The sequence below is a fragment of the Nuphar pumila genome, chromosome 5, assembly GCF_984573655.1.
Source record: "Nuphar pumila chromosome 5, dmNupPumi1.hap1.1, whole genome shotgun sequence".
NCBI classification, from domain to species: Eukaryota; Viridiplantae; Streptophyta; class Magnoliopsida; order Nymphaeales; family Nymphaeaceae; genus Nuphar; species Nuphar pumila.
In genome coordinates this window covers 6,571,116-6,715,294 of record NC_143253.1, presented here as the reverse complement: position 1 = coordinate 6,715,294, position 144,179 = coordinate 6,571,116, and the positions used below count along the sequence as shown (strand labels likewise).

At 38.6% G+C, this 144,179-nt stretch overlaps 5 protein-coding genes and 1 long non-coding RNA gene across 13 annotated transcripts; all 6 read left to right on the top strand.

Moving 5' to 3' along the window:
- Nucleotides 1-3,627: 3,627 nt before the first annotated feature.
- Nucleotides 3,628-4,389, top strand: LOC149836613 (Late embryogenesis abundant (LEA) hydroxyproline-rich glycoprotein family). Its single transcript, XM_090006955.1, has one exon. It carries the CDS (start codon nucleotides 3,628-3,630, stop codon nucleotides 4,387-4,389), a length of 762 nt encoding a protein of 253 aa, XP_089863081.1.
- Nucleotides 4,390-18,998: 14,609 nt separating this feature from the next.
- Nucleotides 18,999-25,605, top strand: LOC149836612 (ubiquitin-conjugating enzyme E2-17 kDa-like). The gene is made up of 4 exons (XM_090005486.1): nucleotides 18,999-19,186; nucleotides 23,564-23,691; nucleotides 24,044-24,148; nucleotides 25,284-25,605. The coding sequence occupies exons 1-4, from the start codon at nucleotides 19,117-19,119 to the stop codon at nucleotides 25,425-25,427; spliced, it is 447 nt and encodes a 148-aa protein (XP_089861612.1). The 5' UTR covers nucleotides 18,999-19,116; the 3' UTR covers nucleotides 25,428-25,605.
- Nucleotides 25,606-32,915: 7,310 nt separating this feature from the next.
- On the top strand, nucleotides 32,916-35,184 carry LOC149836611 (ethylene-responsive transcription factor CRF4-like). 2 transcript variants are annotated; one of them, XM_090007051.1, is made up of 2 exons: nucleotides 32,916-33,121; nucleotides 33,862-35,184. In XM_090007051.1, the coding sequence occupies exon 2, from the start codon at nucleotides 33,943-33,945 to the stop codon at nucleotides 34,969-34,971; it is 1,029 nt and encodes a 342-aa protein (XP_089863177.1). In that variant the 5' UTR covers nucleotides 32,916-33,121; nucleotides 33,862-33,942; the 3' UTR covers nucleotides 34,972-35,184. The 2 variants fall into 2 exon arrangements, with proteins under 2 accessions (XP_089863177.1, XP_089863178.1); XM_090007052.1 differs by having other exon boundaries at nucleotides 32,916-33,217.
- Nucleotides 35,185-80,880: 45,696 nt separating this feature from the next.
- On the top strand, nucleotides 80,881-103,232 carry LOC149836610 (clathrin heavy chain 2-like). The gene is made up of 30 exons (XM_090005479.1): nucleotides 80,881-81,164; nucleotides 81,908-82,112; nucleotides 85,919-86,007; nucleotides 86,116-86,194; nucleotides 87,146-87,273; nucleotides 89,301-89,399; nucleotides 89,494-89,602; nucleotides 89,777-89,856; nucleotides 89,933-90,160; nucleotides 90,240-90,305; nucleotides 90,577-90,693; nucleotides 92,797-92,994; nucleotides 94,096-94,212; nucleotides 94,346-94,405; nucleotides 94,653-94,739; nucleotides 95,660-95,743; nucleotides 95,824-95,958; nucleotides 96,276-96,338; nucleotides 96,409-96,513; nucleotides 96,593-96,705; nucleotides 96,852-97,104; nucleotides 98,284-98,420; nucleotides 98,534-98,812; nucleotides 98,894-99,896; nucleotides 100,033-100,518; nucleotides 101,099-101,269; nucleotides 101,352-101,537; nucleotides 101,929-102,051; nucleotides 102,135-102,245; nucleotides 102,669-103,232. Exons 1-30 carry the CDS (start codon nucleotides 81,120-81,122, stop codon nucleotides 102,843-102,845), a joined length of 5,133 nt encoding a protein of 1,710 aa, XP_089861605.1. The 5' UTR covers nucleotides 80,881-81,119; the 3' UTR covers nucleotides 102,846-103,232.
- A 7,873-nt stretch (nucleotides 103,233-111,105) lies between these two features.
- Nucleotides 111,106-120,657, top strand: LOC149836609 (uncharacterized). 7 transcript variants are annotated; one of them, XM_090005482.1, is made up of 5 exons: nucleotides 111,106-111,293; nucleotides 111,594-111,807; nucleotides 112,906-112,988; nucleotides 118,634-118,718; nucleotides 119,737-120,657. In XM_090005482.1, the coding sequence occupies exons 2-5, from the start codon at nucleotides 111,621-111,623 to the stop codon at nucleotides 119,760-119,762; spliced, it is 381 nt and encodes a 126-aa protein (XP_089861608.1). In that variant the 5' UTR covers nucleotides 111,106-111,293; nucleotides 111,594-111,620; the 3' UTR covers nucleotides 119,763-120,657. The 7 variants fall into 7 exon arrangements, 1 of the variants encoding a protein (XP_089861608.1); XR_016431818.1 differs by lacking the exons at nucleotides 111,594-111,807; nucleotides 118,634-118,718; nucleotides 119,737-120,657 and adding exons at nucleotides 112,472-112,596; nucleotides 115,780-115,798; XR_016431817.1 differs by lacking the exons at nucleotides 111,594-111,807; nucleotides 119,737-120,657 and having other exon boundaries at nucleotides 118,634-118,664.
- Nucleotides 120,658-139,806: 19,149 nt separating this feature from the next.
- Nucleotides 139,807-141,556, top strand: LOC149836608 (uncharacterized). Its single transcript, XR_016431821.1, has 3 exons — nucleotides 139,807-139,955; nucleotides 140,625-140,804; nucleotides 141,197-141,556. It is a non-coding gene; the product is annotated as an uncharacterized LOC149836608 (long non-coding RNA).
- The last annotated feature ends 2,623 nt before the right edge of the window (nucleotides 141,557-144,179 follow it).

The window sequence follows — 144,179 nt, the reverse complement described above, 5'->3', positions numbered from 1 at the left end:
AAACCCGAACCTGCCTAAGAGGCGGGTTGGCGGGTAGTGTCAGGTTTTGCCGCCCCTATTCTCAATTAATGAAAAAATATGGGACTTTAAATGAAAATTTTCCTTTGTTTTTGTTTCCATGCTTTAGCAAAGTGACGCAAAATCCTAATTGTAAAACTGAGAAGGAAGGGAAACTAGCGTTGCAGATGGTTTTGTGGAGGGTAGCCTCTATTATTAGCCATCACAACCTGAGCCTCCTCCCACAAATGAGCTATCACCAAAGACTGGGTCGCCACCTCACAGACAGGATGAACGTCGTCCCCCTCTCCCCTCCTTTCTTCTCCCTCCATTCTTACCATTCTCATTCTTGCTAGCGTAAAGCTGCACCTCCCCCACCACCAAGCCTGTCGCGCTCAAAGGTAACTAATCATCTCTTTCTCTCTCTCTCTCTCTCATTGTTTCGTTTTGTTTCATTTCATAATTTCTCTCTTACCACCCTCTCTAATCAATCTTAATTCGGACAATGATGATATAGATGATACTAACTTTTGGCACAATACCATAACTGTTATGGCGGCGAACTGAAAAATATATCACATCTACCAACCGGGGCTCTGCTTGTCTGGTAGGTGCAGCTAGTTCACGTCACCTAGTGTTGGGACGTTGCAGATTCAAAACCCAATGGTATAGTTGTATAAGTGATAGGGGTCTGCCTGACCCCAGCCCGCCTTTCCAATATATATATATATATATATATATGCATGAAAATTCACATTTCATAATCTTTAATTTCTTTTTATCATGATAAAGACGATCAATTAATTGTGATTCTTTGTCCAAATTTAGTTCCATATCAACATGCCATGCCAAGATTCATGTTATTTTTCTCTTCAATTTTTTTTGTTAAGTTTCAATGGTTTATGGGGAACAGGGCACCGACGGTAAATGCATAGAACGCAGGAGAGGACATAAACAAACAAGTACAAGGAAAAACACAACAATTTTATAGTGGTTCGGTCCAACAATGACCTACGTTCACTGGGAAATCTGTCTTTGGCTTCCACGCCCCAGAGTGGAGGTCTCTTTCTTGTTTTATAGAATCCTATGAGGTACAAGTTGGGTTGGTTTCTACAAATACAAGAAGTTCCAACTACATTCAGATTCTTTTGGATTACATTCATGTTTAGAGACACATTCATTAGGAGTCTTCTTCGATAACAGTGTCTCGTTTATTCTCTTTCCTTCAATTTCCTTGTGAAAAAGGAGTCCTTGTTGTGGACAGTCACCAAGGTAAGAGTCTTGACTGGGACTCATCTTTTCAGCATTGGATCTTTCCTTCATAGCTCGTGGGTCCATCTCAATGTATGGACTTGATTGATGAGGATCCAATTCAACATGTTCTGGATCTAGATCTATCTTCACACGAGTTTTATCTCCTTGGTGTCTAAGATTTAGCAATTATGGCAAGAGATGTTCATTATTATAATATCTACTCATTTCGGTTGTTAGAATTATTGAGATATTCACTATTTATGTAATTGTTCCTAGCTTCTCGATTTTATCTTAGATGCATCAAGATATTGAGATAATTAAATTTGAAAAAGCGGCATCATTTTTTACGTGTTTTTGAGTTTTTTGTTTTCTTATTGGAATATCAACATCCTTATGCTTGGTTGACACTGACACTGAGAGACAAAAGCTAGGGGAACAAATGAGATTAATACCCCAACAGTCATATTCGTAAATGATAGATACTAGGCCGCTGCGCGTATCGACTCGTGCTGTAGCTAATTAACACATTAAATATCCCTCCTAGAAAGTAAGTTTGCAAAAATGAAACTCAAAGGAATTGACAAGGGGAGGTGTGTGTGTGTGTGAGGTGGGGTATTTTTTCCATTGGACTATCTTAGAATAAAAAAACGAATAACAATAAGGAGCCTCATCTTACTCTAACTATGTTCAAGAATTGATGCTTTATAGCCATAAAATAAATTCATAATGTGCATGAGGAGAAACATTTACAGATATATTTCTTTAGGTGTAACATGATAATTTTAAGTCCATAATCAGCGTTAATCCAAAGTTTAAAAAATGTGGTAGAGAAAGTGCGTATTTGGGGTTCATTTGAAAAAATGTGAAAAATATGGTAGGTATACCAATTAAGATAAAATGTTGGCTACAATTTGAAATTAACCTTGGTTATTAATCCTTGCTTGTCTGAGTTGGTCGGTCCTGGCCAATCTTACGTTCTAACTACCCAAAAAAAGCATGGCTGTTTAAATGTGTTTTTAGAAAAAAAAAAGTTCATGTTTAAATGTGTTTTTTATAAAAAGATAGAAAATCAATGTGAATGAACGGCTCATATCACACTAAAACTTTGGGATAAAAGTTCCAAATTTTCATTAAGTAAAGCTCATCTAAATCATGTCTTTTAGGAGTAGAGCGTAGTGCTTGATCAATAGGTGATTGAGCACCTACTTGAGCGCCCATACCGGGCTATCGCATGCGATGATGGGCGGTTGCTAAAAAAAAAAAACTCATCAAAATGAGTTTTTCTGCAAAAATACCTTTAGTGCATGCAAAAAGCGTCGCTAAAGGGTCTTTTCTGCTTGTTTTGCGCTAAAAGCATTGTTTTAGCATTTTTTTCTTAGCTGACTCAAGCACCTATTCATCAAGCAGCTACCGTCTACATCTGATGTTCAAATTAGGCAAAAAACACTTGCAGCTATGGTCTTTTGATCAAGCGGTCAGAAAGTATCTGTTTCTATTACGATTTACTTACCATATTAACTATCCCAATTTTCCTTTTTACGCCTTCCTGCTTAATTATCCAAATTTTGAGCCAGCCTCCACCCCATAGTTTTACAAATATCCCTGATACTTTCGAAATATTGTGATTTTAACTTAAGGCTGGGTGGTGGTGTCCTCAACCCGAAGTTTTTTGCCTGAGTGGCCAGCAGGGTGGCTGTGAGGGTACTAGGATGAAGGCACCCGATCAAACCCTACTTGTGCAAGTGGTTGTGGGCCCCACCCAGGGTTTTTCTCGCGAAGGTTTCTCATCATAAATATAAATATATACATATTGTGATTTTATTGCCATATTTTTTACAACAGGTTTCACATCCAAAAGAACAAAGACGTTTCTAGAACAATGCATATTTTCAAAATATTGTAAGTATATTATGTTATTAATTATAGTTTTATATATACATAAAATTACATATATGTTTTCATATTTTTATAAATACTTATATTTTCTCTATTTTTTTTAAAACACGAGTACTTTTATTCACCGAAGTTATCCCAAGAACAAGAGCTGTGACTAATTGATTATGCTCAGCCCTTCCTCTAACTGTAGTTACAAATACCAGCATTTTTTTGAAAATCTTGCGATTTTATGGTGATATTTTTATAAAACCGATATAATGCTAAAAATGCGATATTTTCAAATTTGAAAATATCGTGTTTTATTGCAGTATTATTATATTGATTGTCTTTTTCATATATGCTTTATATTTTTAAAATTTACATATATTGATTTTTTCCAGAGATTTTCTCAATAAAACAATTTTTAATTTTCCCGATGTTTTCGTTTGCCGAGAAAATCCGGTTAACGAGATTTGCGACCATGCCTTTCAACCAGACTCCATGGGGGACCGCACGTTCCCTAACCAGCCGCAGCAGCCACCGCTGCAAAAGCCGCCGGGATACAAGGACCCGAACGTTACTCCGGCCGGGGAGGCGCCGAGGCCGCCACCGAAGGCCCGGGATCCGTCTCCGTACCGAAAACCACCCCTGCCGCCGGCGCTCAGGAAGAAGCGCCGGAGGTGCGGGTGTTGCTGCTGCTGCTGCTGCTGCCTCATCTTCATCCTCTGCCTCGGCATCGCGGTCGTGGTCCTCTCCGGCATCGTCTTCTTCTTGTACCGGCCAGCGCTTCCGGACTTCCACCTGCAGTCGATCAAGGTCCGGAAGCTCGAAGTCGCCATCGGACCGGACGGGGCGACGATGAGCTCGGACGTGACGGCGAAGGTTCAGGCAACCAACCACAACGAGAAGGTGGAGCTGCACTATGGGCCGACCCGGTGCAGGGTGACCGCACTGGACGGGATGGGGCTGGGCGAAGCAAGGCTTCCCGGGTTCGTGCAGGAGAGCGGGAATGTCACCGTGCTGGCATTCGTGGCGTCGCTGAAGGGCAAGGCCGTGGACGACGAGGACGGACAGCAGCTGAAGAAGGGGCTGAAATCCGGGGCGGTGGCCCTCGGGGTGGAGGTCTCGACCACCGTGGGGATACGGATGGGGAAGATGAGTTCCTGGAGGGTGCACGTCGTCGTCTCCTGCGGCCCCGTCCGGCTGAAGCTGCTGGAGTCCGGCGACACGCCCAAGTGCAAGATCAGGGTCTTCAATTGGTGAGTTCGAACTGGGAACAACATCAGGTGCAATGGCATTGCACACTTGATGTGCCGCTGCACCTGATGTGCCCTCCATTTTCTCTTGAGCCTCACAGCTGATATAGGCTGTGTCCCAGAAATGGAGGGCACTCGAGTCCAGCGGACGCTTAAAGTGTCCCAATGTGATTGCACCTGATCCGCCCTCTTTTGTGTACACGCGCACCGAGGGAGGATCAACTGCAATGTAGTTGTACACTTTTAGGGTACATTTCAAAAGTGCTGCTTCACTTAAGCACCCACCATCCCTTGTTGGGTCTCACGGCTGATAGGGTGTATGATTGCAGCAGCACATAAAAATTGTGCAATGAAATTGCACTTGATAACTTCAAAAAGCTGAGGCCTATTTGTTAAGGTCAGATCAGATGATTTGTTAAACCACCACCCTCACCATCCATTATGGTGATCAATAGTCACTATTATATAAATTGCCAATGATCACATCATCAAACACTTTTTTGGTAAGCCCTACAACTTGCAAAGGAAACCGTGAGATTTGAACAGTGAACAGTGAGGATGTCAAATCACTTTTCAAAGTGATTTGACAAATCACCTGATGTGATCTTTTATTTGCGCTGGCATGACACCCGAAACTCATGAGATTGAGTACTGTTGCAACGCATATTGAAAGTTGGATTTTCACAAGATGCAGTGATTGCAAATCACAATAGCAACACTTTCTCAAGTTTAATAAAGCACAAGAAAGTGCAAGTTGTGATTGTGATTCTCAATTGAGAATGCTCCTCTCTTGAAACTTAATTAGGAAAACAATCACCCAGAGAACTTTCTCAGGTGTGATGACTCATGTGGCCAAAGCAAACATGCTCCTCATCATGTGATTCCAAATCATGGAGTGGATCATGTGATTAATTTGGAATCGCATGAGAAGTGATCAAAACGACCTCAAATGTTTTTTCAAATGGCATAGCCTCATTTTCTCACATTTGTTTGCACATGAGAAATAGGATAAATGAAAATCATCATCTCACAACACTGTGAGAGAAAGATTTTCATTTGGGCCCAAGCAAACGTGCTCTAAATTTTTGGCTTATAAGCAATTGGCTTAGAGTTCAAATCCTATTACTTTCAGCTTTGATGCAATGCATTTCTTTTGTAAATGACTCAGCTTGAGCTTCACTCAATAGTTCATTTTTTTTGTAGGTGGGCAGTCGATAATTCAAACCTATTAATTCTAGCATTGAAAACAATGTCATTTCTTTTTTTTCTTTTTATTTCTGTAGACGAGCCAACTCAAACTTGGCTTGATTAGCTTGAGCTCATCATGAGCTCGACTCACCAAAATGGAGTCAAGCTTGAACACCTAATAAATGTTCAGTTTGTTCTTTTACCAACCCTGTACACACACAGCTGCCTAAAATTCATTTTTCTTTATATGGTTAGCGTGTCTATGTCACAGGGACACGCTATTTTGGTAGTGTGTCCTGGGTGACACAAGCAGACATGTCTGCTAGGGCACGTGGACACGGACGCTGACACTGACATGCACTGATAATAGTTTATTAATATTTTAATACTTTTAATGCTATATAGGGATGGCAGTGGACCAGGGCGAGAGACAAGGTCTGCACCCCGCCCCGTCTCAAAATCCTACCCTCCATCCCTGCTAAGGTTTTGATTTTAACCTCCATCCCCATTTCATATCCTCCATCCGCGGTCCAAACGGGGCGGCCCCGTTTCCCCTCAATCCACTGCCATCTTTAAAGAAGGATGGGAGGCGGAGCGGCGCAAGGCGGGGATCAAGGACGGGGACGGGGCTGGCCAGGAGAAAGCATAAGTTCATCCCTGCCTCCACCCCCCATACGGGTTTTAATTTTAACCTCCATCCCCGTTTCATGTTCTCCATACCCCGTCCAAACCGGGCGAGGCGAGGCGGGGCAGGGCCCCGTTTGCCCCCAGTCCACTGCCATCCCTATTTAATGCTTTTAAAGTGTTATTTTGATAAAAAAAAACTTTTTAGCATTCAAATATTATAAAATAGTTTTTTATTGATTAAGAAAATACAAAATTTCATGTACTCGTGTCTTATTTTTCAAAAACAAAAACCGAATTTAAGAGTCCAACACACTGTCACATGCCCTCGTGTCCACGTATCTTTGTGACATAGGCCTAAAGCTACGTTAATTAATCTTACTGACGTGTGCCTCTTGCTTAAATATTTGTGCAGGTTTACGTTACCTTAACTGGGCGTGCGCATCATATACGTGAAAAATTGGGTTATTTATGTGTTCGTGTGTTTGGTTTGTGGAGGAATAATCTGTGGTTAGGGAACAGAAGAGAAATTAGCAAACACAGTAGAGGGCTTTGGGATGCCGTTCTCGTCTGTGGACCTTGTAAGCTAACTGGATTTTATATGATGACATACTTCTGCTAACTATATTGATGGAGTGCTCCTAGTTGCCTTGCTGTTGTTTGACTCAAAACTTGTTTGGAAATTGAAATAGAGATCAGAAACTCGGCTTAATCACTGTGACCACCTTCCATTAACACGACATGCATGATCCAGCTTCTCACTTTAAGGGGCGTAATTCGCGAACAGGGGAAGACAAGGACACCATGTCCTGTCCTGTCCTATTTTGCAAGCGGACCAATGTTGTCATTATCGGTGTGCCTAGGCCTATATTCGGCAGATACGTATGTCTGCAGAAGAACGATACAATACTAACCTGAATCGGCTATTTTTTCGTAAATATAAAAATGCTTGAAATTATTTTAATAGTTTTAACATGTGTCACGTTCTGTTCTGATTGACATGAAATATTTTTTAATTGTTTTTTAGCCAATTCAGAATGATTCACTTGAGAATCGGTATCGGCTCGAATTCACCTGAATCGTATTCAGAGCCAAGACCGACACTGACAACATTGATGCGGACAGTGTTGGACAAGGACAGAGGGAACACCTTTTTTTTCCTACAAAGTTGTCCTGTCCTCGTTCCACACACACAGAGAGAGAGAGACACTTTGGGACAGCAAAACACGTGGGCGGCATCGACCCCACGCATTTTCAATTCAAACACCCCTTTAGAGAGCAGACCGAGTACTCAGCATGAGTACTTAAGAAAACATTCGGCCCAATGAGGTGGTGCCACTTGTCTTGTGGATCGGATGGTTAAGAATGTAAGATGTTCGAATTTGGGTAGGATGTGGCCAATACTAGATCCGACTAATCAAATGTTGCCTACGCGTACAAACTCAGCAACTTGTGGCTCGGCTCGTACCAAACTCGTTCATGTTTGGTTTGTTTAAATGGCAAGCCGAACATGAGCTCTACATAGCCGAGTCGATCACGAACAAGGGGTGTTGGTCTCGGCTTGGCTCATATAGGCTTATTTAGATAGCTTATGTAAAATTTATTACACTATAAATTTTAAAACAAGCATGTTAGCTCAACTGGTTGGGGGCATACTGGTATACGACAGACCATGCATTTCATTCTCACTGTTTGCCCTTTCAAAAAAATTAATTTTTTTATTTAAGAGAGCCAACTCGGGCTTGGCTCGGCCCTATACAAGCTGAACTCAGCTCGCAAACACTAAATCACTGTAAATGAGCCGAGCCTGAACAGCCCATGTTTACCAGCCCTACCTACACGGATTCAGATTCGAATCAGACTCAGATGGTAAAAAGCTAATACAAAATCTGATTTTCTACATGTAATCTGATTCAGATATGCATCAAAATTTGAATATCTGTCGGATTCGGTAGCAAAAAAACAAAACAATATATGCATTGATTATAATAGAATATGGTGTTAGTTTAGCAAATCTGACTAAACGAAAGTCGGTTTTTTCCCAACTTTTAATTTGGGAATCATGTTTCCCATTTAAGAGAAATGTGCTTCTCCCTAAAATGAAAATATTTTTTCCCAAAATGGGAAGCACAATTCTCTCTAGTTGAGAAACAGGCTTCCCCAAAAAGGAAAGTATGTTTTTTTCTATTCTTGGGAAATGATGATTTTTTACAAAAAAAAAAGAACTGAAATTGCAAACATTTATTTATTAAATGTTTGCAATACAATGCATTTATACATAGGTATTTGCTAAAAATGGTTGCACTTTGCATATATAATTCAGCTTTTAGATATTTGTGCTTTATTTTTTTTCAATGATCATATAAATCTTATATTTTAGTCAATTAAAAAATATATAATTATATTTTATTTTCCTTTTCTATTCATATTCGCATCCCATTCGAATGCTAGGCCACTTTCCTTTTTGTTTCTCTTTTGAATCTTGGTTAGCTTTAGTTTTGATTCTTTAAGTTGCTAGCTTTTGGTTTGCTTTTAAGTCATCCCTACTTTCCCCTTTTATAAAAATTTGAAAGTGCTCCAGCTTCATGGCAAATCTGGATTGCACACTCTAGGTGTGGTTCTGCTTGGACCTTACAGCTAACAGGTTGCACCCAAAATATGATAGGTGATTTTGTTGAAAATATGACGAGATATGAAAAGTAAAATTTGAAAAGTGTTTACATTTGGTGATAAATCAAGATATGTTAGGGCGCGTTTGCTGGGCTAGTGAGAATTTTTCTCCTACACATGCGCAAGAATGTTTTTGACAAGCCCATTTTCACATCATCTAGCAAACAAGCAAAAATGTTTGTGTAAATGAATCAAATTATCCATTCGCTCATATCCAGTGAGATTTCATTTTACACGGGTGACTGCCCGTAAATATGATTCACATTCACATTTTTGCATTTGATTTATTTGAAAAATGCAATCAAACACACCCTGAAATATAGGCAATATCACGTTTTTTTAAGTTTGATGAGAACAAGAAATTTCATGATAAAATCATTTTTTTTTTAAAGTCCTAGAGGACTTTGCGACTAGTCATGCCCATGCATGCCATATTTAAATCGGTTCCACACATCCTCTATGTCATCGCTTATCTTCGTACCCTTTCTTGGGATTTCATCTCTTAGAGTTGTTTTGACCAATTCGTAGACATGATCTTAAATCACCAAATTTGACTTGTGTACAAGATTTTTTAGAAAAATCAATAGTTGACAAAACAAAAAAGATTGAAGAGCAGATTCTTATTAAATTGATGATGCTGAATTCATCTATAAGGGCATGTTGTTGGATTAACCACCACGATTGGCGTGGTGGTTATCCACGATGTGGATACATCCCCACATCAGGGATGATCCATCCGATAAATGTGCATGCGATTAGGGGGAACGGTTACGCAAACCGTTCCCACCGTATGTTTTATAAAGACTGGGTATCATGAGCGACCCAAGTCAAGAATATACAGAAGGGAAATACAGGTCTACTCACCGACTGCATACGGAAGCCTGGGCTCGTGGAGGGCAGCAGTCCGGCTGAGCAGAAATTCCGGCGACTAACTCCGGCGACCTCCGACCTCCGTAAATGGCAGCATCATGTACGCTGTCTACTGTTTTTCTTCTGTTTTGTTTTTGCAGGGTCACTGCCATACAGTGACGCCGTCTGGTATGCCGCCTCGCCGGAAAACCCCCGCCGGTCCCGACATTGGGTTATGGGCCCACACCCCGTTTCCGCCGCGGGGTGTGCTCCGGTTTTGACCAGAAACGCAGGTCACCGTGGGGTGACCATGCTGCTGGTCGCCGGCACCGGCGACTGTCGCCGTTGGGCGACAGTATAATAATAATAAAAAAAGACTTACCTCTGGTTTTTTGAGGGGGTTTTCCTGTCGGCGAGGTTCCCGCCAGCGTCTTCTTCATCATCCGCCATTAGGAGGCTGCAGGAGCTGTCACCGGCGATTTTTTGAGTCACCGGATTTCAGCAATCTTCTGCGGCATCGGGTTTTGGCCAGCGGATGGAAGCTTTCGCCGGAGAAGGGCGCCATCTGATGGCGGCGTTGGTCGCCGGCAGACGGCGGCAATGATCGCCGGCAGGCGCCGACGTTGTTTGCCGGCAGGCGGCGGCAACACCCTGCATTTGGTTTTTGAAAAAAGGGCGAAATGGATTTCTGTAAACCCTTATTCGACCCTTATTTTTGTTTTTTCGGGTCGGGTTCATTTTCTGAACCGGACCTGACCACCCGAAACCGATCCATAAAGTGATTCGGATCGGATCGGATCGGATCAAGGTTTCGGGTGGGGACCCGCTCAGGTCCGACCCGGATAAGGTAAACCCCGGGTCAGACCCGGATCCAACGGTTACCGGGTCCGACCCGGATCCGGTCCTTACCAGGTCCGACCCGGATCCGGTCCTTACCGGGTCCGACCTGGATCCAGTAATACCGGGTCCGACCCAGACCCGATCCTTACCGAGTCTGACCCAGATCCAGTAAGTATCGGGTCCGACCCGAATCCGGATAACCCCGGGTCTGACCCGGATCCAGTTAGCAATCGGGTCTGGCCCGGATCCAGAAGGGTCCAAGCACTATTTGGCCTGAACAGGATCAAAGACTGACTCAGTCCCCTTCCGGGACCGGTTCGGAGCCATTTTTGGTCGGTTCCTTCCAGTTTCTCACCAGTTCCGAGATGCTAAGACCTTGTTTTCTTAAATATAAGAAAATATAAGGGTTTTGGCATACGGTTATAGGGTTTTATGAACTTTTTGTTCATACTTGACCCGGTTCATAAGGCTCAAAACCGGTTCGAACCCTTGGATGACCGGTTCGGGGCTGTTTCAGACCGGTTCAGAGTGCTTTAAGACCGGTTCGTGATACATATGATTAGTTCATTCAGTTTAAGAACCATTTCGAGGGTCATATGTCTAGTCCATTCGGCTATTTTAAGATATTATTTTATATTGGCATTAAGGATAGTCAGATAAATTGGTGTATTCATGTCACCAAAGTGACTGAATACACGTATGTTGTCAAAATGTTATACTATCATATGGTTTTAGTCAATATTAATGTTGTACTTATATTCATTAAACGATAGACGACCCAAAGGTAGTTTTATCGTGTTTGAAATTTAAGTAGGGTAGAATAAGGTAAATGTGTCGAGATACATCACACATGAGTATCCAAAGGTACCTTGTGTTGATGGTCTATCTTCACAAGAACCTTAGTTTTACCGAATATGGTCGGTAGGTGAAGTGGTTTCGCGTGTCGGAGCTCTTACCAAAGTAGGACTCTGATGACCCCTTTCACTCGCCTGGAAAGAAGCATATCAAGTGCCTTTATTATTTTGCTTTTTCCACTAAAGTTTTTTGTCTCGAATGAATGTTTCCTGATACGTGTCTTTTGTCATGCAGTTTCTAGTTCTGTGATTTTAGATGGCTCTAGCTCTATACATTTTCTAGATGGATCCAATTTTAGTAATTGGAAAGAAACTGTTTTATTTGCATTAGGGTATATGGATCTAAATCTGGCCCTAAGGATAGATGAACCCGCTGCCCTAACTGATCAGAGTACTGCTGATCAAAAGATTGTTTTTGAGAAGTGGGAGCGCTCGAATAGACTTAGCTTATTGCTTTTGCAATCTAAAGTAGCTAAGAACATTCAGAGTGCTATCCCGCAATGCAGAACAGTGAGGGAATTCATGAATGCCATTGAGGCACAGTTTGTGAGTTCAAACAAGGCCAGAGCCAGTACCCTGATGTCAAAACTGATATCTATGAAATATACTGGAGGGGGAAACATTCGACAACACATTTTGGAGATGAGAAACATAGCGTCTCAGCTGAATGACATGAAGCTCACCATCTCTGATTTTTTCCTAGTGCATTTAGTTCTAACGTCCTTACCCTTGGAATATGGACCTTTCAAAATCTCGTACAACACACATAATGATAAATGGACATTTAATGAACTTATGTCCAAGTGTGTTGAAGAAGAAGAGAGGATGAAAGGTGAGAAGGTGCAAAGTGCACATATGGCTTCTCATACGTCCAAGGTAGGACCAAGGAAGAATGCATTTAAGAGAAATGCTAGGAAGAAGCCAACTGAGGATAAGTCATCCCAAGATAAGCAATCCAACTCTGCTCCCATAAAGTGCTTCTTTTGCAAGAAGAAGGGACACATAAAGGCAAATTGCATAAAGTACAAGAAGTGGTTGGAAAAGAGAGGTAATTTGTCATTTGTTTCTCATGAATGTAATTTATTACAAATTCCTGAAAATAGCTGGTGGATTGATTCTGGTGCTACTGTTCATATTTCCAACTGTCTACAGCTGTTCCTGAGCAGAAGGGAACCAACAATGCATGAGAAAAGCATCTATTTGGGAAACAAGATGTGTTCACATGTGAAGGGTGTTGGAACCTGCAGGATTAATCTGGATACGGGCATAGTTTTAGATCTTCATGATGTCTTTTATATTCCATCGTATAGTAGAAACTTAATTTCAATTTCAAAGTTGGATAAATTTGGATATTGTTTTAAGTTTGAAAATTCCAAATTGTTCATATTCAGAAATTCAATTGAAATTGGTTCTGCATCTGTTTATGATGGTTTATATAGATTGAATGTGAAGATCCAAACTCAGGAGTCTTTGACTTCTGAATACGCATTGGTTGGAAATAAACGTAGCATGACAGATAATAAATCTTACATGCTTTGGCATCGAAGGTTGGGTCATATCTCTGAAAAGAGAATAAAGAGACTGGTAAATGAAGGGATCTTGCAATCTCTAGATTTTACTGACAATGACTCATGTGTTGATTGCATAAAGGCTAAGCATACAAACACATATAAAGAAGGTGCCAAACGCAGTAGTGAGATATTAGAAATAGTCCATACGGATGTATGTGGACCATTTTCCTCCTGTTACACAGGCGAAAAATATTTCGTCACCTTTATTGATGACTATTATCGGTATATGTATCTCTACTTGATTTTTGAAAAATCTGATGTTTTTCAGATGTTTAAGGAATTTAAGAAAGAAGTAGAGAAACAAATCGATAAGGTTATTAAAATAGTTAGGTCTGATAGAGGTGGCGAATATTATGGTAGGTTTACTGAGATGGGGCAAAGGGAAGAATCATTAGCGCGATTTCTTAAAGAGGAAGACATTGTGCCTCAATATACCATGCCTGGTAGTGCCTATCAGAATGGTGTAACTGAAAGGAGAAATTGTACGCTTAAAGAAATGGTCAGGGCTATGTTGAATTATTCAACATTTCCCATAAAGTTGTGGGTGAAGCCTTAAGGACTGCTGTGCATATTTTGAATATGGTTCCTACGAAATCTGTGCCTAAAACTCCTTACGAGTTGTGGACAGGTAGAAACCATCACTGTCTTATATGCACATATGGGGATGTCCTGCAGAGGCTAAACTATATAACCCCCACATTAAAGCCTTTGATCCAAGAACAACCAGTGGATATTTCATTGGTTATCCAGAAAGATCAAAAGGGTACAGGTTTTATTGCCCATCTCACTCACCACAGATTGTTGAAACGGATAAGGCTAAATTCCTAAAAGATGGTTCAGTAGGATTAAGTGCACTTCAAAGCATTGGTTTTGAGGAAATACAGTATCCAGTTTCATCACCTGTTAAGGAAAACATTGAAAGATACCACATTGTTATTCTTAATGATGATGTGGTTGATCATTCGATTGTTAATGCACAAATCCAAAGTGAACATATTGTGGACAATGCGAAAGAGCACGAACAGGAGGATCAGGTTCAATCTGAGCCTGAGGAACGACCTGTTTGGAGATCCACAAGGATTAGGAGATCTGCCATACATCCTGATTATGTGGTGTACCTTCAGGAGCCTGGTGATTTCATAGATATGGATGATGACCCGTTGAATTTTATGGAAGCTGTTGAAAGCAAACAATCTTCGCACTGGATTGAATCCATGAAAGAAGAGTTAGACTCTATGGCGAAAAATCAAGTGTGGGATCTTGTCACGTTACCTAAAGGAGTAAAGCCCGTAGGGTGTAAATGGGTCTTTAAGACCAAGAAGGACTCCAAAGGTAACATAGAGAGACATAAAGCAAGATTGGTTGCTAAAGGATTCACCTAGATGGAGGGCATTGACTATAATGAGACATTTTCTCCTGTCTCAACTAAGGAGTCAATGAGGATTATTTTGGCCCTTGTAGCTCATTATGACTTAGAGATACATCAGATGGATGTGAAAACAGCGTTCCTCAACGGGGATCTGAATGAAGAGGTATACATGGAACAACCTCTTGGTTTCTCTGAAAATGATCGTTTGGTTTGTAAGCTTAACAAATCAATATATGGACTTAAACAGGCCTCCCGACAGTGGTATATTAAATTTTCCCAAGTCATTGTGACTTTCGGGTTTACAGAAAACATTATTGATCAATGTATATACCTTAAGGAAAGTGGGAGTAAGTTCATTATATTGATGTTGTATGTGGATGACATCTTACTTGCAACCAATGATATGAAGTTACTTTCAGAGACAAAACAGTTTCTTGCATCACATTTTGATATGAAAGATATGGGTGAGGCTGCTTATGTTCTTGGCATTGAGATTCGTCGAGACAGAGCAAAAGGGTTTCTAGGCCTCTCCCAAAGATCCGATATAGAAAAGGTGTTAAAGCGATATGGGATGGAGAATTGTTCTCTTACTTCAACACCCATATCAAAAGGTGACAAGCTGAGCCTAAAGGATTGTCCACATAACGATATTGACAAAGCACATATGAGTGCTTATCCATATGCATCAGTTGTTGGCAGCTTGCAGTACGCGCAGACATGTTCTCGACCAGATATTTCTTTTGTAGTAGGGGTACTTGGCAGATTTCAGTCTAATCCAGGTTTACCCCATTGGAAGGCTGCCAAGAAAGTCTTGCGGTATTTGCAAGGGACAAAAGACTATATGTTAACGTATCATAAAGTTGCCAACCTCGAGGTCATTGGCTACTCAGATGCGGATTTAGGAGGATGTCTTGATAGTAGAAAGTCTACTACTGGGTACGTCTTCTTACTTGCTGGGGGAGCGATCTCTTGGAGGAGTGGAAAGCAGACGACCACTGCTGCCCACACCATGGAGGCAGAATTCATTGCATTGTACGAGACAACTTCGCAGGCTATATGGTTAAAGAACTTCATATCACAGTTAAAGGTGGTCGATTCCATTGGGAAGCCACTGAAGGTCTACTGTGATAATGAAGCTGCAGTGTCCTTTTCGAACAACAACAAAAGTACTACGTCATGTAAGCATATGGAATTGAAGTATTTTGTTGTTAAAGAAAGGACGGAGAATCATTTAGTGCATATTGTCAATATTGGTACCAAAGAGATGATCGTTGATCCTCTTACTAAAGGGCTAGCACCGGGATTATATTCCGAACATGTAATGAGGATGTGATTGTTAAACTCTTTTTGACATATGCATATAAATAAAGTGATCACTTTCAGTCTTTTGATTCTCATTATGGTTGTTGTTAATCTCATAAGGATTAGAGATTCAACTAAGGACCTTTAGAATAGAATATAAAGGCCATTCTATTCATCAAGTTAATTCCCATAAAGTTTTTCTGGTTAAAGAATTTATCGTCGGATCAAGTGGGAGAATGTTAGATTAACCACCACGATTGACGTGGTGGTTATCCACGATGTGGATACATCCCCACATCAGGGATGATCCATCCGATAAATGTGCATGCGATTAGGGGGAACGGTTACGCAAATCGTTCCCACCGTATGTTTTATAAAGACTGGGTATCATGAGCGACCCAAGTCAAGAATATACAGAAGGGAAATACATGTCTACTCACCGACTGCATACGGAAGCCTGGGCTCGTGGAGGGCAGCAGTCCGACTGAGCAGAAATTCCGGCGACTAACTCCGGCGACCTCCGACCTCCGTAAATGGCAGCATCAGGTACGCTGTCTACTGTTTTTCTTCTGTTTTGTTTTTGCAGGGTCACTGCCATACAGTGACACCGTCTGGTATGCCGCCTCGCCGGAAAACCCCCGCCGGTCCCGACACATGTTTGATCGTGCATTGCAGTCCGCGTTCATTTTTTGGTGCAATTTTTGTTCGACCCCTGTTATGAAAAGAACAAGGATGTGGCCAACACATATTTTAAAAAAAATAAAAAAAGATTGATCCAACACCCTCTCATTTTCGCCCCCCCTTCTGTTTTTGTTTCTCTCCTTCCCATCCCATACTCTCCCTTAGGGATGGCAGTGGGGCGGGGTGGGGGACAAGGTCTCCACCCCCGCCCTGCCTCCATCCCCGGCGGGGATGGATTTTAACCTCCACCCCTGCCTTCATCCCCGTTTCATGTCCTCCATCCCCGGTTCAAACAGGAATGAGGCGGGGAAAAGTGGCATGGACAGGGTGTGGCAAGGATCGTGGCGGGGAAAATGGTATGTCCATCCCCACCTCCATCCTCGAACGGGGATGGATTTTAACCTTCGTCCCCGCCTCCATCCCTGGTCCAAACGGGGCGAGGTGGGGCGGGACCCTGCTTTCCCCGGTCCACTGCCATCCCTACTCTCCCTCGTCAAACAATGAACATTTGAACACAACATTTGATTTTACAGCCGCAATAGTGGCAGCCAAGGTGCTGCTAAAAAAGGGGCCAAGCGTGTTCAATAACTTGCAGCAGCTATGTGTGTAACTATAATAGCAGCCAAAATGCTGCCCGTACATGTGCCAAGTGCGCCTGAACAAATCAAACACAGCACTATATGATGCTACTAAACATGCATCAAAGTACGTAGAAAAACTCAGCAGGGTAGCGCTGCCATAGGGCGTGGTTCTGCAAAATTATTGATCATTGAACGCTACCCAAAAAAAATGCGATTGCCATACAGCGAACAGGGTGATTCCAATTGGTCTAAACAAACGTTGGACAACAATTGTTATAGAACGAATACAACGTGTTGTATTAGTTTTGTTCAAGCCATCAAATATGCCCTAAGCTCACATCTGACCAAAACAATCTTAAACAACTCATAAGATTTAAGGCTACGAAGATGAGGAATGACATAGGGGACGAGTGGAACGAGTGGAACCGCACTATATATCCGGGTATGATAAGATCTAGCAGGGCCTTGAACTCCAGACCCGATTCCAACGCGTCCCACGTGTAACGCATTATCAACCCAGAGGAGCCTATTATCGTCGGCTTCTTGGTCAACCTGCCAGTATTGACCGAAAGCAAAAGCCGACGCGTCAAAACTACGCGTATATTTCTGAAAAGTCCAAAATATCCTTATCATTAGAAAGGCGACTGTTTGCATCAGATTCCTTAAAATTTAATAACGAAACTGTCCTCGGCTCTTGCCGTTCAGGTGTGGTCACATCAGTACAGGAAACTCACTGGTAAGCACCTCTGCTTGGCCATTTAATCTTTTAATCATAGATCTGTGGACCTACGGCCCTGTAATGTTTCAGGTGAATCGTTCTGAATGGGCCAAAAAATAATTATAAAATATTGCATGTCAACCAGAATGTGTCAAAGCTAGTAAAATAATATTAAAAAACAAGTTTAAGTATTTTTTATATTTATTAAAAAATAGCTGATTCAGAGGTTAAGTGTATCGATTCTTACTGATACTGACAACATTGCCCATCAGTAGATTATAAGTTCATTCCATACTGAACCAAATCCAAATTAGTCAACAGACAACTTCTAATCTTCATATCAGATATCCAACAGTGATTTCTGATACATGCATACATGGATAGAATACCGTAATAGAATGTCGATGAGATAATCCAAATAAGGTTGACATATTCAAATTGGAAAACATAGAACTTTATCCAGCACACATTTTTAGAAAATGAACTCTCTTAACAACAGCACAAGAGTAAGAGTTTGTACATGACTGATAGGAGCTGTCAGTGAAAGTCTCTTTGTGGTGGGACGCCGCTGGTTCAAAACCCCGCGGTACTTTGAATAATGACTGGTGGGGGTTGCGCAACACCTCGAAAAAAGAGCTTGTGCAACACTTATGACCGTGATTGTCAAATGATAGGATTTCATGCTTTAGTGTAAATACAATGCCACTTCCCATCCCAAATGCATAACTCTTATCCCAGCTACCAGTTTCCAAACGGTCACTCGATTATAGTTTGACGAACTTTTTGCCAAATGCATTAACTCCTATCCCAGTTCCTAGATTCCAAACAGGGCTTAAGACTAATATCCTACATGCATCATTCTCTCTTATACACAATGGAATAAAGTAAACAGTAATTAGCTATAAGGGCCTGTTTGGAATCTCGACGTTGGAAAGGGCTTTTATGCATTTGCTGGTCTCTAAGTAAAATCTTGGTCAAATTACTACCTTGGTAGTCCTGTTTGGAATCTCAGCGCTGGGAAAGGCATTTATGCATTTGGTGGTCCAGAAGCAAAATCTAGGTCAAACTCTCGGCATTGGGATGGGAAGTGAGGCCCTTTCTCCTTTGTATTTACACTAAAATCATGAATTTGACAGTTCTTCAAATGCATAAACGCCCATCCCAGCTACATATTTCAAACTGGCCCAAGTGGAAAAGCATCTATAGCTACTATGTAGTGACACGAACAACTCGGTATAGTTCTAAGCGAAAACGAGACAAAAAATTAATTTAGTTATGTTGGGACGTTTTCGTCATTTGGCGCGTTCCGGTGCCCAACTTTTTTTTCCCCACAAATATAAATAAGGAGACCACCCCCTTCCCTCGGTCCGAATCGCAACGAAGATTTTTCTCTCCTCTTCCCCCAAATCTCTCTCTCTCTCTCTCTCTCTCTCTCTCCTTCTCTTCCTTCGCCAGATCTACGGTTTTTCTCGGGGGGCTGCCCTGCCATGGCGTCGAAGCGGATCCTGAAGGAGCTCAAGGACCTGCAGAAGGACCCTCCCACCTCCTGCAGCGCAGGTAATCTCCCCCGCCCAAGATCCCTAGATCTCTTGAGATGCGCCGCTTAGACGTGTTTCTAGGATTTGAACGCTATATTGATCTCTTCCGATTCCTGATCTGCGTTTTTTAAGGGGAATCTGGTTCGGTTTGGTTGATTTTTTTGTCGATTAGGGTTCTGAGAGAACGTGATCATCGATTGCTTTTGATCTTCTGGCATAGATCGTGTATTGTTTGATTTTCGAAGGTGAATCGATTTTACGCAGATCTCTGTGTGTGTTTCAGGATAGTTTGCTTTTGATGATGCACGTGAGATATGTATTGTTTCTGTTATGAGAAATCGTGTCTTATGTTATGACTTTTGTTGATGCACGTGAGATATGTATTGTTTCTGTTACGAGAAATCGTGTCTTTTGTTATGGCTTTTGATGATGCACGTGAGATAAATATTGTTTCTGTTATGAGAAATCGTGTCTTATGTTATATAATGTAATGATGTTTTAGGGCTTTTAAGGATTTTTAAGAATGATTATCGGTAGAGTCCACCTTCATGCTAGGGCTTCCTATTATCGCCTAGAAAATATAGGAAGGCTGGATATTGGAAGCTTACTATTGTCGGTAGTTGTTTCATCGTGGTGATTTGTTGCGTGTGTAATGCTATCGGTGAAACTCAAAAACACGCACAATGCCAGAACCGATGGAAGATGTGTGGGATTTTAACTTTGTCCTTGCGAACGTTATATTGTGCACTCTTTATAATATGTTAAGCGTATCTCTCAGAGACTAAGTGATTTCTTGTGGTGATTGATAGGTTACGTGAATATCTTGTTCACAGGTTTATATTTGCTTAATCTTTTGTTTCATCCTGTTTGATAAAGCTATGAGGCTTAAGGAGAATCTTATGTAGCTCTTAGGATAAATGTGTATCTGAGCAGAGCTTCCCCCAACCTTTCATGGATGTACTTCTTAACAACCGAGAACCAACTGTCTGGAGCCTACCTTAAGTCTTGGTTCAAATATTTGTAAGAAAAGTTTCTTAAATTATGAGGCTTTAAAGAATATGTTTTGGTGTGTTCTGAAATGGACACAGTAGTTATCTGGGTGCTGGATCTGGTTGAGATATTTCATGATGGAGTACGATGCATTATTCCATCTTTCTTATTTACATTTATAAGTGGGTGCACAAAAACATGATATTTGTGTACACGTTCAATTTATTGAATTTAAGCTCTTTTTACCTCACAGTTATAGACTAGTGAGGCTTTCCATTTGTAGTTCAACAGTTTGCAAAATGTGCTAGTGCGTTATCAAATGTTGGAAACTGTATCTGATTTATCTGTGTTGGAATTGATTAGATGTCCTTCTATCTCTTTAAGTTTGGGATTTGTAGTCTTGAAGGAAAAAGGCTTAAAAGTGTCATGGCAATAATGTTTTGTTAAAAATTGGTTACTTTTAGCAATGAAGGTTGGATATCAGTAGTCTATAACGATATCCTGTTTTGTTTATGGGGCCATTCAATGTTATTGAATGATAAGGAGTAGGTGATTGTATAGAAGGATGATTACAGGGACTGGTGAGTTTAAATATAACTGGTGTTAGCAAGGTTGTACATATTGTATCGTAACCCGTATCTGTCAGTCCCAAAATAAGATACATATTGTATCGTGGTAAATTTTGGAAAAAACAATAAATTAAAAAAAATCAGAAAAAAATAGCAAAATTTTAAAAAAAATCATGACACATGAAACAATGATGAGTTGCACAAAATACAATCAGAAAACACATATGAAGCATTTATGTCTATGAGCTGCATAAGACATCATCAAACATCAACTATATCACAAGAACAATGCAAAATATTAAATATGTTGCAATTAAGAACATGTCATAAGACTTAGAATTTGCCATGTTTACACGGTCAAACCAAGGAAAGTGGCTGATGCCCACATCAGGTAGTGTCTGGTCGCCATATTACAGATGCCATTGGGGTTATATTTTGTTGGAAATATTTGCAATTTTGCATCATCAATCGGAAAATGTTCACAGGTTTTGTATGCCTTTAATGTTGAAACCAGGGTTACCAGAAATGCTTTAGGAGCATGGGAAAACACATTTCCAAGAAAATTGTTTCCTAAACGGGAATCACAATGTTTTTGAAACGTGTGGAAAATGCTGATTTTTTTTTGGGAAATGCGTGTTTCCCATACTGTGGGAAATGTTTTTTCAATATAGTGGGAAATACGTTTCCCGACCTAAGGGAAACATGTTTCCCATGTATATCCCGTGCATTTCCCTTTTGTGGGATATATGTTTCTCATGTTTGGTAAGTTTTATCTTGTTAAACGTTTCCCATTCGTTTCTCAATTTGTTTCCCTGTTTGTTTTCCAACTCATTTCCTATTTCCCGTTTTACATGCACCTGAAAAACTTCATTTTCTGTTTCCCAAGACATTTCCCATTTCTGTTTCCCTTTCTGGCGACCATGGTTGAAACAGGAAGATATTTAAGGACAGAGTCCTGCAAGTTTGGCTGCCCTGTGTGCTTGGTATGGTAGATTAGAAGTACTCTGTTTTGAACTCTTTTTATGAAGTTTATAGTCTGTGAGTCCCATATATCAATTTTGTCAATGAAGATTGTAGCTTTATTGAGTTATGCCAAGTAGGCACTACCTTGCAATATCTATTACTGCCTGTAGGACAACAATATAACTTTTGAGAGGTTCTGGTGAAAAATTTGTTTTATGGAATGTGCATTTGCTTGTGTAAGAGCATATATTAAAGCTGAGTTTGAGCTCTGATGTACCTTTAATTTTAAAAATATATAGTTAGTTACTTGAGTGTTATGAAGTTCCAGAATTACTATGTTTTGCTGTTGTTCTCGAGATATTGTTACTATTGATTAGGGAGCATATTAAAGGTCAATCAGGTACTGCAAGAGTGCCATGATTGTTATTATTATTTTAATAGAAGATTGTTACTAATGATTAGAGATCCTGTATTTGAGGTTCCATGATGAACACTACTCATTTGAACATTCTTACTATTTATATTTGGATAATGGCGATGGGTGGATGATGTGAAATGTGAATAGTTCGTAGATAATTATTTCTTACTATTTAATTAGTAGGTAATTTATATTTACTACAAAGGATGATGCAAATAGTTTATTGGTAAGGGCAATGATATCTAATCTTGAGGTATACATTTCTCGTATCAATGATATCAAATGTAGAGAATTGGAGCTATATTTTTTTATATTAGAAAGCTTTTAGAATATGGTATCTGTGTGTTAGGGGTGATGTAAATTGAGTGTTTATAATCACAAACATGTCCAGCATACCGTTAAAAACATATTTAGGTTGGATGGTTATAAATTATAATATATATGCCTAGTGTGTGTATATATATATATATAGTAACTATAATAGAAGGAATAGTTTGATCTGTTGATTGTCAGTTGATCATTTAATCTATCATCTTATCTTTATTATCCTTATGTAAATAGCAGTCACATATAACCGCTATATTTTCAAAATATCGTAATATCACTGTATTTTCAGCAAACAATATTATGGGCAAAATATCACAATTTTTTTAAAATAGAGCCAGTTTGATAAAATCATGATATTATCAATTATTGTTACTGTTTTTATTTATTTTCTACATCTTAAATGTGTTTTTATTTATTTTGCATTTTTTACTTATTTATTTTATTATATATGTATTTTATTATCTAAACATGTTACTTATTTTTGTTATTTATATATATATATATATTTATTTTTTAAGCCCCGAGATTTATCACCAAACCTATAATATTGCGAGAAATCGCCTCGCCAAGATATAGCTGATACCATTATTTGTGACCGGTAAATAGAAAGAGTCTTCTAATTGAGTTCATCATGGAGCCTCAAACAGACCCTCATAAATGGTAATGATCTCGTAAATAAGTTTTAATCTTGGTGGGATTTGAACACTGCACTTCTCAGTTAATATAGCTCAACTCTCTAGCTATCTTATTAGACACGGTACCAAAATTCCTGTGCTAAGTGTTATCTGATGCTTGTTTAGTACTAATGCTAATCTTAGAGGTGCTACTGGAATTTCTCTTGTGATCATGATATGGTTCTGGATTTTCCTATGAGGTTGCTGCTCTTTTTTTTTTAACATGTATAGGAATACTAATATCGAATATCATTCTGCAAGATAAGGACGTTTCTGTTGTCCTGTTTTTCTAAGCCTTTTCACATTTGTTGTTACTTATGATGACTTCTTCACATGTAGCTAATGCAACTGTGGATTTTATTTTAAAACCGTAAATCTGTTTCATATTTCGAACTTTACTGCATTCTCATTTAACACTACTCTGAAACTTTTTTGTCTGTTTTCGCCATTTGTAGGTCCTGTGGCAGAGGATATGTTTCACTGGCAGGCAACAATAATGGGTCCTCCTGACAGTCCTTATGCAGGGGGCGTATTTCTAGTTACCATTCATTTCCCTCCAGACTATCCCTTTAAGCCACCAAAGGTACATCATAATCTGTCGCCAAGTTATTAATAGAGCCCATCACCAATACTTATATGCTTGTAATAAACATGTCCAACATGACTTTCGAGTCTTACAGGCAGAAACATATCTTGATGTAGATGATTCTTTAAGCATTTTTATTATTTAGCATATTTTGCAGACTAGCTATCATATAATCGTTTTTTATTTTTGGAGTGATAATCATCTTAAGGTTTAGCTGGTTGGGCATGTTATTCTCAGTCTGATTTCTGCAGAAAGCTGTGCATGATGCTAGCATAGGATAAAAGCACTACAAGGCGGCAAGGTCACAATAATTTCGCTTGATGTTTCTGTTTTTTTTCTGTTGCTTTAGGTTGCCTTCAGGACCAAGGTTTTCCATCCGAATATCAACAGCAATGGTAGCATTTGTCTCGACATTTTGAAGGAGCAGTGGAGCCCTGCATTAACCATTTCAAAGGTTTGTAAGCATATGCCTTTAGTTATCTATCCTGTTGTTGGTTTTGTTGTCATCATCTGTCTCTGCGTCCCCTTCTTTCTCTAGAATGAAAGTTGTGACACTGTGAATTGGTATTAACAGTGTACATTTTGTAAATCTCTTTGGTGATTTGAGTAGTTTTGTTTTGCCATAGGAAAGCATTGAAACTTACAAAGGGCTAGCAAATTGGTAGATTCTGTAAAATCTTGAAAACCAAATTCTATGAATAGAGTCCTGCCTTAAATTTTCTCCATACCATAGTCACCTGTATTCTTCTAGGCAATTTCTCGTCAAGGTTTTTTCTCAAAGATTTTTTTTCCATTAAGTGTTTTTTCTTGGGAAAATCTTAGTAGAATCTTGGAAGCTTTAAAAACTGAAAAATATAAAAAATTAAAAAAAAAACATAAGGAAATGATAAGTCTTGCATTATTTTTCTTGCAAAAATATAAAGAGAAGTTTTAACATGTTTTAAAATATAAAAAACAAAAAATAGAAAAAGTTGTTTTACAATATTAAAAAATAAGTTTTTTTTAAATATTGTGATATTATTGCAATATTTTGAAAATATTGTTGATAATTTCATCTTACTCTAAAAATAGCAATATTATTGCGCCATGTAACATGGACACTTTTAAAGGCCCACACAAGCGGGTGCAATACTAGGACCTAGTTTCCTTAGTGTCGGGTGTGGTCGAATGCAGCAAGATCTATTTCTGTTTGAAACTGGGCCCAATTAACCCTAATTAAGTCCAGTTTCATCTTATATTATATACATAAAAAGGTATTTGCATCCCCACAGAAGTTTTTTGAAACTGCCGTGTTGCATCCTTTTTCCTGGCACCAGCATCTACACCTATGTGAAATAGTTGTCTATATATCTTCAAAATATTGGCGATATAGTTAATTATGTCCCATACCAGTGCACTATTTTGCGCTGGCATAGGGCTGCATTTTGTGGCTCCTGTATTCTTTGTACAGTTCGATGGGTGGGTTTCCATTTAATGTTAATGTCCTTACCTTTCTTGAAGGTTCAGTGGAAACCTTTGGAGATTGTGCAAATTTGTGAACAAAAATTATCTGCTTTTCTAACGACCAATTACTTTTTACCACTTATCAGGTGTTGCTGTCAATTTGTTCATTGTTAACGGATCCGAACCCGGATGATCCGTTGGTGCCAGAGATTGCGCACATGTACAAAACAGATCGGACCAAGTATGAGACGACTGCTAGGAGCTGGACCCAGAAGTATGCGATGGGTTAAGTTGAAAGTCTTATTTATTTTTGGTCATTATAAATATTGTTTGGGGGATGGATGATACTTGCTAGAAACAGAGGTTTGAAGGCAAGCTTGGTCTTCAGTTGAATGACTAAAATGCCTTCAATATTTTTATCTTTAAGATCATTAAATGAGTTAATCAACAATTACAATTTATGCTGCAAGTAGGGCTGGTAAAACGAGCCGAACAAGTTAAGCTTGAAGTGATCAAGCTTGGCTCATTTTTGTGGCGAGCAGAGCTGAATTTGAGCTCGCGTAAATGAGCTGAAATTTTAAAAAACACGTTCATTCAGAGCTGGAAACTATAAGATTTCATCTCTGAACCTATTGCTTGCGAACTTGATATTCTTTGTTGTACACTATATTATATGATGTAAAATGTATTTATAGTACATTTATTATTATTTAATGAGCTTATACGAGCCAGACATCTATTATTCATGACCGAATATTTCACAAGTTTGAATGAGCTCTTCACGAGCTCAGCCATGAGCCGCTTAACTTGTTGTCCGACCCTGGCTGCAGGTGTGTATAATTGAAATATACTAAAAAGCACAAAATCCGTTGAATTTAATAATAAAAAGTTTGGGTGAGTTCTTGCAAATAGGGCGGCTTTTGTTGGTCCCTTTTTGTGATCAAAAAATTGGAATGGGGCTATCCGAGCAACTTACATGCTAAATCTAGTATTTTCATTTTTTTAAGGATCTGAAATTCTTTTTTGTGTAAATTAGCTTGATCTGGAGGCTAGAGAAAAGTTGATCTCGTTTTTCGGTTCTCCGAGTATAATCCCAGTGATATTATATCAAGACATTCCAAGGCTCTGCCTGGGAGCCTTACATTGAGATGTGATGTTGAGGATGGAGTTGCCAAAAACAAAAAGTTTCTCTTATGAATGACGTTGAATTGTGGTGTCGGGGCAGTCACCTTGATTCTCGACCAGTGTTTCATGACAACACTGGGGAGAACCGCAACACACATCTTATTTAAAGGCTTCCAATCAAATTTAAGGCTGCGTGAAAACCTTTCATTGAAATGGCAACATGTTCATGTGTTGTCAAAATAAATATGGTTTTGAGAAATCATGGTGTTTAGATTAACCATAGAACAGCTAAAACTATGGTTTTTGGAAGGTAATAATGGCGACCTAAATATAAAGGCGCAGGATATTTCCCATTCTCATTATATATATATATATATATATATAATGAAAACCTCTTCAATGGAAAACCCTCCCAAGAACGTTTTATTGGTCTTTTAGTATTTTTTTTAAATTCTGACCATACGTGATCTATATGTTTGTTTTTTATATCGAATCAGTTCTTTGAGCATTTTATTCGGATGCATGGATAGGTTTTTATACGTTTCAAAATCAATGGCATACAATTTCATAAATTTTTTAGGCTTCAAATACCATTTTTCCTATTCAAAATTCGTGATCCAAGTGTTCGTTTATAATAAATCAATTATGCTAAACACATCTGTAAAAAAATTCATTGGTGAGGTTTGTGAGGGTTTTCATTCCCATACATTATATATATATATATATATATATATATATGAAGCCCAAACAATCTCATACAATATACTGCTACCGAACTCTTATCCAGGCCATATATTTCATCATATTACTCTACGTCCACCTTGCTGTCCATAGATCGATTGGCTTACCTCATGTTCATATCATTGCAATATCTGAAAGCATAAGCGTGGGTATTCCAACCAGAAACTTGAAAAGTTATCTGAAATAATTTTACTTTTGTTTTGCTCTGTCATTGTGGTTGAAAAAATGCTACTTATGCAATCCACACACCCCACCTCTCGAAGGGTGCCTAACTGGCTAGTGGCTACCAATAAATTTTCTTCAGAAATAAAATATTTTAATAGTTTAAAATGCACGTCTCTCCCATCTTTCATCTTTCTTTTTTTTTACCAAGAATTGCTTAACCCTTGGTAGAAGCGCATGACATTATTCAAAGGTACCTAAATTACCTTTTATTTTTTTATTGTACAAGGCGTGTTCTCTTTTTTTTTTTTGGAAGTTTCTTAAAAACATCAGAAAGACGTGATCTTATTAATATTTTTACAGTTTTAACCGTGGTAGTTAGGTTCTCTCTCGTTCTCTCTGGATGGATGGATGGGCGAAAATTGAACAAGATTCTTACGTTAAAATTTTTAATTGTTTTATTCATCAAATCCCATGGTAAAAAGGGTATTTTTGTTTTAATAAAATTTTAATTATTTTTATCATAAAAAAAGTTTTATCAATCTTTTCATGTGCTAAAGTTGGTAAGATGGATGGGGCTGGTATGCTAATTAGTGTCCTATGAAGTGCCTCATAAATTGAATTCAATCACAAAAAAAACTATGATGCATGCATTGATAACTTAATAATTTTTTTATGTGCAAAACCATTCATTTGAAGCATGTTTGAAGCATTGATAACTTATCATTCATTTAAATGTGTAAACTCATTCATAACACGATACATTAATTTGAAGCATTTTTCATGATACAATTTCACATAGAAGGCATAATCAAATTGAAAATAACTTCATACAAGCATGGATACAGTCACATCAAATATGACAATGCATTCAAATCATTCATATCAAAACTATGTCAAACATGTACCTACAACAAACACACTCGAATATCCCGCTAACTATTATCATGACTAGGATGCAATTAGAACTCTAAAAATAAGAACACTTCTATTTTCATACATTTAAATCATGCTCAGCATGATCTTTGAACTCTATCAAAGCAGTCCTAGATATCCACAACTAAGTGAGTGTGCGAACAAAAAACTATTGCATCTAAGAAATTAAATAACCCGTAATGCGCTTGCATCACTTACTCACCACGGTTATTTACCTGATTTGCATTTTTTTTAATAACAGATTCGAGTACATTTAGTTGTAAGTAACACATTCAGATGAATTTCATACTTTATACACGATATCAAGCCTAATTGAGTTCATAAATTTCATAAATGTGTAGGCGATGCGATGCTCGGGTCACGAGGCACAAGCGGGATCCATTGCAGAATCTTCTGGAGACACTGTGTTAAAATGAAGTTTATTACCCGATGACAAGAGAGGTGACACTCCCTGTCAGAAACAAGTCCAGATAGGAAGATGCAACCCTCCGCTGAAAGCGAGATATGCAGGGGCGTTGCTCTTGTCGACAGTAAGGTCAAGGTAGGGAGCGAAACCCCCTGCCGAAACATTCACAGGAGGCAGGGGATGGGACCCCCCAAAGAGAAGCATCGGGAGGCAGGGGCGAGCCCCTTGCCAGGAATCAATCACGAGGCAAGGAGGTCTCGCCCCCTGCCGAGGCAAAATAGCAGAGCAGGGGGTTCCGCCCCCTGTCGAGAAAACCGACAAGTGGCAGGGGGCTTCGCCCCTTATCGAAATTATCGAGGACAAGGGGGGCGGAGCCACCCCTTCTAGGGAAAACAAAAGGGCAGGGGGCTTCTTTCCTTGCCGATCATAACGAGGACAGAGGGCGGAGCCTCACTACCGGAGAAGTCAAGAAGATAGGGGGTGAAGCCCCCTGTCGGCATTCGAAAGAACAAGGGCGAAGCCCCCTGTCTTGTCAGAGAAAACAAGAGGACAAAGGTGGAGCCCCTTGTCCTTCCGAAGAGATCAAGGGCAAGAGGAGGGTTTGGCAGAGGCGATCAGGGCCTCTACCAGCCTCCGCCGACTACAGAGGGGTGAGGAGGGTCCGACAGAGGTTGTCAGGCCTCTGCTGGCCCTCTAGCAACCTTAGGAGGAAGGGGAGGCTAGGACAAAGGTTGGCGGCCCTATGTCGAACCTCCGGCAATGCTGATTTCAAGGGGAAACAACATCGGTGTTCCACCGGAAAACTGAACTATAGCTGCAAAATTAGTCAAGTGACAAAACCGTGTCCAACTTCAGTGAAGATATTAAACAAATAAAGAAATTTCAGCCATTTTGGTTGTGATACGTACGCAAACGGGATAACGTGCATTGAGAACCTATAGTTAAATGTTTTTCATGCATCAGTCAATAACACATAATTGACTAGCACTTGCTCTTTATGTGGACATGAATAAGGGTCGTGTATAAGTGGGATCTATATATCCAGATCTGGATCCCAATTTAATGGTGGGAATTGGGCCGGATTTAAGCAGGGTCCCGTTTGTCAGATGTACTAGACTGAAAATTGTACTGAACCGCGGCCCAGCCTGACAAGTTCTCAGGCCCCGGTTGAACGAGTCAATGTAGCACAAAAGTGTTTTGGATGGACCCCGTAATTGACTGGACTGAATATTCATCACGTCCAGTCTAGTCTGGACCATCTGGCATGGATCCAAGTTACACTGTATCCGTGCCCACCCTTGATAACAAACTGTGGACCTTAGGCCCCACACACTGGCAGATAGTGATGAATCTGGCCCAATCCAACTACAGTTCAAGAAGGAAAACCGTGAATTACATGAATGAGTGAAACGTGGTTGGGTCCAATGAGACCGAGATCCATCTCACCTATGGACGACAGGATCTAAGCCTGATCCTGTCATTCAATATCTACAGAGCAAATCGGACCTGCTCCCATCCAACACCCTGCATCAGGACTCTTGATTCGAATCAGATCGGGTCATACCCATAGTGAGAAATATAATTACGAGAAATTGCCTGAAAGTTTAAAACGGCAATTTATTGCAAGATTTTCAAAATATCGTGAGATTTATGAAAAAACATAAATACCATGACATAAATGTGATATTTACATTTTAAATGGCTATTTATCATAAAAAAAACCATGTGTTTTTATTTTTAAATATTTTTTATTAATATTTTCTCATAAAAATAAATTTTTAGATTTTTTAATTTATTTTTTATTGCCGAGATTTTGCCGAAAATGCGACATTTATGAAAAAAAAATCAATTTCTCACGAGTTTTTAAAAATGATATTTTTATCGTTTTTTTACTTTTGTCACTATGGTCATACGGAAACTATTAAAGCATTTTTTTGGATAATTGGGGGAAACCCCCAATCACTGGTCACACATTGGCTAAGCCTCCAGTTGGTAAAGACGGCCACTGCACATTCCCTGCTAAAGTGAAATCACAAGAAATTTATCGCTAGCTTTCCATTTTCAAAATGTCCTTTGGTGGTGATCCAAACATTCATTTAATTAAAAATAAGGTCCAGTATTTTCCTTGTAAGCGATGAGTAAAAATAGATCCAAACATGGCCTTGACGTTCCAAAAAGAGTAAAGATGCTAAACTCAAACAAATCCTGTCTAGATCAATGTTGTCAGTACCGGTGTCGGCCCTAAATCGTTTGGCCAACTATTCAGATGAATCAGCCTATACCCATTCTCCCTCTCGCCCTCTTGTCTCTCTCTCGGTACCCCCCAACTTCCTCTCACCATTTACCCCAAGCGGGCAACCTCACAGTGTTCCCCTCTCGCTCTCCCTCGATTCGTCAGAGCAAGCCCGAGCCACCCTCGTGTCCGGCCTTCCCCGAACACCGACGGCTCCCTGCGGACGGTTGCGACCCTAGTGACATCCCCTCCCTTTTGTTCCGATTGACATCGTCGTCGCCGGTGACCTCCAGGTAAGAACCACTTCTTCTCCTTTTCCTTCCGTCTCTCTCTCCTCCTTTTCTTCTTCTTTCCGTCGATCGACAGGAGCAAAAGCCCCTGTCTGTCGGTCCGTTACGACAGGGGATAGCCGTCCGACAGGGGCTTAAGCCCTTGCCACTTTGCCGACAAGTCTGTAAGAAAGGTTCCGACAGGGGTTTTGGGGCTCCTACCTGCCTTTTCTTTCACCAAGGAGGGTCGAACCCCATCCCTGTCTCGATGCGCAGGAAAGGGTTTTGTTAAAATATAGTATGTGTATGGATCTGGATTCAGATTCATACTCACGTTAAATAAAATACGGAGAATGATGTTTCATTAATGGCAATGTTGTAATATCATCTCATTGTATTATTACTTATGTTTATATAAGAATTAGGAGTCATGAGGCCCTAGCTTTGTGCTTCTCTCTTTCTCTCTGTTTTTTGTGAAGGTGAGGTGTGAAGCAAACCTATCTCTCACTTGTTTTCTTATATATATCATAGCCACTTTGTCTGTGTAAATCAGAACTTGACACATCTGACCCATGTTAAAACCATTAAAGCAATATAAAAAATTAATTTTTGAATATTTTTATATTTATTAAAAATAAACAATTCAGGTTAGTATCTGTCGATATGATACGTACAACATGGGTCTAGATCACACACAACGACAACCTCTTCTGTACACGAGAGTTAAGAGAGTAAGGATATATCCCATCCTTGAACTTAAGATGAGTTTCATCCTGCATTCTGTCTTAGCCGTCCAATCAATTGCTAGGATTGGTCAACTTTTTTTGCCTGGATATGGACTTATCCTTGCCGTCTATATGCTTCAACTAGTCGGGTTGGGATGGACATAGTTAAAGGAGGGGATACTTTTTGGAGTGGAAGACTGTAATCAGTCAGGGGCCCTTTCATGCCGTTCATTTATGTGACAAATGTCACCCTAAAGCTGTCCCTCCAATGCAATGCAGTTAGTGACAAATGTCACCCTAAAGCTCAGTGGGTTTGCCCCTGAAAAGTTAAGTTTTCAGCCTTTCATTTTTTTTTTCATGCTTTAAAAAGCCATTCATCTGTACCAAGACTAATACCAATACCAACCGTGGTAGAGAAATTGAGGGTATTATTTGCCAAGCAGTGGCTGAAGTTGGGAGTCATTCAAATAAGGTGAAAGAACAGGTGTATATTATTAATTTGGATCTAAATCATGAGGGCATTTAAAATTCAAAGTGTCTAGAGGACCCTTTTAGCTAATTATGAAATATCGGGAGAAGGATTTTTCGCAATTTGACAAAAACGCGGCTTGAATATCACTAATTTTCGATTCACCATCATCAAGCCACCTTCGGAGTCAGGACCAGACCGACCGATCGACTGCGATATTTAACCACAGCCGTTCATCTGCCAAACACGTGAGAGGATCATGGCACGCCAACCAAGGCGGAGCCCCAACCGTCTTTCTTAACGTGTCAGCTCTACATTGGTCCACATGCACCGCCACATATCTCGGGCCCACAGGACACGTGTCGTAAAGATAACAGGTTATACCGTGAGCGGCGGCTCGTTTCACGGCCCTTAGAGAGCTCTTGTATTGGGGGTAAAATAGTCCTTTTTCATTAAACACATTTTTACGTTTCTAACCTCAATGTTATAAATTTATGTCCTACACTTCCCTGAGCTGCTCGAATAGAGTAAAAGAACAAAAGTGTCATTTAGAATCTGGAAAGCCGACGGACTCTTGCATTTGTGAATTACGGAAATACCCCCGTTGGCACTAACCACGTTCGAGCTACGTGCGGGAAGTACTGTCATTTTTTGGATTTTGTTTAGGGGTAAATTAGTCAGAATGTTGCTATATCAAGGAGCTCACTATCCGCTCGCTCACTCCCTCCCTCCCTCCTTCCGGTTCAGAAACTCTTCCCTTTTTTCATCGCCGGTGGCGCGCTGGAAAACTCACCGGAATTTCTTTCCCTCTCTTGCAAACTTTCGGCGAGAAAACTCTTCCCTCTTTTACCAGTTGAGAGCTCCGTCGCCGGAGAAGTTCTCTCTTCTCTTTTCTTCTGTTTGGCAACTTCTGTCCAGGTAAAGTTGTAAACCGCTCTCTTTTCTGGCCGGAAAAACTCTCTCTCTCTCTCTCTGAGAATCCCCATTTCGTGCCTATCCTTCCCCCGGCATCCGGTACGAATCTCGAAAAACTCGTATTCTCTTTTAGTACTAGACTTCCTTATCCCCTTTAGTCCTTGTCCTCCGAACGAACCCTCCCTGTGGTTGTTTGTATGCTGACTGTCTACCCATAACGATGCCTATTCTTCTTTCATTTATGCTCTTTAGGCTGTCAGATGGGTCCACCTTTTCTTCTCTCAGTACGCGGCGAAGCTTCTCTCAAAACCATCTAATGGTGATAGTAGAGACTCCGTTAATCTGCCGGAAGCCTGAAGTTTTTTCGTGTTCACGGTATATCCATCTTGGCATAACCGTACACTTTTCGGCATAAAGCTCGCAGTGTCTGTTTTCCAAAATTGCCGGAGTTCAGAGCTCTCCGCCGATATGCTCTCTTTCTTTTTCCCCTTCGTCGTCTTCCATTTTTTTCTGTTTATGGGTTACCCTCATTCTGTTTCGTTCATCACACGGACTCGAAACGTCTCTGCCATCCTCTGTCCTGTTCTAGTCCGACCCATTCGGATTTTCTCATAATCCCCTTTAGGAATTTGTCTAAAAAACGCACACACAGTGAGAGAGAGTTTCATAGAAATTTTTTTTCTGGATTTTCCCATTTTCATACTATGTACTCATTTTTCCTTCTCTTTTTGGTGGGAGTTCAGGAGGAAGCATTTTTTCGAGCAATGAGAGCGAGGGACGTCCCTTCTTCAATCTGAACTCCGAAGCACTCTCGAGAACGAAGAATGGATTGCTCGGTTTTCCCGTCGGTGAAGTACACCGAGCACCGGACGAGGTACAAGTTGTTAGCCAAGTCGCCGTCCTCGATACCGAGGAACAGACCCCAGCGGAGTCCGGTGGTCTTCGCCGCCCCGAAGCTCGTCCGCCTCATCGTCACCGACGCGGAGGCGACGGACTCGTCGAGTGACGAAGAAGCGCCGTGCCTCCGCTGCGGCCACCACCGAGTGAAGCGATACGTCCACGAGATCCATATCCAGACGTCGAGTTCCCCATCCACGACCACCACAGGCACCGCCTTCGACACCACCGTCGTCTCCGTAGGGAGGAAGAACCGGCGGCGATCGGATTCGAAGGCGCGGAGGCGACCAAAAGGCCGGTTCTCCGGCGACACTTCGACCGGGAGGAAGTTCCGGGGCGTCCGACAGCGGCCGTGGGGGAAGTTTTCAGCGGAGATTCGGGACCCGTCTCGACGAGTCTGGCTCTGGCTCGGAACCTACAACACCGCCGAGGAGGCCGCGAAGGTCTACGACACCGCCGCCATCAAACTCCGCGGCCCGGACACCGTGACCAACTTCCCCACCACCGCCACTACCAAGACTCCCCAAACGAGAACCGGTTCAGGTAAGAATCGGAACACCATATCGGGATACGACTCGGGGGAAGAGCTCCTCAGCCTCACGTCCCCGACCTCGGTGCTCCGGTGCTGCAACTCCTCCAACGAGCCCAAGTCCGCCAAAACGGAGGTAGCCGTCGCCCGCCCGGCGGTGCCGGAGACTGAGCCCGGCTATTCGTTCCCGCTGGACGTGCCGTTCTCTCCTAATGGGTTCCTCGACTTCGAAGGGGGCGAGTCCGGTCTCTTCTTTGGTGGACTCGATGCGGAGGAGCTCGGCGAGGTCCTCCTGGGATCCCTGAGCGCAGTGGAGGCGCTGTGGCCGACGCCGGTTCCCTCTTCGTCCGTCGACTGGCTCGTCGACAAGTGCACCTTCGAGATCGGCGAGTTTTTCTCTCCCGACGCCTTCCTCGCCTCCGTGTGAGAGTTCAGCCCTTTCGTGGCCGGTTCGTCTTCTAATTTTGTTGCCACCGAGACGATACGTCGAATCTTCCTCTATTTTTTCCTTTATTTCTTGTTTTTATTTCGGCACACCAAGTTTCCCTTTTTCTTTTCTTTTCTTTTCTTTTTTTCGAATGCGAAAATATGTATTAAATATTTTAGAGTGAGAGTGATACTTCTCTGAGTCTGGGTTCACAATTTTTGCGTGTGTGAAGAAGTAGAATTTATTTCCGTTTGATTGTATTTTTGGACTTTTTATGTGTGTTTTAGTGCTCAACGTATCGGGCGTGTCGACTCGTATCGGAAATGATTCCTTTAGTATTGTATTGGATCTGGTTTTGGGGTTTGGGTTGAACTATTAAGATGCCCTAAATCAATTAAAGTATTTTAATTGTGTTTATGTCTTTATCTTAGTTGGACCCGGTATCCTCGTAAGAAACTGAGTTGCATTTTCTTATATGGTGGTGAGCTATGGGCAATTAAAAAGCATTAAGAAGAGATTGATGAATCTATGAAGTTTTTAAATAAAAGTAAAAAAGAGAGAAGAGATTAGAAATGCACACATTAGAAAATGTTTGTAGTCACTGTGGATAAAATAACATATTGTATCATACAAATTGATTTGAATATCTTTCCGATACGATCCAATCGTGAACCGTCCCTACGGAATCCGGTTCAATTCATGGAATTTATTCTTGGTTATTATTCCCAGGAGATGAGTCCGGATCTGGTGCAAGCACAGAAATTAAGAATCTGTACATTAAGCACCTGATCGCCCTCCATCAGTTCTTGGGTCCCACACCTGACAGGCCCTGTTCGCAAGATGGAGGGCGAGTAGGTGCTTAATGCACAAGTATTTGTGCAATCATGATCTTTTCACCGGGGAGATCCTCTCCGCTATTCGATTAGAACTGACCACCCTCTCGATCTTCGACACGTGTAGAAGGTCGAACGGTGATCCTTTCGTCCAGCGATTTTACACTTGCGAGGTACCGGATGCCGTTGCGCTTCGCACGTGCGATGTGAGTAGTCCTGGTAACGACCACGCCGGAGGCATGTGCGTTCGTTGCTGCAGTTGGCGTGGACGGTTGGATCTTCCAATCGGCGCGGTGGACCGTACGATGGCAGCACCCTTTTTCCAGAATTTTTCATTGGGGATTTCTGGAAAAGGGTAAAAAGGAAAGTAAAAAATATCTGGGTCGAGCGAGGCTCGCTGTTGACTCGGAAGGCCGAGAACGGCAACGGAAGACGCGTGGGCTCTAGGCCTACACCAGTCAAATGTCTTTTATGCCCTTGGTTTTTCACCTAAATTATATTCGTACCACTTCCATGAAGTTAGTTGACTGGTGTAGTCCTCGTAGTACAGCGTACACGACCCGACCCGACCCGAAGCCAAACACTTGGGTATGGATAAAAAAATGCCAATGCTAAATATTATTTGGATCAACAAGAATACTATTTTGGATCCCAGATTCGGGAAGATGGATGGGTTTTGGGCTCCACTCTACCAATTTGGACTAGATCTTCACGAGGATGTAGTTGACAAATCCCTCGCCTCTCAACTTCAATCCCAAACAAATCCCATATAACTATAAACTGCACATTTGTAAGGCTTGATTCGTACATGCAATAAAACAACAAAAGAAAATATGTTCCCAACTCGGTTTATACTTAAATTGGCTTGGGGTCGGGTCGGGTCAGGTAGCATGTATTTGAAAGATCTTCTTGAATCTCTACTTTAGAGTAGGACAGACAACCTCCCCTCACCTACATATCTAGATTTGTATGAGATTAACAATAAAATCCTAGATCTAGTTATAATGCTAGTCTCTCTAGTATTGTGAAACTTGGTAAAATCTATTTGATTTACATATGGAAAATGTGCCCCTGTGTGTTGAGCAGATCTGGCTATCAAGGGTGTGTGTGTAAAGATGCCTGAGATGAAGGATTCCATGTCAAATCCCATTGCTTTCATGATGTACCCTACCGCTTTCATTGGTCAGTTCCTGTAAAGATCGGAGGTCGTGGATTATTTAGGGTTTACTTTTCAGAAAGGCAGGTCCATTAAGTGACTCGTGTCATGAGCAATATGGGTGGAAATCGATTAGGACCTGGGTCCCATTTGCATGTCCAGTCGTGAAACACACCTCCCCCGCTTATAAGGGTGACAAAACAAGTATGAACATGCTAATTTAGATAAAGTACTCTTAATTCTGGGTGGTAACTAGGCACTTTGTTATCAACCGGGGCTCGGCTTGCCTGGTAGGATCTGTGAGTGCACGTCACCTTGTGTTTAGGGACGTTGCAAGTTCAAAACCCAATGTGGTACCTGGTATAACTGGTGGGGGTCTGGATAACCCCAGCTTGCCTATCATTACAAAAAATGTTAGGCATTTGTTGGTGAAACGTGCATGCCGTTGCTTATACTTTTTGAAGACTTAAAAATCATGTTTTATTAAAGAGTTTGATGGAAACAACTCTCTCTCTCTCTCTCTTTCTCTCTCAATGTACACACTAATTAAGAACCTTGTCTGCTAGCCCCCAAGGGGTTTGGCACAGTGGAGGAGGCCTTACCTTGTCTGCTAGCCCCCAATGGTCAAAGGGGCCTTGGCTACTAGACGGGTGGTCAGGCTTTCATTTCTAATGATTGTCAAACCCCTTGCATTAATGAGGGCAAGGGATATCAGCAGAAGCCGAGGACTCTTTGGGAGCAAGGTGTGCACCACGAGTTGACACTATTGGGACGACGACCGTAAGTATGGCAGGTTAGTATTTAATGCCTATTGTGAATTCCCGTCCTTAATGAAAAAAAAAAACACCTTACCTGCTTCTGGGGGTGGTCCCTCAACTAAGGGAGAGTTGGGCATTGATTGGACCGGCCCCAAATACTAAGCTAGGGTTAGGCACTGATTGGACCCTGCCCAAGTGTCCATGCATATATGGTCATTAAAACCACTTAAAGTGCCATTTTTATGATATTTGGGAAAACAAACATATGATGGACTGAATTGAATGAGAAAAAAGGATAGTTTTTTAATTTATAACTCGAAGAAACCGCACCCGACATGAAGACCTGGTTGGATTCCCTCAGCTTGCCATACCTACCGTCGTCACACCCATAATCAACAATTTGAAAAACCGATAAGAGATTTAGATTAAGTCTGGGTATAACTCTAGTGTTTGAAACATAATTTTTTTTATTATTTAAAAAAAAAATTAAAATTACCTAAGATTTTAATTTTCAAAGATGTTTCATCGACGGTTGAATCATAAGAATCATTTGAGTTAATTTAACATTTGAATAATATATACTCATATAGAAAGAGGCACCGGAATCAAGAATTTAAGAGTTCCTATCAAGGTCCACGTATATAAATATAGTTGCACCGAAAAGAGAGAAAGATTGACCTTTGATTAGTAGTTGAAGGATTTTCATGAATTGAGCAAAGGAGACGTTCTTAGAACCTTCATATACATCACTTTTTTCACTTGATGCTCCTATAAAGGTCATTTTCTTTTTATTTCTCCTTTTTTGTCCAAATAGTTTGATGTGGCCCGATTCTTTGCAAAATTGACATTTTATCTTACCACTTCTTTTGTACTCATGGTCATTTGAGTTTTTTTCGTTATTATTTGAGCTCTTTTCATAATTATTTTGCATCTTTCAAAGTGAAGATACTTACATGCTTTTGAATGATTACGGAGTCTTAACATAGCAATCATCAATTCCTTATTTTTAATAATTTTCTTTTAATCTATTCTCTTTCATAATTAGTTATTCTAAAGTTTTTACTATGGAAAGAGCACCTCCTCTATGAAGAAAAGTTAATTTAGTTTCTTTAAACTCAAGCATGTGCTCATTTATGAAATGATAAAAATGCTCCAAGTTGATTTGCTTTTATCACTTAAGCTCTAAGAAAGTCAATTCATTGCAAAAAACAAAAAAACATTGTAATATTCTCTTATGCTCAGCAGACAACATAAAACTCCGAGGCTAAGACCCCTCTCCCAAGACCTATGTTATGCATTGGCTTGCGCAGAGAAGTGATGCCCATAAGAATTGAACCTTGACTGCTCATCTAGCAGCCAAGGCCCCACCCCACTATATCGGGTCCATGACATCACATCATGTAGTTAAACAAAGTCAATTCCAATAATTCCAACAAATCCACTTTTGATGGATTTTTTTTTTTATTTTTTTATGTTACAACTTGATGGAGGTTCGATTCCTGTAAGCTATCACTCCCTTGCATGATCCAACGTCCAACATAAGCCTTGGGGTGAGCGTCCTGGCCTCAGAGTTTTATTCCTCTATGCTAACGACCGTAGGTATGGGAAGCTGAGCTAGTGTGACCCGGTTTTCGAGCCCAGATGCAGTTTCTTCGGATGATAAAAAAAAATACAATTTGATAAAACAAAATCTGAATAAAACGAAATAACTAGAGAAAATGACAAAGCAAAGGAAAATCCATGTGGATCATGTTCTAACTGAAGTGCCATGTTAATGAGTGAGAAAAAACAATTGGATTGAATCTTCGGCTTGGACCACATCATAAACAAACAATACCATGCCTGATGTCCACATGGACCAGAGGCATCCACGTGGAAGTTGTGCCACCGAATTTTCTGTGGGCCCACTGAGATATTCTGGACACTGTTGGCTGTACACGAAACGGGTCTAGCTAGGCCCAAATCCAAAAGAAGAATATATAGGTGGATCGGGTCTCAGAGGCCATTTAATCCAATGGAAGTTGCAACGGTGGTCTATACAGTCTAGCTTTATGTGAGCTGATTTTACATCTAAAGCCTAGTATGAGTCCTTGCTTTTCGAATAAACATTTTTTGGTCTCATTTTGTTGAAGGATAGCATTTTCTCTGGACATTTCAGTGCAATTCTTTTTTTTTTGTGTGTGAAAGTGATAAAAAAATTTGTTATTATTATATTTCAGTGCAAATTCCAACAGGTGCTACCAATGCATATATATGCAGCTTAAGGGTCTGTTTGGATTGGAGGAATCGGGTGGGATAGGAATCCAATTAGGCAAAAATTCTTGCATAAAAAATCGGCAAAATGAGAAGTTTGATGAAATTGGATTCAAATTCCATCCAACAACATGAATGCAGTAGTATTTTGGTAATCTGAAAGCATCTGCAATAAGGATGCCAAATAGAACTATTTTGCCGTTGACATCGGATATATATAGTCAGGGTGACAAACATTTAAAACAACAATTATTCAGTTGTAAAATTTTCATTAGTTTTTTAGTTTTATTTTTCTCTCATTTTATTGGTATATATATCTTGGCAAAAATAAGTATTTATTAATTTTAAAAATAATAAGCATTTAAAACTATGTAAAAAAGTTAATGTTTTACTTTACTTTTTTTCTTTTTTTTTATGATGATATATAAACCTTGCTGAGAACCAGGTCACTTAATGGCCCATCTCCTTGAAAGGTAAACAATGGGTGGGGTCACCGACACCCAAGACCTTACTCAGCACACCAATTAAAGGCACCCACACACTCGGTGAGAGTCAAAGGGGTGTGTTTTTCTAATAAAACCATAATTATCGCAATAAAATCATGTTATTTCTTTAAAAGATAAAAACACATTTTTTTAATATATCAGATACTTAAACATTGGCCAAAATATTATGCGTTTTATATTTCTAATCATTGATATTTAATGTTGAATAGGATATGACTAGCTGCTAATTTTTCAAAATTCAATATCAGCCACATTATCCCGAGGCCAGATCAGTTAATATTGTATATAACCGAGTCAATCTCCACCACCCATCTCACTTAGCCGAGATGTGCATGGGCCCCCATTCTAACATTTCTTAAGTGAGATACTGAGATGCACAGTGGTGATCAAATATAACCAACGACCAGTTATGTGCAATGTGTCTAGGGGTGGCAATAGGGTCGGGTTAACGGGTTGGCAGGTCGGGTTAACGGGTTGGCGGGTTAGAATACCTTAACACGAACACGACCCGTTTATTAAACGGATCGGATGTAGCAAACATGACCCATTTATTAAACGGGTCGGATGTAGCAAACATGACCCATTTATTAAACGGGTAACCCAACACGACACAGTAACCCGACACAAACATGGCCCATTTATCAAAAAATGAGGTGCCTTCAGTGGGAGAGACGAAACGTTGGGCTTGCTTTGCTTAGGTGCCAAACCAAGAGGAGGAACAAGAGGGAGGAGAGAAGAGGGTGGTGGTGTGCGCCTGTGCTATGATGGCAACGAGGTGGAGAGGAGAGGTCTCGGGCTCTCGGCTGCGACCGGGTAGGAAGGAGTTAGGTGGGTGACTAAAGTGTAAAGTTATGAGTTCGGGTTAGATAAGCTAATATATATATAAACGGGTTGTAGGTTGATGGGTTCATGTAAACGGGTTGACCAGCCCGCCTAACCCATTTATTAAACGGGTTGGCGGATTGGCATACCCCTAACACGAACACGACCCGTTTAATAAACGGGTTAGGCGGGTCGACCCGTTTATGGCACAAACCCATTTAAGCCAAACCCTAACCCGGCTAAAAAGCGGGTTGGCAGGTCGGGTCAGATTTTGCCACCCCTAAATGTGACAATCTCACACATGTTGACTCTCTACTAGGGATGGCAGTGGATCGGGGCGGGGTTGGAGCACAAGGTCTCTACCCCCGTCCCGTCTCAAAATTCTGCCCTCTATTCTCGTCTCCTTCCCTGCATCCATTTTGATTTTAACCTTCATCCATGCCTCCATCCTCGTTTCATGTCTTCCATCTACGGTCCAAACGGGGCAAGGCTGGGCGGAACCCTGTTTTCCCTGGGTCCACTGCATGCCATCTTTAAAGAAGGAGAGAAAGGTCTACTAACAAGGATCAGGGACGGGGCGGGGTGGGGGAAAGCGTAAGTCCATCCACGCCTCCATCTGGGCCCCGTTTTCCCCGGGGTCCACCGCCATCCCTCTTCTTTACCATGAGTGCAGTCCAAAGTGAAATTTGTACCTAAATATGGATGTCACTTTCCTTTTTTAAAAAGCACATTCTTAGGGGGCTTGAGTTCATGAACTTGGTCACATTTTTAGATGATGTCAAGTAATTTAAAGTTTGGAATTTCATGTCATATCAGTTTGTTGGGACCATTTACATGTGGAATGCTTATCCAAAATTAGGTCCAAACTGAATATGTGGGCCCAACCAGGCCTGACACCCATCACCCAAACTTTGATATTTTTTGGGCTCCATACTTGACTAGATTGGACCTAAATTCATATTTAGTTTCATGATTAAATTCAGCCATGATTATGATGACAAGCGCAAACTGAATACTAGAACATGGAGTTGCTTTCAAGTATTTTGTTTTTCAGACAATACCATTAGGATTCGAACGTGCAACGTCCGGACACAAGGTGACGTGCACTAACTGGTTGGCTTTCAAGTATTTGGGCATCATAATTTTACAGCACAGTGCTGTGCTATATTTAACATCAAAGTCATGACTCCAAGTTTGCTCAGAGTTAGTCCTAATTTGGATTGCAAGTGGGTCGGATTTGGATCGGATATCTGACCTGATAGAAGGCATTTCAGTAATGTCCATTTTATAAACAGCTCAGATTGGATCTGCTTCAGAATCAGATAAATAAATAAGTTCAGAACCGGGTTGGAACTGGGTCTGACTCATTACGTTTTATCTATTTGACATGAAAACCAATATGCTTGAGATGTTTTCTCATGAACCATTATCATAGAGGGTGAGTTAAGTCATATATGGGTGTGGATACAAGTCAGATCCAGACCCAGAACCGAACCCACTCATAATAAGCTGTTTTTTTCAATATCTGGTTAACCATGACTCAACCCAGATCCAACCTGTTTGCAAACCTAAATTCAAAACATGCACGTTGAATTGCTAATCAAAACTCTCTCTCTCTCTCTCTCTCAGGCTGCCCATGTCTGGAATTTGGGAGTTTGGTGGAAATCAGAGATGCTCTGCAGGTCTTCTAAGAGTGGCTTCTTTTATTGGAGGTTAGTTTGGATCCAAATTAATGTATAGGCCATGAGCCAACTTTAGGCTCAGGTAGGCTTGAGCCCATAGACTTAGCTCTGTCAGAGACAGGGATTCAGGTGAGACTTGTATGGACTCGATCAAAAGTGAGTTCATACATATCAACCTGGACCACTGGGAGTCGAGTCTTTTTTTTTATAGTCTAGCTAGGGTTAGGCAGACCCCTACCAGTAAATTAATTCTTTTGGAAAAGAGAAAATTATAACTTTGTACAAAATCAACCAAGCATAATTGGGTGCCAATCTAGGGGCCTACCCATCCATGATTGGTTTAGTCCCCTTGCCAATTTAACAAAAAACTTACTCAAAAAATCATATTTACACTATAAATCTTGTTGGAAAAAAAAATAATCTAACTTTCCCACAAGTGTGAACTAACGAAAACAATATATCGATGACAATGAGAGAAAATATATCAACAATGGAAACAAAAGAAACGCACAAAGATTTACTTGGTTCCCTCTCAAACTGAAGTACGTTCACGGCGATCAATAGATCAGACCTTCCACTATTTTCAAACAAAGTTTACAAAATGGCCAAAGAGCATAAACCCTTACAAACACATAAAGGTGTAACGAAATAAACAAAGAGGATATAGCTCACTGAAGAACAAAAAACAAATGCTCTGAAGAACCAGCCTCACGAAGTTGTCCTGAAAGAAGTGTAACATCACTTCTTGCCTTTGTTCACAACATACCCTTTCAGTGCCCTAAAATTGTATCTCTCATTCTCTCCTGCTATATTCCAGCTCACCACTTCTCTCTCTTATATCCCCTATAAATAGAGAATAAGGCCCACATTTAATACAGAAGACTAAACGTCATCCACAAGTTACAGTGCGCCTAAACGCCTTATCACAAATCGCTATCCAGCGAATCACTAACCATAAATCGCCATCGACAAATCACTGATCCTTAAAACTCTGAACAACTGAATCGTCATTCAGTTGAGAGGACTTCTACAAATCGCTATCCAGTGAATATAAAAATCATCCTTGAGAAAATCAAGCGTCGTGCTTGGAAATTCTGTCACGATAATGAAGATGCATTGATCCAATGATCATACCATAAATGATCAGTTATCATACAATCCATTTCTAAGATAGATGGGTCCCATAAGGATAAAAAACCCAACAATTGTCCCCCTTCCCAACTTTTGTGGAGGCTTCGACCATCCCTGCTAGAGACCGACACTTCTCAAGCTTGTCCTTGGGCAATGCCTTAGTCAGCATATCTGACACTGTGGACTTTCTCAAGTTGCAACAATTTGTCATTCAAGACATCTCAAATCCAATGGTATCGAACATCAATATACTTTGATCTTGAATAAAATGTGAAATTCTTGCTCAAGTGAATTGCACTTTGGCTATCACAATGAAGAACATACCTTTCTTGCTTTAAGCTCAACTCTTGCAAGAATTTCTTCAACCATAATAATTCCTTACTTGTTTCTGTAATGACGATGAACTCAGCTTCTATGGTGGAGAGAGCTACACATTTCTATAATTTCGACTGCCATGCAACTGCTCCCTCTGCAAAAGTAATCAAATACCCAGAAGTAGATTTTCTACTATCGACATCACTAGCCATATCAGAATCTATGAACCCATCGAGAATAGGTTTACCATTTCCAAAACACAGACTCATCTTCGAAGTGCCCTGAAGATACCTTAGAATTCATTTCACTGTTGCCCAATGTTCTTTCCCTGGATTTAACAGAAACCGCTAACAACTCTAACAACATGAGCAATATCCAGTCAAGTATAGACCATAACATACATTAAAGAACCTACTGCCGAAGCATAGGGAATTTTTTGCATCTCAATTTCTTCTTCATCATTTGCAGGACATTGACTTGAGCTAAATTTGAAATGCCCTACAAGAGGATAATTAACAGGCTTTGTTGTATCCATGTTGAACATCTCAAGAACCTTTTTGATATAATTCTCTTTAGATAACCAGATCAGCCCATGTGATCTGTCACGAACGATTCTCATCCAAAGAATTTGCTTTGTTGGACCTAAATCCCAAGGCAAAGGTCTTACTCAACTCTAACTTTAGATTTCTAATCCTATTGATGTCTTGGCCCACAATTAACATATCATCAACATAAAACAAGAGAATGGTAAAGTTACCATCTGGAAATTTCTTCACAAACACACAATGGTCTATGGAGGTTCTTGAATATCCATGCTCAGTCATGAAATAATCAAATTTTTTGTACCATTGCCTTGATGCTTGCTTCAATCCATACAAGCTCTTCTCCAGCTTGCAGACAAGGTGCTCTCACCATTGTCAATAAAGCCCTCAGGTTGCTCCATATAAATCTCTTCTTTCAAATTACCATGCTGAAATGCAGTCTTCACATCAAGCTGCTCAACTTATAAGTTCATGCTTGCTGCTATACCGGGCATAATTCGGATGGAGGACATCTTCACAACTGGTGAGAAGATCTCATCAAAATCAACTCCCTTCTTCTGAGCAAAACCTTTCACAACAAGTCGTACATTAAATCTAGGTTGAGAGTTGTTCCCATCAGTCTTCTGCTTGAAGACCCATTTGTTCTTCAACACCTTCTTCCCTTTAAGTGGCTTTACCAGATCAAATGTGTGATTCTCATGCAATGAATTTATTTTCTCTTTCATTGCCTTAAACCACTCAGATTTATTTTCGTTCTCCAAAACTTTTTGAAAGTTTCTGGCTTACCTTGATTTGTAATCAGCACATACTCATTTGATAAGTATTTCCTAGATGGTTGTTTCTCTCTAGTGCACTTCCTCATCGGAGTCTGAGAAAGTGGCTCTTGGGGGTGTCTGCCCCCCCTCAATCTCTGACTCAGCATTTCCTTCATCTGCATCATTATGAGACAATGGCATCTCCTCCACAAAATCATGAACAGTCGGTGCATTGAGAGGATCTAAATCAACAAAATCTTTTGTAATGGACTTTGATGGCTCAAACTTACCAATATCTTTAATGTTTTGATCTTCCAAGAAGACAACATCTCGACTTCTGAAGACCTTTTTATCAATAAGATCATACAGTCTATAGCCAAATTCTTCATGGTCATAGCCAAGAAATATACAATGCTTGGCTTTTGGATCAAGCTTAGACCTCTCTTTCTTTGGAATATGAACAAATGATATGCAGTCGAACACTCTTATGTGATCATAGGAAGCTTCTTTCCCTATCCAAACTTTCTCTTGAACATCTCCATTCTGTGGAAAAGAAGAAGACAAGTTGATAAGATCAACTAATGTCCTCATTGTCTCACCCCAAAAGGATCTTGGCAACTTTGAGTGTGACAACAAACATCTGACTCTCTCATGAATAGTGTGATTCATTCTCTCAGCAACCCCATTCTGTTGAGGTATCATCCTTACGGTCCTTTCATGTTTGATGTCATGATTGATGCAATACTTATCAAATGGCCCAATGTATTCGCCACCATTATCCGAGCGAATACATTTCAATTGTATACCAATTTCTTTTTCAGCTATAGCTTGAAAATGCTTGAAAACATCTAGAACTTGGTCTTTAGTTCTCAGTATATAAGCTCATACTTTCCTAAAGAGATCATCAATGAAAGTCACAAAATACAATGCACCACCAAGTGTCTTAACCTTTAAAGGTTCACACACATCAGAATGTACCAGATCTAGAATATGAGATTTTCTAGATGCATTGCTTTTATGGAATGATACTCTATTTTGTTTTCCATGAAAGCAATGAACACACGGTTTCAAGGATGTACCTTCAGCTCATGTTAGGAGTTCTTTCCTGACCAAGACTTGCAGTCATTTCTCGCTCATAAGCCTGAGCCTCTTATGGCATAACTGTATGTATGAGTCATTCTCCATAGCATTCACAACACTCTTGCAAGTCTTTGCTTGTAAAGTGTAGAGAGAGCATGTCTTCGTTCCTCTTGCTACCACCAAGGAACCTTTGGTTAGCTTCCACCTTCCATCACTGAAGGTGTTGTTGTAGCATTCATCATCCAACTTTTCGACGTAGATTAGATTTAGTCGGATGTCTGGTACATGCATAATATCTTTAAGCAACAATTTGCAGCCAACGTTTATTTTCAAGCAAATGTCACATATGCCAATAATCTTTGACACATCTTCATTTTTCATTTGGACATTCCCGAAATCATCTTGTGAATAGGAAGTGAAGAAATCAGCCTGCGAGGTAACATAAAATGAAGCTCCATAATCAATTACCCAATCAGTCTCTTGACCGATCAAATTGATGCTAGTACTATCACAGATAACCATGAGCTCTCTATCTGTAAATGTGGCTATGACACTTTGCTTTTCTTCTGAGCTTTTCTCTTTGTTCTGCTCCTTGAACTTGAGCTTCCTACACTCCCGCTTCATGTACCATTTTTTGTGGCAATAATAACACTTGACGTCTTTCTTTAAACTCAAGTGTGAGTGACCTCTCAATTTGTCATGATAGTGTGAAGTCTTGCACTTACTCCTTCTCCCCCGATTTTCAATCACAAGTGCCCCAGAGAGGGAAGGACCTGATGATTTTTTCCTAGTTTCTTCATTCAACAGACTGTTGATAACTTGGCTCATCATTACCATTTCATCAGATGCAGAGTTACAGACTATGACCACCAAGGTTTCTCAACTCTCAAGAAGGGAACCAAGGAGCAACAAGGCTTGCAACTTATCATCAAAAGCGATTTTCATTGTAGTCAACTGATTTACAATGCTTTTGATCTCATTTAGATGCTATGCAATAGAGCTGCTCTCTTTATATTTGAGCTTCACAAGCTTTCAAAATAGAAATGCCTTATTCACTGTCGTCTTTCTATCATAAAGACTCTCTAATTTGGTTAAAAGATTATGCGCAGAAGTTTCTATGGATACATGATGAAAAACACTATCATCAATCCATTGCCGAATGAAACCAATAACGTTTCTGTCTAGCTTTTTTCACTCATCATATTTCATCTCTTCTAGTTTGCCACTATCACTCTCTATAGGTCCATACAAATTTTTACAAACTAAGAGGTCTTTCATTTTTATTTTTCAGGTCATCTAGTTTGTGCCATTCAAAATGATCATACGCCTGGCGTTGCTTTTCATGGCTCACACACACATATAATGAACTAAAACTAAATGAACCAAAGCTCTGATACCAGATGTTGGAAAAAAAATAATTTGGCTTTCCCACAAATGTAAATTGATGGAAACAATATATCGATGACAATGGGAGAAAATGTATCAACAGTGAAAACAAAAAAAAAATACACAAAAATTTACGTAGTTTCCTCTCAAATTAAGGTACGTCCACGGTGACCAATAGATCAACACCTTTCACTATTTTCAAACATAATTTACAAAGTGGCCAAAGAACATAAGCCCTTACAAACACACGAATGTGTAATAAAATAAACAAAGAGAATATACCTCACTGAAGAACAAAGAACAAATGCTCTAAAGAACCAGCCTCACGAAGTTGTCCTAAAAGAAGTATAACAACACTTCTTGCCTTTGTTCACAACACACCCTTTTGGTACCCTAAAATTGTATCTCGCACTCTCTCCTGCTATATTCTCACTCACCACTTCTCTCTCTTATATCCCCTATAAATAGAGAACAAGACCCACATTTAATGCGAAAGACTAAACATCATCCACAAGTTACAGTGTGCCTAAACACCTTATCACAAATCGCTATCCAGCGAAACACTAACCATAAATTGCCATCGATAAATTGCTAATCCTCAAAACTCTGAACAACTGAATCGTCATTCAGCTGAGAGGACTTCTACAAATCACTATTCAGCGAATATAAAAATCGTCCTTGAGAAGATCAAGCATCGTGCTTGGGAATTCTGCCGCGATAATGAATGTGCATTGATCCAATGATCATACCACAAATGATTAGTTATCAGACGATCTATTTCCAAGATAGATGGGTCCCATAAGGAGGGAAACCCAATAAATCTAACCTGTATGCTTTCAAAACTATAGAGTTTTTTCATGATCGATGTTGAAAATGTGTAGCTGCAAGCTCGGCCTTCTAAGTTCTGCTGGATCACCTAAGCCACGTTCACTCTGCCAGTTTCTAGAATCACTCTTCATGTTATTCTAGTTTCTTGTACAAGGTCCATCTACATGTTCCATTCCACCCCCTCTTTGTTGAAGCATCCGGCTTGCTTTATGTTTCCTTCGTGTGTACACAATATGTATCGTACATGCCCTTTGTACACACTATTGATATTGAGCTTTGTCCACCCTCTGGGTGGTGGGTCCCAATCACACAAGTGTCTCCATTGATTAGCCATGACGTGATCAGATTGATGAAGTATTCCCATGACATGCTTTGGTGATCTCCTCCACTAGACACTGCTTAGATATGATTTTTTCATAAAAAATCTTTGCATTCTGTGTCATCTATAGCCTTCAAATGATAATGTGAAATGTTATATCCCAACTGCATTTCACTTTGAATTTCCTTTATGAACCACCTTGTGTAATCATTTTTAGTATTTGTCTCTGGCTTCCACCTAGCTCTGAAATATAATGTCATTATTTTTCAAACTGGTTGCACCCATGGGCAATGCAAAAAGAGATGGTCTTTAGATTCTTCATCTGCTTCACACAAACCACATTTGTTGGGCATAAGGTGGCCGAGCTTAATCCATGGGCTTTCTTCATTTTGTGTTATCCTTTAGGTTAGCTTCATGAGTGCAACTCTGTTTATTTAGTCTAAGTCCCTAGATCCCAAACCCTCCCTCTTCTTTAGGCTTACACACGTTCTCCTATTTGAGAAGGTGAAAATGCATGTGGTTCACACCATCATACCGAAAGTTCCTAATGATTTTTCCAATTTCCTTGATAATGTCCATGGATAGAATGAAATAGCCCATCCAATATTGAGGGAAGGAAGTGAGGACAACTCTAATCAACACAATCATGATCGTCATTGTTGAGAGCTTGCCTTGCCATATTTTTAGACGAGCTTGGAATTTTATGATCAGTTTTGTGCACATTCCTTTTTTGAAGGCACCTCTAAATAGCAGCAAACCCAAGTAGGTGATTGAGAGGTTCTTACTCTACTACCAAATGTGAGCAGTTTTGTCATGGGATAGATTAAAGGGGACAAATATTGTCTTTTCCTTGTTGCCTAAAGTCCTGATCATCGTTCAAAATCTGCTATCAAAGATAAGAAATTTCCCACTGTGTTTTTTTTGTCCTGTTAGAAGAAAAATGCATTGTCAGAATAGAAGTTATGATGCCACTTAAAAAATTTAACCTGGACAGGAGTTAGCCTCTTTGTCTTTCCTGTCAAGTTTGTGAGATAGTCTTTCCATGACCAATAAAAAGAGATATGGGGATATTGGATTGCCTTGCCTGATACCTCTTTGGCTTAGAAAGAGTTTGTTGGCCTCCCATTGATGATAATTGCAAACTTTGGAGAATTCACACATTGCATGATTGTGTCAATCTAGACATAGTCAAAACTAAAAACCCACAAGGTTGACTAAGAATTTTCAACCAATTCTATCATAAGCCTTAACCGTAATACATTTCTTCTTTCCGACTGCCATCAAATCCACCATCTCATGTGCCAAAAGAATGTTGTCTTGAATGGATATTCCTTTAAGGAAGGTCATCTGATTTATGCTAACGAGTTTGTCCAAAATCCCCCTTGTCTGATTAACAATGATTTTGGTGATTACCTTATACACAAAATTGCATAAGATTATCGGTTTGAACAACCCTAGTCTATTAGCCCCCTTGACTTTTGAGATTAAAACTAAATTGGTGCAGTTTATTCTTTTGAGGGCTTCCTAGACTTGAACAAATTTTCTATTGCTTTACACATGTCTCCCCTAACTATCTCCCAAAATTGCTGGAAAAAAAAAATACCCTGAGAATCCATTTGGACTTGAGGTGCTATCCGGGTCTAGTTCAAACACTGCCTCACAAATTTCTCGCCACTTTACTTCTTGCATCAAGTATTTATTATTTTCCTCAGAGGGCCTTCTAGATCTTCAAGGTCCTCTTCTAGACTCTCTCCTCCTGAAAATAGATCCCACAAGCACCTTACTTCTTCTTACTTACTACTTCTTGTAATAGGTTCTCTTGGCCCACAACCTTTGTTTCATCTTTCCTGATAAAAATAGTAACACTCCTTTTCATGATATTTTTATTGACAATAACACGAAAATAATGTGTATTTCTATCTCTCTCTTTGAGCCATTTCTGCCTCCATAAAGCTTTCGCTTGAGCCAAAGATTGGAGTTCATCATGCAATAGTAGTTTTGTCCCATTCTTATACTCCTCACTCTCCTCCCCTCCTTGATCTCGTTGACATGTTTCCAGTTCTACCTCAATTTCTTTTATCTGGGTTAGGAGGAAACCAACATTGTGTTTATTCCATTCCTTCAACCCTATCTTCATTGCTTCAAGCTTTGCCATGAGTTTGTACATGAGGCATCCTTGCACTTCCTTTTCTCAAGCCGACTTGATCACTTCTCTACATCCCTCCTTCAGTGTCCAAAATTTAAAAAACTTGAATGATGACTTCACTTGGCCCTTTGAAGAACTACTGAGTAGCAAGCAGTTATGGTACGAGACAATACATGAGTTATTCTGTTATGGAAGGCTTCTATCCACAATTTGTTTACCAAGGTTCGATCAAGGTGGCTACCTCGAATTTTAGCTATTGTGCCATGTAAATAACGAACCTGAGTGGACTGTTTTTGTGAGTTCACATTGATTGACTACATTGTTAAAGAGCATCGAGTGTAAATGATTGCCACTTGATCCTTTCCTTTCCTCTATTGATCGGGTGGTATTCTAGTGTCCCAGAATTACCTAAGGTGTCTCCTGTGGGTGTTGGGCGAGCACTTCCCATAGTCTTTTTTAGAGATTCACTTTATTGTGCCCATATACCCTCATGGTCAGAACCAACTTATGCCCTTGCTCTATTATAACAGAGATGATTTGATTAGTTATCAAAATTATCTGCACTGAGACCGATCACAGGTTCTACATGCATATCAGACGATTGTCAATTGTAGCCTCAAAATTTCCAAACATGTCCATGTCTGGGAAGTCCTTGCATAGTTTGGGGTTCTCATTTTTTATGATTTTTTTTCCATCATGAAAATCATGTTTGCTCCCTCATTGTGGCACCCCAAAAATTTATAGACAAAAGTTATTTTAAAATAGAAAATCTGCTCTAAACTTCGAACCCATCACATGTTGAAAACCAAGTTACAATAATCATTGCAAAAATATTTCATTTCATTGAATGAATATCAGAGTTTATACAAGCCAAAAACAAAAAGATGCAATGATAGTTCAAATTAACCTAAAATATATCAAAATATCAACTGAGTCATTGTGTACTATAGCATACGTTCGTTCACCTTTGTGAACCTGAAATTTTTTAATAAAAATAATTAGGATAACTTAATGTTAAAGTACATACTAGTAGACCTCTATCGGGTCAATAGAAAATTATGAAAAAATATGTCACATCTCTCATATGTGAGACTACATAAGGCACGTCTCTTTTATGTGTTCTTTCGTAAGTAATGCATATTCTTATTTCATTTCATAAGTCAATCTTTTCAATTGAACTGAATCTAAAAACTTGCAATTAATTGAATAATCATAAGAAATTGTTTGCATCTCACAATCTCTTATGAGTTATGTATATAACCAAAATAATCAATAAAGAATTATTTGCATAATTAAATTAAATAAATAAATAATTATGTATTTACATGTCTATCCTATATGCATGAATAACATTATTATCTTTCAAATTAAATTGCTTTTGTATTAAATGTCATGCTAACAAACATTTCACAAAATTAAGTGACAATTCTAATTCAATAACCAAGGAACCACTAGTTCGGTCAAAACTATATAAATTTAAACTTTCAAGAAATGTTTATTCAAACATTTCATTTTCATATTTTACCTCTATGCCTGCACCAACTGACCGCAATTCCTTCGTCAAGGAATCACTCCACTAGTAAATCATAGTGCCACTATTAACACACATATATATGGTTGGACTGTCCAACTTTGTTAGTCGAGTTTGTCTCCCTAATCAGCTATGGACAAGGGATAATGATCCATTGTCCTTTAGATTTCTTGAATCTTGGATTTCCATCCCCATAAGGATCCTGAATCTTGGGTTTTCATCTACAGGGATAATAAATCTTGAATTTTCATCCTCAAGAAAAATTTGTCTAGACTAACTAGTATTGAGAATTACCCCTCACAGAGATTACTAAAATTTTCACAAGTTTGGTGCAGACATCGATTCATATTTGACCGAGTCACTCGTCTATCATTTCTCAATGTGACAAGCTCAAAATTATTAGTACAACTTTTCTTATCATTTTGAAAATATTTTCTCAATGCATGTCATTTTCACAATAAATGCAACATGCCCAAAATTTATAATAAGTTACACTTTTTTTGTCAATACACTTAAAAATTTTCATGCTATGCAATATGCATTAATATACATTTTAAAAAATAATCATGTTTGAAATGCGAATAGCATGAATTTATAATTGAAGTATACATTTACTTTATCACATATTTATGCATCATAATATGCATTTTAAATCATTTAAACATAAATGATTATAAAAAATGATGCAACATTTGTATCAACATAATTCAACGTTACATATTATACTTTTTCAATTACGAATAGATTTTAGAAGAGTTTCAGAGTTATAGATTAGCACTCTTGACTAAACCATAATCTTACATATGTATATTAATCTTAATGTACATATTATATACAAGTCTCATAAAATTATTTAATTAGTTTAGGGTTCTGAACCCGTAATCCCTGAAAATAAAAGTGTCAGATATTTTCAATTATGTTAAGAAGAATAATGTCAAAACCTCATTGCCTACAATTTTATTTTGCATCCTCCATAGTATATCAGATTAAATTCTAAAAACTAAACAATAATCCAAATAAATTCATATGAATCATTTTGAGATCTCTTTTCTCCATTCTGGAATTTTCTGAAATATTAGGAAGTACTTGCCCTATTTTAGACTATAGTTTTAAAAATTATTTAAAAAATTGGACAACACCTACTCTATTTTTTTATAAATAATGCCTATGAATTTATTGAAATTTGAATAATATATGCACTATTTAATTTTAAAAATTCATAAATTATTTTAGAAATTTTTTCAGAACCATTTTTATTTTAGTATAAAAAATTCAAAAATTATTTTAAATTTTTTGACAAAACCTACCTTATTTTAGTATGAAAAATGTAAAAGTTGTTTTAAAAAATGTGAGAGAACCTCTCCTATATAGAAACATAACTTGACAAAATTTTTTATATGATTACTACATTTTGGTCTACAAAAGAAATATTAAGAGTTCAGGAGCGAGTTAAGAGGTTCTATAAATTCATATGAAGGCCCAAATGAGTTCTACGAATATATACCTTGATTTAGAAATTTGGGCAGTGCTTTTTCAGAAACTCTAAAGTGAACAAAGATTTTGGCAGCGCTTATATGCTAGAGCCTCAAATCTCTCTTAAAAAATATAGGGCTTTCGCTACTCAACCGTAAACAAGGTACCCTAGCTAGGCGGGCAAAGGTTTTAGAGGTTTCTAATGAATTAAACTGAAAAAATAATAAGATTTTGGTTCAAAATTTAAGAAAGAGAGAGCTCGATTGAGCTAGAGAGAGAAGAGAGACGAGAGAGAAGCGCTGAGGGGAGAGGGGTTTCTAGTGAGAGAAACATAGCCGGGGGATATTTACAGCCCCTAGGGGGTGTTGCTCCCTTAGGTGTCACCTCTAAAAAAAGGTCTAAGGGTGGCTGATCTTCATTGTTTAGTTTTTATTTTTTAATATTTTATTATTACTTTATATAATTTTTAAAAACAAACATGATATTTTTCAATATTTCATATTAAGCACCTAAATTTTTTACCATTTTATCCATGATTTCTTTTATTAATAACTGATTTTATTAATATTTTAATGCTCTTGATAAATTTACTATTTGTTTCTCTTACATTTTTGTTGTTTACCTAAATATACCCTTGGATTATGAAATTAAATAATTTAAATATTTATGAGCATGTTGCTAATATATGAATTATTCAGATCCGCTAGAAATATTTATTTGGATAATATCAAGATCCATTTTATTTTTAGATATGGGTTTGGATCAGTATCTAGATTCATTAAAAGATTCAGATCCGAATATTATTTGGATCGATCTTCTAGACTTCAGATCATGTCCGGATGAGGTTCAAGATCCATAGATTTTATATAATCAATTTATTCAATATTTAAAAATTACAGATGGGGCTGAGATCGATGATCCGGAGAGAGGTCCTCCTCGGCTGATGATCCCCCTTCTACGTTAGTCGGCTTCCTTCCTTGACTGTAGTCTTGGTTGTTTCAAAGATGTTATTACCTGCCTTCTCTTCCTGCCCCCATGCGGATTTTCCATCGAAAATAGGGGCTAAAACCTCTGTTTATGCCCTTATTTTCCTTACCTTGAGGATAATTTTGTCTGGTGCATCGCTGTAGTCCTTCTAGTGGGTTTTATCCATAAATCTAAGGAGTACTATCGACATTTTCACCTCCCCTTTGGTGTCCTGAAAAGCCTCGTTACATTTTAATGTAAATGTAAAGAGAGGTGTGGGAACCAAATTCCTTGCCACTTTGCATCTACATCCAGCCTTCCGGTGCCGACCTCCAGTTCTGGCAGCAGCCCGTCATCTGTGGTGGACACTAGGCCTTGCCGCCAGAGGCTCCCATTCGTGGTACCGTCATCCATATCCATCGTTTCATCGACCCCTTCTGCAACTATTATAGCTTGGTCCTCTGTAGCCATGGGCTGGTTACCAGGGTTCGACTTGCTACCCTCCATGCTCCTCTACGAGTTATGATTTTCAGCTGGTCTGAAGAGCTTGCCGTTATCAGGAACAGTCCATCCTTTGAATGAGGAAATGGATATTCCTTTCATTCCAGACCACAGAGCTTTGAGGGATTCAATCATAAACCTGTATTCTATTCTTTTGTCCGTCAAACTCCCCGGAAACCCTGCAGCTACAATGAGTGCCACCAAAGGTTCCAGCAACTGTGCATATCTACTTGCCGAAATGTGTACCCTTGGCCTTGGATTGTTCGCATTAGCCCCGATCACCTCCACCTTTTATCAGTGTGCCGTTGTCCCCATGATGCCACCTTTGCCCATGAGCGGCTGTCTGTTGTGTTGGCTTCCTTTGCTTCGCTGACACCAGCGCCTCCCAGGACTACTGCACTCTGTTTTTCGCTATCTGAAGGCGGAGGCCACTCTTCCACCATACGCGTACCAGACCTCCCTTCCACCTCCACTAAACTTAGGAGTCGAGACTCGAGTCTTGATTTAGGAGAGTTTTTGATGCTTTGATTTGGATTTGGATTTTTCAAATCTAGCCACATACTAATCGGTTCTAGTCACAATCATATTTTTGGGTTTTCCTTTCTTTCTTTGTATGTTATATGATTCTTCTAAACGATTCAGGAAAATGTTGAAAGAAATTGGTGGGTTTTTTTAATGGTCAAAATTGGTTTTATCTGTTTTTGTTCTTTTTTGTAAAGTTTGTTCGCTGTATCTCTTTAGAAGTTTATAAATCACTCTTATTTGATTTTTAAATGGTTGCTAAGTTTTATTTAATCTGTTTAATTCATATGTTAATATTTGCATATATTTGGATCAATAAGTTGGTTAACGTGTTGGTTGATAGCAGAGTAAAAGAAAGAAAATTGTTAGATAACTTTGATGAATAAAGAATCATAATTTCCTTGAGAGAGAGAGAGAGGGGGGGGGGGGGGGGGGATCTTTTGACTTATGAAGGTTGGTGGGCTTGATTTCCTGGGTCGGCACGATTTTCACACCAACCTTCATACAAAAATGAAGGTTGGTGGGCCGGGTCGGCACGATTTTCACACCCATACAATTTTTTTTTTTAAAAACCCAGTCCTAGCCCAGCCCTGATTCCATATGAAATAGATTTTTATCCATTTTTGTAGCCCAGTCCTAGCCCAGCCCTGACTGCAGCAAATAGTTTGATTTGTCCATGTGAAATAGATTTTTATTAATAATTGTAGCCATTTTTTATTTTATCTCAAAAAAAAATTCCGGGGGCGCTGCCCCCAACCCCAGACTATCACACCAAATTTTTTTTTTTTGCTACACCCCTGCCCCCTCACATGAATCCTAGCTACGCCCCTGCACCCATCCACCATAGCTTGGTTGCATTCTAAAATGCAATAGTTGCTAAAAAGATCTTTTGCTGTTCACGAACCCGGTGTTGTTCAAAGGTATACTCCAATGCGTAAATCCAATCTAAGAATACACTTGGACCATCTCGACTCATGAAATTAGGAGCTTCCAAGTTATCATCATACTTAGCACGAAACCAAGATTCAACATATTGTCATATGGTTTTTTGTGGAAGCTTATGATCACAGTCATCTTTAAAATCATGAATTGAATTCGCCTTTTGCTAGCTTTGGACCTTGGTATAAGTGGATCCCCATACTTGTACCTATTTTGGGTGATTGGATAGAGTTTTGGTTTGGACATGAGTTTGATAGTGTTAAACTCAAATCTTGGGTTTGGATTGGATTGAGATCATGGGTTGGTTTAGGATTTTGGGGTTTTAGGTTATGTTAGGTCCAATTTGCATGGTTTTGGATTGGTTCTGAATGCATGGTCATGGGTTGGAGCCTTTTTTAGTAGAGAATTGGTTTTGACTAACAAAATCGGGTTTTGAAACTCTTTTATGAGACTGAACCGGGGGTAGGAAGTCAGTCAAGCCAAATCGATTCGGATCAAAACTGATTCAGTCTTACCCATCGAGTTGGGGAGGGGCACGATGGAATGGAGGAGGAGAGGTGGCGTTAGGGTTTTGAGGCCCTAACTAGGGGTGGGCCAGCTTGGCCTGAGCCCGTTTAGAGCTCGGCCCATCGGACTTTAAGTGTGGCCCGACCCAGAGATGGGCCAGTTTTTAACGGGCTCGGGTTTGAAGAGCAGCCCATTATCCGGCCCAATGGCTAATGTGAAGCAGTATGGGTTCAGCGCTGCTCGACCCAAATCCATTTGTAAATAATAATAATTAACAAGTTACCAACTTCTCAAGCACCCAATTAATTGTATTTCTAGTTTTTATAAAATTAATATAATTAATTAGGTAAACAATAATAGTTACCTAGTTACTATGGAATAGTTAATTTTAAAATTTTGTATTATTACAACAACAACAACTACGCCTTCATCCCAAAACAATTGGGGTCGGCGATATGAACCAACAAAGAAAATCATTCTAGGTCTTCCACATGAATCCTTCTCCTCCAATCATTTCTATCCAATGCCATGTCCTCGGTGAGGTTCAAAGCATTCATATCATTTCCTATCATCTCCATCCAAGTCTTCCTAGGCCTACCCCGACCTCTTTTAACTAATATATTTTCCCATTTCTCCATCCTTCTAACTGGAGCATCATTAGGCCTTCGCCGAATATGTCCAAACCACCGTAAACGATTCTCTCTCATCTTATTTTCAATGGATGCAACGCCTACCTTCTTACGTATCTCCTCGTTTCGAATCTTTTCTTTTATTGTATTTCCACGCATCCATCTAAGCATACGCATCTCAGCTACACTCATTTTTTTAATATGATGTCTCTTGGCAGCCCAACATTCTGTACCATATAGTAAAGTGGGCCTAATAGTCGTCCTATAAAACTTTTCCTTCAATCGCAATGGCATTCTATGATCGCACAACACTCCAGTTGCACTTTTCTATTTCATCCACCCAACCTTTATCTTATGATTTACATCTCCATCAATTTCTCCATACTTTTGAATGATAGATCCCAAATATTTGAAACAATCATCCACCGGTATTTCTTGCTCACCAAGCTTCACTACACTCCCATCACTACTTCATTGCTTACTAAACCGACATTCCATATATTCTGTCTTACTCTTACTCAACTTAAAACCTATTGCTTCCAATGTCTGTTTCCATAATTCTAACTTAGCATTAACCCCAACTCTAGACTCATCAATCAAAAAATATCATCAGCAAACAACATACACCACGACACATTTTCTTGAATTGATCTCGTAAGCTCATCCATCACTATAGCAAATAGGAAAGGGCTTAAAGCAGATCATTGATGTAACCCAACCGTTATAGGAAAATTGGTTGTCACCCCTCCACAAGTGCGGACATTGGTTACTAATCCTTCATACATATCCTTAATTATACTAATGTACTTGAGAGAAACACCTTTCTTCATCATTGTTCACCAGAGAACGTCCCTAGGTACTCTATCGTATGCCTTCTCCAAATCAATAAAAACCATATGCAAATCTTTGTTCCTCTCTCTATTTCTCTCAATAAGTTGTCTAAGAATATGTATAGCTTCCGTAGTTGATCTTTCAGGCATAAAACCAAATTGATTCTCCGATATCATGACAACCTTCCTCAACCTAGACTCAATCACCCTCTCCCAAAGTTTCATAGTATGACTCATGAGTTTTATACCATGATAGTTTGTGCAATCTTGTATATCACCCTTATTCTTATATAGAGGCACCAAAGTACTCTTCCTCCACTCATTAGGCATCTTATTTGTCCGCCAAATCTTGTTAAAAGGATTTGTCAACCATTCTAAACCTTTCTCACCCAAGCATTTTCAAGCCTCGATAGGTATACCATCTGGGCCAACTGCCTTTCTTGATTTCATTTTCTTCAAAGCCTCTACAATTTCTTTCTTTTGAATCTTGCGTATGACGTCATGATTCATCTCATGAAAAAGAATGAACAAGTCTCCAAGATCCTAGGCATGACTTCCATTAAATAGCTTATCAAAATAATCTTTTCATTTCTCCTTAATCTCCTCATCTTTGACTAAAACCCTTTGTGTTTTATTTTTGATACATCTAATCACACCTAGATCCCTCGACTTCCTATCTTTCATCTTTGTAAGCCTATAAATATCCTTCTCGCCCTCTTTGGTATCCAACTTATCATAAATCTCCTTATATACCTTATCCATCGCGTTTCGAACTACTTTTTTAGCTTCCTTCTTTGCTATCATATACTTTTCCAAATTCTCATTATCACGACTCTTAGATTTTTATAATACTCTCTTTTAACATTAATAGCTAATTTGACATCCTCGTTCCACCATGATGTATCCTTACCTAGCAGTGCATTGCCTTTAGACTCACCCAATACCTCCTTAGCCACCTTTCTCATGCCACCCGCTATCTTATTTCACATTAATTCTGAATCATCCTCGAGACACCAATCAACTTCCTTAACAACCTGCTCTACAAACCTTTGTTTAGCTCCTTTCAGTGCCCACCACTTAATTCTAGGATCTATCTTATGTCTATCCCTTTTGCGGCATTGTCTAATTCTAAGATTTAAAATTAAGACTCTATGTTGTGTAGCTACACTTTCTCCTGGTATAACCTTACAATCGATGAAACAACTCCTCTCTTTCTAAGTAGGAAAAAATCTATCTGACTCATATTAACCCCACTTTTAAATGTTACTAGGTGAGACTCCCTCTTCCTAAACCAAGTATTTGCTAAGATCATATCATAGGACAAACCAAAATCCAAAATCCATTCGCCACTTTCGTTTCTTTCTCCTATACCATAGCCTCCATGGATACTCTCAAATTCATCCCTACTAATGCCTACATGTCCATTAAGGTCACCACCGATGAAAAGCTTTTCACCATAAGATATCCCTTGTACTACTCCATCTAAATCTTCCCAAAATTGACGCCTAGATGAGGTGCATAAACACTAATAATATTAATAATATCCGTACCTAATACTAATTTAATAAGTAAAATCCTATCACCCTTCCTACGGACCTCAACTACATTATCTATAAACTCACGACTCATAACAATCCCTACTCCATTCCTATTTCTATTTATTTCTGTATACCAAATCTTATATCCCCGAGGTTCTATCACTTTTGCCTTCTCACCTACCCATTTGGTCTCTTGTAGACATAAAATATCAATTTTTCTCCTACACATAACATCTACTAACTCTACCAACTTACCAGTTAAAGATCCTATGTTCCAAGTGGCTAACCTAATTTTATCGTCTTGGACTAACTTCTTTACCCCCACCCGTCCAACAAAGTGAGGGAACCGTTGCCTATTTGATACCACACCCGGGCGCCAGTGTGACGCATCGCTTCCGGGCGACGACCTAGCAACCCTTGCTCATTTATCACTGCCTTTGGGCCTATAGAGTACAACACATCGCTCAGTAGGGAACGCCTCAACGAAATTCTCATATTGGTTCATATTCATAGGGTATGACTAAGTTTTTTTACGCTGGCTATCACTGGCCTACCGCAACTCTCCTCCTTCATCCGGGCTTGGGACCGGCAGTGTATAACTAAACAGTTATACAAAGGCGGAGTTTTGTATTATTAAAAATTAATAAATAGCTCAAGTCCATCAGGTCGGGTTTTGGCCCGGTACCCTGCGTCGGCTTGGCCCATCGAGCTGCCCGGCCCATTGCCCACCCCTAGCTCTAACCCACCCGCCCATGATAGTCCGTCGGTGGCCAGGGGTGCTGCCAGTCCGAGGCTCCTGACAGCAGGCCATAAGGCCACTGGTCGCCAACTCGTTGACCTGCAACCCAGTGTAGGAGGGTGGCAGAAATCCTCGCCTTCATGGAAGAGGAGACAATTCCTGGCCGGCTGGAAGGAGTGGGTACCGCCTGCCGACGCATTCTGGATCAAACATAAGATCCAATATCCAAACACAGATTTAAAAAAATCCAAAAACTAAAATGGATCTGGATAGAACCTTATGGTCCCTGGTCTTCTGCTCCCCTCTTGCATCATGGAATCACATGAGATTGACTCCAAAATGCTACTTCAAATCATTCTGTTTCTCATCTTCATTTTCTGAGGTTTGGTTAGTTATACAAATGAGATTTAGATTCTAAGGAGAGGTTACCAAACAAGCCCTCAATTTATTAAACAGTGGGCTTCACACTTCAGACACTAACATATGAGATTAATACTTTTCAGATATTGCAATCTTAGATGTGCGGCTGTTGTACGTTTTGAACAGAGCAGACAACTCCTTGTCAAAATGCTGGTGGAACACAATGGAAGAGATCTGCCTGTAATCCAAGAGACACTGGAACTTGCAAGAACAAAAGATAAAGGCACCAATCTGTGTTCCAAAGCAACATTTTCTGACAGCAAAACTCTGCCTTGCAAGAAAACCATATTAGTCCTACCGCCAAGTTTTCAAACAGATTTATATCTTTCACCAACTCCTCTTTCCAGATCATAAAGAGGCCACTGAATTTGCAGAAGGCTGCTGGGGTGATGCTGAAGTTTGGAGCAGCTGCTACTTGGATGCTTCTAGCACTGCAACTGCAGCAAAGAAACCAGCAGAAGTTGCAGAAAATGATGCCTAAAAGAAATATTGGTCATCAAAGAGGATCATTTTTTTATGAATTCTGCAAGCAGAGGAAAAGCACAGCAAATTTGGGGCAGTCCTATGGATGTTTCATATGCAAGGGGTTGACGTTTGTTTTTATGGACTGCTGAGTATCATAAGACTTTTTTATTGGTTTGTGAAAGGTTTTACATCTGATCCAGAGCTTGAATAGTAAAGAAGAAAATAAACTTTTATGAGTCTGGTGGAGTAGGAGAAACACATTAAATATTTTGATGGTCATTCTCCATTTCCAGCATAACAAATAGATGAAAGTGGATACTGCTTGAATATTTCAAACAAGATCTTTTTTTTTTTTTGGCTTGTAACTGATGTATACAATTTGGACTTTTGGTTCCCTTCTTTTTGTTTGAGGGATGATTTGAGGGTTCACAAGACCTAGAGTTTTAGTTGTATAGATTTCTTCCAACCAGTAATTGATGTGATGTATTTTAACTTTAGTTACATCAAAGTAGTTCTTTGCTTGTAATTAAAACAGTCACGTATTTTTTCTTACGTTTGGTTGCATGGAATCAAATGTAATTTTAAGTCATGATTTCAAATCACATATTCCACCTAATCAAGTGAGATTCACTTCAAAGGTGATCCGATTCTCATTTGCATGAGATTCCAAATCACATGTTTGCTTAGCTGGGCAAATAAGATTCTTTCTCTCATTTGCATGATATTTCAAAGCACATGTTTGGTTGACAGTGCAGATGAGATTTATTTTCTCGTTTGCATGAAACTCCAAATCACATTTGAATGCAACAAACATACCTGGACCAGGGGAAAACCCCATCAATCACGACAGTGCATTAGCAGGCTTCTGATTAGTAAAACCCTTGAGGTCTCCCCTAGCCACTTGAAAGTACACTCAGCTTCAACCGTGTGACAAGGGATGCCCCCATGGGTTTCGAATCATGGTCATCCCATGTTAAGTGACAAACCAAGGTCGCCCCTAACCAAGAAAGCAGATCCTTCGCGGGCAACTCACATATTGATTTTCAGGAAAATGATGGCCAAAAGGCTGCTTTGATAGATAATATTTAAAACCCATGGATAAGATCTTCAAATGGGAACCAAGGTTGGACTCCAATTGTTCAAAGAAGAAGATGAGAATGAAAGCACTTGATTATGTATGATGTAAAGGAACCTATGTTTTGTGCACAAGAGAAAGAAGAAAGAAAAGAACAGGACACAAGGACAGAGTCTACGTGGTTCGGTGGGAGCCACCTACGTCCACGATAAACACTGCCTCTCTCTCTAATTCACTTAGATTGAGAGGAGTCCAGAGAGTTTCATTTATATGGATTTGAATACAATAAATTTTGTGGAACAATTTTACTATTTACATCTCCTACATTAAGGGAACATGTCTCCTTATGAACCCTCTTATCTTTACAACTCACACCATTAGATAAGATAGTTGATACTTCCATTTGATTATCATTTATCATTAGATAAGATGCCAACTCTCTAGATTTGGTTGACTCATGATTTATGAGGATTCAATGTGGATCCTCCACTTGGCATTTCCAAATCTCTAATCTTCTGATGACAGCTACCTGACAAGCTGGCCTGTCCACCTAATGTGTTAGTTAACCTTCCTGAAGGTCCTTTTGTAGATAGACTTCTAACTGAATTAGGTAGATTACTTATCTTTTCATGTGGTGCACTGTTCTCCAACCTGGAGCCTTCTTGGATCTAGTAGTTTGATCCTGATTGAATTTGGTTCCTATCATTCTCCCTCAAAATAGGCTGGGGAGGACTCCACAAGCCTAATTTGATTCTTAGAACCTCAACTGTGTCCTTGGTAAAGCTTTTGTAAGTATGTCTGCCAATTGATGGGAAGAGGTGACATATTTGGTGATAAGAGCACCCACTGCAACTTTTTTCCTGACTAAGTGGTAACCTATTTTCACATGTTTCATCTTAGAATAAAAAACTAGTTTTATCAGTGTGTAGAGCAAAAATATTATCACAGAATAATATGAGTGGTTGATGCCGGTACACTCCAATATCTATAAAACTAATCCAAGTGATTTTAACTGTTGTCGAAGCCATGGCTTAATATTCTGCTTTTGCACTTGACCTGGCAATAGTGGGTTGCTTTTTAGCATTCTAGGAAATGCAATTCGCACCAAAAAAAGTATAAAACCCAGTAGTAGAACGATGAGACAGAGGACACCCAGCCCAATCGGTGTCAAAGAAGGCATAGAGATCAAGACTGAACATAGCCAAAAATCGGGTTCCCAAGTCAATAGTACCGTGAATATACCTTGAAATTCTCTTAACCATCTAAAATTGAAAATTAGTGAGACTTTGCATGAACTGGGTCACATAATTAACAAGTGTAGATATACCAGATCTTTCATAGCAAATTCGTTGTTGACTTGGTAGAGAATTTATGGATTGCTTCCTGTAAGAATGATATCATCTACATATATAGCAGAAGGAAAGTAGTTCTTCCTTGATGACAGACAATAGAGAAGAATCTGCAATACTTGAGTAAAACCCCATTCCAAGAAGAAAAGTACCAAAGCGATCATACCATGCCCGTGATGCTTGTTTTAATCTCTAAAGTGCTTGTTTAAGCTTGCAGACATAATTATTCTTCTGTTTATCAACAAAACCAAGTGGTTGTTTAAGATACATAATATCATTTAAAAAACCATGTAAAAAAACATTTTTGACGTATAACTGCCTTATATCCCAATTATAAACAAGAACAATACGAATTGTGGCTAGTTTAATAACTAGAGAAAAAGTTTCAAGAAAGACGATTCCTGGGGCACGATGAGAACACTTAGCCACTAATGTTACTTTTAGACATTCTAAGATTCCATCACTCTTAAGTCTGGTCTTGTAGACCCATTTACTTTCAACAACATTGACCAATTCTCACGTATCATTGTCATACAAGGCCTTCATTTCATTCTGCATGGCTTTAAGCCAACCTAGATGTTTCAGAGCAGCTTGACGGGTCTTGGGTTTTAAAGAAAGTCATAGTCAATAGGTACTTAGGATTTGGCTTAATAATGCTATCTTTCATCCAAGTAATTAGTGAATGACTATTATGAGAGTTGCCCTCACTATTTGAAAAACTATTGTTTTCTTCAATCTGAACTTCATCAAAGCCCCAGATTCATAGGACTCTAACTTTTGATAATAGGGATTTCATTATTAACCGCATCTTGATCTTGATATAACATTCCAACACCTTGAACTCCATGGACGTCTTCTAAGAGTCCATTCTCTTTATTGGTCATGTTTTCTTGACTCTTGTCATCGATACTTTCATTATTTTATTCCTTAAACCTAACAATTTCTTCATTGTTTTCAACTGGCAAAAACAAGGTGTCAAGTTTATTATATGGTAAATGATTTTCATCAAAAATCACATGTCGGAAAATATAAAACCCGTCTTATTGGAGGATACAAACATCGATATCCTTTATGGTGTTCACTATAGCCAACAAAGACACACGGTAAAGATTTTGGTTCAAATTTGTGTGAGGTATATTCACAAAGATAAGAAAACACCTAGTACAAAAAATCCTTAGACATGAGTAATCAGGTTTTCTTCTAAATAGCAACTCAAATGGGGATTTCATTTTCAAGGTGGATGTTGGAAGCATGTTTATAAGCCAAACAAAAGTAGAAAATGCTTCAACCCATAACCAAGCTGGAATATGAGCATGAAATATCATTGTTAGTCTAAGCTCGGTTATGGTTAGATGTCTATGTTCAGCTATCCCATTTTGTTGAAGCATTTTTGGGCAAGCCTTACGATGAAGGATGACATGATTTTTCAAATACACCTCAAGTTCTCTACTATTATATTCACCACCCTCATCACTTTGGAAAATCTTAATTTTCTTACCATCTTATGAAAATAAATAAACTTTGAACACAATTCTGACTTATGTTTTAGAGGATAAAATCATGTAAAACGTGTATACGCATTCACAAAAATAGCATAAAACTTGAACCTCTGATATGAGTATATAGGAGCGGGTTCCCATATATCTGAATGAATTTTTTCAAACACCTTATTACAGTATTCATTCACAGGCAGAAAGGAAAGCCTACTTATTTTACCAATCCGGCAACTAGAACAAACTGTAAACGTAAAAGAGTTTTTTTTCATATCAATATCCTTATTATTGCTCAAAAAATCAACCACATGTTTATGTACATGCCTCAACCTGGCATCCCACACTTTATTATCTGCTGATATGTAATGAGATGAAAACAAAACCTCTTTTATTCGTGGCTGCAATCCATAAAGGTCATCCAATCTATTCCTTGTCGTTACCACCTTCCTAGTCTTCTTGTCCTTAATCACAAATCCGTCAAAAGAAAATTAGAAAACAAAAGGCATATCGGTTGTAAGTTGGCTAACAGAAATCAAATTATTCTTTATTTCAAGAACTACCAAGACATTGTCAAAGTTAAATATTTATCCCCAAGACATTGTTGTTGTTGTTGTTGTTGTATTTAATTTTGTCGTCCCAACATGAGTAATATTTAATCTATCTCCATTACTTACCATAATTTTTTTGGACCTGAACAGGTTTATGAGATTACCTGAATTAGAAGTAACATGAGAGGATGCCCCTGAGAACCAGGCCTCATCCCGGAGATTTTCATGGCTGCCAGGGCTTGTGGAATATCATCATCTTGGGTCCGTGACATATCTGACAAATCACTCCTTTATCTTTGTTCTGCCTTTAAGAACTCCCAAGGAAACAAATCCTTATGTTACGTGTGACCCCGCTTTCCTACAGGGGAGTGTGGGGAAAACACACCTAAGTTTTCATATGAAAAATGCACAACATGCGAAAGGCTCTAGCTTGCCAAAGTTGGTTACCTTTCTCAAGAATATATAAAGAGTGACGCTAGATAATTGGAGTGGAAAAACCATGCCATGGTGATGGAATGGTCATTTTCAATTATCAGGAAGATGAAGATGAAGATGAAGATGACCAACTGTGGTCAAATATTAAATAAATAAATTGGGCTTACCATGATCTTCACTTTCCTTTTCGTAATTACATCAAATTTCTTGATGATGGCAAAAGTTACATCATGTTCTCGTATCTCCTTTTACAATGAAAAAACTTGAGACCTTTGACTTGTTTGAGAGGGAAATGTTTTCTTTTCTTTTTTAATCATGATAGAAGAGAGCTTACAACTGGCCAGCCTGCAAAGCTCTTCTACAAAATTGAGAAATCAACTTTCATGTCCTAATGATGCAGGCCCAGTGTATAATGGCCAAGAGAAAATAGTGACAAGTTGCGAAAACATCATTTTCTACTATGCTTACTGAAAAAAAAGTATGATTTTTTAAAGGCATGTTGTTCTCCATTGATATCTTATCAGCTACTCATATTATCTTACATAACGTTTCATTTTTTGAATCTCTAATTTTTTTCCTTTTTCTACTGAGAAAGTTGGGGTTAGGCAGACCCCTAGCTACCAGTTATACAACCATACCATTGGGATTCGAACTTGCAGTGTGCCAACACAAGATGGCATGCACTAATTGCTGGTGCCAGACAAGCTGAGGCCCCTGTTGGTTCTTTTTTTATAAGACTGCAATGGCTCTTTTTCTTCTTTGGTGATATTCAACAGATAATGTCATTTCCATATAAGAGTGACATGGATCCTTGTGACATCTAAAATAAGGAATTTTAGTGTCATCACAGAAGGAATGTCCAGTATAGAATGAGATAACTGGATGGTTAGGCCGCACTATCATAGTTATCTATAAGTCCGGGTGCAATCACATGGCACAAAATTTATGCATTAAGCACCTAAGCACCTGATCGCCCTCCATCAGGCCTTGAGCCCCGTAACTGATAGGCCTGTCCTCAAGATGGAGGGTGATCAGGTGCGTAAAACACATGTTTGTGCCATTATATGGCACCTGATCTTTTCAGGTACGCCCAGATTATCTATAAGAAAACAGAAAGGAAAGAAAAAAAAAATCAGTCGTAGGCTTATGTGGCATGTCAAAGGGTCATCACCCTAGTCAAAAATAGATACGGACTGGCCTGGACGAGAGCAAATTAGGTCCAAGAGACCTTGATCAGAAATTCGTCCAAGACATCTTAGATGCCATCCATCGTGAATATGAACACAATCAAAACATACCAAAAAGAACTTTGTTTTCGATGAATTTCAACCGTCCATTATACCATTCATCTAGGAAGTGAATGGCATCAAAATATCACAAGGGGGGTGCTTGTCCTTTTGAGTAGTTTTTTGGGTGCTATTCATTTTCATGATGGACGACATTCAAGGTGCCTTGGACAATTTTCCATCCAAGGTCAATCCTTTTCCAAAAAGCAAAGCCGAGCTAGCCCACCTCTACCATGGATGAAGTGATCCACAAAGTTTTTCAAAGATATATATATTGCTCCAAGTTTATGGAAAACCCTTTGCCTTCTCATGTAAGGCAATTTGGCTGTGGTTCTGAGGTCTTAACCCCAGGACAGTTGTTTTTGTCTGGCTTATCCCTATTGACCTGGTTCCTACATAAAATATTCTAAAAACAAAAGCTTTCTTTTTAGCCAGCATGTCTCCCATGTGCTATAAGGAAAGAAGAGACTGGGATTGGTTGGGCCTGACTTTATCTTGCAGAGAATTCAACATCTTTGTCATCATCATCATCATAATAATAATATATATATATATATATATATATATATATATATATATGTAATTTAGTTATAAAATCATAGGTGCCACTGACATAATAGATGTGTTCAACTGAAATGCACTTTGGTATCATTATTTCTATGTAAAAAAATGATTTTTTTGATTCTTGAAATTTTGACATACTATGAGCGTTGATTTTTGAAGCCCTTGAAAAGCATGCTTACATGTCAATGTAGGACCCAAATCTTACCTTTGAAAAACTTTTACTTGAAAAGGGATTTAGAAAAGTATTTCTTTTAAAATCTGACTTCTTTTCAAAGATATGTGGGGTCCTTTATGGTATGAGACGTAGGGGTGGCAATTTCTGACACGACCCGCCAACCCGCCTCTTAGGCGGGTTCGGGTTGGGCTTAAGCCAACCCGTTTAATAAACGGGTCAACCCGTGTAACCCGTTTATTAAACAGGTCGGGTTCGGGGTATGCCAACCCGCCAACCCGGCTGACCCGTTTAATAAACGGGTTAGGCGGGTGGGTCAACCCGCCAACCCGTCTGCCCGACCCGTCAACCCGCCAACCCGACCGCCAACCCGACCTGTCAACCCGACCCGCCAACCTGCCTACCTGCCAACCCGATCCGTCAACCCGCCAACCTGAAAACCCGTTTACCCGACCCAACCCGTTTATTAAATGGGTTGGCGGGTCGTGTCGGGTTACCTGTTTATTAAACGGGTCAGGTTCGTGTTTGCCACAGCCGACCCGTTTAATAAACGGGTCGGGTTCGGGTTGAGGTATGCTGACCCGCCAACCCTCCAACCCGACCCGATTGCCACCCCTAATGAGAGGTTTCTCCAAAATAGCAAGGGAGATAGATTTTTCTAAGAAAGTGATCCTTCTAAGTTTCCTTGAACACTTGTAAAGTAAGCTTAGAGTGGTGGACCCACCCAAGGCTCAAACATAAAAAAAAATAAGTGTGTGAAAGTTAGTGATATGTATAGTAAAAGGAAAAATCACAGAAAAATAATAATTAGCAATAAAAAAACAATAGAATACATTCTCAGGCTTTTGACAAGCCTTACCCCCTTGCTCATGTACAGGCAGAGTCTCCTCACCCAACTGTGAGCCAACAGTTCGACAATCTCCCCTCTCTAATCAAGATTTCTACATGGAAAGGGCATTCTTCATAAGAAAAACTATTCTACAAACCCGAAAAGCGAAAAAAATTAAACTCTCCTAGGTAGGAAGAGTGATAAATACTTTCCTATTTCTCAAGCTTGATAGCCAACCAAATGAAAAATCTAGCTTAAAACTTAGAAAAACTAGTTAAAAAGTTATCAATCCGAGAGAGAAAGTTGAAAATTTTACCTTGAAGGGCCGCTCCGTAAAGCTAAAGAAAAAAGTAGGCGCTCCCAAATCTCCACAAGAGCACACACTGAATTAGAAGAGTTCAAAATATGTATGAAAATGGATAAAAAGGGAGGTATTTATAATGTTTTCCACCCCAAAAACCCTCAGGGTCTGCGCCATACAGTGCATATGGCGCAGAATAGGGTCTCTACGCTATCTTGCGCAAAGTAAATCTATGACAAATGGCTAATCTGGCACATACCTCCCTGCCTTAGGTTGGATTTGGATCCAGACATGGGTTTGCGCCATTCAGCATAAATGGGGCAGACCTAGTTGGGTCTGGACCAACTATATCGGGTCCAAATCCGGACCCAAGTCCAAGCCTCTTGGTTTGTGCTAGTTTATTCAACTAGTGCAAATTGAAATGGGTCTAGGCCAATGGTTCGAGTTTAGATTTGAAAAGAGGTCCAACCCAAGAGGTATGAGCTAGTATGTTCATTTGGTGTGAAATTAATGGATATGGATCTGGTTCAGGTTTAAACCTAAACCAACATAGATCCATCCCGATAGTTTCTAGAAAAACCAGAATATCTTGAGATTTATAAGCTTGTTTGACAAGAGGTTTGGTGCTTTTTAAAGCTAACATCCTCAGCTATTTGATCTTTTATGTAAAAAAACAAATTCAACCATTTAAAAGGTCAAAAAAATTCTCAAAATAAGACATACTTTCTAAACAAGTTATTTTGGGATCCAAAATCGTGTTTTGGCTACAACTTTTTACTCTCAGGTCGAAGTGATTTTTGGCTCGTTGAAAAGCTAAAAACTTCTAATTTTTGTTGAAAGAAGTTGAGGATGCTAGTTTATGGTGGGTTATGGTTCAGTTAAAACTGGATTTTCTTTTAAAAGATTCCAAAACACCAAAAACTTTTAGAAAGTCTTGAAATGTGGACAATATAAAGCTTTTCTTTCTAAAGAAATACTTCTTATTCTCAATGAATAACTAAGTATAAGGAGTTCACCCTAAAACTCGAGGAATGTGAACAGACAAATCTCATTTTCTGATGAGTCATGACATGACTGTGTCGAGGACTAACGATTGAAATTGGTTCAAGAACCCAAGAAAAAATTTTGGTGTCAACAATTTGAAACATCTTTCTACTACATAAACTATGTATGTCACATCTTTAAGGTTTGATCTAAAAAAAATACAAAAAAATTGTATGTACAAATAACTATTGTTTACACACACGATTATAGTACTGAACCACCATAACTTACGGTTCTAGACACTTGATTTACAAAGATATAATCTCTGAATAATGTTTAACATGTTTTATTTATTATTTTCATTGTATTAAAGTTGACTCAAACAGGATTTTTTGAACTCTTTTTAAATCATCCTTATCTTGGTGAACTGTGAGAAGTTTTTTCACCTTCTCTGAAAACCAATCTCATGGTATATTAGACATGATAAAACCTCATAATTTAAGCAAATAAGCTATGTTAAAAACATGGTACAACCAGATTTAATATTTGGTGGCCAAACCTATGCAAACAAGATTGTATGCCACCATATGGTATCATGGTTCAAAGTTCAAACCACCAGTGAGAGAGAGAGAGAGAAAGAGAGAAAGAGAGAAAGAGAGAGAATGGTTCTTTTGAACCACACCAAAATGTTAGATCCGTCCATATGATAGACGATGGGCACTGTGTGGCTGTTTTGTTAATTAATTTAATGAATCCCTCAAAAAAAAGTTAGGGTTGTTAAGCTGAATTGACCGAAGAGATAGTATTCAAGCTTGGCCCATTCTTGTGAAGACTTGACCCCAGCTTGAGCTCAAACTCATGGGCAAGCTTGAGTTAAATGAGCCAAGCTTGAGATGGCTCATTTAACAAAAAATATAAATTTTAAAATTAAGAAATAGAATTTGAACTCAAGAGCTACTAAGCCAAGCTCAAATTGACTCGTTTATATAATAAATACATCGGTTCATAGCTATAAGTAACAGGATTTGAATTCTGAAATTGTTTTGTTTGCAAGCCAAACACTTCAACCATATAAACTCTGTTAAAACATATAGGAAAATATCAACTACCCTGGAGTGTACCATACCCGTTAGTAAAAAATACCCATTTTTTCACAAATTTTTATTTTTAAATGGATCAAGCCCTATAACTATGATTTATATGGTTGTCCAATCGTGTTGTATAAGCTGATTTTTTACGGGCTACAAAGTTCAATGGGCTACAATGCATGAAAATTGTACTATTAAGAAATTCATATTTCTATGTTGAAATCATCCAATGTGAACTGCATTTGTTAATCATTGGACCATGCTAAATGCATTCATTTGGTGAAATAATCAAATAAACCTATGAGATTCGACTAGAAATTTCACTTCTCTAACAACTCTTATACCACATTTATATTCATGAATTGTAAGCTATAGATTTTCACCATCTTAAAAATAAAATATTATGGTGTATTAGACAAGATAAAACCTTCAAATATAGTAAATAAATCATTATAAAGGCATCTGTATGGTTATATTTACCATTTGGTGGCTAGATCTATACAAACAAGCGTATGCACCACCATATGGTGTCATGGTATATATATATATATATATATATATATATATATATATATATATATATATATATATATATGGCCAATATTTGGTGTTATTGAAGGCAAATAACTATTGAGCTGAAAATCATATGTTCAAGCTTTATTAACTCAATCTAACCACATAGATGTGTTTAGCATGGATCAAACCTTGAATTATGTTATTTGATTCAAAAATATAAAATTTTGAGTCATGAAATGAAATTTTAGTGCATTGTGAGCCATTCATTTTTGAAGCCTTAAAAAACCTGCTTATATATAACATAATTCAAAACTCATTTTTCTACTAAATAAACCATGTAGATCACATCCATAAGGTCGGATTAAAAAAATCCAAAAAAATATAAAAAGAAAGTTATTTATACTCAATAGTTTTGTGCCTTCAATAGCACCAAATATTAACCCATATCTCCCTCTCTCTCTCTCTCTCTTTATATATATATATATATGTGTGTGTGTGTGTGTGTGTGTGTGTGTGTGTGTGTGTGTGTGTGTGTGTGTGTGTGTGATTTTTAGTTTATGAGCTTGTACGAACAAATCCAAGACAAACACCAGTTTCTCATACTCAATTTCTCAAATCTATTTTACAAGTTTGAACAAGCTCTTTACAAGCCAAACACAAGCTGAGCAAGAAGCAGGTAGGTAGTCTATTTTTCAAATGATTGAAATTGTTCCCTTGTGACTTATATTATAAAGTTGCGTCTAGAGTCTATTTTGATTTTGTTGAGTCTTATGTAAGTTGCCCAATTCAGGTTAATTTATACTCCGAAGAGGCAACTCGTATACTTGAACTGTAAGAGGCCTACAAGATAAAATTATGAATAAATCAAATGCGTTGAGCTTTCTTTTGTTCACCCTCATTGTGATTGCTTCTTGTGATTGCAATTCTTCTCTCTCTATTCTCTCTTGCTTTCTTGCACTCTGATTACAAGCTTTTACGACTAGTAAGCGAGTGATAAGTAGACTTGCGGCGGTGAGGAAGGACTATCGCATCACGCTAGCCTATTGAAGGAAATAAGCCTGTGACAAGTGGTACTAGAGCCTGTTCTCGTGCTGGGGAAGGGACTCCAGAGTCAGTGTCGATAGACGCACCGACAGGCTACGATTTATGAGCAAGACATCGTGGCGCCCTATCAAAACTTGCGTAACACCAAAAGCAAGACAGTTACCAAAGCTGAAGAGATGAGTTCACCTCAGAGCCAAAAGCAGATGACTGCAACTGTCAACAAGCTAATGGAAGATGTAACTTCGCACGAAGAAGTAATTTTATGTGCAGTTGAATCATTCGGTGGACTAAATGATATGGTGGCGAGCCAACAAGAGCATGTGATCTTACTGGTAGAACAGGTCACTTCGTTAACGACAACAGTGGCTGACTTGCAGACTGAAGTAGAGGAACTTCAGTTGAAGAACTGTACATTACAAAGGACAATGACCCTAAATGAGAGAAATGATAAGAGGCCATCAATGATTGATATATCAAGACCAACAAAGTTCAATAGTTCTCACAACAATAAGGCCATTGAGCACTTATTGTTCCAAGTAGAAGACTACTTGAATATTCAGAATGTGGCGATTGAAGATCTCAGAATTAAGGTTGCAGCAACTCTACTGGATGGAGATGCTATCGCTTGGTAGAGGCGGAAGCGCAGTGACATGGAGAGTGGTCAATGTGTGATAGACACATTTGATGACTTCAAAATGAAACTGTGCAACTACTTCATGCTGATAAATGTGCAAAGACAGGCTTACAAAATGGTGTCAGATCTTAAATATATTGGTTCGCTGCAAGACTATGTAAGAACTTTTTAGAAGTTTATGCTTGAGGTGCCTAACATGCGTGATGAGGACAAGCTCAACCGGTTCATTGTGAGACTTTAGCTATAAGCACAATCCGAAGTGGAAAGGTGCAACCCCAGTATTTTAGAAGATGCATACATGACTTTTAGAAGATGCATACATGACGACCGAGTGCTTAGCTAACACTTAGTGCAAGCCCTTTACTCCATCAACCAAGGTTGAAAAAAAGCCTCACCATGAAGGCGAGAAGGATGAGCGACGCAACAACAAAGCTGAGACATCGACATCCCACCAATTTAATAAGAAACAGAACTTCAAGAAATATAACAACATCAACAAGGGAGCAGTTATTACTTGCTCGTTCTGTGGCGATAAGCATATCGCTAGGCAGTGTCTGAAGCAGCTTGTAAATGACGATGGGCAAGTCAATACGGTGCAGGCAGAGTGTAGTGATACTGAGACCATGCAACCAAGGATGGGGGTCATGCGATCAATTAACACAGCTAAAAGTTGTGCAACTGAAAACATGCAGGTCAGTAAGAAACTAATATACCTAAAAATCATTACGAATGGAAAGTCTACTTCAGCAATAGTAGACTTTGGGGTCACACACAATTTCGTCTCACGGAAAGAGGCAAAGCGGTACGCATGAAGCCTAAGCCAAACAAAGGACCATTAAAATGGTGAACTCTGAGGCCAAGCTCATCCTTGGTGAAGCAAGAGATGTGGCTATCCAAATTGAGAGTTCGGCCGACAAGGTCAACTTTTTTGTGGTGCCTCTTGACGATTTTAAGATGATTTTGGATATAGAGTTTCTGCGTAGCCAGAATATGATGATGCTGTCAAAGTTTAACTCGTTGACGATTATGGGGCCAAACATATCACATACAGTTCAATGCCTTACTTAGAAATGCAAGACTTCAGTGTTATCAGCAATGCAATTGAAGGAGAATGTCAAGCATGAGGAGCAGACATTCTTGATTGCCATGTACACAGAAGAAAAGAAGGTGCAAGCAGCAGTGACGCTTACCCTAGCCCCACTGTTGGCGGAGTTTCAGGGGGTGATGCCTTCAGAATTGTCAAAGCGTCTTCCACCAATACGTGAGGTCAACCATAAGATTGAGTTGACCCTGGGAGCGAAGCCTCCCGCAATAGTTTCATACCGCATGCAACGAGCTGAGTTGAAAGAGTTGCAAAGACAGCTGGACGAGATGTTGGATATAGACATCGTTCATCCATCAAAAGCACCATTTGGAGCCCCAGTCCTATTTCAGATGAAGTAGGACTGCTCCAAGCAGTTATGTGTAGATTATCATGCGCTAAACAAGGTCATGGTAAAGAACAAGTACCTGTTGCCACTAATAGCAGACTTGTTCGATCAGTTGGGCAGTGCCTGAGTCTTTTCAAAGCTAGACTTGAGATCAAGTTACTGATAGGGGTGGAAATTGGGTCGGGTCGACGGGTTGGTGGGTCAACATACCTTAACATAAACCCGACACGTTTATTAAATGGGCCAGTTGTGGCAAACACGAACCCGACCCATTTATTAAACGAGTAACCTGACACGACACGGTTAACCCGTTTAATAAACGGTCGGGTTTGGTAAATGGGTTGGCGGGTCGGGTTCGGTAAACGGGTAAACAGATTGGCAGGTAGGTTGGCAGGTAGGTTGGCAGATCGGGTTCGAGTAAACGGGTAAACGGGTTGGCGGGCGGGTCAAGTTCGAGTAAACGGGTAAACAAGTTGGTGGGTCGGGTTCGGGTAAACGGGTTGACCCGCCCGCCTAACCCGTTTATTAAATGGGTCAGTCAGGTTGGCGAGTTGGCATACCCCTAACATGAACCCGACCCGTTTAATAAATGGGTTAGGCGGGTCGACCCGTTTACAACACAAACTCGTTTAAGCCAAACTCAAACCCGACTAAGAAGCGGGTTGGCGGGTCGTGTCAGATTTTGCCACCCCTAGTTACTGGCAGGTGAGGATTGTAGATGGCGATGAACCGAAGACAACTTGCGTCAGCCGCTATGATGCTTACAAATTCTTAGTAATGCCATTCGGGTTGACGAATGCTCCAATCATGTTTACGACACTAACGAATAAGATTTTCTACCCTTACTTGGACAAGTTCGTAGTAGTCTACTCAGATGACATCGTGATTTATAGCTGCAACATGAAAGAACATGTCGGGCACTTGCGAATAGTGTTTCAGGTGCTAAAGGTGAATGACCTCTGTGTTAAAAGAGAGGGGTGTCTCTTCAGTCAGGAGGAGATCAACTTCTTCGGCCACGTTGTGGGGTGCGGTGTGTTGCGTATGGATGGGCAAAAGATAAGAGTCATCCAGAAATGGGACAGAGTTGTGGTCATTCCTTGGTTTGACGAACTACTATCGGCAATTCATTGAAGGTTACTCCCTCATTATTGTGCCCTCACTGACTTGTTAAAGAAGAATCGGGTATGGCTCTGGACAGAAGCATGCCATGATGCCTTCGATGGCTTGAAAAAAGCCTTAACGATAGAGACAGTGCAACAATTACATGATCACTCGAGACCCTTTGAGCTCCACATAGACGCCTCAGACTTTGCCATTTGACATAGTTATTATGCAGGATGGTCATCTAATCGCATATGAGAGTCGTAAGCTAAATGATGCAGAGAGGCATTACACGATGCATGAACGTGAGATGACAACCATAGTGTATTGCCTCAGGACCTGGCAACATTATTTTTTGGATGCCTAGTTCATCGTCAAGACGGATAATGTTGCCACGAGCTATTTTCAGACACAGAAGAAGGTGACGCCCAAGCAAGCTCGGTGGCAGATATTTTTGGCTGAGTTTAAATTTGCTTTGGAGTGCAAGGTTGGGAAGACCAATGTAGTTGTAGATGCCTTGAGCCGTAGGGCTGAACTGGTTGTTGCACGTGCAGAGCCTTCTAAAGTGCATTTAGAGGGTGTTTTGCTGAGCTGCATCCGCGAAGGTATGCAGCAGAATTCGATGGTGCAAAACCTTGTTTATCTGGCATAGGCAGGAAAGACTCAATGATTTTGGCTACAGGACGACATCCTTGTGACAAAAGGAGGATGCGTTTTTGTACCACAGTGGGAAAGCCTATACTGAAAATTGCTTAAGGAGTGCCATGATACATTATGGGTCGGCCATTCTGGTTAGGAACGAATCTTAGCACTCTTTGAGTACAACTACTATTGGCCACATATGAGATATGATGTGGAGGGGTATGTGCGAACGTGCCTCGTTTGCCAGCAAGACAAGGGGACCAAGCATAAAGAAGTCGATCTCCTTGATTCTCTACCAATTCTAGAACATCCTTGGGAAAACATTTGTATGGACTTCATTGTTAGTCTGCTTCATCCTATTGGTGGCTGATCGTTTCTCAAAGTATGTCACCTTCATCTTAGCTTCTAAGAAGTGCCCTGCAGAGAAGACAACAGAGCTGTTTGTAAAGCATGTGATGAAGCATTGGAGCATACCAAAGAGCATTGTGAGTGATCGCGATGCTCGCTTCACGGGCAAGTTCTGACATGAAGTATTGCAGCTACTTGGATCTGATTTGCTATTTTCAACAAGCTTTCATCCACAGACCGATGGACAAATAGAGCGCATCAACGAGATACTTAAGTGATACCTTAGGCATTTTATTAGTGTCAATCAAAAAAATTGGGTAAAGCTCCTTGACGTGGCACAATTCTGTTATAATCTTCAGAAGAGCGAGTCTTCAGGCTACAACCGCTGACCCCGCACACTCTTGCAGCACAAGAAAAATGAAGGTCATCCTTCACTTATCAGTTTGTTCGAGACTGGCATAAGCAGAATGAGTTGACGAAGGCATTCCTACACAAGGAGGTAAAGAGAATGAAGAAGTGAGTGGACAAACATTGTCGACCCGTTGAGTTTCAAGTTGGGGACCAAGTGTTGGTGAAGCTTTATCTTGATCGTACAGGCATCTTCTGCGGGCGGCACCGCGGACTGATCAGAAAGTATGAAGAATCATTCACCATCACAAAGAAGGTGGGCAAACTGTCGTACAAGCTAGAGTTGCCCCCAAATTTTAAGGTGCATTTGGTGTTCCACATGTGCAACCTCAAACCGTTTTATACATATGACAGAGATCCGAAACGTAGCGTGCCACAACACGCTCCCATCATGCAGAGAGCTCTGACAACACAACGAGCCGAGAAGAACCTTAGTCAGATCCTTCGCCACAAGGTCAACTACTTGGGTGAAGTGAAGAAATACCTAATGCAGTGGGATGAAACAATGGAACCTACGTGGAAGCCAACTTTTCGGATGAACAACCGTTACCCGGCTGAAGTTAGGGCTTACTATGAAACATAAGGCGTTGAGGACGATGCATGATTTGAAAGGAGGAGCATGTTCCCTTGTGACTTACATTGTAAAGTTGCATCTAGAGTCTGTTTTGCTTTTGTTGAGTCTGATGTAAACTACTCAATTCAGGTTAATCAATACCCCGAAGGGCAGCCAGTATACTTGAATTGTAAGAGGCCTACGGGCTAAAATTGTGAATGAATCAAATGTGTTGAGCTTTTTTTTGTTCACCCTCGTTGTGATTGCTTCTTGTGATTGTAATTCTTCTTCCTCTATTCTCTCTTGCTATCCTGTACTCTGATTACAAGCTTCCGCAATTGACAAGCGAGCGATAAGTAGGCTTGCGACGATGAGGAAGGACCATCACACTATACTGGCCTATTGAAGGAAATAGGCTCATGAAAAAAACCGAGCACTGAAAAAATAAGAAACCATTGCAAAATAGGAAAAATGTTTTATCAACCAAAGGCCAAACAACGTACTCTGGGTGATGGAGAGGGGGTTTCCCCTTGGCCTAGCGAAAGAGAAAATAAAATAAAACAAGTGTTTGGCACAACTTAGCGGTGGTCTGGCTCTTGCATCCTGGACAGAGGCGTCAACACACCCCATGGGACAAAAATGGGGTTCATTTTCATGACAGAATGTCATTGAGAGAAGGACGAATTCTCGAAATTCAGGAGCTAAAATGGCCATTAGAACCGACCTCAAGTTTAGCCTGTAAGCTTTACCCTCTCATTTACCAAAGGAGGCTCCGCTTGCTGGCAGGAACATTTAGTGCACATCACCTTGTGTTTGGAAAGTTGCAAGTTCAAATGCCAATGGTATAATTGTATTACTGTTAGGGGTCTGCCAAACCACAACTTTTTATGTAGAAAAAAAAGCTTTATCCTCATTCTCCTTTCTTTTATTTTTCTGGGAATATGGGTTTTCTATAAAAAAAAAATGACACTATTGAGAAATTCAGTATTCTTTTTACACTTTGTGAATTTCTTTTTTCTTTCGAGGAAATACATCTTTGTGCTTTTGGTTATGTTTGGGAGCCTTGAATCGGAGCAGTGGCGTGCTGAAACAATGCATTGGGAATGGTGTTGGCAGAAGAGGATGATGCTTTTGGCAACCTCATCTCTCAACATCACAGGTTGTCCAGACAATAAATTCGGCAACCCAATGAAACCGTGTTTCCATCTCAATGCAAGGCCCTCAAACATGGCTTTTGCGGAGTTGTGAAATTGCACATTGGTGAAAAATTAATGCTCGACCTTGCAGCGAGGGTTGCTCTCCTGGGTTTCGAACTTGTGACATTCCGTCAACTTGGTGATATTCAAAGTCACCACTAGCCACGAGAGTGAGTGTTTCCAGCGCTACACTCAAGTGACCGCCCAGCTCTGGCTGCTGGCAAGCGCACCGATACGAATATCGAACCGGTATCGGGAAACAGGCTTCACACGTACGCCATTTTCCAGTACGGGCCGCTACCGACCGAGTATGTAAGCTCCAGTTAAAACGGGAAAAAAAAGGAAAAACTCGGTGCATTCTTCCTCTCTCTCTCTCTCTCGGATTTCGAGTCGATTCTATTGAAGGGAGGGGCTGCAGACGATCGTCCTCTCTCTCTCTCTCCGCGGCTCTTCGGACTTGCCGTAATCCTGATTTCGAGCCCTAGACCGCCGATCTAGGGTTTGGGATCTTCTGCTCCTGGAAAACCCTAGAGGGTTTCTCCCGCTCAATTCCGTTTAGCGGATCTCCAATTTCGGAGCCATGGCGGCAGCGAGCGCGCCGATCGCGATGAAGGAGGCTCTCACGGTAATCGTCTCGCGTAGTGATGTCTTTTGGTTTAGATCTTTCTCTGGTCGATGATCTGGTAGTTTCTGCTGTCCGCCGAGTTGAATTCGTGTGTTTGTTCAGGTTCTAGGGTGTCTTAGTGTTTTGTACTTTACTCCTGTTTGGTTCATTTGATCATTCGTTGTTTGATCTGTTTGAGTGGTTCCTTTGCTCCGATAGGTGCTTGAGATCTAGGGATTTAGGGTCCAGTACGAGTTTGCGTGTGTTGTATTGTTTTTACGAAGAAATAATCTTGACTTCGGTTTTGTTTCTTGGTTTTTTTAATAGATCCGAGAGATCTATGATTTCTGAATGATGTAGGCAGTAATTAGGGACAATCACTTTTTCGGAAGAATTAGAATTTTGCATAATTATGCACTATTTTCATTTATGGACAGCGAGAAGACGAGATCTTTGTGGCCATAAAGGCGTTGATCTTCTGATGTTCTGACTGTAAAAGCGATCTATGCAATTCCATTCCATATTTAGTCTGGTTATCTGCATGTCATTTCGATGTCTTTATTACTTGGCAACACTGCTTCAGAAAGCATGATAATATTTTAAATTCGTGCATAACAAGATTGTTCTGCTTTATGGATGGAATTATTGCCATGTACCTTCCATTTTGTCGAAGTTGCATCGTCATAATTAATGTTTATCTGAAATTGCCATGCAAATCATAATTCGATCCATCAGATTGATGGTTTTCTTATGCCCTGTCTCAGTTGACGAGCCTCGGGATCAATCCCCAGTTTATCACATTTACACACGTGACAATGGAATCAGACAAGTACATCTGTGTGCGAGAAACATCCCCACAAAATAGTGTCATTATCATTGATATGAATATGCCCATGCAACCGCTGAGGAGGCCTATTACTGCTGATTCAGCATTGATGAATCCGAACAGCAGAATATTGGCTCTTAAAGGTAACTGTTGTTTGTTTGGTAGTATTTCCTCTTGTTTTCACACTCATAAGACATTGTTGTATATGATGCTTATCTATTAGCAACCTTTTTTATTCATAAGAACAAGTAATAGTGGCACTGCGTGTTTATGGTGATGGTCATTTACCTCAAAAACAGCAACTCTGATTATGATGTTCAGCTCGTTCCTCATCTCTGTTAGCATTTCATTTCTTATTTACTTATCTTGTTTGGATTTTCTTGTCAACCAGGTTGCATAAGAGCATTGTTGGCTTGTAAAATACATTTATTTTTTGCAGTAATTTTGTTGCTTTTGGATATCGCCGTTGTTCCATCATATTATTGTTTTTAAGAACTTTGGGTGCTCTTGGGAAGATACTAAAGCCCATGGTAGTTGGGCATGCAGCCTGATAGAAGACTATACCATGCATGATCACTAATATCCAGGATTTTATTTATTTATTTATGGGCATTTTTCAGCTAAAAGTCTTCTCACCTTCCGCTCTTATGGATGTATACATTTCTTGTTTGAGGGGCTTAAGAAAATCAATGAATGATTAGTATGATTTGGTTGAATCTAGGGGAAGCTAAAATTCATTATCAAAAGACTTGGGAAGAGATGCATACAGAAATGGAGAGGTGCCTGCTTTTTAATAATTTTTTGGGTATGTTATGGCTGAATGTTCAGGTAGCATTTTATGAATGATCGGACATATATCATTTGTCTGTGTATGCTATTGCAACAATGGGTTCATTGAGAAAAAAAGGAAGAAAATGATTGGTATGTTCTGATTGATGATGTGATAGCGAAGATAGGCTATCTGTCTCAATAACCTTGGAAAAGAATGGTATAGAAGTGCTGTAAACAGGTGGGGGTTACTAGGTGCTCTTACTGAAGTGTTTACTTTAGTCGTTAGTATGGCTAACTTATGGGGTATTTAGTGTCAGTTCCTAGGGTTGCAGGTAATCATAGTTTTGTCTAGAATTCACGAGGATGGTGTTTGTGACATAGATTTTTTCACATTGTCATGCTTAACTTCATACAAGCTCATCACAGCTAATGGGAATAGAAAGCACTTAATGCAAACTCATCACAGCTACCGGAAATAGAAAGCACTTAAGCACAAATGGCCATATTCTTTTAGTGATTTTTAAACTGAGGAAACCAATCTTTCTAGCATTCCAACCATTCTTGATTTGGGCATATTGGGAAGTCAGAATGGACTCATGAATTAACTTATAAGACATATTGCCACAGGTCTGCAACCTACATAGCAACATACTTTTGGTGGGTGCAACTTCTGTGCTCACAAGAACTGTCATAGTGCCTATATTTTCGAGAGGGGAATGACTATATACCATAATCACAGATATCAGTGATATTTTCAAAATATCACAATATTATCGTTGTATTTTCAGCAAACGACATTATAGGTAAACTATTGCAATATTTTGAAAATATTTCCAATTTGCTAATATCATGATATTATCAATTATTGTTACTGTTTTTTATATTTTTATTTATTTTCTACATCTTAAATGTGTTTTTCTTCTTTATTTTGTATTTTTTACTTATTTATTTTATTATATATGTATTTTATTATCTAAACATGATATTGTCTTTGCTTATTTTTGTTAGTTTTTATATATTTTATATATTTTAAGTCCCGATATTTTCCCGAGAATTATCACCAAACCCCTATAATATCGCGAGAAATAGCCGATACCGATATTTGTGATTATGCCATATACATTTGGTACTCTTGGATCTATGTAGTCAAAACGTTAGGTGCTACCAGGCTCCTAAAAGTCTATGGCGTTTAGGAATCCTCTAAGGGCTCAACAATATTAAAAAAAGTGTATATTAAAAAGCTAAAATTAACATACTTAATATTTCATATGTAATAAGGCATAATACCATGGTATAAACATTATATATCCTCACAATCAGGCATGAAAAAACACAAGCAGCCATGTGCATGACATACAACCACAACTTTCTTCAATCTTATTACATTCTCACAGCGCCGTAAATTAAATTCAGTTAAAGGTTTAGTACAACTGTATGAACATTATCAATAAAAGCAGCAAATAACAATTATTGCCATTATCAAAACACAGATTGAACAATCAGTTCATATAACACCAAAAATTATCAGCTTGTTAAATTTTCATGAACGGTACATAAAAGTAGTAAAAGTAGTACATTACCATAGTAGTAGTAAAAATAGCTGAAAATGGAAAACTTGTACAGATGTATCATCAAGAAACATGGCTTAGTACATAAAAGTAGTAAAAGCAGTATTAGTAGTAAAAATAGCTGAAAATGGAAAACTTGTACAGATGTATCATCATGAAACATGGCCTATTAAAACCATCCTGCAGCTAACTCCAATAATAAAGAGAATAAAATATACAAAAGTGTTAACTCTGATAGAAAAGAAATATAAACTATAACCATATATAAGAATGCAATCAAAGAACCTATTTAAAAAGAAAGAAAGAATTCAATCAAAAGAACAAACACATAATCATCACATCTTACTTTGTTATACACAGGGCAAGGAAACAAAACTATTATCATGGATGAATAGATAAGAAGCACAAAGAAATAAAGAATGCAGCTGAAATGGCAAAAAATAGCACTTGTTTTGCAGAATTGCTAGATTACCTAATGCTTCTTGACTGTAGCAGATGGGAAGGAGACGAGGAAGAAGGGGAGGGTCAGTGGAAAAGGAAGAAGAAGTGGAAGAGCCTTAAAGTGGACCAAGATGGTCCTTGCTGAATACCGACTAGTCATTTGACTGACTAGCCGGCTTGCAACTTGGCACAGGACTGCGCCTAGTTGGCTGACTAGGTCAACCACTAAGTCTTGGATTCATCATTGTAGCAATAAGTTGTTGAATCAGCAACATGACTTATTTAACAATTAACAATTGCATCGAGATTGCTTTTATGTTTTTATTGTGTTTACTGTTTAACTCCAGAGTGTCTGAAGCTGCGTGGTTACCTCTGTCATCCTGTGGTTGGTTGGCTGTGGGTGACAGGCTTTACGACTAATATTGTCATGACCGTCGGTCTTTTATTGTTGACTGGGGTGACTTTATGGAACTGTTGTGTATATGTTCGGTCTCCGGTTAATAGTCAGATTTTGAGAATTGTGAATGTCGCTGTTATTGCATGTTACTATTCTGTTATATGATTTTTTTTTTTTTTGCCCATGATTTTGTACGAAACAAAATATTCTGGTCAAAATATGTTCCTAATTTCAATAAGGTGCACTTGAGAGGTCACCTTTTCTCACATATTTGTTGATACTAGGTATTCCATAATTAGGTTTACTTTATATTGCTGTTTGGTTGCTCATATGTTTTGTTTCTCTTTGTGGCATTTTCTTTTTAATTTCTACACAATTTTTGTTTGATCTTTTGCAATTGGAAGTTTTTTCACTAATCTTACAATACATTACAGTACATGTGAATCCCATATCCTAGATCCCTATAATACACCTTACAGTATGCTTGTTTGCAAAAATTGCATATTCTCTGAAAAATAATTGCTTTGTCATACTTGGTTACATGATATTTGGTCCAAATTCATGATGTGCACCAAGATTTTGGTTTCAATAGTGGTCAGTGAAAAGGCGCTCACAATTGAAATTAGCATGTGGATCCTGTTTGTTATTTTCAGTATTTGTCTTTGTTATAAGGATACTAAATTGCTGATTGAACATGTGAATCCTGTTGTGATTCTGTGCTTTGGTTGTAAAGTTAATGGACCTCTGATTAAATCTTATTCTGGTCTTGAAGCTCAAATACCGGGAAGTACTCAGGATCATCTCCAGATATTCAATATCGAGTTGAAGGCTAAAATAAAATCTTATCAGATGCCTGAACAGGTTCTAGTGTCTTCCATTGTCAAATTAGATTAGGTTGTCACATTCTTTTTCATGAATGACTATTAATTTTGAACACATCATTCTTTGTTTTTTGTGATTTCTCTGTAGGTTGTCTTCTGGAAATGGATTACTCCAAAATTGTTGGGATTGGTTACTCAAACATCAGTCTATCACTGGTCAATAGAAGGTAAGGAATATGTACTTTTTTTTCATGTGTGATCTATGTCACATGGATACCGATGCAGGAACAGGACACTATTCAGATACACTTAATACAACACAGCAATTCTAAAAAATTATGACACATAGAAACTACCACTCACACACACAAGTTCTTAACATAAGTCTATAAAACATGAATATCATCTGAATGCAAACTCTTGAACAACAATTCTAAATCACTATAATTAAAAACATTAAATAATAAAGCTAAGTTGAAATTGAAATGCAATGTAATTAATGACATTTTAAAAGAGAAACAACACAAATAAACAAAAAATAATTAATTAAGATAATAAAAGGAAATAGATAAAGTTAATGACACAATGTTAGTTGTGTAAGACACTGGTTTGACTTTGTCCATGAAGTGTCCTGGTGTGTCTAACTGTTGTGTTGTCATTATTTTCAAACCAGTGGCTTAGGAATTGACTCAAGTACATGTATATGCATACATATACAATGGTTTGACAATCAGTGTATGCATGTGTATAAACTTTATAATATACATGTATGCATAATTTTTTTGTACAAATATTTTATCATGTCAATTGTCAACATATACCCATTATAGGGCACCTGCACAGAAACATACATGACTTAGCTGGGCCATATGTTGACTCAAGCGAGTCATGGTCGAGTCATATGAAAACTTGGCTGACTCAGGCGGGTCTTGTGCAAATCTGGGTCACTCATTGGGTTGACTCACTGAATGACCGAGTCAAATGAGTCACTATGTTGACTCAAGTGAGTTTTCAAAACTGTGTGTCATGTTGACATGGGATACACATGTTAAGTGAAGTGTCCTTGTGGCATAGTGTGAGATAGGCCGAGTGCTGCAATGAGTTTATTCAAATTTACAGGGCTGATCTTATTAGCAGTAATTTCTTCATCATGTACTTATGTCCTGACTTATTTGCAGGGGAGTCTGAGCCTGTAAAGATGTTTGAGCGGACAGCTAATTTATCCAGCAATCAAATAATTAACTACCGGTGTGATCCCTCTGAAAAGTGGCTTGTCTTAATTGGAATTGCACCTGGTGCACCAGAGGTATATCCGTGTCACCTTTTGTTGTTTTGGGCGACTTAGCCGCTAATTTACTGAGTTTCTCAAAGGATGTTGTGCATATCTAATGTTTTTTGTTGTTAATCTTCCTTTTTTCTCTTTCCTTGGTATTACTTTCTACGTGCATCCTTGGTATGTGTGTCTCCTTTGTCACATCTAGAGCTATGTCACAGGGACTCAGCTAGCAGGGTGCCGCACCTGCGTTGACGCGACTCGACGCGGGTGCGGGTGCGGTCAACCCAATCCTGGGTGCGTTGACCGCACCCAGGGTCATTTTGGTCCATTTTTTTGTTTTTTTTGTTTTTTTTGTTTTTTTTTTTAAATTTTGCCCTATGAAATGGGCTGCGGATGGTCCATTTTTTTGTTTTTTGTTTTTTTTAAATTTTGCCCTATGAAATGGGCTGTGGAATTTAAAAAAAAAAATCTGGGGGGGGGGGGGGGGGGGGGCGCTGCCCCCCTATAACCCCCACCAGGGGCGCCCCCCCTGGACCCCCGCCCGCTGACCGCGCAGCGGGACCCATGCCAGGGGGAACCCCCGGACCCCCCCTTATATATATATTTACATTTTTGCCCTGCCGCACCCCCGCACCTGGGTTTTTTGGAAGTGCCGAATCCCCGCACCCGCACCCATGTGACATAGATCTAGAGCCATCAATGGTTGAGTATCCAACCAATAATGTACAGTCAGGTTCTAGTTTGGGCTCTGGCAGGTTTCATCTCATATATGAGGGAGCTCATATTGGCCATATTGTACTTCAAATTCACATGCCTATATTAACTTAACAGTGGATTCGATTGAGGAGTCGGGTTGGGCCACGTTAAGCTTGAGTTGAGATTAAAAACAGATTGGCATAGTGTGTCTGTTTTGTTTTCAAGTTCAAACCTCACCCTTTTCTTTAACTTTTTACTGTAAACATATGCAAACAGATCTGGAGCAGATATCAAACCATTTTTAAAATCAGGTTATACTTTCACTGGATTGGGTACCTGACCTGGAGCATCTATAAGTTGTTCATATCCAGACCTGATCGTGGTTGAGTCTGAGTAAATAGTTCTGAACCTGGTTACTTTTTCTGGGACTTCATTCTTTTGCCTTACCAAAACTTATTAATTCGGGTCATCCAGGTATTTGGCCTCAGATCAACCAGTTGAACGACCCAGCCACAACCTTCCCTCCCCTCTCATATGTCCCTTTATCTTTGTCATGTAGTTGAATGGGTGACATAAGCTTAAAGATTTGTTTTAAAGGCTTCGGAATTGCTTAGACATGGTTGATTACTGTAAATAGTTGAACTGACAAGGAATTGGTTGATTCAGTTGACTAAGGCACTAGGCTAAGAACACTAGCAAAAGTCCATCAAGTTTTGAGTGACTTGGCTAAGTCTTTAAATGGCAGACTTGACTCATTTGACCAACCTTTTGCAAAGTGAAACTACTCATTCGAATGACCTCCCAGTCAAGAAGGGTATGGCTGGTCTTTGTTTGGAGTGTATTTAATTAAATTTTTTTAGGCTTGAACTTTTCAGATGTGTTTTCAGACACTGGTCAAGTCAGCTATGGAGTAGGTCCAAATCAGTGAGTCTTGATTCATTCCTCTTTCCTTGTAGAACTCTTTGAGCATTTGATAAGCTCCTCAAAACTTGATATGAATCCTTGAGCTGTGGTCCATAATGTTTAAACCAGTTTTGCAAGTATACGGCTGTTTGAGAAATAAAATCAATGTGGGACATAAACCTGCTCTTGTCTGCATCCAAAACCCAATTTGTAGACATTGAGGCCTTGTTGACTCTCCGTAAGATACTGTAAGTTTCCTGGCCTTTGTCACTTTTGAAGCAAGGGAAGAATTTTGCCTTTTTGGTCTAAGTACCGACAGCGAGTTTTGTTGGAGCACTTAAAGTATAATAAAAGAAGCCAAATCTACACATTACACATATTTTCTTATTTAGCTATTGCAAATAACCTTGGATTAGGAATAATGCATCGGGTATATTGACTGTGTTTTACTCTTCCAGAGGCCTCAACTTGTTAAGGGGAACATGCAACTCTTTTCTGTAGATCAACAGCGTAGTCAAGCACTGGAGGCACATGCTGCAGCATTTGCGTCTTTTAAAGTGGGTTCCTATCACCGAAAGCCACTTGTTAATTGTGTTCTCCAGGTCATGTTGTTGAATTGTTATGTTATGGGGTCCTTTTTTTGTTCCACAGGTTGTTGGGAATGAAAATCCTTCCACTCTTATTTGCTTTGCAACAAAGACGATGAACGCAGGCCAAATTACTTCAAAGTTGCATGTTATTGAACTTGGTGGCCAACAAGGTTTGCTTCTGCATTTGTGAGCCTCTACATGCATACTAGAACCTAAATTCTAAACTGTAATATTGTGAAAGAGACAAACCTTCTACATACATACTACCGATCTAAGCTCTTTTTTTACTTTTGTTAACGTTTTTTGCTCATTTATGTAGCTGATTTGTGTTTTTTCTTAATCAGGAAAACCAGGCTTCTCAAAGAAGCAAGCTGACCTTTTCTTTCCCCCAGACTTTGCTGACGACTTTCCAGTCTCAATGCAGGTGAATTATTTGTTTAATTTTCATATGTGTCTTGAGTTGCAATAACATTGATGCTAACTCTTCTTCCATTTTTCAGATATCACATAAATATAGTCTGATCTATGTGGTTACCAAGCTTGGACTTCTTTTTGTGTACGATCTTGAGACTGCTGCGGCAGTTTACAGAAATCGAATTAGTCCAGATCCAATATTTTTGACTGCAGAAGCCTCATCAGTTGGGGGATTTTATGCTGTCAATAGGCGAGGGCAAGTATTACTTGCAACCGTTAACGAGGCAACAATTGTTCCTTTTGTCAGTGGTCAGGTGAGTTTTGAAGCAAACTTATCTTCTCCTGGAGCAAAAATGGGTATTGCAAACATTTGCTGATGTAAATGTTTTACAGTTGAACAATTTGGAGCTGGCAGTAAATCTTGCGAAAAGGGGAAACCTTCCGGGAGCAGAAAATTTGGTGTGTTCTCACCTGCCTACACATGATAGTTGAACACAATTTTGCATTGGACATGTTGCACTATGATGATTGAACATTGCTTCACATTTCCATTGGGTTTGTTGATAATCTTGGGCTGGTGTAATTTGTTCTATAATTCTGTGTGAGGGGGTCATGACAGTCTATTTGCTGCTTGTTATCTGCCATCTCGACCTGTAAATAATTTGTCGATCAGCATTCTTGTTAAAGTTGCTTGTCATGCAGGTGTTAATGATCTCTGTATCTGCTGCAGGTTGTTCAGCGATTCCAGGAGTTGTTCTCCCAAACAAAGTACAAGGAGGCTGCTGAGCTTGCTGCTGAATCTCCTCAGGGAATTCTTCGTACTCCAGATACTGTAGCAAAATTTCAGGTATTGTATCATTTCTCTCTGGAAATATTTATAAGTTTCTTTTTTATCATGCTTACCATTGTAAAATTGCATAAAGTTCAGTATACAAGTTATTATTCAGGTTAAAATGAAGCTTGGAAGTAGAGGTGGACACAATGGGCTGGGTGGCCCAGCCCAGCTTGGCCCGAACCGGGCTGGCCCGTGTGTGTGTGTGTGTGTGTGTGTATATATATATATATATATATATAGAGAGAGAGAGAGAGAGAGAGATCTTTCAGACCATTTATCTCCCAGATCATCCCAGAACCCTTTAGAAAACATACTTGCATGTGTTTTTTGTTTAATCTACACCCATAGATGTGATCTCTACGCTTTATTTAGTAGAAACTATGTAGTCAAAAGCGCTAGGCAGTGAACCCCTAAAAAGCTTAGGTGGAACTAGGCAGATTAGTTAGTACCTTAATTAAAAGAATAAATTTTTTTATAAAAAATATGCAAATAAACTGCTAAAATTAGTAACAAACATGTATGCAACATAAAATCAATCAACAATAAGCAATAAAGAAAAAAAACATCAAACATTACAAAACTTGCCCGAATATTAAAAACAATTGAATAAGCAAAGCAAACAACTGTCAACAAATGCCAATAATTTAAAAATAATATAAAATTTTAAAATAAAGTGCTAAAACTAACAACAAACATGTATCCAACATAAAATTAATCAACAACAAATGCACAAAACATAAGATATTGCTATCCTCAAGCATAGTAAACATGTTATATTACAAAACCTGCCCAAATATTATTAAGACTAACAACAAAGATGTATCCAAAGTACAAAATACCACTATCGTGAAGCATAGCTGCATAGTAAACCTGTTATATTACAAAATCTGACAAAAAATTAAGACACATCTACATACATAAACAACACACATAAAAATTCAATGTCACATCTGCATAAAGAAACACACATAACAAATTAATTTCAAAAAAGCAAAAAATGCACATAACAAGTTGCAGTGTACCGATTTTCCTGCCTAGGCAAGAACCCCTAGTTGACGCCTATGCGGGAAAATTGGTAGGAATCCAGTCGATTCCTTGTTTTTTCCTTCGACTAGCCTGACTAGGAGCCTAGTCGGCACCTTTGACTACATAGAGTAGAAAACATGTACTGGTTTAAGCATTTTGTATGTTTAGATGTGTTTTTAGCTCAATGAAAAAACAACGGTATATATTGCACCAAAAACTTGATTAACTAAAAATCAAGAATTTCTGTTAAATTGTTTTGATCTGAAGTATGGTTTGTAGTAAATAAGCAATAATAAACACATCTACAGGTTTGTATTAAGCAAAAAACTTGCACAAATATGTTTTTTAAAGAGATCTGGGACGATTTGGGAGATAAATGGTCTGGAAGATACACATCACACACTCTCTCTCTCTATATATATTTATATATATAACATATATTACCGTACATGTCTATACATCATTTTCCACAAGAGAAATACTAAAGAGAATCAATGACTCATTTAATTGTTGATGGGTTAGGACCCATATCATGTCCAAGACATGTTGGATCTGGCCCGTTTTGTGGGTTAATATGTGCCAATCATTCCATGTGGGTTGGGACGCACACCAGGTAGCTGGTGCATGTTGGTCCCCATTGATGGTGCAGGATTGGGTCCAACAAAATTTGGACCTCATTTGCACATCCTACACCAACATAATGCCTACTCTCTAGGGCCATACTGGTTCCTGTATCTACATCCAGTTTTCATACTGGATCTGGCTCCAAGCATTTGTAAGTATATAACAATTAAGCCCGGCCCAGCCTGATTAGACCCACGGGCCTAACGGGAGGGTCGTGGGCCGGCCCGAACCAGGCTTTGACCAGGCCGGCCTGTTGCCCACCCCTACTTGGAAGTAGCTTCTTATTTTGATAGATGGGGGAGCTCCATCATTGAGATGCTTTTTGGCATGCCTGATTTGGCTTGTTGGTTAGAGCTTTGTCTTGTCAGACTGCAATTTTTCTTTTTTTTTCTTTGCTTATTGTGCTGCAGTTATAGTTTTTATTTGTTTTTCTAAGCTGCTATTGCTCTTTCTTTCTTAATGTAGAGTGTTCCTGTGCAAGCTGGACAAACTCCACCACTGCTGCAGTACTTTGGGACATTATTAACAAGAGGGAAGCTGAATGCATTTGAGTCGCTGGAGTTATCACGCTTGGTTGTGAATCAGAATAAAAAGAATCTTCTAGAAAATTGGTTGGCTGAAGACAAGCTTGAATGCAGTGAAGAGCTGGGGGATCTTGTGAAGGTAGAACTCGAATATATTCTTTGGTTGTAGGAATTGAATGGTGCTGGCCTTGTTATTTGCTCCTGCATTTGTTTCCCCTGCATGAAATCAAATTGAATGATGTGACTATTTCTGTTGTAGCCTTGAACACATTGTGAATTTCATGTTATTAGGTGTGGCTATTTTGTTGTGTCTTCCTTTGGTTATTATTTTTCGTGTGATTTTGTGTTTGTCTCCTCCTCATAGACTTCCTAATGAAACTGCATTATTGATTTTGTGCAGCCTTGCGTTGGTTATAAAGTGCACATAACATACCTTTTGATCTTTTAGTATTTATTTGAAAGATTATTTAGTGTGAATTGATGTCTTCTGTCACTATCAAGATTAACAAACGAATTACATTCGAGCTGAAAATTTTCTTGAGTACATACATACACATAATGCATGCGTGCATATATCTCTGTGTTTGCACATGTGTGTGTCCTGCATAGCAACAAACGTTTTTATCGGCAATTTCTCATTTTTCAAAAACTCGCGAGAAATTGAAAAAAAATCATAAATCTCACATACAATTTTTTGGCAAAATCTCCACAATAAAAAAAGTAATAAAAAAATATATAAAAAAATTTATAAGAAAATATTAATAAGAATTATTTAAAAATAAAAATACACAATTTTTTTGCGACAAATAGCCGTTTAAAACGTAAATATCACGTTTAAATCGTGGTATTTATGTTTTTTTATAAATCTCGCGATATTTTGTAAATCTCACGAGAAATTTCCGTTTTAAACTTTCAGGCAATTTCTCGCGATATTATCGCGAGATTTTCATAAATCTCGCGATATTTGTCACACTGGTGTCCTGCAGTATTCTATTTGGCTGTGATAAGCTGCATGGTTGAATGGTTATCATACTCTTATATATTTTACATGAGAAAAAATAGTCTGCTGCTTTATGGAAATTATAAGTGGATGCTTAGTTTGTTCTATTTTGCTTTCCTTGACAAGCATGGGGTTCAATTAGTTTTGAGCAGCATATCTAAGTAATTTTCCTTTGATGAAAGTTTACATTTCTTACAATGTTGATATACTAATTCTTTCCCTTTTTTTCCCCTCAATTAGACTGTGGACAATGATCTTGCACTGAAAATATACATTAAGGCGAGGGCCACCCCCAAAGTGGTTGCTGCTTTTGCTGAGCGAAGGGAATTTGATAAAATACTTATTTACTCCAAACAAGTAAGTGTCTTGCAATTTTGTTGCCTTTTGCTTTTATGTCATTGTTAAAAAATGTCCTTAATTTCTTTATCCCAGGTAAAACTTTTCTTTTTGATTGATCTGATTTTTTACTAGATATTGTTTCTTGGTCCAGGTTGGTTATACCCCTGACTATCTCTTCCTTCTACAAACTATTTTGAGATCGGACCCTCAGGTATACTCTTTTCACTTTGTCTGTTTAGTAAAAGGAAATTTGGTTTGGGAACCTCATTATTAAGTAGGAATTACTTAATTTCTGTTTTAACTGCTTATGTGGTCATTTTCTTCAACATTTCCAGTACCTGTGAAAAGCTAACTACATGCTTATATTGGAAATGATGTTGGTGGAGTTGCCTTTTTTATTCATATTTGTTTTTTTATCAATTTATTTACCTCAAATTCATGGCTATCTTGGACTGCAGGGTGCTGTCAATTTTGCACTAATGATGTCTCAAATGGAGGGAGGTTGTCCAGTTGACTACAACATAATTACTGACCTTTTTTTACAGGTTTGTTGAATCTTTCTCTCTCTACTCACACACGTGCACGTACACACTGAGTGTTGCTGTTGGTTAAAATTTTGGTTTTGAGATCGAGTGCTTTGAGTGGAGTCGCCAACATTTCATGATTGCTTTTGTGTAATTTTTGGTGTTTTATGTTCCGCATTCTTTTCTTGTTGTTGTTTTCTTTGTTTTGTTTATATATTCTTTGGCAATATTAGCTTACACTTTGGTTGTCTTCACCATTTCTAAGTTGAAAGCTCTCTGGAAATGGTCCATCACATTTAACTTAGTTTTCCCAAACCACTGGAAAATTCAGGAAATGTTTTGCAATTTTTTTCTTTCAGAAAATTTTAGTTGTTTGGGGTTTGAATTGTAATTTTCTTATTTGAACTAATAAACAAAGAAAGACTGAATAATTTGATAGTGAGCTCAACCTCTTTGATATAGGCTAGCCACGTTACAGGATTTTTAGCATGATTTGTTAATGATTCTGCATTGATGTTTGGAGATTCCTGAATTACTGATAATATCTACGTGTCTTCTAAATGACCTGGAGATCTATGGATAATAATGGTTTAATAAAAGAGCTGCACAGCTCAACAACAGTATACTTATGCACCATTAACCAACAAGATTGGAGAGTGTGCACTAATATTGCATGTTGATGCATTTTATTTTAAAGACCCAAAGTGGCAAGGCCTTGGGGTTAAATTTTCGCTTGAGGCAGTTATTGCACTGAAGTAATTATTACCTGTTCTATGTATTGTTCTTCCATTGCTTTTGTTGCTGTCATATCTCGCTTCGTGTCTTTTTCTGGGTTTACATCGTTTGCTTCTTATGTTTCCCCTCATGAGCTCATCTTTACTTTTCATTTTAGATATTGGTACACCTTTCAGTTGTTTTCCTGAAAGTGAATTCTCTTGCAGAGGAATATGATACGAGAAGCAACAGCATTTTTGTTGGATGTGTTGAAGCCGAATTTACCTGAACACGCCTATCTTCAGACAAAGGTAACATTCTCAGTGGGCCTATACAGATTGCATGTCTTCATTTTATTTCTACTGCCCACTAAGATTGATTTAAATTGCAGGTTTTGGAGATCAATCTGGTGACCTTTCCAAATGTGGCTGATGCGATCTTAGCGAATGGGATGTTCAGTCACTATGATCGTCCTCGGATAGCACAATTATGTGAAAAAGCTGGCCTTTATATGCGAGCCCTTCAGGTAAGAATCTGTCCTATTCTTTAGTTGATGGCATTTTGAGATGAGGTAATCTGATTTTGCAAGATCTGGACACTATCTCAAGGCATTCAACTAAGTGTGGTAAAGGGACACTGATTGCCAATTTGATCAGTCTTCTAATACTTGCGCAAATCTTAAGCCTGAGCTGATTCAGTGGGATCAGATGGTGCTATAGAGCAGCGCTATGAATAGCGGCTGATAATTGTACAGTGCCATGAATTATTGCATGAAAATTCTCTGGAACCTCCATGCTTTGAGTATGTACTGTTTGTGGTGACTTTAGTTTATCTTCTGTGCAGCACTATACCGATCTGCCTGATATTAAACGTGTAATTGTGAATACACATGCTATTGAGCCTCAGGTTTGTATCTTTTTTTACTGAAAATGGAAACTCTTCTGTCATATTTTGTAATATTTTGTTTCTTTTGTAGGCATTGGTAGAGTTTTTTGGGACACTGTCTCGAGAGTGGGCATTAGAATGCATGAAAGACCTCCTAGTGGTTAACCTCAGGGGGAATCTTCAGATAATTGTTCAGGTAAATGCACTTCCATTATGTTCAGTCAATTCGTCTTATAAAAATCAATTGTTGCTTACTGTGTCAATTATTTCTGCAGACAGCAAAAGAATACTCAGAACAGCTAGGGGTGGATGGATGCATTAAGCTCTTTGAGCAGTTCAAATCCTATGAAGGGCTTTACTTTTTCCTTGGCTCATATTTGAGTTCCAGGTATCTAGATTGTTATGCTTTACCACTGCTTTTTCCTATGAAATACTCGTTTTTCTGTTTTATGAAATATAATATAGTCATTTGTTATCATCTTTTTGGGCACGTCTTTGTTTTTTCCTGAAAAGTTTCTTGGTGGCATCATGTAGTGACGATCCTGTTATACATTTCAAGTACATAGAAGCAGCAGCTAAGACAGGTCAAATTAAGGAGGTAGAGCGTGTGACAAGGGAATCTAATTTCTATGATCCCGAGAAGACGAAGAACTTTTTAATGGAGGCTAAACTCCCAGATGCACGCCCACTTATAAATGTCTGTGATCGTTTTGGTTTTGTACCTGATCTTACTCACTACTTGTACTCAAACAACATGCTGCGGTATATTGAAGGATATGTACAGAAAGTAAGAATATCAAAGCACTTTGATATCTTCTCCATCTTTTGTTCTATTTGCTCCTTGCTTCTTTTATGCACAGTGAAAGAGAGACTGTTTGTTGATTTGAATATTTTGTTTAGTTGGTAGTAGAGTTTTACTAGTAATTTGGTTTTATTTTTTCACCATGTTTTTTTTTTCTATGGGGATCACCTTTCACTAACTTTAATTGATGACCTATTATGTTTTACTCTTTTTTGGCTGGGTAAGTGGCCTAGATGTTCTGGGCCTGGCTGATTTTTTGGATGCTCAGGTTCTGTTGAATGCATTGAACTGTAGGCTATTGTGTTTCAAGTAGCAATAAACTGGAAATAAAGGGAAGACAGACAATCATACACAAAAATACACTCATCAAGTCTACCAGACTACCACCTCATGGTACCATATTGTGTTTTGCACTGTGGCACCAAGCCTGAGAACTGGCCCATCCCCCATGACCTGTGCATTGAACTGTTTGGCACCGTGTCCCTGGTGAGACAAGCACACGGATTCGACAGAATCATATGAGCATTATTTTAATATGTTTAATAATTGTTATTACTTCTGATAAATATTTCAATAAAAAAGCACTTTTAAACATTTTAAATATTAATGTATAAAAAAATAATTTTTATTGATTAAAACATTAAAAATTATGTATCCTCATGTCCCATTTTTGATTTTTTTTTTTGAACTTGCGAGTGAAACCTGCATCCTGTGTCCTTGTATCCTTGTATCTTTGCCCATGACTGGAATAGTCATCCATAAATGTTCTAGAACTGGTTTTGGGAAATAATGCAAATTGCGGAGGAAGATTCAAAACTTGTTGGAGGACACCAATTCTTTTTTTTCCCTCTCTCTCTGGCTTTGCCTGGTAAAAGATCCTTAGCATAATAATTTTTATAACTTGTAACGACCCAGCTTATTTTCTTATCCAGCCTGGGAGCTAGGATCAGACTTAGATTATAAACCTATTTGTTAAGCTTGATGTGCTAATAGATGACTTGATTTGCAGGTGAGTGCAAGCACCAATGCTTATTTACCTGGGCCCTTACTGTTGTGCTTGATAGCTTCTGCTTCAGTTAGCATTTTGCTAGCTATTTATTTGAATTACCATGGCATATAAATTTTTTGTGTGGTGTTATAGTAATTATTCCTTTTGTTTTGCAGGTGAATCCCAGCAATGCTCCTTTAGTGGTTGGCCAGCTTTTAGATGACGAATGTCCTGAGGATTTCATCAAAGGCCTTATTCTTTCTGTTCGTTCTCTTCTTCCTGTTGAGCCACTTGTGGATGAGTGTGAGAAGAGGTGACTTTCTTAGTGCTACAACTTTGAGCGTCTATATTCTTTTTGGATTCACAATATATTTGTTTACAACCACATCACTGACTTCTTTTTCTCTTTATTTTTTGCAATTGTAGGAATCGTCTCCGCTTGCTTTCACAGTTCTTAGAGCATCTAGTGAATGAAGGAAGCCAGGATGTTCATGTGCATAATGCTCTTGGAAAGATCATTATTGACAGTAACAACAATCCGGAGCACTTCCTCACTACTAATCCTTACTATGATTCACGGGTGGTTGGTAAATATTGTGAGAGAAGGGATCCTACTCTTGCTGTTGTTGCTTATAGGCGTGGTCAATGTGATGATGAGCTTATCAATGTCACAAACAAAAATTCTCTTTTCAAGCTGCAGGCGAGGTATGTAGCTACATCTTCTTGTTTTTACAATTTCATTGTGGACTTCTTCCATTTCTGCTAACATTTGTGTCTGTAACCTAGGTATGTTGTTGAGAGGATGGAACCAGAGCTATGGGACAAGGTTCTTAACCCTGAGAATGAGTACAGGCGCCAGCTTATTGATCAAGTGGTGTCAACCGCTTTATCTGAGAGCAAGAGCCCAGAGCAAGTATCTGCAGCAGTAAAAGCATTTATGACTGCTGACCTTCCTCATGAGCTCATTGAGCTTCTTGAGAAGATTGTTCTCCAGAATTCTGCATTCAGTGGAAACTCCAACCTGCAGAACTTGCTTATCCTTACAGCTATTAGGGCTGACAAGTCCCGAGTCATGGACTATGTTAACCGGCTAGATAATTTTGATGGCCCTGCTGTTGGTGAAATTGCTATTGAAGCAGAATTGTATGAAGAAGCCTTTGCTATATTTAGGAAGTTCAACCTGAATGTACAGGCAGTGAATGTGCTGCTGGATAATATCCGAAGCATAGATCGTGCAGTTGAGTTTGCTTTCCGTGTTGAAGAGGATGCTGTTTGGAGTCAAGTGGCTAAAGCTCAACTCAGAGAAGGGCTTGTAAGTGATGCCATTGAGTCATTTATCCGTGCTGATGATGCTACTGAATTCCTGGATGTGATTAGGGCTGCGGAAGATGTGAATGCATACCATGATCTGGTCAAGTACCTTATCATGGTTAGGCAGAAGACCAAAGAGCCCAAGGTGGACGGTGAGCTCATATATGCTTATGCAAAGATTGACAGGCTGGGAGAGATTGAAGAATTTGTTCTTTCACCAAATGTTGCTAATCTTCAAACTGTGGGGGATCGTCTCTATGATGAAGCTTTATATGAAGCTGCTAAGATCATATTCTCATTTATCTCGAACTGGGCAAAACTTGCCATTACCCTTGTGAAATTGAGACAGTTCCAAGGTGCTGTTGATGCAGCTCGTAAAGCTAACAGTTCAAAGACTTGGAAGGAAGTTTGCTTTGCTTGTGTTGATGCTGAGGAGTTCCGCCTGGCTCAAATATGTGGTCTCAACATTATAGTGCAGGTGAGTGAGCAAGGCTCTCTTTCCTTTGTATAGACTATCTATATCTTGTGTATGCTTTGTTGCTGTAGTTTTTACACTTGTTGCTAATGTTTATAATAATTTATAACACTGTTATTTGTCTCATGGACAAACTTAGGTGGATGACTTGGAAGAAGTTAGTGACTACTATCAGAACAGAGGGTGCTTTGATGAGCTCATCAGCCTCATGGAGAGCGGTCTTGGTTTGGAGCGTGCACATATGGGGATTTTCACAGAATTGGGTATCTTGTATGCAAGATATCGTCCAGACAAACTTATGGAACATATCAAGTTGTTCTCCACAAGGCTTAACATTCCAAAGCTTATCCGTGTATGTGACGAGCAGCAGCACTGGAAAGAGCTCACTTACTTGTATATTCAGTATGATGAGTTTGACAATGCTGCCACAACTATTATGAATCATTCTCCTGAAGCATGGGATCACATGCAATTCAAAGATGTGGCTGTCAAAGTGGCTAATGTGGAGCTGTACTACAAAGCAGTGCACTTTTACTTGCAGGAGCATCCTGACCTGATCAATGATCTTCTGCATGTCCTTGCTCTTAAGGTGGATCACACTCGTGTTGTTGATATAATGCGAAAGGTATTGCATTCAATTTTCTCCTCTGTTTAGGAATGAAAAATACTTAACAATTTGATGGCTTGACCTGTGAGAGGTGTCCTGAGTCGGTTATGGACTCTCAGGTTTCCAAGCAGGTGTCAAGTCACAGTGAGTTGTTTGTGTACTTGAGCTGACTGGCTAGCTTTTTTTGGTTCCAACTATAGTTTAGATATTTGTCTCTCAAAGCTTTGCTTTGGATGAATTCAGTGACTTGTTGATATATTTATAAATCCTCAAATTCACTTGCTTTCATCTTTATCAATTGGTCAAATGTGATGACTGGCAGTGTTTCGGGTTCAAGACTGGCTTTCTATTGAAAGTCTTGAGTTACCTCAGGGATGAGGTCCTACTGTCTGCTTGAGTTTCGAGTAGATTTGACCATCAGATTAGTCTTGATGAGTTCTTGGTTGTTTGGTTCAGTTACTTTCGAGTCTTTGAACTCATTTTACTTTTCAAACACACATGGTGTTAATGCGTCCCTTCTATGCAGTCGATCTAGACTTGGGTTCTGAGATTTTGTGGTGCCTGTTGATTTGTGATGTTCTTTTGATGGTAATTACAGGCAGGACACTTGCATGTTGTTAAACCATACATGGTTGCCGTACAAAGCAACAATGTTGCTGCTGTAAATGAAGCTCTCAATGGAATTTATGTTGAAGAGGAGGATTATGACAGGCTGCGTGAATCAATTGACATGCATGATAACTTTGATCAAATTGGTCTTGCACAGAAGGTTAATTATATCTTTCTTTTTCACTGCCTTTTAATTTATTTCTGAGTCTATGTTGTTAGTCATCCAACCTGTTCATTAACAGGTTGAGAAACATGAGCTTCTTGAGATGAGGAGAATTGCAGCTTACATATATAAGAAGGCTGGTAGATGGCAGCAATCAGTTGCACTATCTAAGAAAGATAACCTTTACAAGGATGCCATGGAGACATGTTCTCAGTCCGGGAACCGTGAGCTGGCTGAAGAGTTGCTGGTTTACTTCATTGAAAAGGTATATTCCCATTAAAGTTTGTTTATTGACATATGTAAGCTGTTGTACTTGTTTTTTTTAGGAAAAAGATTGCCTATTTGACCTGTAACTTAGATGCATAGACCTGAATGTTCATATAACAGGTCAACCTTCCTCGGACCCCTTTTTAACCTTTTTTATTGACCAATTCAACGATCCTTCTATACTTGTGATTTAATAATGTTCTGTTCTGTTTTCTTTCTTGTCTTTTTAAATTTGGAAATTACATAAAGACCTTCCTAGGTCACATAATCAACTTTTCTTGGTTGTAATATCTACCACCTAGTTGCTATATGTGTTGTTTTCCCATATCATTTATTATCTGATTTTTCATGAAGAGCTCACATAAATATTCTAAATATTTTATTTACAGGGTAAGAAGGAATGCTTTGCAGCATGCTTGTTTATCTGTTATGACTTAATTCGGCCTGACGTTGCTCTTGAGCTTTCCTGGATGAATAACATGATCGATTTCACCTTCCCATATCTCCTGCAAGTGAGCATTTATTCTTTTTGAGGTTCTGTTAATTACTTTTTATAATTTAGTTGGGATAATTTATGCTGTCATCCAACCTGCAGTTCATCCGTGAGTACACCAGCAAGGTAGATGAACTAGTGAAGGACAAACTGGATGCACTGCATGAAGAGAAAAGTAAAGAAAAAGAAGAGAAAGACTTAGTATCCCAACAGGTACGCAATCGATAACTTCATTTACGGCACTGGTCCATGTGCATTGTCTGTCTGTGCCATGTGTTGCATTCCTATTTTGCAATCGTTTTTTTTTGGGTGTTTTTGAAGAGACCAATATGCAGTCTTTGTATTGCTATTCCCTTGGTTGCCTCGGGCATTGTTTCTGCCAAGCATGGGGTTTACAATATCAACTTGGTTCTAAACTTGGAGGTTACCTCCAAGTCCAGTTAAAGTTGTTCCGCTACTCCGACCTTGACCAAGGAGCTGAGAGAAGTAGGCTCGTATTCATAGCATGTAGGGACCAAATTAGGCAGCTTTTTACTATCTCATCATGTTGACATTAGTGTTGGTGCTTTTTGGAGGCAAATTTTCGGTTTTTGCCCTTTTTATGTTAAATAACTTCGTAATGTTGTTACTATGCAGAACATGTATGCCCAGCTTCTCCCACTTGCATTGCCTGCACCACCTATGGGTGGTATGGGTCCTATGGGTGGAATGGGAGCAGGATTTCAGCCACCGCCGCCACCGATGGGAATGGGAATGGGAATGGGGATGCCACCCATGCCAGCGTTCGGAATGCCACCCATGGGTGGGTATTGATGATAGAGGATGTTTTGTGCAAGTTTCGGAAAGAGCTTCCTAGCTTGGCAGAGATGGTTAGATGGTGGAAAAGGCCGTTAAAGTGGAATTTCACTTTTAGGTGGCAAGTTTGTTGCCACTACGTTAATCAATTTCCTTTTCTGCGTGGTTCATGGTGTGGAATATGCCTGTGTAGTATTCATTACATCCTGATTTGTAATTCTATTTTGTGTAGAGAAAGTTGATAGGTCTCTTCCCGCACCCACTTTCGCATTTTTGCTTTCCAGAAAACTGATTTTGTTCAGCTTTTCCTCCCCTTCTCTTTTGACTTTGGCGATGAGGTTGGATTCTTTTTCTCCTATTGTATTAACTGAGATGGTCTTTGTATAATTCATGTTCATTTCAGAAGTGCATCATGCTGATTATTCTTAAATCAGCTACAGATATTATGTGGATGGGCGTTGAGCTTCCAGGGATGGGTTGACATGGTCCTTGTTTAATGAAAGTGTTTATTTGAAAAGCCATGCATTGAATATTTTAGTAGGACAGGGTTACAGCAAAATCTACTTGCATGTAGGAAATCTGTTTTAGTAATGTGAAATTCAGAAACTTGTGTGGGAAACTCATGTGAAAGATGTTTTCCAATGTGGAGGAGAAACTTGTTACTTCGTACTAAAAACACATTTTTTATGTGTTTCTCATGCATTTCATGTGTGTTGTTTTCAGCTGAGAAGGTTTTTGTGTCGGTGGTCATGCGTGGCCTACCTACCTTAAATTACGTTTCTGCTGCCCAGAGGTAAACTTGCCCTTCCAAAGATTTTAGAATATTATTTTCTCTGGGAAAAAGCTTCAACGGTCACATTCCTGGATGTTCTCAAACGAGGAAAGTTCAAAACCGATACCTCGATGAGCGTATGGAAATCATCCTTCCCGTTTTGAGCTAATCATAGTTATAGAAAAAAATAAAAAAAAAAGGGAAGTGTGGTGATACAGCAATGCGCCTCTTACCCAAAAGCAGAACGCAAAGTACGCAACAAACATGTGCCGCAAAAGGCAGGAAGTTTTTTTTCCTGTCCAAAAAAAGCCAGGGTTGTCAAAGCAAGATGCCCCAAAAGCACAATCTAGTGCAGGATTTTCACAAAGGTACCCTAACGACTGTATAACTCCGCCTGTGTAGTTATACACTGCCGGTCCCAAGCCCGGATAAAGGAGGAGGGTTGCGGTAGGCCTGTGACAGCCAGCATAAAAACTTTGTCATATCCTATGAAAATGAACCAATATGAGAATTTCGTTGGGGCGTTCCCTACTAAGCGACGCGCTGTACTCTCTAGGCCCGGAGGCAGTGATAAATGTGCAAGGGTTGCTAGGTCGTCGCCCAGAAGCGACGCGTCACACCGGCGCCCGGGTGTGGTGTCAAATAGGCAAGGGTTCCCTCACTTTGTTGGACGGGTGGGGGTAAAGAAGTTAGTCCAAGACCATAAAATTAGGTTAGCCACTTGGAACATAGGGTCTTTAACTGGTAAGTTGGTAGAGTTAGTAGATGTTATGTGTAGGAGAAAGATTGATATTTTATGTCTTCAAGAGACCAAATGGGTAGGTGAGAAAGCTAAAGTGATAGAACCTTGGGGATATAAGATTTGGTATACAGGAATAAATAGGAATAGGAATGGAGTAGGGATTGTTATGAGTCGTCAGTTTATAGATAATGTAGTTGAGGTCCGTAGGAAGGGTGATAGAATTTTACTTATTAAATTAATATTAGGTATGGATATTATTAATATTATTAGTGTTTATGCACCTCAAGTAGGTTTAGATGATTCCATTAAGCATCAATTTTGGGAAGATTTAGATGGAGTAGTACAAGAGACATCTTATGGAGAAAAGCTTTTCATCGGCGGTGACCTTAATGGACATGTAGGCATTAGTAGGGATGGATTTGAGAATATCCATGGAGGCTATGGTATAGGAGAAAGAAATGAAAGTGGAGAAAGGATTTTAGATTTTTGTTTGTCCTATGATATGATCTTAGCAAACACTTGGTTTATGAAGAGGGAGTCTCACCTAGTAACATTTAAAAGTGGGGTTAATACGAGTCAGATAGATTTTTTCCTACTTAGAAAGAGAGATAGGGGTTGTTGCATCGATTGTAAGGTTATACCAGGAGAAAGTGTAGCTACACAACATAGAGTCTTAATTTTAGATCTTAGAATTAGACAATGCCGCAAAAGGGATAGACATAGGATAGATCCTAGAATTAAGTGGTGGGCACTGAAAGGAGCTAAACAAGGAATGTTTGTAGAGCAGGTAGTTAAGGAAGTTGATTGGTGTCTCGAGGAGGATTCAGAATCAATGTGGAATAAGATAGCGGGTGGTATGAGAAAAGTAGCTAAGGAGGTATTGGGTGAGTCTAAAGGCGGTGCACCACTAGGTAAGGATACATCATGGTGGAACGAGGATGTCAAATTAGCTATTAAGGTTAAAAGAGAGTGTTATAGAAATCTAAGTAAGAGTCGTGATAATGAGAATTTGGAGAAGTATATGATAGCAAAGAAGGAAGCTAAAAAAGTTGTTCGAAACGCGAGGGCTAAGGTATATAAGGAGGTTTATGACAAGTTGGATACCAAAGAAGGCGAGAAGGATATTTATAGGCTTGCAAAGATGAGAGATAGGAAATCGAAGGATTTGGGTATGGTTAGATGTATCAAAGATGAAACGCAAAGGGTTTTAGTCAAAGATGAGGAGATTAAGGAGAGATGGAAAGATTATTTTGATAAGCTATTTAATGATAGTCATGCTCAAGATCTTGGAGACTTCTCCATTCCTTTTCATGAGATAAATCGTGACTTCATGCGCAAGATTCAAAAGAAAGAAATTGCAGAGGCTTTGAAGAAAATGAAATCAAGAAGGGCAGTTGGCCCAGATGGTATACCTATCGAGGCTTGGAAATGCTTGGGAGAGAAAGGTTTAGAATGGTTGACAAATCTTTTTAACTTGATTTGGCGAACAAATAAGATGCCTAATGAGTGGAGGAAGAGTACTTTGGTGCCTTTATATAAGAATAAGGGTGATATACAAGATTGCACAAACTATCGTGGTATAAAACTCATGAGTCATACTATGAAACTTTGGGAGAGGGTGATTGAGTCTAGGTTGATGAAGGTTGTCATGATATCGGAGAATCAATTTGGTTTTATGCCTGGAAGATCAACTATGGAAGCTATACATCTTCTTAGACAACTTATTGAAAGATATAGAGAGAGGAACAAAGATTTGCATATGGTTTTTATTGATTTAGAGAAGGCATACGATAGAGTACCTAGGGACGTTCTCTGGTGGACAATGATGAAGAAAGGTGTTTCTCTCAAGTACATTAGTATAATTAAAGATATGTATGAAGGAGTAGTAACCAATGTCCGTACTTGTGGAGGGGTGACAACCAATTTTCCGATAACGGTTGGGTTACATCAAGGATCTGCTTTAAGCCCTTTCCTATTTGCGATAGTGATGGATGAGATTACGAGATCAATTCAAGAAAATGTACCGTGGTGTATGTTGTTTGCTGATGATATTGTTTTGATTGATGAGTCTAGAGCTGGGGTTAATGCTAAGTTAGAATTATGGAGACTGACATTGGAAGCTAGAGGTTTTAAGTTGAGTAAGAGTAAGACTGAATATATGGAATGTCGGTTTAGTAAGCAACGAAGTAGTGATGGGAGTGTAGTGAAGCTTGGTGAGCAAGATATACCGGTGAATGATTATTTCAAATATTTGGGATCCATCATTCAAAAGTATGGAGAAATTGATGGAGATGTAAATCATAGGATAAAGGTTGGGTGGATGAAATGGAAAAGTGCTACTGGAGTGTTGTGCGATCGTAGAATGCCATTGCGGTTGAAGGGAAAGTTTTATAGGACGACTATTAGACCCACTTTACTATATGGTACGGAATGTTGGGCTGCCAAGAGACATCATATTCAAAAAATGAGTGTAGCTGAGATGCGGATGCTTAGATGGATGTGTGGAAATACAATAAAAGATAAGATTCGGAACGAAGAGATACGTAAGAAGGTAGGTGTTGCACCCATTGAAAATAAGATGCGAGAGAATCGTTTACGGTGGTTTGGACATATTCGGCGAAGGCCTAATGATGCTCCGGTTAGAAGGTTGGAGAAATGGGAAAATATATTAGTTAAAAGAGGTCGGGGTAGGCCTAGGAAGACTTGGATGGAGATGATAGGAAAGGATATGAATGCTTTGAACCTCACCGAGGACATGGCGTTGGATAGAAATGATTGGAGGAAAAGGATTCATGTGGAAGACCCAAAATGAATTTCTTTTTTGGTTCATATCGCTGACCCCAATTGTTTTGGGATGAAGGCGTAGTTGTTGTTGTTGTTGTTGTTGTACCCTAACGACTGTATATGACACAATAAACTATCACCAAGATAAAAATCACCTAAGAATGAAGAATGCAGCAAACATGAGGTATTACATTTGCATTAAACATACCTGCAAACAGGCTGAAAGAGTGGTAGACTGGAGGACTGTAGTGACAGTAAACCATTCAGATATGATGACATAAGTAAAAGAAACTAGGCACAGAAGGTGACTAAGGCCCTGCATGGAAATTGCCAGTTGTCGTAGCTAAGGATTCCGTTATGGAATCTGCAAATTTTATGGTTTTAGCAAATCCACATGGTTGTTTGGGATAAGTTAAACGGTTCAACAGGGGATTTACCACTTCCACTTGTGCAGCTGAAAAGCTGAAATTAAATACTGGAAGAGCATTGTGAAGGTTGCCAGAGTAGGCACCAGTGTGTGAACTGGTGTAGTATTTGGCAACTACCACCTCATCTATGTGAGAAGTGAAATGTGGAACTAGAGGTATCAAATACCACCCCAGTTCCATCATTTCCTACCGCTGTATCCATCCCAAACGACTTTGGTGCTGGGTATTCCTCACTTCGTACTGGCTATCTCCGACACCTAGTTTCCAAACAGAGCCTAAAGACCTGAAAGGAGGCCATCAGAGCTGATATGAAGGATTGTAAAGCCACTGAAATCGTAGCTTTAGAAAAAAATAGTGAAAAAATAGGACTTGTAAAGTTGATCCCATGTAGTTGAAATAAAGGCATGATGATGATGAGAGTTTTTTACAAGACAGAATATGATAGCTAAAATAGTTGTTGGAAAGGAGGATGACAGGTGCAAATTATTTCCCTCCAACGGTGGCAGTTGGATTGAGAAGAAGTTTGGCTGTTCATATGCCAAGGCCCTCAAATCCTTTTTGACTAGCAAAACGGAGCCTTAAGGTGGCAGGAAATCTGGCTGAAATTATTTTTCAATCTCACCACCTGGTCAAAAAATCATTTTCATTTTTCCTTTTCATTTGCCCACAAGGGCTCTGATCAATTGGTAGGGTTGATTTGTGAATGTCACCAAGTTGACAAGATGTTACGAGTTTGAAAGCCACGGGTGTCATCCCTTGCCGCAAGGTCGAAGCTAGATGAACTTTCCAATGGGTAATGGGAACCCCAAGGGTTTTACCAATAATCCAAAAACAAAAACCAATTTCATTTGGAACAATAATACAACACCGCATAACCCAAGAACTACAGATAGAAACCTTAATGATAACCAGTAGCGGTCTGATCATGCTTCTTTTCAGACAAAAATCGACAATTCACTCTTTCAGTAGCTCCTCCGGTGCTAGGAACGCAAAATCGCAGACACCCAAAATCAAGGCAAACATTTGAACATAAATGGCTTAAAAAGTTGCACTTCACGTTTGAAATTTTCAAAAAGTTTTATTTGCTGTTCAGAAACAAAGCTTCTTAAATTAATTGCAGTTGTTTGCTTAAGCTTCACCGACTTCTTCATCCACTCCATGGTGGTGGTAGTCCATTAGGGTATGTTTGATGGCTTGTCCAGGGTTGGACGAAATGAACAAAAAGAACAAAAAGAACAGAACAGAACATTGTTTCTGTTCGTTCCGTAACAATTCTTCCAAGTCCAACGTTTGATTGGATCGTACTCAAATGCTATGTTCCAAATGTCTGTTGTTTGACGATGATGTGCAGACAACTTGGAAGGTCATGGATAATGGGTCAAATTACTTTGTTTTGGATCATATGACCCGATCCGTTCACCATTTTACATGTTTTAACAAATTTAATATGGGTTTTTGTTCCGATATAGATCCAATTACGAAAAGAGGTGGGAATAATTCGAAGCATCTCAAACGAAAAGAGTAACTGGTTTTACCCGATGAGCGTCTTTGCTAGATTTCGTATATGCTTAGACCCATGCGTTCTTCAATCTAGTAACAACTCTTCCAATCTCCGTGGCTTGAGAAAAAGGCACATAATTCACCAAAGTTTCACTTGAATCATGGTTGCCAAAGCAAACTAATAGGAAGAAAAGGACCAAAAGATCATGTTATGTCCACCTTCAAGGTGTCAACAGAGAGCTCCATCAATTGCAGCCTCCTCAACGAGTCGAACAAGGAAGCATCAGACTATCAAAACAGAAACACCAAGATAGAAAATCAGACACCAACATCGTGACAAAATACTCAATTATGATAGTGAACGAGAACAACCATCTCCTAAGCACATAAAAGTTTTGCAGAGATTACCATGCTCAAGAAACAAAGCAAAACATCCGTCACAAGCGCATAAGAGAAAACAATTTTAGCCCACCGTCTCATTTTCCGCCCAATTAACAGAAAAAACCATACACAACATACATCATGAATCAAGATTTGCAACGTTGTTTGAAGCTAAAAAAACTTTAACTCATCCCTTCAAACTAAAACAATGAAACCAAAAAGAGAAATTCATCTCTCCGACCACCAATAACCGTAAAAGACAAGATAATTCACTGTGCATTTGCAAAAACCCATTAATCAAAACATGTACACCATCAAGACTAATAAATAAGCAAGCAGAGTCAAGCACCGATTTCTTCATTGCCCAAAACCATTCATCCAAAACTTAGAAAATTTTCACCAATGTAACAAAGAAAGGACTAATCCTTAAAACTCATCAGGACTCTCCAGCACCGCTCTAATCCTGAGGACCTCACCCACAATCTGAGACTCCTCCTCAATCTCCTCCGTGAGAGCCTCTGCCTCATCGTAACTGTAATTCCTGATCCTGTTCCTCTCATTATTGTCGTTGCTGCTCTGGACCTTGCACTCCTTCACATGGCACCTCTCTGAGCCACCATCTCTGTCGTCTGCTTGCTCCACTAGTGCCACCGAGAGTCACATTCAATGCGGCAGATCAATTTGCAGGTGAAGAGGGGAAGCCTTCGGAGTGATTTAACCCTAGAAGAATCCTAAGAGGGGAAGCAATTGTAGGCAAAATCAAAACTAGATCGCTATTGAATCGAGGGTTTCTTCCCACCCAAATCATGCCACAAGCTAGTCAGAGGGAGACGCCTGCCCCCTCTATATGCCTTCCTCCTCGACAACAACCTCTTCACAGGCCCGTTGAAAAAAATTCGAGCGAGGGGCGTGCTCATCGAAAAAGTTGTGTTCCCCTCGTCCCTGTTACTCTTGTAACAAGGGGAAGGGTGGAACGAAAAGAACATACTTATAAGGATGCGGCAGACTTGGGGAACACTATCCACAACGTTCAACGTTTGTTGAAAATCATAGTTCCCAGCAAGATTTTCATCCAAATCACGCTGGGAACGATGCATCAAACATACCCTTAAGAAATGATTCATCAGCTAATGATGAAGGGCCAAGTATCCAATGTAGGGTTAGTTGAAGAATATTACGTTTTTTTACCCTCCAGCAATTAAAGCATACTCTTGGTCTTATATACCAGCCTGCGATTTAAGAGGCTCATGAAAAAGGTGAATTTTGATTTGATATTTGTTTTCAATTTTTTATTTTTATTGTTTTTGTATTATCTTTAAAATGCATTCATTTTTTTGATCTGACATACTCCCCATGCCACAATATATTGGTCGGCACTTTGGAGGAAAAGAGTAAAAAAGTAGCTCATATAATTTTGAAGGTCACATTTTAAGTGTGATTTTTATTAACTATAACCAAGTTTAAGTGTAATGTTTTCTTTTTATGACGAGGAACCCTCACACAAAACGAGACCTGCTTTCTTAGGGTATTTTTGATGCATCGCTCCCAGTGTGATTCAGACGAAAATCAAGCTGGGAACAATGATTTTCAACAAACATTGGACGCGGTGGACGGCGTTCCGCGCGTCCGCCGCGTCCATAATTGTTTGTGATTTTTGATGTACCCCCCCTGTTACAAAATGATCAGGATCGAAAAAAAAAATACATCAACAGGCGCGGCACGCCTGTCGATGCGTCTCTCTCTGGTCGGTCTCTCACTCTCTCTTCGATAAGTAACTGACCTTTCCCCACTACCATTGGAACGGTGTTTTCCTCTTCCTGTAGAGCAAAGCTTCCTGAACCTGCACCCAACAACAGACGGTACCATCTCTCTCTCCTTCTCTTTCTATCTGTATGTGTGCCCTAGATCCATGGCGGAAAGGGTTTCCGTGTTTGTTGAGACTCAATTTCGTAGGAGTTTGTTTCTTTAGGGCTTCCATCGATTCTGTGCGGCGGTTTTTGGTTTCAGCTGGGTTGGTTCTTTAGGGCTTCTATCGATTATGTGCAAAAATGGTAGATTTGATGGAGCTTTGGGTTTGTTAGTAGAGATGTGTGAGAAAGGCCTTGAAGAGGATATCTCCTAATGTGACTTATACGAGTTTGATTCATGGTTTTTGTAAGGTTGACAACTGGAAGAAGGCAATAGAGATGTATGATAGTATGGTTAGAGAGGATCTCAATCCTGATGTTGTTACATATACGGGACTTCTCAACGCGCTATGTAAAGATGGAAGGTTGGATAAAGCCATGGAGTTGGTTGATCAAATGTTTTCGAAAGGAGTGGAACCAAGTGTAGTGACATATAATGTTTTGATTAATGGACTCTGTAAGGAAGGTCAGATGTTTGATGCCATTATGCTTCTTAATAGAATGATTGATAGAGGAAGAAATCCTGATGTGGTGACATACAACACATTGATGGTTGGACTTTGTGATGCACACAAAGTTGATGAAGCAAAGGAACTCTTTGACAAAATTCTTCAAGCAAGTTTTGTAGATGGTTCATGTGTTAGACCAGATGCGGTGAACTATAATACACTGATCCACATTAGCAAAATTAGTGAAATTTTTTACACATTAGCAAACTTAGTGATTGGCATTCAAAACCAGTAACTTATCTACTTTTTGCTTAAGTGCTGGGATTAAATTAGGCCCAACCTGTCGTGTTGTCTGACTGAATCCTAATCAGGAACTGTAATTTCATCAAGCAACCCAGCGACTGAGATTAAGTGGCTCCTAGACTCATGCAACCGTACTGTAGCCCATTGACAAGTCTCTGGGCATTGCTTAACCCATCTATGATCTTATTGTTTTCCAACCATCTAATCACGAATCTTTCAACTTGCATTAGATTAGTTGAGATTGTTAAATTCAATTAGATGCTAGATTCAGCTTCAAGACATGCACAGAACAATTTATTTCTCCTGCTGTTATGGTAGTATTGACCTTCTTTTAAATTTATTTGTTCTCAAATAAGTTACATGTATCTTTATTTGCAGATTGGCTGGCGCTTGTGAATTATATTGGTTGCATCAAATCTGTTTGCATCAATATCACAAGAAACTTTATTGATATATACATTAATTGTTTTAGTGTGGAGATACACGTGCCTGCTATTGGTTTGGTGAGATTTTGTTAATGCAAAAGAAGGGAAACAATTCTTCACTGAAGAAATCATCCCCATCTCATTTTTGCATCACAGTGTTTGAAACAATCTCATGTTTTTCATTTAAATGACACTTCTTTCTGAGCATGCATTTTCATTGCGTCCTTTATTATTTTCATGCTAAAGTTTTTTCTCTGTTACTAATCTGCTTTTATATGTATTGGCATTCATTCAGTAATTTGATAACGCATACTATGTTTTCAATTTTTTTAAGTAGGAATGTTTTTTCTTAGCATTTAATATATCATTTATTTACATGTTTCATAGAATCCAGAATGGCAGATGTAATGGGTGAGGTACAAGAACTGCAACCAAGTCAGACTAAGAAAATGCAATGGAGTTCACCCCAGGTGGGTTTCTTATTTGATTGCATGTTAGAGCAATTTAGAATACTTGCAATGAAATGTTCTGGGGATTGAAAGAGAAGGCCATGAGGATGGTGGAAAGTCAGATGAAGGAGAAGTTTGGGGCCAAATTTACATTGGAAAAAATAAAGAACAAGTTGAAGCGTGTGAGACCCAACTTGACAGTAATGAACAAAATCTTAAACACATCGGGCTTTGGATGAGACACTAAACTGAGGATGCCTTTGGTAGATACAGAAATATAGATCGAGTGTGTTAAGAAAAATCCAACATGGAAGAATGATCAAAAACTGAAAAAATGGCGATATTTTGAACAGGCTTGGGAAATTTATGGTGAATCAACTGCTATAGGCAGTTATAGGTCCATTCAATCGAAAGTAAAACCACCACCACCATCTTCCATTAATCTCGGTGTAGAGGAATTGAACTCATAAACAAAAGTTTCAAGTGAAGAGATACTCATGAATAACCCACAACCTAGCAATTTCCAATATGCTACAAACCGACTTTCAACAAAAGGAAAGCACAAAGTCCGTAGTGATGATCAAATTGTGAAAATGCTAGGCAGCATTTCTGAGTATGTGAAGACCATTAGCGATCAATCTCCTTGCATGATAATCAAATTGTGTAACGCTATATTAAAAGAAATGTTCAATAATTGTGAGATTACTGCGAACACACGCGTGAGGGCATTGGACTTAATGATAGTGCTTGAAAACACAACTTTGTTTCAGAATATGGATCCAGAATGTCGGGTTGATTGGTTGGATTTGAAATTATCGCCTAATGTTTAGGTATGCCATTATGCTAAGTCAACACTTATGTTATTTTTTTGATATTGATCATTTTATTAAATGGTTCTTCATTAAAATGTTAGCATGTTATAACATTGTTACATATTCAATATATATGTTTATTGCAACCATGTTATTCTTATTTGATTTTTATCATGATATACATGTTTATTCAATCATATTAAATGTTCATAATGTTGAATGTTATTCATATATACTTCTTAGATTTTGTTCATGTTACTAATGTTAAAACCTCAATGATTTTATTTGTATTTGCAGAAGTATAATGAATCATAATCAAGAACTTATTTACTTACTCACTATGGTGGTGTTGATCATTTCGCTACGTAGTTTGAAAAGGTCGCGTAGGGCAATAGTTCATGATTCTATACATAGCGGTAATGATTTCGTGTGTGATTGCATGTTGGGTCATCGACACAATTGTTTTGACCTTTTACATATAAAAAAAGACACATCGCATTATGTGAAGCTCTTCGCAAAAGTGGATTATTGCAAGATGCCCGTGATGTAGGTCTTGAAAAATAAATTGCAGTTTTTTTATTAACAATTGGTCACAATGAGCGAAATAAAGCAGTGTAATATGTGTTCCAACACTCAAGACAAACAATTAGCCAATACTTTAATTTGGTTTTAAATGCATTACTTAGCATTGGTCATCAATACATGAGCCGACACAATAATGATACCCCAACAAAAATTATGGAAGAACCGAGATTCTACCCATATTTGAAGGTAACCGAGATTCTACACTTGTAATGTGTATATATATATATATATGTGTGTGTGTGTGTTGACTTTTATTTTTTACAATAAGATTGCTTGGGGGCTATAGATGAAACACATATTCTTATAAACGTATCAAGGAGAGAACAAATGAGGTTTCAAAATAGAAAAGGGTGGTTGTCACAAAATGTCCTCGTTGTGGTGGAGTTTGACATGTGATCTTACTACGTACTTGTTGGGTGAGAAGAAAGTGCAACCGATGCAAAAGTATTGTATAGTGCACTTGATGATCCTGACCAGCCTCTAGTGATACCCAGACGTAAGTAAATAACTATCGAGTGCATAAATTACATTGATTATTATATATAGACAAATATTTTTGTTTACTTCGTAAACCAAATGTGTATGTAGGCAAATATTATCTTGCAAATTCTAGATACCCAAATATTGTTGGGTTTTTTACTCCACACAAAGGATATCGCTACCACTTGTTAGAATTTAATGCACCTTGTGCAAAACCAATTGAAAAAGCAATAAAGCTATACAACCATAGACACTCCTCATTGCGAACAACAACTGAACATGTTTTTGGTTTGCTCAAAGCACGATTTTCAATTTTAAAGTGCCAAGTTAAATATCCAGTTTTCACTCAAGTTAAAATTGTTCATGTGGCATGCATAATACATAATTTTATATTAGAAAATAACTCATATGCTGAACAATTCATAATTGACAATGATGAAGATACGTTGGTTCTTGAAAATGAGGAAGAAAATTTAACAATAGTAGTTACTCGTGGTTGCAACAAGGACTTGAAAGATGCAATAACAACTCAAATGCGGAATAATTGGTCACACAGTAAGCATATTTCATGATTTTACTACATGTTATATCATTTTCATAGTGACAATATAGAATGATTAGCAAAATTGATGATTTGTTGTATTATATTGGTGTAACAAGAGGTGTAGCAACTGGAGGTGCATAAAAGAGCGACTACACAATGTTTGAGGAGATGCTGCATTTGTTTTGCCACGATACTCTTCCTAATTTTGTACTTTTTTCTAGTATATTCATGTTTTTTCATGTTGGAGTGATGTACATTTTTTGGGCCTTGGGTGGGTGGTTCACATAGTATGATACTCTCTCACATACTATTATACTCTCAGTTTGCACATTTTGGATTTATGATATTGTTGATATTTTAATGAATGAAATATATGAATTTGGAAACACAGGTTGATTCTCGAATGAATGGAATGAACATTAATACAGGGCAAAGAAGTGAGACTTTTTGGCTCCATGATTATGTTTCTTTTGAGTGCTTTTTGTATGTTCAAAATGATAATGGTCGAGAGAATGTTTGAAGACCATCTCCCATATTTAATTTTTATTTAGTCAAGGGTATATGCAGTGTATGGATGATTTACCTTTCTTTTCTTCTTCTTTTTCTTCCTTTATTTCCTGTTTATTGTTCTGCAGCGTGTATAAGATAATAACAAAAAATTCTGTAATATTTATCTACCTCATCTCAAGAGGATGGAATTGAAAAGTTCTGTAGTGGTGAGAGACGTCGTATCCATACACTTATGAAATGCTCAATAGTTTTCAATGATCACACACTCAAAGTTCAAGATGCAGGTGTTAGTCACATTAAGTGCAGAGACAAAAAGAACAAAAAAAAGTCATACTCAACCATAAACCCTCAAGGTTAATTCACTTATGCTTACATAAAGCAATGAATATAGCTTTAAGCTTGAAAACTTCTTTGCTGATTCAACTGAAAATACACAATTCTTTATCACAGCAAGCATGCATTGCACAAGAACATCAGTTAGATATATCATTATATATGTCTCCATCTCAGTATATCAGTTGTTTTCCACTTCAATACACTGATCATGTGGCTTTAGACCCCACAGTTTAATTTATGCATTTAGTCAGTGGAACATGGTGCACTGATCTGAGTGAATGGACCATTCCAGTCAGTCACAATCAAGATTAGGTACTCCAATACGTGTTTTTATTTTGTCTAATAAATGGTGTCATCTGTGGCTAGGTTTGTCTTCTGCACATTCTTAAGAGCTTTTTGTCATTCCCTGTGCAAACGCCTAAAGGTTGTATGGAGGTTAGTCAAATCCCTTGGCTTTCCTACTGCAGACTCTAGGATTGCAACAGATATGTATTGGATGACGATCTGCAATGTCAGCATTCAGAAATGCACACAATGCTTGAATACAGCCATAACACAAATTGTTTTGGGTATCAGATGTAAATCTAAGCCTTTGACATCCCTAGTTCAGATTCAAAATGAAGCATCAGGTTCCAAGACATGTTTCTTGAACAAAGGTATTCTTAATTGAGTCTAAACTTGTGTTTGGCATCACATGAAACGTGAAGTTCATAAAAAACTTGATGATTATGTTCACTTTTTTTTGTTCTCTTTCCCACTAGGTGGGTACCCATATTTTTTTAATAAATTAAATTTTCTAGTGAAAAGAATGATTTTTCCAATGCTAAAGGCATCTTGGCGAAATTCTATGCTTGCATGTGGCTTGTGTAAAAACATAGTTATTATTACGATTATTTGAATGTAGCTTGGGTAAAAATATACATCCGAGGCAGAATCCAATTAGAGATTCATATTCGGGGCAAAAGTCCAATTTGAGATTCATATTTGAGGCAAAAATATATATTCAAGGGAAATATCCAATTCGAGATCCATATTCGAGGCAAAAATCCATATTTGGGCTAAAAATCTAATTTGAGATTCATATTTGGGGCAAATATCCAATTTGAGATTCTTATTTGGAGCAAAATCCATATTCAAGGCAAAAATGTCATTTAAGCTCTATATTCAAGGCAAAAATCCAATTCTAAATCCATATTCATGGCAAAAAAAATATGATTTTAGATATAATTTCATAATTGGATCCATATATAGGCAAAAACCATAAAAGATTTGTTAAAACATGTAAAATGGTGGATGAATCTGATCATATGATCCAAAATAAAGTAATTCAACCCATTATCCTTGATTGTAAGTTATTAGTACATTGTCATCAAACAAGGAACATTTAAAACATAACATTTGAGTATGGTCCAAACAAATGTTGAACTTGGAACAGTTTACATGACCGATATTCTGTTCCGTCCAACCCTAAACAAGCCATCAAAGATACCCTTGAACCCTGGGTGAGGTCACTGACACCCGAAGCTCTAGAGGAGCCCACCAGTTAATGGCACCTGCACACCAGTGGAGTTGAACCTGGGATGAAGGGGACAGCACCTTCTAATTTAAGTGTAATTTGCAAAATGTTAAACAATCTGTTCGAGTTTTAATTAATGATGAAAACTTGAGCGTTAATTTGAATATATCCAAGGCTGTTTTCTGAATAAGGAATATTTCCTAAACTAATATAAAATGGATGAGAGAGAGGTTCTTTATAAGAACTCAAACCCATCCAAGCCACCGTCTCTTTCTCCATCTGCGTTCAGTAGCCATGGCGGCGGCCTCCTTCTCCGCCTCCACCCTCGTTCCTTCTTGTTCTTCTTCCTCTTCCTCTACATGTTCTCGTCTCCCTGATGGATGATCCATGATGCTGAACCCATCTCTGAAATCGGTTTCTCTCTCATCCTCTGCTTCTCTCTCCCATCAGACGCAACTCCTCCGTGCTCAACCGTGGGTGCAGAAGAGTCGAGCGGGAAGGGGAGCTCTTGGATCTCAGTTGGTGTCCATGCCTGCGGTGAAATACGAGAAAGTTCTCGATTTTGAGACCTCTGTCTTCAAGAAGGAGATGATCACCCTTGCCGGCCAGGATGAGATTGGTCTATTGAGATATTTTTCGGCGGTTTTCCTGTTGGGATTCTCGTTTGCGATCGATTTATTCATGTTGGTTGTGTTAGTTTTCTTGCTTCTTCCAGTCGAATTTGATCTTTATTTGGTTGTTATCTGGTTTCTTAGTATGATTTTGGGTTTCTGTTTTATGGATCTCTGAATGTGGGTTGGCCCCATTTTCTTACTTCTCGTAGTAAAGATTGCGCTCTTGTTGTTTCCTTTTTTTCGAGGGTTTAATCTCTCTCTCTCTCCAGTACATTGTGAAAGGTGGGAGGGATCTTTTAAGCTGCTTCCGGACGCTTTCAAGGGAATTAAACAGATTGGGGATGGGATTCTCAGGTAATCTAATCTCCTCGGTGCTTATCTTGATAATTACATTGGTGCTACTATTGTGAACTTTTTTGTTTTGTTTTTTCCATTGGAACTCGGCTATATAATGGAAACGCTAGGCAACAAAATGGCTTTATCAAAATGTGAATTAGGATAGGATGACACTATTGAACCTATTAAGCTTGGCATCTTTTTTCCTTAATAGCATGGTCTCGTGGCTTGATGTTCAATTTACAAAGGTGCAACATGTTTTTTAATTTTTGGGTTCCTTATTCAGTGATAATCAGCATGGTGATTAGGAAAGTTTCCCTTAAGTTTTGATACATGAAGTTTCGAACGTGTTGACCAACTTCTCAGTTGCACCATTGAATTGTAAAATGAGAATTGGCGTTTATTTGCTTGTCCTGTTTTTAATATTGGAATATGAATACAAATGAATGGCGCACCTTTGGCTGCTTTCTACTTTTGAAGTTTTTGGTATGTCTGGTCTAAAGCTTTAACATTTCATTTTCTTTTATTGCATCTTTCCTGATGAAAATTTGACTCTAATGGGCTTGTAGCAAAGGGAAGAGTTGTAAACGTCTAGCTCTGAAATGCCTGTGGGTTCTCTGCAGGAGGCCCGGTGGTTGCATGCCCTAAATTAACACTCTTTTGTACAGTATCATAGTACGGGCTAGTGCTCCAGTTGATTGGTGCTGGAAATTCTCTCTTTCACCAATCAGCCACCTCTTACATGCCTGCCTCCAAATACTGTTACATTTATGTCTCTTCTTCCCTTTCCTTTTAGTTTTGATACATGAGGTTTCAAATATGTCGACCAACTTCTCGGTTGCACTATGGAATTGTAACAATTGGGATTGATTTGCTTGTCCTGTCTTTAATATTGGATTATGAATACAAATTAATGGCACACCTTTGGCTGCTTTCTACTTTTAAAGCTTTTTGTATGTCTGGTCTCAAGCTTTAACATTTTATTTTCTTTTATTGCATCTTTCCTGATGAAAATTTGACTCTAATGGGCTTGTAGCAAAGGGAAGAGTTGTGAACGTCTAGCTCTGAAATGCCTGTGGGTTCTCTGCAGGAGGCCCGGTGGTTGCATGCCCTAAATTAACACTTTTTTGTACAGTACCATAGTACGGGCTAGTGCTCCAGTTGATTGGTGCTGGAAATTCTCTCTTTCACCAATCAGCCACCTCTTACATGCCTGCCTCCAAATACTGTTACATTTATGTCTCTTCTTCCCTTTCCTTTTAGTTTTGATACATGAGGTTTCAAATATGTCGACCAACTTCTCGGTTGCACTATGGAATTGTAACAATTGGGGTTGATTTGCTTGTCCTGTCTTTAATATTGGATTATGAATACAAATTAATGGCACACCTTTGGCTGCTTTCTACTTTTAAAGCTTTTTGTATGTCTGGTCTCAAGCTTTAACATTTTATTTTCTTTTATTGTATCATTCCTGATGAAAATTTGACTCTAATGGGCTTGTAGCAAAGGGAAGAGTTGTGAACGTCTAGCTCTGAAATGCCTGTGGGTTCTCTGCAGGAGGCCCGGTGGTTGCATGCCCTAAATTAACACTTTTTTGTACAGTATCATAGTACGGGCTAGTGCTCCAGTTGATTGGTGATGGAAATTCTCTCTTTCACCAATCAGCCACCTCTTACATGCCTGCCTCCAAATACTGTTACATTTATGTCTCTTCTTCCCTTTCCTTTTAGTTTTGATACATGAGGTTTCAAATATGTCGACCAACTTCTCGGTTGCACTATGGAATTGTAACAATTGGGGTTGATTTGCTTGTCCTGTCTTTAATATTGGATTATGAATACAAATTAATGGCACACCTTTGGCTGCTTTCTACTTTTAAAGCTTTTTGTATGTCTGGTCTCAAGCTTTAACATTTTATTTTCTTTTATTGCATCTTTCCTGATGAAAATTTGACTCTAATGGGATTGTAGCAAAGGGAAGAGTTGTGAACGTCTAGCTCTGAAATGCCTGTGGGTTCTCTGCAGGAGGCCCGGTGGTTGCATGCCCTAAATTAACACTTTTTTGTACAGTATCATAGTACGGGCTAGTGCTCCAGTTGATTGGTGCTGGAAATTCTCTCTTTCACCAATCAGCCACCTCTTACATGCCTGCCTCCAAATACTGTTACATTTATGTCTCTTCTTCCCTTTCCTTTTAGTTTTGATACATGAGGTTTCAAATATGTCGACCAACTTCTCGGTTGCACTATGGAATTGTAACAATTGGGGTTGATTTGCTTGTCCTGTCTTTAATATTGGATTATGAATACAAATTAATGGCACACCTTTGGCTGCTTTCTACTTTTAAAGCTTTTTGTATGTCTGGTCTCAAGCTTTAACATTTTATTTTATTTTATTGTATCATTCCTGATGAAAATTTGACTCTAATGGGCTTGTAGCAAAGGGAAGAGTTGTGAACGTCTAGCTCTGAAATGCCTGTGGGTTCTCTGCAGGAGGCCCGGTGGTTGCATGCCCTAAATTAACACTTTTTTGTACAGTATCATAGTACGGGCTAGTGCTCCAGTTGATTGGTGATGGAAATTCTCTCTTTCACCAATCAGCCACCTCTTACATGCCTGCCTCCAAATACTGTTACATTTATGTCTCTTCTTCCCTTTCCTTTTAGTTTTGATACATGAGGTTTCAAATATGTCGACCAACTTCTCGGTTGCACTATGGAATTGTAACAATTGGGGTTGATTTGCTTGTCCTGTCTTTAATATTGGATTATGAATACAAATTAATGGCACACCTTTGGCTGCTTTCTACTTTTAAAGCTTTTTGTATGTCTGGTCTCAAGCTTTAACATTTTATTTTCTTTTATTGCATCTTTCCTGATGAAAATTTGACTCTAATGGGCTTGTAGCAAAGGGAAGAGTTGTGAACGTCTAGCTCTGAAATGCCTGTGGGTTCTCTGCAGGAGGCCCGGTGGTTGCATGCCCTAAATTAACACTTTTTTGTACAGTATCATAGTACGGGCTAGTGCTCCAGTTGATTGGTGCTGGAAATTCTCTCTTTCACCAATCAGCCACCTCTTACATGCCTGCCTCCAAATACTGTTACATTTATGTCTCTTCTTCCCTTTCCTTTTAGTTTTGATACATGAGGTTTCAAATATGTCGACCAACTTCTCGGTTGCACTATGGAATTGTAACAATTGGGGTTGATTTGCTTGTCCTGTCTTTAATATTGGATTATGAATACAAATTAATGGCACACCTTTGGCTGCTTTCTACTTTTAAAGCTTTTTGTATGTCTGGTCTCAAGCTTTAACATTTTATTTTCTTTTATTGTATCATTCCTGATGAAAATTTGACTCTAATGGGCTTGTAGCAAAGGGAAGAGTTGTGAACGTCTAGCTCTGAAATGCCTGTGGGTTCTCTGCAGGAGGCCCGGTGGTTGCATGCCCTAAATTAACACTTTTTTGTACAGTATCATAGTACGGGCTAGTGCTCCAGTTGATTGATGATGGAAATTCTCTCTTACACCAATCAGCCACCTCTTACATGCCTGCCTCCAAATACTGTTACATTTATGTCTCTTCTTCCCTTTCCTTTTAGTTTTGATACATGAGGTTTCAAATATGTCGACCAACTTCTCGGTTGCACTATGGAATTGTAACAATTGGGGTTGATTTGCTTGTCCTGTCTTTAATATTGGATTATGAATACAAATTAATGGCACACCTTTGGCTGCTTTCTACTTTTAAAGCTTTTTGTATGTCTGGTCTCAAGCTTTAACATTTTATTTTCTTTTATTGTATCATTCCTGATGAAAATTTGACTCTAATGGGCTTGTAGCAAAGGGAAGAGTTGTGAACGTCTAGCTCTGAAATGCCTGTGGGTTCTCTGCAGGAGGCCCGGTGGTTGCATGCCCTAAATTAACACTTTTTTGTACAGTATCATAGTACGGGCTAGTGCTCCAGTTGATTGGTGATGGAAATTCTCTCTTACACCAATCAGCCACCTCTTACATGCCTGCCTCCAAATACTGTTACATTTATGTCTCTTCTTCCCTTTCCTTTTAGTTTTGATACATGAGGTTTCAAATATGTCAACCAACTTCTCGGTTGCACTATGGAATTGTAACAATTGGGGTTGATTTGCTTGTCCTGTCTTTAATATTGGATTATGAATACAAATTAATGGCACACCTTTGGCTGCTTTCTACTTTTAAAGCTTTTTGTATGTCTGGTCTCAAGCTTTAACATTTTATTTTCTTTTATTGCATCTTTCCTGATGAAAATTTGACTCTAATGGGCTTGTAGCAAAGGGAAGAGTTGTGAATGTCTAGCTCTGAAATGCCTGTGGGTTCTCTGCAGGATGCCCGGTGGTTGCATGCCCTAAATTAACATTTTTGTACAGTATCATAGTACGGGCTAGTGCTCCAGTTGATTGGTGATGGAAATTCTCTCTTTCACCAATCAGCCACCTCTTACATGCCTGCCTCCAAATACTGTTACATTTATGTGTGACACCCGGACCCCGAGTGTATATATATATATATATATAAATAGATTTAAGAAAAACCTTGATGAAATATCATTTAAAAAATCATCCCAATATCAAGAAAGGAAATGAGTTTCGATACTTTGATATAAATATCCATATTCATTTATAACAAAATGTGAAGTTTACATTACAAAGTTCATAATTATAGCAAAGCCCAAAATCCCAAAAGGTTTCTCAGAAGGAAGTCCAAGAGTCCATCCATCAAGGTCCATGAGCCTCCGGTGTCCATTGCGCTCTATTATGCATTTTCTTTAGTCCCTAAATTTTTTAATGATGATGGTAAGAAATGACTTGTTGTCGTACAATCCCATTACTTATATAATCACTAGTGAGTATGAGCCAAACCAAAAGTCCATTTGTCAAAGATCCTTAATTCTCAAATGCAAAGAGTCGAGCCCTCTCATAGGAGCTGACCTTCAAGTTTACTCGACATAAGAGTGTAATGAAAAGAGGCGGAAGCACCAATAGGGCAAAAGTCACTCTTTAAGAGTGACTACAAGAGCCAAGAACACAAACACCAAATGTGCACACACAAAAACTCAAGAATATAGAAAATGACTTAAAGTCATAAGTTGGATTTATTGAAGAAAGGAAGAGAGGGGTGTAAAAACCCATACATTTATAAGGGGGAACCTCCTCCTTTTATAAAGGAGGAGGGCACTTTAGAGGGACCATAAAGGGGGCTCCCTTCTAGTCGTTGGGAGCCCCAACGGTCATAAATATGACTGTTGGGGCCCCAACGACTAGATGGGTGGGTCCCCTTTATGCTTCCAAAAAGCAAAAAACAGAAAATAAAAAAGTAAAAAGAAAAAGGGAAAAAAGAAAGAAAAGTAAAAAGACAAAAAATACATATGGAATTACCAAAACACCCCTATCGGGTTTTTGGTTTATACAAAACAGGAAAAAGCTATATAATTATGTATATATACATATATACGTATATATACTTATATATATATATACAAATGTATATATATATATATAAGTATATGTATATATATATTTATATATACATAATTTAACATGCCCCCTCAAACTTTACGGGGAAAAGACCGAAAGTTTGCCAAGAAGAAACATGAATCGTGGAGTTGGGAGCGCCTTGGTGAAGAAGTCAGCTAGTTGATACTCTGAAGTGACATATGGCAATGTGATGGTCCCTTTGAGATATTCGTCTCGAACATAATGGCAATCCATTCCGATATGCTTGGTCCGCTCATGAAAGGTGTGATTGCTGGCAATGTATATTGCACTCTTGTTATCACAACAGAGCTTGGTGGGAGTGGAAATGTGAACGCCCATGTCACCAAGAAGACTTCTGAGCCACACAATCTCCATAGTTGTCATCGTCATAGCTCGATATTCAGCTTCAGTAGATGATAAGGAGACCTTCTGTTGCTTCTTGCATCTCCACGAGATGAGAGATTCACCTAAAAAAATGCAAAGACCCGTAATTGAGATCCGATCATTGGGATTTCCTCCCCAGTCAGCATCAATAAAAGCAGTCAATTCAAGAGATGAGGAAGAGGATAAGAAGAGTCCCTTGGAGATGGTATTTTTGATATATCGCACAATTCTCATTACGGCCGCCATATGAACCGTAGTAGGAGCGTGCTGAAATTGGCTCGCTGCATGAACCGCATGAGCTATGTCTGGACGTGTGATGGATAGATAGGTGAGAGATCCAATTAATTGACGGTAGGGGGTTGGATCTTCAAGAAGAACACCATCTTCAAGTCTTAGTTTCGCATTGATAACTTCAGGAGTCTCCACTTTCTTTTCATCAGATATTCCTGATTTGGTACAAATTTCTGCAGCTAACTTCATTTGAGATAAAATGTACCCACGCGCTGAATAAGCCACTTCAATTCCTAAAAAATATCTCAAATAACCAAGGTCAGACATATCAAAAGTATCTTTTAACATAGACTTAACATCATTTACTCCATTTTTGTCATTCTCAGTGATGATCATATCATCAACATACAGCAGAAGCATAATAATGGAGTCACCTGTCCTTTTGACAAAAAGAGCAGTGTCAGTATAACAAGAAGAAAAACCTAAATTGATTAAAACATTACTAAACCTGTCATACCAAGCTTTAGGAGCTTGCTTAAGTCCATATAAAGCCTTTTTTAATTTTAAAACTTTTCCATTTAAATTCATACCTGGAGGTGGTTCCATATAAACTTCTCCATTTAAATTACCATTCAAGAGACATTTTTAACATCAAGTTGAAAGATGGGCCATTTTTTAACAGAAGCTATAACAATAAGGGCTCAAACACTAGTCATTCGAGCAACTGGGGCAAAAGTTTCATCATAGTCTACCCCATACTCTTGGGCATAACCTTTGGCTACCAACCTAGCCTTATATCTTTCTAATGAACCATCACTCTTAGTTTTTACTTTAAACACCCATCTACATCCAATGGGTTTCTTGCCATTGGGAGGATCAATGATTTCCCAAGTTTGTGCATTTTTAAGGGCATTGAGTTCAAGCTCCATAGCTTCATTCCAATGAGCATATTGTTTAGCATCATTGTAATGAGATGGTTCATGAAAGGAGTGAAGAGCAAAGACATGCTCGATAATTAGGGGAAAAAGAGTCATAAGAAACAAATCTATTTGGAATCTTAGGAATGCGATTTGATCTTCTTTGAGAGGTTTCTTCTATCGACTCACTTTGAGAAAATCTTTCAAGGGCACAAGGAGGATTTCTTTCATTCCTTCTAGAGTAGACTTGTATTTGTCTTGAAGCATTTTCTTCTAAGTTTTGGTCATTATTTGGATGTTCAACAAGATCTTCATTAAGAGGTTCATTAAGATCAATATGATCATCTATGATGTTTTCTTGAGGTAACAAGTCAAATAAAAAGGAATAGTCAATATTTTCATTTGGTTGATGCGAAAAACCATTTTCTTCTTCGAGGAATGTGACATCTTTTGAGATATAAAGTTTATTCTTAATTATGTCAAAACATCGATATCCTTTTTGTTTTTCGCCATATCCCCAAAAAATACATTCAATAGCCCTAGGAGAAAGTTTATCATTTTTGCGAGTTAAAACAAAGCATTTACATCAAAAAATTCTTAATCTTTTATAATCGAGAGACATATTGTAAAGTTTTTCAAATGGAGAAAGATTTTTCAAAGAGGATGAAGGGATTTTATTGATGAGATATGTTGAAGTTAGAACTGCTTCGGCCCAAAAGGATTTTGGGACATTTTTTGAAATCAATAATGTTCTTGTAGTTTCTATTATGTGCCTATGCTTTCTTTCCGCAAGACCATTTTGTTGCGGAGTGTTGGGACAAGAACATTGATGACAAATTCCATTTTCTTTTAAGTAATTTTGAAAATCATTAGACATATATTCACCTCCCGAATCGGATCTAAGAATAGATAGATTTCCCAAAAAATGATTTTTAACCATTGCATGAAACTCCTTAAAGAAAGAGAAAACTTCAGATTTGCGACTTAGGAAGTATATCCACGTAAATCTAGTGAAGTCATCAATAAAGACCACATAATACGAAAAACCTCCTTTAGATAAAATTGGGGAAGGTCCCCACACATCGGAATGAACAAGTTCAAATGGCCGAGTGGTAAAATAACTTCTTTGAGGAAACAGAGTAGCTTTAGATTTCCCAAAAATGCAATCTTTACAAGTCATGTGATTGTCTTTACAAGTATTGTTCAAAAAAGGGAAGAGAGACATTTTTACAAAATTTGGATGACCAAGTTTCTCATGCCAAATTCCAATACTTTTGTCTTTAACAAGATTGCAAGATGACTTAGATGGAAGCGTCAAAAAGTCCATAAAATAGAGATCACCCCTTCTATGGCCTTGCCCAATCAACTTCCTTGACTGGAGATCCTGCACGATGCAATCTTTAGGTGAGAAAGAGACTTGGCATCCATGGTCGGTGATTTGGGAAACGGAAAAAAGATTTAAATTAATTTTTGGAACAACTCTTACTTTAGGAACAAAAAAGTTTTGAGAATTTTTGAAGTCAAGTGTTCCAATACTTTCAATTTTTAATGATGTTCCATCGGCCGTTGAAACATAGGAGGACATGGGTTTGGAAAAAACATTTGAAAGGGAGTTTTTATGAGATGTCATATGAAAAGAAGCACCAAAATCTAGTATCCACATACCTGGAGGTGATGAAGAGTAGGCGATGGCGGCTCCGGATGTTGAAGGAGAAGACTTGAGAAGGTGTTGGAGAACTTCGGAGATATGATTAAGAGTTTCTTTGATATCTCCTTCTTTGGTACTTTCTTCCTTCTTTGGAGAATTTTCTCCAACCGCGGCAACCTTTCCTTTAAGCTTTGGACAAACCGGTCTAATGTGCCCCGGTTCATTACAATAGTGACATATGATTCCCTTTCTAGGCCCATTGATATTTTTGTTAAAGTGGGGAGGTCTATATGCTTTAACATTTGATCTGGGCCTATTAACGACCAAAACCTCATCATTCCTAATGCTCAAGCCAAGTCGAGTTTCTTCTTGACATACCTCGGCAAGAGCATCTTCAATAGGTAGGGCTTTGCTTCTATGGAGAAGAGATGCCCTCACTTGTTCAAATTTCGGGCGAAGTCCATGAAGGAATTGAAAAAAGTGCTCCTTTTCAATTTGTTCCCTTCTAAGTTCAATATCTTGTGGAGCAACCCATTTGGGCTCAAGAAGGGCAAGCTCATCCCAAAGAGGGGTTAGAGAGCTAAAATAGTCCCGGACACTCATATCCATTTGTTTGGTGGAACGAATTTTTTCTTGACAAAAGAATTGTCGAGCAAGATCCTTTTGGGTATACATACCCTTAAGGAAAAAACCAAGCCTATTGGCTCTTCTAAACTTGGCAATATTAGCACAATTTTTAAGATCTACATTGTTCATAAACCATGCCAAAATTTTGGCATGGTTACTTTCCCAATCCTCGATTTTGGCATGCTCATCGCCATCTAAAGCCTTTTCAACTTCATTTTCAATTTTGGTAAGAACAAGAGAGGGTTCGGGAGTAGTTCCCATAACAAAGCCCCAAAGTTTCTTACCTCTTAGATGATTTTCCATAGCGGAGGCCCACATGAGATAGTTGGACCCATTTAGTTTGAAAGAGAGCTCCACTTTAGAGTCACGTTCCATCGGCACCAAATATACTTTCTTTCTTCAAAACTTTGAGAGGCACGCTTTCCAAGATGACAAAAGAGAAACCCAATCACCAACCGAGCTCTGATACCATGTAATGAAAAGAGGCGGAAGCACCAATAGGGCAAAAGTCACTCTTTAAGAGTGACTACAAGAGCCAAGAACACAAACACCAAATGTGCACACACAAAAACTCAAGAATATAGAAAATGACTTAAAGTCATAAGTTGGATTTATTGAAGAAAGGAAGAGAGGGGTGTAAAAACCCATACATTTACAAGGGGGAACCTCCTCCTTTTATAGAGGAGGAGGGCACTTTAGAGGGACCATAAAGGGGGCTCCCTTCTAGTCGTTGGGAGCCCCAATGGTCATAAATATGACTGTTGGGGCCCCAACGACTAGATGGGCGGGGCCCCTTTATGGTTCCAAAAAGCAAAAAACAGAAAATAAAAAAGTAAAAAGAAAAAAGGAAAAAAGAAAGAAAAGTAAAAAGACAAAAAATACATATGGAATTACCAAAACACCCCTATCGGGTTTTTGGTTTATACAAAACAGGAAAAAGCTATATAATTATGTATATATACATATATACGTATATATACTTATATATATATACAAATGTATATATATAAGTATATGTATATATATATTTATATATACATAATTTAACAAAGAGAACAACTCAAAAGAGTTGACTCACCCCAACTGGGGTCGACTAAGAGACTAAAGAGCATACACACATATATAAGAAACTCAAGAGCAGCCGACCCTGCAATCCCAGGAGTCTACCCTCAGATACAAGTCTAACATCAATAGACCCAAAAAGGAGTCGATCCTTCACACACAGGGGTCGACCCTCAGAACACAAAACATCAATTTCATAAGAGAAGTCAACTCTCCCAACACGGGTCAACTCTCAGAACAAAAAATCATAACAACATTAAAAATGAGTTGACTCCTCAAACATAGGGGCCGACCCTCAGATACCTCATGTACTAAGTTCACAAATTCATGCCATGTCGACTGACATGCAAACAACAACAACAACAACAACAACAACAACAACCACTACTACGCCTTTATCCCAAAACAATTAGGGTCGGCGATATGAACCAAAAAAGAAAATCATTCTGGGTCTTTCACATGAATCCTTCTCCTCTAATAATTTCTAACCAATGCCATGTCCTGGGTGAGGCTCAAAGCATTCATATCCTTTCATATCATCTCCATCCAAGTCTTCTTAGGCCTATCCCGACCTCTTTTAACTAATATATTTTCCCATTTCTCCATCCTTCTAACTGGAGCATCATTAGGCCTTCGCCGAATATGTCCAAACCACCGTAAACGATTCTCTCTCATCTTATTTTCAATGGATGCAACACCTACCTTCTTACGTATCTCCTCGTTTTGAATCTTATCTTTTATTGTATTTCCACACATCCATCTAAGCTACACTCATTTTTTGAATATGATGTCTCTTGGCAGCCCAACATTCCGTACCATATAGTAAAGCGGGCCTAATTGTCGTCCTATAAAACTTTTCCTTCAACCGCAATGGCATTCTACGATGGTACAACACTCCTGTTGCACTATTCCATTTCATTCACCCAACCTTTATCTTATGATTTACATATCCATCAATTTCTCCATACTTTTGAATGATAGATCCCAAATATTTGAAACAGTCATCCACCGATATTTCTTGCTCACCAAGCTTCACTACACTCCCATCACTACTTCGTTGCTTACTAAACCGACATTCCATATATTCTGTTTTACTCTTACTCAACTTAAAACCTCTTGCTTCCAATGTCTGTCTCCATAATTCTAACTTATTATTAACCACAACTCTAGACTCGTCAATCAAAACAATATCATCAACAAACAACATACACCACGACACATTTTCTTGAATTGATCTCGTAAGCTCATCTATCACTATAGCAAATAGGAAAGGGCTTAATACAGATCATTGATGTAATTCAACCGTTATAGGAAAATTGGTTGTCACCCTTCCACAAGTGCGGACATTGGTTACTACTCTTTCATACATATCTTTAATTATACTAATGTACTTGAGAGAAACACCTTTCTTCATCATTGTCCACCAGAGAACATCCCTAGGTACTTTATCGTATGCCTTCTCCAAATCAATAAAAATCATATGCAAATCTTTGTTCCTCTCTCTATATCTCTCAATAAGTTGTCTAAGAAGATGTATAGCTTCCATAGTTGATCTTCCAGGCATAAAACTAAATTGATTCTCCGATATCATGACAACCTTCCTCAACCTATACTCAATCATCCTCTTCCAAAGTTTCATAGTATGACTCATGAGTTTTATACCACGATAGTTTGTGCAATCTTGTATATCACCCTTATTCTTATATAGAGGCGCCAAAGTACTCTTCCTCCACTCATTAGGCATCTTATTTGTCCGCCAAATCTTGTTAAAAAGATTTGTCAACCATTCTAAACCTTTCTCACCCAAGCATTTTCAAGCTTCGATAGGTATACCATCTAGGCCAATTGCCCTTCTTGATTTTATTTTCTTCAAAGCCTCTGCAATTTCTTTCTTTTGAATCTTGCGCATGAAGTCACGATTCATCTCATGAAAATGAATAGAGAAGTCTCCAAGATCCTGAGCATGACTTTCATTAAATAGCTTATCAAAATAATTTTTTCATCTCTCCTTAATCTTCTCATCTTTGTCTAAAACCCTTTGCGTTTCATCTTTGATACATCTAACCATACCCAGATCCTTCGATTTCCTATCTCTCATCTTTGCAAGCTTATAAATATCCTTCTCGCCCTCTTTGGTATCCAACTTGTCATAAACCTCCTTATATACCTTATTCCTCGCGTTGCGAACTACTTTTTTAGCTTCCTTCTTTGCTATCATATACTTCTCCAAATTCTCATTATCACGACTCTTAGATTTCTATAACACTCTCTTTTAACCTTAATAGCTAATTTGACATTCTCGTTCCACCGTGATGTATCCTTACCTAGTGGTGCACCGCTTTTAGACTCACCCAATACCTCCTTAGCCACCTTTCTCATGGCACCCGCTATCTTATTCCACATTGATTCTGAATCTTCCTCGAGACACCAATCAGCTTCCTTAACTACCTGCTTTATAAACATTCCTTGTTTAGCTTCTTTCAGTGCCCGCCACTTAATTCTAGGATCTATGCTATGTCTATTCCTTTTGCGGCATTTTCTAATTCTAAGATCTAAAATTAAGACTGTATGTTGTGTAGCTACACTTTTTCTCGGTATAACCTTACAATCGATGCAACAACCCCTATCTCTCTTTCTAAGTAGGAAAAAATCTATCTGACTCGTATTAACCCCGCTTTTAAATGTTACTAGGTGAGACTCCCTCTTCCTAAACCAAGTGTTTGCTAAGATCATATTATAGGACAAACCAAAATCTAAAATCCTTTCTCAACTTTTGTTTCTTTCTCTTATACCATAGCCTCCATGAATACTCTCAAATCCATTCCTACTAAAGCCTACATGTCTATTAAGGTCACCGCCGATGAAAAGTTTTTCTCCATAAGATATCTCTTGTACTACTCCATCTAAATCTTCCCAAAATTGACGCTTAATGGAATCATTTAATCCTACTTGAGGTGCATAAATACTAATAATATTAATAATATCCGTACTTAATACTAATTTAACAAGTAAAATACTAAAATCCTATCACCCTTCCTACAAACCTCAACTACATTATCTATAAACTCACGACTAATAACCAAGGTTTTAAAACCCAGTGACTCGGGACTCGACTCGTTCTTTATTGACTCGTGACTCGGCGGGTCAACTCGGTGACTCGGACCGGGTTTTGTTAACTTTTGATTTTAAAAGAAAAACAACATATAATTTGTCTCAAACCATGTTTTTCAGTAAACAAAAGATGTTTTTTGGCTCCATGGAGAATCTTGGGTTGAACTGAAATAAGGAGATCGTAGCATGTGGATAAATTGTTCATTAATGAGCAATAAGTTGGAAATGTGGAATGAAAGAGCACAATTTATTCCAGTTACATAGATGCCTTTATGCATTAAAAATGCACATGCCTATAAAGAAAAGAAAATTTTTTGTTGGATGTGATAAGGCAAGGTGAGGACAATTGGTTCTGATTAAAGGGGTATAGCCTATATGAGATTATGAAGTCTGAAAGGACAAGAAAGAAGCACCAAGTAGATGTTGGAACTCTATGGATGTTAAGGCCAAAGTTATGTATGACTTTGTTCCAGTTTCTTGTCTATTATGCCTTCATAAAGATGGGGCAAAGAGGAAAGGTGTGAGGAGAAAACCAAATTCTTCCTTGTTATATAGTCATGTTAGTAAAGTTTAAAGCAAAATATTAAATGCATTTATGCAAAGAAACTGCAAAAAATATAATTGTGTAGAACATAATAAAAGCAGCAATCTACTTGATCATAAAATATTAATTAGCTGTTGTTGAATTTGAAGATTGTCCTGCCTGATGCTTCTAGAAATAGATTCATATCCAATAACATTTACCTTAGATCATAGTCACATATTGTCTTCTTTACATATTGAAGACATTAAGAAAGTAACAACAATATTCTCAATAATATTACAAAATTTTTTATTCTGAAATACTCAAAAAATCAAATTTTAAACATTCCAGAACTCGCCCGAGTCAAGTCGAGTCAGGCCAAGTCACAGCCGAGTCTTCGCAGATCGAGTTTAGCTTGTTGGGTTGACTCGCTGGAGGGCCGAGCCGAGTCATCCGAGTCATCGAGTTGACTCAGCGAGTTTTAAAACCTTGCTAATAACAATTCCTATTCCATTCCTATTTATTCTTGTATACCAAATCTTATATCCTCAAGGTTCTATCACTTTTGCTTTCTCACCTACTCATTTGGTCTCTTGTAGACATAAAATATCCATCTTTCTCCTACACATAACATCTACTAACTCTACCAACTTACCGGTTAAAGACCCTATGTTTCAAGTGGCTAACCTAATTTTATGGTCTTGAACTATCTTCTTTACCCTCACCCGTCCAACAAAGTGAGGGAACCCTTGCCTATTTGGCACCACACCCGGGCGCAGGTGTGACGCGTCGCTTCTGGGCGACGACCTAGCAACCCTTACCCATTTATCACTGCCTCCGGGCCTATAGAGTACAACGCGTCGCTCAATAGGGAACGCCCCAACAAAATTCTCATATTGGTTCATATTCATAGGGTGTGACTAAGTTTTTATGCTGGCTGTCACTGGCCTATCGCAACCCTCCTCCTTTAATCGAACTTACATGCATGAATATTTTATTAAATCTTTTATTTAATTTTTGTTGTTTTATATGTGATGCATACACATTTTTCTTACGACCTTGCTTTATATCCAAGGCGCACCACTCCCCTAGCCCTTGTTAGGCATCTTTGGCCTGTCCAGGGGTGTTCATTCAACAATTTTCTCATGTCTTTTAATCCTTGAAAAATATTGAGATGCTTGCACCAGAGTTCAGGATCCTTCGTCAAGGTGTCCCTCTCTCTGAAACCCAGAATATGGGAACCTCATCCCTTTCTTAAGTCAATGTGATGTACTACTAGGCATACTACAGTAGCTCCGCCTTGAGTATCAGAGTCTCGATCCCCTAATCCCTCTGGCTGAGGACAGTCCACAATTGACCAACTAGCGTTACGCGCTTTGCCACAAGGTTGGTGCCAATACCGTCCATCTTTGACAAGCGTGCTCAAGTCACACATTTTGGCAAGAACAAACCAATCCTTTAATGAAGTTTGTTTTTAATTAATTCATTATGCTTAATACTGTACCGTCTCAGTACCTTAGGCCAATGCCTAAACCAGCAACACTCTACCCGACATCATTAATATGTCATTACATGCAAACACGTATTGCATATTCTTGCAATACCATAAACTAGAATCCCATACTCACATATCTACCTCAATTCGTATTGCAACACTTGCAAATACGAACACAAGCAAAGTCATGCATGTGCAAAACACATAGTGTCACACTTGCACTACCGCTAAAACAACACTCCTTTCACCAGTAATACCGAAAAGGAAAACATGCACAATTATATGCATCATACCATGCATTTATGTTCGTGTGCCCATGCATTTAAACATAAATCAGGTCCCTCGTTAGACTACCAAACATAATTTCATACAATAAACTCAAAAGTACCACAAGCAGAGTTCTCTCAACCTGTTCACGAGGTGATACACTTGAATACCAGGCCTAACAACTCAAACCCGAGCTTAAAATATGCATTTTGTTACTCATGAGTCGACTCTCCTGATCACAAGAGTCGACTCACCCCTTAACAGAGTCAAATCTGAACAATATGAGTTTACTTCAAAAATCATTTGTTGACTCAATTAAAAATGAGTCGACTCTTCTAAAAGAAGAGTCAACTCAATGCAAGCTATGAGTAGACTCTCCAAACTTTGAGTCGACCCCTTTGAGGAGCCGGAGTTAACCCAACTCTACGAGAGTCGACTCTCAATAAGTATGAGTTGACCCTCGGGTCTTCCCAAGACCCTGTGAGGCAACAAGGATCGACTCTAGTGTTGTGAAAAGTGTTGAGGCGTAGCGAGTCGCTCCACCAAAAACTTAGGCGAGGCGTAAAGTGTAAGCCTCAAATTTTTTTTGAAAGCCTAAAAAAAATATAAAAAATATCTAAAAATACAAATAAATAAAGAAATGCTTTATTGATGAAGTAACGACCAATAAGAAATAGAAAATCTCAAATCAATACTAAAAAATATAAGATTAACATATAAAAGTAACTAAAAACTGATTACATAACTGAAAAACTAATTATATAATTGAAAAATATAATGTCCTATAAAGCAAGCGACAACCAATAAGCAATAGAAAATCTCAAATAAGTACTAAAAAATATGAGATTAACATATAAAAAGCAAAATAAACTAATTAAAAACTTACTAATTAAAAAGAATACTAATTAAAAATAAAAATAAAAGTAAAATAAACTACTAAAATCTCAAATAAGTACTAAAAAATATGAGATTAATTAAAAATAAAAGTAAAAGTAGAATAAACTTCTTAGGACAACATGCTCGGCATTGTACCTATTTGGATTAAGTAAGAACACCCAAAATATAATCCAACAATATCCCAGCTCAGTCCCAACTTCGAATGAATTCCCCAAGGTATGAAGAGGAAGAAAAGCCAAGTATACTATGTGCACGTTGGTGGTGAAGGAGAAGGTGAGAAAGAGGAGAGATGGTGATATGCATATATGGGAATGAGTTTATCTTAAGGTTAATCCACCTTTAAAATGGAGGTGATTGAGAAGAAAAAAGTATACTGTGCGCATGGTGGTGAAGGAGAAGGTGAAAAAGAGGAGAGATGGTGATATGCGTATATGGGAATGAGTTTACCTTAGGGTTAATCCACCTTTATATCCCCTTATTAGGAAGGAACTAACGTGGCAAATAAAGAAAGAAAGGGTGAGGCCACTTGGCTTCACCTTTACCCCTATTATCTCTTATAAATACAAATTTGCCCTTAATAAAAATTCTATCCCCTATATGCCCTTTGTCTATCAAATTTTCCCTTTTTATCAAACTTAACTACAAGACTGCCATTACCTATAAAGCCAATATCTATTCAGAATTTCCTTCTTTTTCTCTAGGAAAAAAATAACCTAACTCTTTCTTAGGAATACCTGGCATGTCCCTTGCCCCAAAACCCCACCATCTTTTTCAAAAATAATGATTATGCTTCCGATTCGAAACAGGGCGATCCAAACCTGAATTCGACCGGTTTGAGACCCAAATCAGCGAGAAATGAATATTTATCAATAATAAAACATTTATAACTGAAATTCATCATTTATAAATTCTGAAAAGTCAAGATGTTATATTATGTCTTATCAATTGGGGTTTATTTGCTTGTCCTGTCTTTAACATTGGATTATGAATACAAATGAATGGCACACCTTTGGCTGCTTCTGATTTTGAAGTTTTTGGTATGTCTAATCTCAAGCTTTTAACATTTCATTTTCTTTTGTTGCATCTTTCCTGATGAAAATTTACTCTAATGGGCTTGTACAAAGGGGAGAGTTGTAAAAGTGTAGCTCTGAAATGCCTGTGGGTCCTCTGCAGGATGCCAGTGGTTACGTGCCCAAAATTAACATTTTTTGTACAGTATCATAGTACGGGCATGTGCTCCAGTTGACTGGTTCTGGAAATTCTCTTTCTTTAACCAATCAGCCACCTCTTACATGCCTGCCTCCAAATACTGTTACATTTGTGCCTCTTCTTCACTTACACGTTTTTGTTTTTCTCGGTTCTTATATTTGGAGATTTAGTGTTGGCATTTAATGCTGTCTAAGACTATTGTTTTGATTTTTCTTTTGCCAATTCAAGCTGTAAATGTTCTTTGACTCTGATGTTGTGTATCTTTCTGGTTATATATGATTTTTATCTTTGCGATTTTTAAATATCTAATTATTATGCCCTCATTTGGACATATAATGTGATGTCATCTTGCTTTATTGTTATTGTCATTGATTTTTACAGGGTCCTGCTCAAGCTCAAAATTTAAGGGATTCACTTGCTGTGGCAAATTCAGATATTGTGGTCAAGGTAAAATTTTCTATTCTTGGAAGAATCTGTTATTACTTGCCTTATATCACTTGGAGATTTTTTTTTCTCAATAGGCAATCTTGGGGGGTGGGGGCATAACCTGCGTAAGATTCTTGGAGATTGCTTTTTTGTTAGGTGATGGTATAATTCTTTTCATGTATGTTGAACTTATATGATATAGAATATCTTGCTGCAGTTTTTTATCAGGAATCTCTAGAAACTTGTAGTGAAGTTTCTGGAATACAGACTTGTTTCTGCTGGCAAAATTTTGTTACAGCTTTCATGATGAATGAGTTACTGACTGAACTTTGAGTTCTGAAATATGTGGACAGTCAACTAAGATCCAAAGAGTGTGGTATTTAGGCAAGTCTGTGTCATTATTGCAAAATTTATTAAAGACCTGTGGCATCAACATAGTGAGCCAGTAGCTGAGCTGCTTAACATCAGGTATTCTAGTCCGTGCAACTTCTATCTAAGCCCTGATCACGTCTTCCTAATCCTAGTAAGGTTGCTGGGTCTGAAACCTTACCTGTCATAGCCTGTATATTGAATTGATGGATCTTGATTTTGAGCAGTTCAAGGACTGGACTGGTGTGTCTCTTCCATTTCATTGTCATGCTTTTCCTGTTCTGAAAAATAACTCTCTTTCCAAAAGACAAGGTTATGCTGATTAGTGTGGGTGATTATTTCCTCCAACTTACCTCCGTGCTGTGTCCTCATTATACTATTCTTAATGGGAAATAAACAGAAATGATGTGTCACGTCTCTTTTGTGCCGTGTTCTTGTGACATAGATCACTTTGTTCACATACATGTGAAAAGTTAGTATGAGCTACAATTTTTACTGCAAGTTCTATTGTTGAATGCTTCAAAATTTCAAATGTGTTTTGGTGTTTGATTTTGATTGCATCTAGATGGTTCTAGTCTTCATTTTGGTACAAACTAAATCTAATTTTTGTGATTGTTCTTGGTAAAATGTGTGCACTCTGGTCCCCCTTCAAGAGACACTCATGATCTAACATCCTGAAAAATTAACAGAAAATGTATCAAAATTGCTACTAGCTCAAGTGCAAGCACATAACCAATTTGCACGTGTCTGCAGAGAGAGAGAGAGAGACCTGATGAACTGCAAAACTAGAATTGATTCCAGCACCATTTATCTCCTTTCCCTGAACATATAGCCTCCTCACAGAAGGACCCATCCCCTTTGAGCATACAGCAATCACACTAATGTTCTTTGGGAAATCCAGTCCCATAGACTGTAGTCTGTAAATGTCCAAGTAGGAAACCATGTGAAAGCCCAAGAATGCTGTTTGGCTTCATATGAGAATATTTTCTCATAATTGTCCGCCTAACCTCACTTCATTTGGAGCTTATTTGGATTTTATATGATTTTTTCAAGAATTTCTGGAGTTCTTGAAAAGTTTGGTCCAGATTTGGGAAAAGCGGTAAATCTGTTTTAATTTTTGGGTTTTGAGGACTCAAATTGATCCCATTCAGGTTGTTTTTGGTATAGGAAGTTGAGAAAACTGATTCGGTAAAAGTTTTTGGGGTTTTGGAAGAGATTTGAGTTGTTTTCGGGGTAACTGTAGTTAGCAGTAACTTGGATTTGAGGTTCGAAGGTGTTGGCTGCCTCTCCTTTGTTGCTGGGTTTTGTGCTATATATGGTTTGTTTCAGCAGCCCTTGGCAGAGCAACAGATGTTGCATTAGGATGAGCAGTAGCACTTGGATCACCATTTACTTTTTGCCACTACTTTGGAGCAGGAATACAAAAGTGACATTTTTGGGGAGTGAGGTAATTATGTTTTTTATTCATAGACTCGCTTTTCATCCAGTTTAGGTTCTTTACCATCTAACAGATATTCTTTGTAGGAATCTTACTTGGAGCTGTTCACGGGATTGTTGAGTCATTGTTTAGAAGACACATTACAGTTTAAAAACTCGCTGGGTCAATCCAGTGACTCGGTTGACTCGGCCCGGATCGCCCAGTCACTGGGTCAAAAAACTTGAACTCGGTTTTTAAAAAACTTGGCCAAGTCATGCATGTATAAATGGCACAATCCAGATTCAATGCTGAATTCTATATGCCAGTAATCCAACTCGAATGTTGTGGATTTAGTTTTGATGAGTACTTTTTGGTGGAGCAGGGTATGCTGAATATATACAATTCTCTTAGCGATGAAGCCAAAAAAGAATTTGAAGCTGCATACAGTGCATCTTACTACCCCTGTATGGACATATTGTATGAGTGTTATGAAGATGTTTCTTGTGGCAACGTCTTGGCTGTGCACCACTTTTATGTATGTCCATTCTCCTACTTACCTGAATTTGTTTTGCACTAGACAATGTGAAACTTTGTCTTGTAAGACTTTCTTCATTTTCTTTTTTTTTTCGCCCATCTCTGATAAAAGACACTGGCGGGAGGGAAGCCCTCAGTTGAAAGTAAGCAAATTGAAACTGACAAATTTTAAGTTTAGTTTACAGAGTTCTGTTTGGGGGGTATGGTTGGAAGTTGTTTGAAGATCGTTTTGCTTGTGCCATGTGTTATCTCTGTAACCTAGAATAGTATAATCTAGGATTTTGCTCTCTTAAGTTCATATATTTCCTAAAATAGTATAAACAAGGATTTTGTGCTCTTAAGTTCATATATTTCCTAAAATAGTATAATCTAGGATTTTGTGCTGTTTAAGTTCATATATTTTTATAATTAGAACTTTCTATTCACAAATCTCCTTGATTTTATTTCAACTTTCAGAATCATTTGTTTTCAACAGGAAAAGGACGGGCTACCAGCTTTTCCTATGGGTAACATTGATCAGACACGGATGTGGAAGGTTGGGGAGTAAGTCCGATCGGTCCGGCCAGCTGGTGACTTGGGTCTATTGCATCCATTCACTGCAGGAGTCTGTTGCTCTCATGATGGCTCAGGTGAATTTTTTTTTCTTTGGCTTCGACTTTTTTGCATGATCCTTCTTGAAATTGCCAACTTCAGTGATCAGTGCTGTCCCTGAAGCATTTTATGCTAGTCTAATATAGATCAAACACCAGTTATTTACCTTAAATATGTTAATGAAGTCTAGATTGAATGTGTTGACCTCTTATATGTAAGTCGCAACAGGGTCACCAAGCTAATCGAGTGGTGCTAACAAGAAAGGACATTTTGGGAAAGCTGGCGTCACTTACACAACAATTTCACATAGCAAGAAAGGGCATACACACATAACAAACGCCAGTTATTTTGTTATTGGATTGAGCAATTTCATTATAAAAATGAGTTCTTTCAATTGTAATATTTTGGTGCATCATGGACTATTGATATTTGAAGCTCTTAAATAATTTATATCCACAACACCATCCGTGATCCAAAAGCATATTTTACTGAACAAACTGAACAAATCATCAATCATACTATAGGGATTAATGTAGAAAAAAAAATAAAATCAAGAAAATGTTGAATATAAGTTGTTAATGTTGGTTCTTTTGATATGGGGGTTGACAATGTTGGTCGCCTTTTGGTCACTCACCCGGTCGCTGGTTTCCTTTTTAGGACTATGGTAGCTTTGATATGAATACTAATCTCTCTTGTGCTTGATACAGATTGAAGTGCTGAGGAAGAAGGGACACTCGCACTCAGAGATCATCAATTAAAGTTTGATTGAAGCTGTGGATTCGCTGAATCCTTTCATGCATTTGATAACCGTTCAACAACAGCACGGTTGGGTTCAAGAAAGTGGGCTCCTTGCTTTGATTACATACTCACCCAGCAGATAGCCTTCTGTAAATTTCTTCCAATCGCTCTTGTTTCTATTGTAATTTTTTCTATTAACCAATGGACGTGGAGCAGGTCAGGTCATTGAAACCTGGCCAGACCCAGACCTTACCTGTAGGGGCCGCTTTGGCCCTTTAGCTTAGTTACACAAGACCTGGGCATATCATGCCTAGAAAGTAGGTAAGGGAGTTGGGCTCATCCATTAGGCTTTCAAGCTCAAACCTGCTTAGACCCTAGCCGGTCACTGCATTATGTCACAGTTGCACCCTAAGAAGAATACAAGGGTTTGTACTGGCATGAAATGAACCCGATTGATCTTGCTCATCGTCCATTTTCCTGAGTGCATGTATGCACATGTTGTTCTTCTCTGTTAATTTTTCGACTTGCTTTTATTTTGCAGGCATTTGTGGTTGTAGACAAGGGTGCATCGATCAACCAGGACCTCGTTAGCAACTTCTTGTTTGACACCGTACATGGTGCAATAGAGGTTTGTGCACAGTTGAGGCCAACCTCGTTAGCAACTTTCAGAATATGGATTCAAAATGTCAGGTTGATTTTGGTTGGACTTGAAATTCTATCAATGTCAAGTATGCATTTGCACAAGTCAGCACTTAGGTTGATTGTTTAATGTTATCATTTTATTAAATGTTCAACATTGCTTTTGTGTATGTTAAATGTTTTTAAATTGAAATATTGTATGTTATAATATTGTTAAATATTCAATATACATGTTTATTGCAATTATGTTATTTTTATTCAATTTTTTGTATGGTATATATGTTTATTAAATCATATTAGATGTTTACAGTATTGTATGTTACTCATATATAGTTTTTAGATTTTGTACATACTATTAATGTTAAAACCTGAATGATAATGATTCCTGAACAAGAATTTATTTACTTACTCATTATGGTGGTGGTGATAATTTCACTACGTAGTTTGATAAGGTTATATAGAAAAATAATTCATGATTCTATACATTAGGGATAACAATTTTTTGTGTGATTGTTTTCACCATGTACTTCCGGCTATTAACTTCATAAGTTAAATATATAATTGTTATCGATCAAGCATACATAATTTTACTAATCATTCCACATTGCAATTATGAAACTTAAATAATAAGGAATAAAATCATCAAATATACTTACTGTATGACCAATCATTTCACATTTGACCCAACACCCAACAACTCAAATATGGAATGAATGACCCCACAATAAATATATTTGATGATTTTATTATTTGTTATGTAAGTTTCATAATTGCAATGTAGAATGATTAACAAAATTATGTATTATGAATGCATGATCGATGACATTATATGTTTAACTTATGTTTGTTTTCTTGAAAAGTCGAGACGATGATGTCTCACCGTAGATACTATATTGTATTCGAGATGAGGGTTAAAGGCATTTACGACTCTTGAGAAACATGTCGACCATAAGTTATAAGATACAGAGTATTGTACATATGATTCAAAAGCTTTAAAAAAACTAATAGCTGGTTGCAAGAGTACATAGCGAAAACAATCACGTATGAACCATTACCTTTATGTATAGAATTATGAATTATTTTTTTAGGTAACCTTTTCAAACAACGTAGAAAAATGATCAACGCCACTATAGTGAGTAAGTAAATAAGTTTTTGTTGAAGAGCTATTAAATTTTTTTAAATACGTATAAAATCATAAGGTTTTAACATTAATAACATACATAAAATTTAAGAAGTATATATGAGTAATATGCAACACTGTTAACATTTAACATGATTGAATAAACATGTATAGCATGCTAAAAATAAAATAAGAATAATATGATTATAATAAACATGTATATTAAACATTTAACAATGTTATAACATGCAATATTTCAATTAAGAAATATTTAATGTACACTGAATATTTAACAAAATGATAACATCAAACAGTCAAGCAATTGCATACTTGAAACATTGAAAGACAATGTCAAGTCCAACCAATTAACCCGACATTTTAGATCCATGTTCTCGAATAACGCTGTGTTTTCATATACTATCATTAAGTCCAATGCCCTCACGCCTGTGTTTGCAGTAATCTCACTATTATATCAAAATGGAAGTAGATTGATTGTTAATGGTCTTCACGTACTTAGAAATGTTGCCTAGTATTTTCATAATTTGATTATCATTACACTCTTTGCGCTTTCCTTTAGTTGAAAGCTCGTTGAAATCATGTTGAAAGCTGCTAGGTTATGGGTTATTCATGGTTGTTTCATAACCGGTTGTTTCATAACCTAAAACTTGTGATGATGAGTTCAGTTTTGATTGGATAAACAGGAGATGGTACTTGGTTGTACTTTTGATTGGATAAACATGTAACTGCCTATAGCAGTTGATTCTCCATAATTTTTGCAGTCTATTCAAAATAACATCATTTTTTGAGTTTTTGATAATTTTTTTATGTTGGGGTTTTCCTAACACTCTCAATCCATATTTTCGTATATGCCACATGTTTAAGATTTTGTTTATTACTAACACGTTTCAATTTGTTCTTTATTTTTTCTAAGGTAAATTCAGCTCAACTTTTCCTTCATCTGACTCCACCGTCCTCGTGGCATTCTCCTTCAATCCTCCTGAACATTTTATTTCAAGTATTTTAGACTGCTCTAACATGCGGTCAAATAAGTTCATCTGGAATGTAATTATACCTCATTCATTACAGCCATTCTGGATTCTAATAAACATTCACAGAAAGGCGATATTATATGATGGTAGAATTGAAAAGAGAGAGGCAAAAACAGCCTTTTAGATAAGAAAAGGAAAACAAAAAAGAATTGGGGTTAAAAAGGCAAAATCAGGGTTTTCTTTTTTTCTCCATTTGCATTTATATCTGTGCTTTTCACTCAATATTTAAATCCTACTTACGGAAAAGGAAAAGAAAAAGCATTGCACCATGACAACTTCAAATGTGCATGGCACAATGATCATGTTGATGATTTTGCATTTTACCCGATGATGTGTTGGCTCTACTGTCAGTCATATGCAGTTTATAGGAATCCCAACATAAGCCAATGGCGTTAATCAGCCTTCCCCAGCCTACCTCTCAAAATGATGTGTTGGCTTTACCTCTCAAAATGCAGGCTCCAATAAGAGGTGTACAGGCATCGCAGCTGTACAGACCGATGAAACCAAATGTAAAATAGAAGAAAAGCAAACCCTAACCAATCACTAACGATTAAAATAAAAAAATGCCTTACGAATAAACCTTAACCCTGAACAAACCCTAGCATGCATTCACTTGGGGTTTAAAATGCAAAAACAACGGAGTGAGAAGTTCGCCGGAGAGAGAGGAGCCTCGGGGTCGGTTTGAACAGAGAAGCTTGTTGAAGAGAGGATTGTTG

What these genes read in the sequence shown, in the direction of transcription:
- LOC149836611 (XM_090007051.1), top strand. Translation starts at nt 33,943, where the DNA reads ATGGATTGCTCGGTTTTCCCGTCGGTGAAGTACACCGAGCACCGGACG.
- LOC149836609 (XM_090005482.1), top strand. Translation starts at nt 111,621, where the DNA reads ATGTATGATAGTATGGTTAGAGAGGATCTCAATCCTGATGTTGTTACA. An exon ending in TGCAATGGAGTTCACCCCAG is followed by an intron (nt 112,989 to 118,633) that starts GTGGGTTTCTTA and finishes CTCTCTCTCCAG; the next exon opens with TACATTGTGAAAGGTGGGAG. An exon ending in ATTGGGGATGGGATTCTCAG is followed by an intron (nt 118,719 to 119,736) that starts GTAATCTAATCT and finishes ATGGGCTTGTAG; the next exon opens with CAAAGGGAAGAGTTGTGAAC.
- LOC149836612 (XM_090005486.1), top strand. Translation starts at nt 19,117, where the DNA reads ATGGCGTCGAAGCGGATCCTGAAGGAGCTCAAGGACCTGCAGAAGGAC. An exon ending in TCCCACCTCCTGCAGCGCAG is followed by an intron (nt 19,187 to 23,563) that starts GTAATCTCCCCC and finishes CGCCATTTGTAG; the next exon opens with GTCCTGTGGCAGAGGATATG. An exon ending in ATCCCTTTAAGCCACCAAAG is followed by an intron (nt 23,692 to 24,043) that starts GTACATCATAAT and finishes CTGTTGCTTTAG; the next exon opens with GTTGCCTTCAGGACCAAGGT.
- LOC149836610 (XM_090005479.1), top strand. Translation starts at nt 81,120, where the DNA reads ATGGCGGCAGCGAGCGCGCCGATCGCGATGAAGGAGGCTCTCACG. An exon ending in CAGCATTTGCGTCTTTTAAA is followed by an intron (nt 89,400 to 89,493) that starts GTGGGTTCCTAT and finishes TTTGTTCCACAG; the next exon opens with GTTGTTGGGAATGAAAATCC. An exon ending in TACTTATTTACTCCAAACAA is followed by an intron (nt 94,213 to 94,345) that starts GTAAGTGTCTTG and finishes TTCTTGGTCCAG; the next exon opens with GTTGGTTATACCCCTGACTA.
- LOC149836613 (XM_090006955.1), top strand. Translation starts at nt 3,628, where the DNA reads ATGGGGGACCGCACGTTCCCTAACCAGCCGCAGCAGCCACCGCTGCAA.